The sequence below is a fragment of the Lontra canadensis genome, unplaced genomic scaffold (genome assembly GCF_010015895.1).
Source record: "Lontra canadensis isolate GAN:19392208 unplaced genomic scaffold, GSC_riverotter_1.0 scaffold74, whole genome shotgun sequence".
In the NCBI taxonomy this organism is placed as follows: domain Eukaryota; kingdom Metazoa; phylum Chordata; class Mammalia; order Carnivora; family Mustelidae; genus Lontra; species Lontra canadensis.
This window is the reverse complement of record NW_022631068.1, coordinates 6,129,013-6,230,778: the sequence shown is the minus strand read 5'-3', so window position 1 is coordinate 6,230,778 and position 101,766 is coordinate 6,129,013. Positions and strand designations below refer to the sequence as shown.

Genomic DNA, 101,766 nt, shown 5'->3' with positions numbered 1-101,766 from the left:
ATTAAAAACTTTAAAATAAATATCTTTTTTCCCCACCACCCCCCAAAAAAAAAAAACAAAAACACCCCCCCTAATTAAAAAAAATTACAAAAAAAAAAAAAAAAAAAAAAAAAAAAAAAAAAAAGGCCTAGCAGCAAATATCTTTAGCACAAAACACAAAGACATAAAATATGTGCTAGAAGAGCAGAGGTGGGTGGGGGAATGGGTGAAATAGGGGATGGGGACTAAAGAGTACACTTATCATGGAAGTGCTGACTAATGTATAGAACAGTACCCCTGAAACTAATATTTCACTGTATGTTAACTATACTGGAATTAAAATTTAAAACTTCATTAAAAAAACTGAAAACCTATATAATAGAGGTAACAACAGTATACTATAGAATATAGAGAGCACAGTTGAGTCAAGCCTCAAAGTAAGGGTGCTGGTTTCATTCATACAGTGGGGAATGGAGTGCAGACCTACTGAGCTGACCAAACAGCATGGGTGATGGGCAGAAAGGTTGGCCATGGAAGCAGAATCTGGCCAGAGCACAAAAGAGTCAGATCAAAGTGTGCTATGTTAAAGAGTTTAGAAAAGTTTGTTCATAACTATATTCATTTCCTAGGGCTTTTGAAACAATTCAGCACCAGGTAGTTAACTGTAACAACAAGAATTTATTCTCTCACAGTTCCAGGGGCCAGAAATCCAAAATTAAGGTGTTAGCAGGACCATGAGCTCTCTGAGGGCTCTAGGAAAGACGCCTTCCTTCTTTCTTCCTAGCTAGCAGTTCTTGGCATTCCTTGACTTGTAGCTGGATTGCTCCCATTGATGCTTTAGCCTTCATGGCTGTCTTCCCTCTGAGTCTCTGTCTGTTTCTCTGCTTCTTCTTATAAGGACACCAGTCATTGGATTAAGGCCCCCCCCTAATCCAGTATGACCTCATCCTAACTAATTACATCAGAAAAACAAACAAACAAACAAACAAACAAACCTATTTCCAAGTAAGATCACATTTGAGGTTCCCAATGGACATGAATTTTAAGGGAACACTATTCAACCTGGTACAGTAACCAATGTCATTTACCATGGTTGAGGAAAAGGGTACAGGAGCTGCTGTCATAGCTCCAAGCAGGTGAGGCTTTGTGTCTAATCCTTCTAATCAAAATCTTAATAAAGACAAGTTCAATAACTACTTCAAAAGTACCATAGACTGAATAGCCAGGCAGGTGTGGAAGGATGAAGGAAGAGTGAACACCAATGATATCACTTTCAGGTTTCCAGTAAAGGTGATAAGGTAACGATACTGATTCCAACAATAATAGCATCAAATATTTGTTGAGTATTTTCCTATGGGCTAGGCATCTTTTAAGCTGCTAGTACTTCATTCATGCTCATAACAACCCTAGTGAGAAAGATTTTACCATATTGCCAATGGTAAAATGTTCGCCATTTTGCAAGTGATAAATTGAGGCACAGAGAGGTTAAGGGGTTAAGTACTTTGCCCAAGGACTTGGGCACACAGCAACCAATAGGAGAGCTAGAAAATGAAGCAGGTGGTCTGACTTCAGAGCCTGTGATTTTAACCACTTCAGTAGAGGTGCCTCTCTAGGATGGTACTAGCTTAGACTAAGGGAATCCAGGAAAAGTCTTACTACTGTAGAAGATAAAGAATGAGGGAGGAGGGACAAACCTGGTTCCAAACTTGGTTGGAAGCATAGTTAAAGAAATGTTCTTCTTGGCACTTATTTCATAATCTGAATTTTATTTGGTGCATTAGGATGAGCATTACTTCTCTAACAAATGTGACTTATATAAAAGATCCAAATAGGCAGAATAAACACTGTGCTACACAACAACAGTGTAATACCTCAGAACATTGTAATAACTTTTCAGAGGGGAAGACGAAATTTTAGAAAACACTCTTCTGCATTTCTCTTTGGACTTGTTCGTCCAATCTTTTATCTCCAAGTCAGTCTCTGTCAGGGTCTCCATGCTCTGCTCCTCTGTAACTCGGGCAGGGGATTGTAGAACCCTTTGTCACTGGGATGAAGCATTAGGGTAACATGTCCCATTGCCTTATTTTCTTCTTTGTTACTGATACTACAGAGCCAGCTAATCATCAGAAAGTGTTTCATAAGTTGCACCTTCATTTAAAAAATTTCTTCGTTCAGCACCCACTTTCCTTCTTTTAGAATTTCTTTTCTTTTTTTTTCCAAAGTCACCTCTTCTCACTCCTTTTACTCCTTGGCTTTGCTCTTTTATCCACAATAATCTTTACAACAATGCATGGCAATTGTCCCTGCCTAGATTACCAGTGGTACATCTGAGGATGGCTTCTGATACTCCCACAGTATTTGACAATCATGACCTCTCTTTCCTTCTTGAAACTTACTGTTTGGGTGGTTTGGAGGACATCTCCCCACTCCTGGTTTCTTTCCTACCTCTGTAGATTCTCATGTCCCAGTTTTTTTGTTTTTTTTTTTAATGTTTCTGCCTAGAATTTAAATCAGTGGTTTTCAAATAAGGCATTATGAATATCTTGTAAGGAGATGTGATGGAGATGAAGATTTTGATAGGTAGCCTCAAGGATGACCCCCAATGACTTGTTCCTCATGGTATTTATTCTTGTATAATCTCCTCCTCCTCTTGCGTGCAGACTGGTAGACTGGATTTACTGATTCATTTCTAACGAACAGAATACTGCAGATGAGATAAATGATGTCTCTTTGAGATTAGGCTATAAAAAGACTGTGGCTTCCATCTTAAAAGAGATGCCACCTTTGCTTGCCCCCTCTTGGATTGCTCAACCTGGAAAAGCCAGCTGCTAGGTCATGAGTGAACCATAAGAGAGGCCCATGAGTTGAGAGACAGAGGTGTGCCCAAACCCATATGGGTGAGCTCGAGAGAAAAATACTCTCCCAGTCAAACCTTCAGGTGAGACCCCAAGCATGACCAACAACTAGACTGCAACCTGAGACCCCAAGCCAGAGGCACCCTGCCAAGCTCCGCCAGATTCCTGACCCAGAGAAAGTGAGCTAACAGATGTGTGTTGTTTTATGCTGTGAAATTGGGAGGTGATTTGTTATGCAGCAATAGATAACTAATATCGGAGCCCTGTTAGGCTTCACTGCCTACCCACTGCTCCCTGCTCCTACCACTGCAGTCCCCTATTGCAGCCTCCAGCGCCCATGCATAGCCCCTTTCTCCACCATTCCCAGAACCATTCAGCCATAGTAGTTCTATTTTGGTCTCTTCTACAAATTGATTTACTTTATATAATTTCATTGTATTTTATTGCACAACTATTTCCCCAGCTAAAAATTCGTTTGAAAGCCAGTGTTCTAATGTTGGTGTTTCTCAGGGTTCCATCCTTGGCATATTTATCTTTTCACTTTTCCCACACTCCCTTAGAAATCATGCTTCTGTCTATATCCATAACTACTTCTCTCTACTCTTATAGTTCCCAAAAGACATTCCTAGTCTTACCTCTAAACTTAACTGATCATTAATCATCTCCACTTGAATGTCCCACAGGCACATGAAAGTGAAAATGTCCAAAATTGAACTTATAAACTTTCTTACAAAATACGTTTTTCTCCTATTATTTTCAACTTTTTTAATTGTAATTTTCCACTTTAATAAATGGTGCTACCATCACTCAGATCATCCTTAATTTCTTCCTCTCACTCCCCACTGTTCTTTCAATAAACACTGAAAATCACATAAAATCCACTTCCTTGCTATGCCTTTGATTTGTATCCTATACCTCCATTGTCACTGTCTTATCTTCAAGCCGGCATGGTTTCTGCCTGGATTATTTCAACATTCATTGTATTGTATTCAATGTAGGATATTCAATACTCACAGACATGGAGAGCTCGGGTTGGTATTTCAGATTTATTTCTCAGATCATTTGAATTCCACCTCTGAGTACTTACTCGCTGGGTTATATTGGACAAATCATTTACTCTCTCCCTTTATAGTTATGTCATCTATAAAACAAAGATAATAAGAATACTTGCCTCATAGGGTAGTTCTAAATACATTCACAGACTCATATAACATGCTTGGAATACTACCTGGCATAGAGATAGCTCTCATTAAGTGTTAGTTATTATTGAAAAGCAGTCTAGCAGAGTGGTAAGGCCATGGACAGCTAGCCTGATGAGTTTGAATTCTTATTCTGCCATTTATTATCTTAGTGAACCTGGGCAGGTTACTTTCCTGCTCTGTTTCTTCACTTCTTCAACTGGAATATAGGGATACTACTACAAATCAACACACCAAATTGTTGTAATGTTGGCTCATACTGAATAATCAAATATTTTCTATCATTACCCCTATTGTCCCACTTTTAGATCCATCCATTCTCTTGCCAAAGCAGTATTTCTAAACCCCAGATCTAAACATCATGACATTTCCCTGCTCTTTGACAGTCCATGCATTGATTTTTATCAAGGCATCTTGCAACTTTCATGATCTGGCAAACATCTCTGGCTTCATCTCTCTCCGTTCTTCCCCACTGAAACTGAAATTCCACTCGGACTAAGATATTGATCTTCAAATATTCTATGTTCACACACGTCTCTCTGTCATTGCAAATGCTGTCCCTTCTACCATAAAGACACTTTCTACACTATTGACTTGGCTAATTTTTACCCATCCTTTCAAAATTTAGCTGATAATATCAAGTTTTCCAGGAAATTTCCCCAGCTACCACTGATACCCCATATAACACAAATATACACACACACACTAAGACACTCATGCATATTAGTAGGTCTTCCATGAGTGCCCATAGTTCTCTATGCACATTTCTAGCTAATATCCAGAATATTGCAACTAGCCTTGTACATTATGACTCTCCACTAGACATGAGATGTGTGCTCCAGCAATGAGCAGGAACATACGGAACATTATAGGGACACAATAAATATTTAATCAATGAATAAATGAGGTCTCTAATCTACCATGTCCTTTTTTTTTTCTTTGAAAGAGTTATGAACTTTCTATATTTTGTCCCTACAGTTGTCTTTCATAGCACTAGCTTGATATAGCTGTGGAAACAATTAGAGAGTCTCAGAGATCAAACAAGCACATGAACTCTAAATAACGAGGAACCCAAAGAGGCTCCAGAGACTTTGTACTGATGTGTTCAACTGAGCCCAAGTAAATGAAGTCTTAACAATCTCTCCAAGCCTGTCTAGTCCATAGTTTCAGGCAGTCTCATATTTAGTGATAGTCTTCTACCTTTAATAACACTTTTTATGAAATTCAAAGTTTTTGAATACTTCAAGCAAAAGCTTCAGACCAATAACTCCAGTGAGGTAGGATTTGTGCCCCATATTTCAACAATTTTCTAAGTACAATTCTCTAAGTCAGTTGCTTAAATTGGGGCTCCATTAGCCCATGTATTGATTTCCAATTGGTGGGAGAGCCAAAGTGTGAATCACTTCACTAAAGTGCCAAGAAAGGTAAGTGAAGAGACCAAAGAGTTTCGGGTCTTTTTAGGTTTAATCAAGGAACTGCTAAGTTCCCAATTCTTAAAAGTATGTAAGAATGAGAAGCTATATTTTTTTTCTTCTTATACAATTTTCTCTTTTGATATATCCTGAAGAAGAAAAATAACTATTGAGAAATGACAAGTTCTGCTGATAGAAATAGATGAAATGGAAGAGATAGTCTTCAGGTCTCAACACAAACAAAAATTATCAGTGTCTGTAATTACTAATAAAATCTCCAACTGAACCCACTCATTTCACAAAGGGTCTAAATATGTGAGGTGAGCAAAGATAGTTTTCGCAAATAGAGCATTTTCCTGTAGCTAGGAAAGAGAATTGAAGGGAAAATTATACCTATAAAACTGATAGGATAAAGAAAGAACTCTTTATATTTCTAACACAGAGAAATGGAATCATTTTTCCAGAATGTATTTTCATGACTAGAGTAAGACGACAACGATCAAAGTGAGATTGAAAGAGAATATTTTTATTTTTTGTAGTGTATATATATTGGGATCTCTGACATTTCTTTTGACACAAATAATTTTCCCAGAGGTGTTGGCTGGAAGTTTCTATGTTGCTGCAGAAATAGGAAATAGAAGAAATAAACAAGTGATTGGAGTACTTTATGTAAGAAAATACAACTTATAAAAAGTGGTGACAAATAACAGAAGAAAGTTTTGACCTGATTGAGAAAACAGATGTCAATTTCAGTTAACAACTGGGAAATTATGTGTCTGAAATATGGGTCCAGTAAGGTATATCCAGGGCTACACAATGTAATTCAACTCACCCTGCACCATAAAACCATTCTAGACTTCAGAGGGAAAGAAGTTAATGCTTTAAAAAAAAAATGTTTTTAAGTCTATCTTCAAACCTGTGATATATCTTTATATAGTGACTTTAGGGGCACCTGGGTGGCTCAGTTGGTTAAGCTCTGCTTAACCATTGCTCTGGTCATGATCCCGGGTCCTGGGATCAAGCCCTGCACTGGGATCCCTGCTCAGTTGAGAGGCTGCTTCTCCCTCTCCCTCTGCCCCTCCCACAACTCCCTCTTGTGATTTCCCTATATATATATATATATACATATATATATATATATATCTTAAATAAATAAAATCTTTAAAAAATATATAGTGACTTTATCATGTGATGTATTAATGAAAGCTAATCTTGTCTAGGAGAGGGTTTTCCCATACTCAACTATGTATCCCAAGATACATACCTGGCAAGGGACTGATATTAAGGATGATAGAAAAAACAGTGGAGGAATAGATAGGACTTCCAGCAAGTACCTGACAAAAGAGGTCAATAGGCACAGAAAGGAGTTGTTCACTAGGGAAATGCAATTTTGCATTTCCATTATGAGAAAACCATTATGCACCCACAAAATAAGGCAAAATCTAAAGGACTGACTACACTAGGTGTTGGTGAGGATGTAGAACAACTATGACTCTCACAGGTTGTGGGAATATAAAATGATACTATCACTTTGGAGAAAAGTTCTGATGGTTTTTCCTCATCTCTGTGGGACGGTAGGTGCCCAACTTTGGTGAGCACACTGCTACAAGTTGCAAAACTACATCCTGTCATAAAGATGTGAGAAGTTCATTTTTCCTTTGGATAAAAAAACAATTAGCAAACATAGCTGGTCTAAGACTTGCCCTTCATGTCATGTACTTTTCCACTAGCTTACCCCCACCACTGAAAATGTCTACCACGCTTTGTTTCAGTGGGGTTGAGTTCAGACTGAGTTCTGGCCTTTCTCCTTCATTGTTACAGCCTTGAAGAGTCATCTTTGCTTGTTTAACTTTGCCTGGTCTGATTTTTGCATTGACATTGGGTAATTGTTATACATTCTTTCAAGAGTCCACTTAAATGTCACTGTTTTTTAGGAGGTCCTAATGACCTCCATGCTACCTTCTTACACAAATATTTGGTTGTCTTTCTTCTAAACTTCCACAACATTTGGCAGGTACACAACTCAAATAAAACATGTTTCCTTTTGTTTATCGGTCTCATCTTCCAGAATGGGAGTTCCTTACTATGTAAATATGTTTTGCATCTTTGTATCTTCAGCTTCTAGAACAACCCTTGTCCTTAATGGACATCAATTAATGATAGTTAAGTGAATTAATAATCAGATGAACAAAGATATCAGGTCCAGCTCTTGCTATAACATGATGCTAAGTAAAGCATGGCTACTTACTGTTTATTTAATGTCTAAAGTATCTGAGACAATGGTACAGAACAGATTATCTGACAAATGTAACATATAAATCTATACTGAGCAAGTGAGAAGAGATTATCCCTCTTCCTTCTGGAACATATCTCATTTTATGTCCTCTCCTAGTTTCAAGCATTTGGGGATCTCAAATATCTCCATATTCACTCAACTAAACATTTAGCTTGAGAAACATAAAGATGCTATACTTTTTTTCTTTTGGATAAGGAATAACCATATTCCTTAACTGTTAAAGTTATAAATTTGGTGAGCTGAATGTTAGAATATTGTGCGTTTCACATCAGCCTTGACAGTGTTTTGCTAAAAGAGAAGACAAGAACCTTACTTTTAGGCCTCAAGGTCTGTACGCGCACGGGAAAAACAGGCTTCAGGGTTTATAGAGTACCGCCAATTCACCACATGCCTGAGGAACACAGCTACCATTTCTTGGGGGCTAATGAGGGAAAACATATAAAGCTAGCCACTCTGCAAGCATTATTTTATTCAAATACCAATCCTAAACTTGAGATACTGCAAATATTCTCCCTGGCCAAGCTCATCTTGTTGAAATCTCCCTTTGCCCTTTTGTCCCAGCCACAGGACCTTCTTTCTATCCTTGAATTTCCCATTTCAGAGCTTCTTGAAATTAGCTGTTTCCTCCATCTGAATTCTTTTCCCTGCAAGTCTCTGCTTGACCGGTTCCTTCACATCCTTCAGGTGTCAGCTTAAAGCTCACCTTCTCAGAGAGGCTGTTCTTGATGATCTAAGTTAAAGTCGCTGTCTACTCTGACCAGGTCACTCTCTACCTCCTCCTCTTGATTTATTTTCCTTATAGCGGCAGCTCTCTGAATGTATTCTGCAGTCCCGTGTGGATTTCTGAGACCCTTTTAGGAACTCCCTGAAGAGAACAATATTTTCATAATAATACAAGGATTTCCTATACCTTCTCTGCTGCATTGACATTTGCACCAATGGTACAAAACCAATGGTAGATAAGATCCTTGGTGTCTTAGTATGAATCAAGGCAATGACACCAAACTGTACTATTGGTCATTGTACCCTTCCACACCATGCAGTCACAAGTTATGAAAACAAAACAATAAAAAAATGAAAACAAACAAAAAAGTCACTTATGAACATCATTAATAAAGCAATAAAATGTATTAATTTTATTAAATCTCTACTCTTAAATTACACTTTTTGAATAGTCTACATGACGAAATGGGAAGTACTCTTAAAGCACTTTGGTGTTTACCAAAGTATGATGAGTATTGCAAAGAAATACACTAGTGTGATCAAATTGAGAACACAATAAGCTATTTTATTTTTCATGAAACAGCATTTCTGTTCAAAAGATCAACTGACAAATTTGGGTATTTGGTAGATATTTTCTAAAAGTAAGTCTGCCACTTCAAGGAAAACAACTAACAATATTTGTTGCCAATAATAAAATTTGAGTTTTCCAGGAAAATTAGAATTTCAGGAAATTTGTATATGACACCAGGAGCTTAAAGGCTTCCAAAAACTAAAGATTGTTCTGATGAAAGCTGTGGTAGTATCAATGAATATGAATTTTTAATATTATATTATGAAATCTGCCAATATTGGGGAGATGCACACAAATCTGTGAACCAGTATCTTCCAAATAATCAATGCAGTGCATAATATGATAAGATCACGAACAGATGAATGATCCATTCAAAGTGCTAGACTGATGGCTTCCATCATAATAGAGTATGAAAAATTCATTGATAGGATTTTAGATTCTGTGTCATCATGAACATTGAAGAAACTACCACTTCTAGGTCTTATCACTAGCTTATATTCTAGTGTATATTTTTCATTATTGTTTATTGTCCTTACCCATCCATCAGATTATTAGCCATGAGAAGCAGACCTATCTCTGTCTTGTTTATTGATGACTCCTATGGCTAAAAGAGTGGCACATACTAGGTGTTCACTAAATATTTGGTTGCATGAAAAAAACCCCTTTTGAAAGATGAAGAAACTTAGTCTTAAAGTCTTAAAGTTATATATCCAAGGCTGCAGACCTAGTAAGTAGCTAAAAGGGATTCAAATTCAGCTCAAATTTCAAAGCTGATGCTTTCAATTGAATCACTGTACCAAATTGCCTCTGCAGTGAAAATATAGAAGTGGTCTTGTGACATTAATATATAGTTTAAACATCAAAGGACTTCTAGCCTTTGTAACCTTTTATAGCATCTTAGGTTTGATGTGAAATCATTTTTTTTTTAATTTTAACATTTATTTAAAAAAATTTTTTTGGTGTGTAAGCTCTATACCCAACAGGGGCTTGAACTCACAAACCCAAGATCAAGAGTCACATGCTCCATCGACTGAACCAGCCAGACACCCTGATGTGAAATCATTTTAGAACTACAGGGCATCTCCCAGAGTATTTAGTCCAACGTCTCATAGACTTAGGTCACAGAGTTAGTTATTCAAGTAGCTGAGAAACAGCCCTGGAGCTTCCATTCACACCCATGAAGGCAACAGATGTGGAAACAAGCCTGTGGAAATCACAGGAAGCTGTTTTCATTTCATCTGCCTCATCCCTAGTTCTTTCTTTTCTAAAATCCTAGATGGTTAGGAAAGGTACAAAACAAAATAGAACAAACAAACCAAAATATTGAGGGGGTGAAAGTTTGGCGAGGAAGGCCTGGCATGCTAAGTTGAAGTTGGAGGTTTTAATTTTCTGACCACAACAGAAATTTTTCTAGAGTTGACAACTAGGTCACACAACTTTTAGAGGTGTGCCTTGATGAATGACACCCAGCTACAGGAGGGAGGCCTCACGCTATCAAAGACTGCAGCATCTGAAGTGAGAGCACATTCTGGTAATTCTAGCAGTGGATAGAGGCACACACTGCAAGTCTTTAGAGAACAAGGCCCATTGGAAAGGCCCTTGCCAGGTCTCTTTTGTAATTTAATTACCTTTCCTTTACATATGACACTTAAGCCAACAACAAAAACACTTTATTAGTAAATCGTACATTGCAAAGCAAGTGGGACTTAGTGTCACTCGAGAATATGTTCATGTGTGTGTTCGCAGGTAACATAGCTGTGGAGTTGGCCACTAACAGAAAAAGGAGCTGTGCCTCCTACACTTTGCACTTACAGGGCTGAGGGCAATACTTCTCTCACACCAAACCCAGTGCTCAGGGAAATTCCCTTGACCAATGTTGTTCTTAAGTGCTGAGTGGCTACTTAGAGTGATAAGCTCACAAGCTTCTAGCACAGAGCAGGTGATCAATACATAATCATCCAATGACTAATTTTCCACAATGCTGGTACATATTTCATGCCTTTACCATGAGAATGGTTTCTCTAATCTGGAAACATGATGGTTGTATGGAAGAACAAACAAATCCTGCCATCTGCAGCCCAGAAGGTTAAATTTGTAAATCATGGTGGTTTTATACACATCTGTTGGTAAAGATGACATTTTACCTTTAGAGAGATCTTATATTCAGATCACAGCTATCAGATGAAATAGTGTCTTAGCCGACACCCCGACTAAAAGATACCAAATATAATATCTACCTCGTCCAGAGGTAGTGAGGTGAGGAAGATATTAAAGAAGTCAGATACTTAACTCCAACTGAATTATTAACGGAAGGCTTAAAGTTATCCTGAATAATGCATTTGCTATTTTTCCCTAACCTTGATCATATGCATTTTATTTCTGAATTTCAATCTATGCTATATTCACACACTAGCACAAAATAAGTGCTTAATGAATTTTGGTTGAACTAATGCGATACAGTGATTCGCAAAATCTAGTCTGAGGACTCCCAGAGGAAGGTGTGCTGGAGTAGCTTCTCTCCCCTCACAGACACCAAGCCTTTGAGAACTTTCTGATTTGTCTTTGTGAAATAAAACTGTTACTAAAAATTAAATTGTAAAAACATACAATTAAACACATTATATTAAAATAAAGGTAATAAATACTCAAAACCTATCACTTCCTAAATATTTTCCTACATTTAACTCTTTCTAGGCTCTGAAGGATATTTCCGTCTATTGTATTTATATGGCAGAGATATCACATAATGCTATGCTCCTGTGCATTTCTTCCCAACTCTGGTTATCAGGCACGTGAAGAATATTTACACTAGGAAAATTGGCAAATGAGGCACATCGGGTTCTTCTTTCCTCCCCGGTGAGTTGGTTGTCAAAATATTTTCAGGCACAACCCTGCTGAAAGGTCCCCAAACTTTTTCAGGTGGCCTACCAAGTCTTCCATTTAATGTGAGAGGCCAGATTTTCTCCAACTAAAACATCGTATTAAAACAGATTGAATGCAAAAGCAGATAGGAGTGCAACTGCAAACCAGATCATAAGTTTCAAAAAATGTAAAACGATGCCCTTCTCACTAATTTTTTTCACAAAGTGTACTGTTCACAGGCACTCTTTTTATATCTAGTTTTAAAATAGTTTTATATTTTAATATGATAAATCCTGATAGATTTGACGCACAAAAGCAAAAGGTCTTTAGTGTCCTTTTGACTATAAAGGGGTGTGAGATGAAAAGTTTGAGAACCACTGATTTAATGAGGTGGTAAATCCCATATAGTGCATTTTTGACAGTGTGGTCAAACTAGAAAAGCAGATTTGTATTCCTGTGCCTTTGTGAACCTGGGAAATGAATTCTTGATCTCCTCAAATCTTTGTTTTTCCATTTGCAAAAAAAAACAGTGTTAAGATCTCAAAGAATCGCGTTTTAGCTCTTAGATTCTGTAAGTATGAGAATTAGAAATGAGCTTTGTTTGCTCCTAGTTGGAAGGCAGGAGAAATGTTTGTGCTTTGTCATCTTTTTTATACCTCCGACCCACGTCATCACTGTCTTTAAGAATCTTTTCCACCTCAACTCCTGCCCCCCAAAGGATTTAACATTCGATTACATCACTCTAATTACAGAAGTCACTACGTCCCAGTGGTCAAAAAAAATCGTACCAGTCTAGGACGAAAGTAGACGCCATATAGCAGACCCAAAAACCCCGAACAGACAAAGTGCCACGGCTTCGTGGCATCCTATCCATTAGGTGGAAAATGAAATGCCTAAAGCAGGCAGAGGCCGAATTTAATAAAGCAAACTACGGTGCGGGCCCTGCTTTGCATCTCCCCACAGCGGCAGAGTAAAATGCAAAGAGCACTGTCTGAGAATGTTCCGTGCAAACAGCACAAATTAGGATCTGCTTGGCGTCCTTAAGAACGTGTGAATGATCAGTCAGTTCCAGGCAAGTCCGTGACGGCTTTGCCTCCGAAATCACTGCGGCAAAATGCAAATGGTGTAGGAAATAAAAGGCCCTTGCCGATGCGCCAGGACTGCAGCCTTCGCTTTCCTTTCGCATCTGCGTCTCCGGTCCCTTCGAGCACCCGCCAGGCAGAGCGAGATGTGAAATCGCTTCCCAGTCTGCTGGGAATTAACTTCCAGATCCTTTTCAACAGCAAACGACCAAAAAAAACAAAGGGAAAAAAAAAAAAAAAAAAAAAAAAAACAACAACAAGCCCACCCGGCGTGAGGCCGCGCGGGGGCCGGCAGGGCCAGTGCGCCCCCGCACCCCCAACGCGGGCCGCGGGCTGATTCGCGCCCCGCGGGGGCCTGGCGGGGAGGCGGCTGCGGAATCCCGGCTGCGCTAAAATGGCTGCCAGCATCCCGCTGCTGGGAGGGGCACGGCTCCGGGCCCACGGCCGCCTGCCCTCCCCTAGCGGCCCTGTGCGCCCCCGTCAGCGCCGCCAGGGAGCGTCCGCCTCCAGCCCCGGCGGAGGCGCGACCCAGAAGCGCAGCACTGACGATGCTTCCCAAGGCCAAGGCCAGGCGCCCGACCACGCCGCCTTTCAAGTCGGCAGAGGGTCACCCCCGCACCGCCCTCCTCTACGCGGCACGTGCGGCACGGCATCGCCATGGCAACCGCCGCACCTCCCCCTCTCTCGTTATTGAACAGCTGAGGCCGAGCGTCCCTGAACTTGTTACTGCACGAGTTAATACGGTCCCTCCGAGGGCTTAGTTGCCGAACTATTGTTCTTTGCGCAACTGACTGCTTCCTGAGGCTGGAAAAACCTACCCGTGTGTTTCAAACGTTCTCCCCGTCACTCCCGAGCCAAGGATGTCAGTGGGTCTGATCATTCTCCTCCAGGGGAGCGCCTCAGCATCTCAGAATGCGCCGCAAGGAACCGATTCCCACCCTAATTTACTGGCACTAACCTTGGAACCATTTTAACATCTGGCGGCTTCAGTTTTAGGAGATATAAACCATTGGTAATTATATACAGTATAATCATTACATAATGATAGTTACATAACTATCCTCTCTCTACCACCTATAATTAATGTTTGAAAATGAAATATTCTCTCTAGCTGTGACTTATCAGTATGCCCAATGAAATGACATTCAGGAGAGTAAATTGATAAAACAATTACTCCTTTCAGTAGTGAGTGATTGCAAATAATGACCGCAAAGGACAAATTTGTGTGCTCATTAACAATCAAAGAAATGTAAATTAAAATAGCAAAGGTTTGCTATTTTGTAAGGATTTTGTTTGTTTTTAATAATAAACAATGCTGACAAGAGTGTGGCAAAACACTCATGGCTGGTGAGTGAATTGGTACAATCTTCTTGGACACAATTTTCTCAAGAAATAATTAGAGGTTTGAACAAAATACAGCTACAAAATGGTCAGAGCATCAGTGTATATAATAGTGTTTTTTTTAATCCAGCTAAATGTAATCTAGAGGATTGGATAAATCAATACAATGAAATAAAAGGAGCAAACAATTTCTTAAAAGACACTTTTAATTTGTTGCTAAGTGGAAATTAGATATTAAATAGTGATTAATTTATCCTATTTTTATTTTATCTTAATGTATTTAACAAGGAAAACGTTAACAATGGTTATCTCTGGATGGTAGAATTACGGGTGACTCTATCTTGTTCCTTAATCTTTCCTGACAGTGACAAGCATTATTTTCTATAACAATTAAAAAAAAAACAAACCCAAAATGTGTTGTTTTTTAATTCTGTCAACAGGTCCAACGTATTTTATAAATAAATATACATATTTATAATAATAAAGTTATAATCTATTTCCACACATTAACTGTATTTTTCTCAAAGGAAAATGTGAAAATTTTTATAGAGAAAAGAGCTCTGGGTCAATCACTCTGATCATTTGGTTTTTCCCTTCAGTTACCCAAGTTCTTCCATTTGGTTTGGAAAGGAAATCTTTCTTTAATTATTTATGTCTGTCAAAGGAAACAAAAACGGGTTTCCATTTAAAACATAATGATATTAAGGAATACACTCAAAAACATTTTAGTGTCATAAACCCTCATTAAGGATTAAGACTTTCATTTTGTTCTCATTCTCTGGCTGTAGAATTGCAAACTGAAAAGCAGTTGTTGTTTTAAAGTGGAAATTCTTGAGTAATGTTGAGAGGACAGGCTTCCGTGCGAGACCGTGCTCCTAATGGAGTCCTTTGAAACCACCCTCTCTGCAGTCGCTAGGCCCTGAGATAGCAGGAATATAGCCCATCATCTCATTCACACAGGACAAGATGATCTTTCAGTGAAACTGCTCTCTTCCCACCCGCTGTCAAGGCGTTTGTGGCAAGCCTTGCATCAGTACACTAAAGGCACTCGTTTCTGAGGAAAGTTCTAGAAGAACCCAGGCTGAAGGGTTGCAGTGAAATCAGGCCTTGTGAAAGCTTGAGAACTGCTTCCTGTGAATTATCCTGAAGAAAATAAGTCATAGACCTGGGCAAAGATAGAGCTATAAGAATGTTTGTTTTTATACACTATTTTATAAAAGAAAAAATTTGGAATCTAAGTAAACATACAGGAATTAGAGAAATTATACTATAGCTGTATGATGAAACTGCAACTGTTAAATTGAAGAGAGAATATTTGAAAAGGCAGGAAAGTGCTCACACTGCAGTGTTAAGAAAGAGAAAACACGTTAAATATAGAATATGCAGTGTGGGGCGCCTGGGTGGCTCAGTGGGTTAAGCCTCAGCCTTCAGCTCAGGTCATGGTCTCAGGGTCCTGGGATCGAGCCCCGCATCGGGCTCTCTGCTCAGTGGGGAGCCTGCTTCTCCCTCTCCCTCTGCCTGCCTCTCTGCCTACTTGTGATCTCTCTCTCTCTCTGTCAAATAAATAAATAAATAAATAAATCTTTTAAAAAAGAAAAAAAGAATATGTAGTGTGATCCTGCCTTTATAAAATCTTTTATAGTATATATAGTATTTAATGTATTATATACATAATTAAAATTTAAGCTAAAAAATTATGAACTGTCAGTTTTGCTTATTTTTCTTTTATCATCTCTAATAAGTCCATTAAAAATAAGCTGTTGGTGGCTAAGTAATTATTAATAAGGTATTAATGGAAGAACATATGTTTTATTAGAAGCCAGAGGTACTACAGGTTCTGATCACTTTTCAGGTATGCATTTTGCAGGCCCATGGGAACTCTTTCAAAGCATACATACACTTTATTAGCTCAGCAATTAAAGGGTGATACATCACTTGGGTCACATGACCGACTTCACCCCATTCATCTGAACTAAAGTTCTGGAGATTGTCTTTCTCTCCAACCTAATTGTTAGAGCAGATAACACACCTTTCACCTGAGGACATCTATTTACAACACTGAAAAGATTCGCTCAAACTAAAGATCGCCCAGGGCCCAAGTAAGCGCAGTCTATGCATTCTCATAGTATATACATGCTCTGGATTCTGGTCTGATTTTCCATAAAACTGTCATTTATAAATGGAGAAATGATTGGCCATATGACTCTCTGATTGATTGACAATCCATAATGGCTAATCCCTCGTATGGCCAAGCTTTTCAGGTTTGAAAAGTCTTTACTGCCTGCTTCCCGCCTGCCGCTGGAGACTCGAGTCCCACTATGCCTTTCCCATGTCCTGTGCCCAGCCATAGTGAGACTACAACAGCTAACACAAATGGAATCTTATTATGTACTGGAAATTGTTCTAATTCTGCCAGCAAACCTATAGAGTATTTTACAGATGAAGAAACTGAGGTACAGAGAGGCTAAACAAACAGCTCCCATGGTCCACAATCAAGAGGCATTAGTTTATGAACCCAGGAAGCCTAGCTCCAGCTCATAACTGTTATAATCCGTACCCAGCTATAAAGTTTGCCAAGTAAGTCTTTAGCTTCCATTAATCTCTGGCTTAGCCCAGCTCTTTCCTGCATAGAAAGTTTTCCACCTAGCCAAATTCATGTTTCTTTCAAAACACAGATGAAAAGTCTTCCTCAGTCATCTCAGGCATGCTTAAGGATTTTTCTTTATCCCCCCCCAACTACCATAATTATGGTAGTACACTGATGTGAGGCATATTTATTTACCTGCTTCTACCACCAATCTGCCAGCTCTTCAAAACCAAGGTTCAAATCTCTGTCTATCTTTATACCTTCAGTGCCCCACACAGTGTCTGACACATAGAAGTTCTTAATAATTAATGTATGTATGAATGATTATGAGGAGTACTATATAGTTCTGCTTGCCCAAAACTATGGTCTTCAACATCCTACCAGGACAGCCACCATCTCTCCGTGAGAGTTGGTGCTATGTAGGCAAACACTGGACTGGTAGCCAGAGGACCAGAGAAATGCCAGCTGTGCTCCACAGGTTCCATCTTTGCCCTGCTGGGCATTTAAATGTTAAATTGGGACCTATCCTTGGGGAGGAAAGAGTTAAATGTTAAATTGGGACCTAGCCTTGGGGAGGGAAGAGAGAATATCAAAAAGATCTCTTAGTGTATTACCAGATATTAATTTTGACTATTTGCCAGCTATTTAGTTAGGGAAGATGGCTCCTTTTGCGGTGGGACAGAGGGTGGCTGAGTCTGATGAAAGACTTAGGGTACAGCATGTACTAAAAAATGTACACCTTTTGATAAGGCTGTGTAGTCAGCAGCCTGAAAATATACCCAGGTCTGTCTACTTTGGGCAATTCTCACTTTTACCTCAGAAGTTTCACCATGACAGGCAAAAAAACTCATAGCCATCCATGTCAATGTGCTTGAATAATAAGGCATTAGTCTTGCTGGTTTCACTCAGGTCACTGTTGGGACTGCTTGACGCAGTGGAAGGAAACTAATATTTATAGATTAAAGTTGATACATAATGAGTAACATAAAGACATGTTTCTGTTTCCATGCTTCTTACTATTTGTACCATCTTACTGTTGTACCTGTATTTTATTAAGCTATATCAAATCTCTTTTGGAATGAACTTGAAAATAAATAAACACATAAGATGAAAACAAACATACCATTGGTTCATTTTAAGGGTGTGGTCTGAACTTTGCTTTGGGCTTCTAAGTTTATGTGTTACCACATTTCTTGGGGAAGGTGCAATATCCTCACAAATACCAAAACAAATGCTATGAAAGAAAACATCAAAATATTAGGAGCCTCTTGTCCACTCATTTGGAGGAAAATAAAACCAATTTTACCCCAAAATATTTCCTACATCCTAATTATACATATTGACATTTGGCTATGTAGAAGTTCATTTGACCATCCTGGAAAAATTTGGTTCATGTTTAGTGTTATTGCATTTTTAACTATGGGTTCTTTTTTGAAGTTTTGCAAAGTTCCCATAGATATCTAGTGACTCCTTGTGGAGTTTTCCCTCTTCATGTAACAGTTCACTAAAAAGTTAAGAAATCACAGAACATCAAAATTGAAGGGGCTGTGGAAACATTTAATGCTAACTCCCATCTAGGTGGGAAGCTATTTACCAATAACCATGGAAAAGTGTTGAAAATCTCTGGTGACAAGAAGGCATCTTTTGGTTTCCTGACTCCTTTCTTCTCTAATGATGGAGACTTATGAACCAGGTTGCTAATATCTAATATCTAAGCTGTAAATTTCAGGTTCTTGAAATTTACCATTTCAATAGGGCTCAGAATGAAAGCAAACAAACAAACAAACAAACAAACAAAAAAAAAAAAAAAGGAGGGGGGAAGCAGGGAATTACACATTGGCCAAAATCTGTAATATTCATTGGAATTGTCTGGAGGAACTAATTCCTCAAGCCAGTTGGTCTTACTTGGTGGCCAAGTAATCAATGTTCCAAGTACAATGAGGTATCTCTTAAAAAAAGAATCCCTTGGGGCACCTGGGTGGCTCAGTGGGTTAAGGCCTCTGCCTTCGGCTCAGGTCATGGTCTCAGGGTCCTGGGATAGAGCCTTGCATCGGGTTCTCTCTGCTCAGCAGGGAGCCTGCTTCCCCCTCTCTCTCCCTGCCTCTCTACTTGTGATCTCTATCTGTCAAATAAATAAATAAAATCTTAAAAAAAAAAAAAAGAATCCCTCTTATTCTGAAATTTTACCATTACTTTATATTCTTGGTTTTTTATTGATATCCAACAATTCTTGATAGTAGGCACTTGTCTCTTGGGTCTCAATACATAGTCTCTTGCCCTAAGGTATTCTATTTGTCTTTTGTGGAAAAACTTTCTCCTACATTGTGTATAATCTATGTGGGATGATAAAGCTAGTTGCCTATTTCCTACTTTTGAAGGCTCAGTATAGTCAAGTGGTTATTAAAGCCTACTAGACAGTTTTCTTCCAGGACATGGAATCTGAGGTAGGTAAGCAACAACCCAAGGAGCCCATTTGAGACTGCCATTTCAGCAGTGGTGCCCCACCAGAATCTCTCAATTGTGAGCCATCTCTTCATCATAGTGTTTTCTTGGATCTGGGCTTGTTCCAAGTCTGGTCCCATCATTTCTTGGCATCTCTAATATCCTTCTAACATATTCTCCTTTCTAAAAAGTTAGCCAAATTCTAAAATTGATTGTGGTGATGGTTGCACAATTAGGTGCATATACTATAAAACATTGAATCATGTACTTTAATGGTTGAGTTATTTGGTACATGAATTATATCCCAATAAAGCTCTTATTTCCACCAAACAAACAAAAACAGAAGTTAGTGAGTTGGTTTCCATTGCTTGAAATATAGCAAGATCAAACTGATGTAATCCTCCTGTCAAAATGCAAATATCTAAGCTATAAAGGATTACACATCTCCAAGTCTTCTTAACATTGAGTTTACCAAGAAAAAATAATGAGGACTAGTTTTGATAGGGGTTGAACAAGTCTAGCAAATACAGTGTATTCCAAGAAGGCAGGCATCAATAAAACAACACACGGGGAAGATTTTACATATTCAGACTGGCACAGGGGCATTGAATGGGAGGGATTTTAGAGACAGAGATGGGTGTGAGAAGTTCACTTTTCCTTTGGATAAAAAACCAATTAGGGGTGCCTGGGTGGCTCAGTGGGTTAAAGCCTCTGCCTTCGGCTCAGGTCATGATTCCAGGGTCCTGGGATCAAGCCCCGCATTGGGCTCTCTGCTCAGCAGGGAGCCTGCTTCCCCCCTCTCTCTCTGCCTGCCTCTCTCCTACTTGTTATCTCTGTCTGTCAAATAAATAAAATCTTTAAACAACAACAACAACAACAATAACAAAACCTCCCAAAGAAACAAAAGTCAGTCCAGGACCAGATGGCTTCACAGGTGAATTCTATCAAATATTTAAAGAAGAGTTAATATCTATTCTTCTCAAATTATTCCAAAAAAAAAAAAAAAAAAGAAAAGTAAACAAAACTTAAATTCATTCTATGAGGTCAGCATTACCTGATATCAAAACCAGATAAAGACCCCACTAAAAAAGAGAACTACAGGCCAATATTGCTGAAAAACATGGATACAAAAATTCTCAGTAGAATACTAGCAAAAAAATCCAACAATATATTAAAAAATAATTTACCATGATCAAGTGGGATTTAATCCTGGGTTAGAAGAGTGGTTCCATACTTCAACCAATATGATTCATCACATTAATAAAAGAAAGGATAAAAATCATATGATATTTCAGTAGATGCAGGAATGCATTTGACAAAGTACAACATCTTCATGATAAAAAAAAAACTCTCAACAAAGATTTAGAGAGAACATATCTCAATATCATAAAAGTCATATATGAAAAACCCACAGCTAATATCGCCCTAAATGGGGAAAATCTGAGAGCTTTTCCTCTATACTCAGGAACAAGACAAGGATGTCCACTCTTACCACTCTTAGCAGAGTATTGAAAGTCCTAGCCACATCAATCAGACAATGAAAAGAAATAAAATGCATCTGAATCAGCAAGGAAGAAGTAAAACTCTCACTATTTGCAGGTGACATGATACTATACATAGAAAACTCAAAAAGACTCCAAAAAGCAAAGAAACAAAACAAAACAAAACAAAAACCCTGCTAGAACTGGTAAGTGAATTCAGTAAAGTTGGAGACCCCCAAATCAATGTACAAACATCTGTTGATTTCTATACATCAGTAATGAAGCAGAAGAAAGAGAAATTAAAGAATCAATCCCACTTACAATTGATGCAATAAGATACCCAGGAATAGAACTAGCTAAAGATACTATACTCTGTAAACTGTAAAACACTGATGAAAGAAATTGAAGATGACACAAAGAAATGGGAAGATATTCCATGCTCATGGACTAAAAGAAAAAATATTGTTAAAATATCTATACTAACTAAGGCAATCTACAGATTAAAGGCAATTTCTATATAAATACCAATAGCATTTTTCACAGAACTGAACAAACAATCCAAAAATGTGTATGGAACCACAAAAGATCCCAAATAGCCAAAGCAACCTTGAAAAAAAAAAAAGAAAACTGAGGGCATCACAATTCTAGACTTCAAGTTATATTACAGAGTTGTAGTAATCAAAACAGTATGGTACAGGCACAAAAATAGACACAAAAATCAATGGGACTGAACAGGAAACCCAGACTTGAAAGATGGTCACAATCATATGGTCAATTAATCTTTGACAAAGCAGGAAAGAATATGCAATGGGAAAAAGACAGTCTCTTCAACAAATGGTGTTGGGGAAACTGGACAGCCACATACAAAAAAATGAAACCAGACCAATTTCTTACACCATACACAAAAATTAGCTCAAAATGGATGAAAGAGGGGCATCTGGGTGGCTCAGTGGGTTAAGCCTCGCCTTAGGCTCAGGTCATGATCTCAGCGTCCTGGGATCCAGTCCCACATCGGGCTCTCTCCTCAGCATGGAGCCTGCTTCCTCCTCTCTCTGCCTGCCTCTCTGCCTACTTGTGATCTCTCTCTGTCAAATAAATAAATAAAATCTTTCAAGAAAAATGGATAAAAGACCTAAATGTGAGACCCTGAAATCACAAAAATCCTAAAAGAGAACACAGGCATTAGCTTCTTTGACATTGGCCATAGCAATTTCTTTTTGATAGGTCCCTTGAAGAAAGGTAAGCAAAAAGAAAAATAAACTATTGGAACTACATCAAAATAAAAAGCTTCTGCAGAGCAAAGGAAACAATCAACAAAACTAAAAGGCAACCTCCTGAATGGGAGAAGATATTTGCAAATGACAAAACACATAAAGAACTTATAAAACCCAACACCCCAAAAATGAATAATCCAATTAAAAATGGGCAGAAGTGGGTGCCTGGGTGGCTCAGTTGGTTGAGCGTCCAAATCTTGGTTTCAACTCAGGTCATAATCTCATAGGTTGTGTATCAAGCCTCATGTCAGACTGTGCTCAGCAGAGAGGCTGCTTGAAAGATTCCCTCCCTTTGTTCCTCCCCCCACTCACATGTGCTCTCTCTCTCTCTCACTTCTCTCTCTCAAAAAAATAAATAAATCATTTTTTTAAATGGGCAGAAGACATGAATAGACGTTTTTCTAAAGAAGACATACAGATGACCAACAAACACATGAAAAGATGTTCAACGTTGCTCATCATCAGGGAAATGCAAACCAAAACCACAATACATATCACCTCACACCTGTCAGAAAGACTAAAATCAACGACACAAGAAACAACAGGCGTTGGTGAGGATGTGGAGAAAGAGGAACCCTCAAACACTATTGGTGGGAACACAAACTGGCGCAGCCACTCTGGAAAATAGTATGGAGGTTCCTCCAAAAGTTAAAAACAGAGCTCCCCTACAAGCAATTGCACTACTAGGTATTTACCCTAAGAATACAAAAATACTAATTCAAAGGGATATATGCCCCTCAATGTTTAGAGCAGCATTATCTATAATAGCTAAATTATGGAAACAGCCCAACTGTGCATTGACTAATGAACAGATAAAGAAGAGGTCACACACACACACACACACACACACACACACACACTGGAATATTACTCAGCCACAAAAAGGATGAAATCTTGCAATTTGTTTGACATGGGTGGAACTAGAGTATTATGCTAAGCAAAATAAATCAGAGAAAGACATATGCTTTCACTCATATGTGGAATTTAAGAAACAAAACAAATAAGCAAAGGGGATAAAAGAGAAAAAGAGAGAGAGAGGCAAACCAAGAAACAGACTCTTAGCTATAGAGAATAAACTAGTGGTTACCAGAAGGGAGGTAGGTGGGGGGATGGGTGAAATAGGTGATGGGGATTAAGGAGGGCACTCTCTGTGATGATCACCGAGTGTTGTATGCAAGTGTTGAATCCCTATATTGTACAACTGAAACTAATATTACACTGCATATTAACTAACTGGAAATTAAATTTAAAAAAAGAGTAAAGTGAAAACTGACAAAATTACAAAATAGACATGAGCACAGTAGGGAGTGCCTTCTTCCTCCCTCCCCACCAACATGGTTTTCAGGTGCTTCATGGAGGTTGGCTGGCTGACCTACATACATCTCCTTTGGGCCTCATACAGGGAAGTTGGTTGGGATTGTAAATGTTACTGCTCAGAATAGGGTTTTGGCTGATGGACCTTGCTCTCAGGTAAGAAGACCCGCTATACCTTTCAAATCCATACAGCTCGTTGACTTCATCCTCAAATTTCCACACAGCGTCAGCCAGACGTTTGCCCGACAAGCCTGGCAGCAGGCAGGTATCAGTACAAAATGGGCAGCTACTAGATGGGCCCCATAGAATGAAGCCAGAGAAAGAAAAGCCAAGATGACAAATTTTGATCATTATAAAGTTATGAAGGTAAAGAAAATGAGGAACAGGGGCACCTGGGTGGCTCAGTGGGTTAAAGCCTCTGTCTTCGGCTCAGGTCACGATCTCAGGGTCCTGGGATAGAGCCCCACATCGGGCTCTCTGCTCAGCAGGGAGCCTGCTTCCTCCTCTCTCTCTCTGCCTGACTCTCTGCCTACTTGTGATTTCTGTCTGTCAAATAAATAAATAAAATCTTAAAAAAAAAAAAGAAAGAAAGAAAATGAGGAACAGAATAATCAAGGTCCATGTCAGAAAGCTGCAAAAGGCAGCTCTCCTGAGAGTTTCTCCCAGAAAAGCATCCACTGCTAAGGGTACTGCTGAAGCAGCTGCTCCAGTTTCCAGAAAAAAAAAAAAAAAAAAAAAAAAAATGGCCACTGTTGGCAAGAAGTCTCCAGCCCAGAAGGTTCCTGCCTGAAAGCTGCAGGCCAGAATGCAATGTCTCCAAAGCCTCAGGAAGGTCAGAGATCTCCAGCCCAGAAAGCATCTGCTCCGCAGGCATCTGGCAAGAAAGCATTAAAAGCTAAGAGGCCATTCTATATAAGTAATCAAGGTTCTTTTCCTTTTGTACATGTAAAAAAAAAAAAAAAAAGACAAAATTACAAAATTAAAAAACATACATAGTATTTGGAGATAAAAGGACACTCACGTGAAAAATACATAATCAACAATTCATACCCATTGCAAACCCTAGGATAAAATCTTTCTATTTTATTATACTTCCAACTCATAACAACCTTGTATTTCAACTTCGAACAATTTAGTGGTTTTCTCAAGGTTACAGAGCCAAGAAGTAAAGGAAATGAAATTCAAACGCCAATCCGTCTGACTCCAAAGGGCATGCCTCCTCTTCATGCCACATACAATGCTTGCTTTTCCAGCATTCTGAGCTGAAAGCTGTCAATCACCACTGAAGGCAAGTAGAAATATATATATAGTGTTCCTAATAAAATATTAATTTTCCATTCAATCAACATGGTGAGGGGGCATTTTTATACTTTCACACATGGATGTGAACATGTACACACACACGCCAAAAGCCCCACATTTTCTAGGAATATAAGATCTATTTAATCTGTTTCAACAGTACTTCTTAGCCTTATCCCTTCTTCCCTGCACTCCCATACACTCCATATACCATGAATTATTTACACGTCATGTTTACTGATGTTTACATATACTTTTCTCTCTGCTCAAAATACCATTCCTCAGGTGTCCTCATTTTTGCCTAATCATTTTGAGGAAAATGGCTCGGTTCTATCTTACCTTAATTAAGACCACAATAGTGAATGAACTCAACACTCCTTATCTTACCGATTTCTGAAGTATCCTGTGTCTACCTCTAACACAGGACATTTCATTCTGGATTACATTGGTGGGTCACTTCTTTCTGCCACTAAAGGGCAAATGATTTGAGTCTAGAAACTGTATCTATTTGTCTTTAAACTTCAGTCCCTATTTCCTGGAATATCTTAAGTACCCAATCAGTGCCTGTTGAAGAATAAAACAATCAATGATTCAGGAGTTTGGAAAACTAAAACCTTTTTTCCCAAAGTCTAATAACCCAGATTAGTGTATGATAGGTTGTTCTGGTTAAACAAGTAATTTGCTTGAAAGTATCTATAGCATAAATATTATCCAAGAACCATGATATCACGAGGTATATGAAAACCCCACTACGCATAATTTAATTTTTCCTTGATGAAATAATTTTGGATATTATAATAGGGGCATCATAGCCTCTTGTCGTCATCAGTAAGCATGCTTCAACATCGTTTAATAAAGAGATCTGGTTAGTGTGTCAAATGCAAAGGAACTTATTACATAGTGATGTCACTCTTTCTATTCCAAATATTGATCCAACGGTATTTCTAAACCTAGAGGGAAAAGCTTATTTTGGAAGAAACCGTAGAAACTATATTCATTAATTTTCCGGACATCTTAATCTTTTTACACTCTCACACTGATGCACTGACCTTGACAAGTATGTCACCAATGTTAAAGTTGTCCTAGACAAAAACTCATGGTTGGAGGTTAAGCCAATGACCTCTTGCTTGTGTGTTCCCAATTTACCTGTTCTATTTTTAACAACCATGTCTCCTTTTTGGGTTTGATATACTGACTTGATATCCTATCTTGCCTTTCCACATTATATATCATTTCAGAGTCTGTCCCTGACATTTAGGACTTCAGTAATCGGGCAGGTTGGGCTATAGCCCCTCTTAAACATCTACCACTCCCTATTGATCTGTGGTGGGGACTCCACTTCAAGTTCTCAGTGGACTTTTCTTCCCCTGGGGTACTCCCAGTTTCTCCCAGGAAGAGTAAGAAAGTAGAGGAATTAGGCAAAATTTTGACAAGTTTGCTATTCCTCTTTGATATCACAAATGTACAATCAGTGCCTTATGATAGGGACCCGGCTGACGCTTGACCAAATTCGAACAACAGGCAATTAACAGGGAAATTTGCTTGGGGAAAAGCTGTTCTCAACATTTCCCGACTTCTGATCCTTACATCAAACATTGTGTGTGCACACAGGCAAGACAGTTCTCTTCTGGGTCTTCATGTCACTATCTGTAAAACTGATTATAAGAACAGTTATCTCCTAAAAAAGTAGATACCCAGATCAATGTTTGTTTGTGAAGAGTTACGCTAGAATTGAAAAGGCCCCTATCAATTAAGCTGATGGTTTTCTCCCGTTTCCCTTGGAATACCAGGAAATCTTGATGGGATTTTAGTGTGTTGTGTGTGTATGTGTATAGTGTATAGAATGTTTATATATTAAATTATGTCATTTGAACTAGACATAATTTTTAGTAGAAAATATGACTTTATTATATGTCTGCCAAGAAGTCACAATCACTAGTGTCCTAGGGTTGGGAGTGAGGGCAGATAGGCCATCAGAGCAAGCATGAATTTCCATTTCTGTTTTCCTACATGCTTGTTCCTCAATCATTCCTTTTTTTAAAGACAGATACTGTAGAAAGTATCAAATTATCAGGAAATATATATGGAAGAAATCTTAAAATTTGAGCCAATACTTGTCTCAGAAAATTGTTGCTCGCTTTGGAAGCAGAATGCTCCAGCTTGGTTCGAGGAGCTCCTAATCTCCAAAGAGCATAGCTTCAAAACCACTGTGCTCACATCTCAACAGCAGCCTCTAAAGCAACTTTTTCCCCCACATTTTTCCTTGAAAAGAACTGTAAGCTAAAATAAGGTGGTTTTGCCCAGCTGGGGATTGAGATGCTAATATTTCCAAAGAGAATGAACCCAGAGTTTAGCATAAATACATAAAATGTACATTTCTCATTTCTAATAATCTTTTACATTTTGACATAGAACATTCACACTGCACTCATTCATGGACTCGGTGCCTAATTTGAAACATATTTTCCATTGGAAAGATGATTTTATATGGCAAAGGAAATAACTCCTGTAGTCCCTCTGTGTATATTGAAAAAGAAGTCTGGAGCCATTATATAGTGTATGCTTAAGTTTTGATTAAAAGATACCATGAAAATCCCATGAGAACTCAGCCCAAGGTAAGGGATTTGATTCGAACATATTGAAAAAAGATTGGGTGCCCAAATACCAGTTTTAAGTATCTTTTCTTACTGAACTATGTAATAAACAATCCACGTGAATGTAAAAACCAGCAACTTCCTGAATCATGGTCACATCTGTTTTCCAGTCAAACTTAAATCCCCTATCTCTAAATTTAGTGAATAATTCATTTTAGATCTGGAAGAGAATTTAGTCCAATTCCCCTCATATTACAGATGAGGAAATTGAGGCACAGAGAGATTTCTCCTCCATAACCCCTACAAATGCTTCCAGTCTCAGCCTAAGTCACTCCTTGGGGGAAGATTTCCCTGATTCCGGCCACCACCAAAAATGAGGTCTCGCTGATATATATTCACGAATTCCTCTGCATTTTTCCTTCAGAGTGCTTAACATAACTTGTAATTGTGCAATTTTTTTTTATGACTTTTTGGTTTAGAATATGTCATCATGAGGGAAAGCTCCATGAAGCTCTATAAGCTGGATACTCACTGAGGAGTGCATGCCAGGCACAGAAAGTGTGTCCAGGAAGTATTCAGTAAATCAAGTAAATTAAGTGGCATGCAATGACACAAATATATGTGTTACTTCATTTATAAACTAAGAGGATGGTCTAGATGATCCTTAAAATTCATGCCAACTAAAATAAAATTTATGAATGCTCAGTGAGGTCTGGTGTTCTTTCTGCTCTTCCACAAATGTCAGAGAAGGGAAGTCTTGTTGCTATTCATAGTTTTTCCATTTCCTGTTTGTGTAACTTCAAGGATATTATTCTCTACATTGAAGCTCAATTTCTTTAATAGAAAAAAATAATAAAAATCTATCTTCTGACTCATTTGTTTTTTTAATCTTGTTTCTTAACTGTGGTAAAAATATATAATGCAAAATTTGCCATTTTAACCGTTTTTAAGTGTACAGAGTTCCGTGTCATGGAGTACATTCACGTTGTTGCACAACAATCACCACCGTCTGTCTCTGGAAATTTTTTCATCTTCCCAACATTTTTATTTTTATACTCTCATCTTACCAATCCTTCCCTTTTTCTCAAACCTCCAATCCATTTACATCTCCTCACCATCCATCATTTGTACTATTATCTATTGCTATGTAACAGACGATTTATTGGGCTCACAGTTCTGCATGGGGGTTCCTCTGGCTCAGTTGATATTACTTGATTTTGTTTGTGAGTTTGCAGTCAATTGGTTAGTTGACTGAGACTTGGCTGGTCTTGGATGACCTTACTCATATACCTAGCAGTAGGTTGGTTGTTGGCAGGTGTGACAAGAGTGACTAAGTCATGTAATTTTCAACCTCCCAATAAGATAATGAAAGCTTATTCATATTGAGGTGATGGCAATATCCCAAGAGCACGGATAGGTCAAGACCCAACGCTCAAATGCTTTTCAAGCCTTTGATTAACCAAATTAAGTCAAACGGCCATTTTCAGTGTGGAGGAGACCACAACAAATTAGGGAACATTACTACAAAAATATATAACACATTTGTTAACCAACTGGATTCCATGCTCTACCACTAGGGTCATTCATTTCTACACATAATCAACTTCCTTCCTAGTTCTTCCTCCAAAATACTCTAATGGAAAAAACTTCAAACTCTGGTCAAACCTAATAATCTGCCTATTCTTTTTTTTTTTTTTTTAAGATTTTATTTATTTGTTTGACAGAGAGAGATCATAAGTAGGCAGAGAGGCAGGCAGAGAGAAAGGGGGAAGCAGGCTCCCCGTTGAGCAGAGAGCCTGAGGTGGGCTTGATCCCAGGACCCTGAGACCATGACCCTAGCCAAGGCAGAGGCTTAACTCACTGAGCCACCCAGGCTCCCCCAATCTGCCTATTCTGTCCTGCATTGGAGCAATTTATATTACTGAAAAAAAATCATCCAAGCAGGCTAGATGTAGTCACTTGTAATTCACAGTCGTGAATTCCGTCTAGGCACTGAGTGTTACTTATCAGTCCCACTTATTTTTCTGACTAATTCACTTTGTTATCATCCTAGAAAATGATCTTACTTCATAATATCCTTCACATATACACGCTGAGGGAGAGAGAGAATCAGAGAAGCATGAGAGAGTTTCCTTCTCTTGCTGATAACAACTCTCCTGCATTTACTAACACAGTCCTGGCTTTCTTCTAGATCTGTCTTTCAAGTCAATTTCTTCGGGCTTAACCTGTTTCTTGTGCTCCTTGCTCGGTATGCCCAGTTGCCTCCCTGGCATCTCACTGAGATGTTTGCCAGGCAGCTCAAACATAACCTGCCCAAAGAGAACACTCGATTCTGGTTGTTTTTTCATCATCACCCTTCAACACACAAAGCTCATCTCTCTCCCAGTTTTCCTCCATTTTAAAGGGCACTTAACAAGGTTGCAAAAGTCAATAGCTGGGAGTCACTGTTGTTTCCTCTTTCTTGCTTGCCCCTCATGAATACATTAGTAAGTCTAGTCAGATTCCAAAAACATGTATCAAATCCACATGCCTATATATTTCTGCTTCCACTACCCTTGCCAGGCTACCATCACCCCTCATCACCTGAAGCACTTTCTTTTTTTTTTTTTAATTAATTAATTTATTTGACAGAGAGAGAGATTGATCACAAGTAGGCAGAGCAGCAGATGGAGGGGGGAAGCAGGCAGAGGGGGCGGGGTGTAGGCTCCATGCTGAGCAGAGAGCCAGATGTGGGGCTTGATCCCAGGACCCTGAGACCATGACCTGAGCCAAAGGCAGAGGCTTAACCCACCGAGCCACCCAGGCGCCCCTGAAACACCTTCTTAACCGCTCTCCCATCTCCTTCTCTTGAACACCTCAGGCTACTCTCTACCAAAATCTTGCAAGAACACAAATGATCATATTGCTCCTTTCCTTAAAATTCTCTAATGGTTTTCCACTACACATAGAATTAAATCCAAATTCTTTACAGCTGTCTGCAAGGCTCTGGATGGTTGCTGCCTCCCCTTTCCCCAACCTCACCTCACATAGCTCTTCTCTGTTTCTTATGCCTCAGCCACTCTGGCCTGAGTTCTACTGCTTGAACACACCAGACCTGTTCCTGCCTCAGGGGCTCTGGCACTTGTTATTTTCTCTGCCTGGGATGTTGTTCCTGTGGTGAAACTTTATTGTAAATCAGGTCTCACCTCAGATGTCACCTGGCCATCTTTTTAATGTTGCTTCTCCTCCACTTTGTCCTCACACATAGCTAAATACAACCTTGCTCATTCTCCATCACAATATTCTGCTTTTTTCTCACAGTGTATGTATTACTTGAGATTTTTTGTTTATATCTATTCCACTAGAATATAAAATCCTCAGTTGCTGAGGATGTGCCTATTTTGTTCAGTACCTTATTCCCAGCTTTAAGGACAAACTATGAAAAGTTGTAGGTATTCAATAAATACTCACCTTAAAAAGAGAATAACTAAGCCTTTCACATTGCACAATTTCTGTGAGAAATTATTTTAAATGTATTTGAAACGCTAGTATATCCTAGTCACTCAGTCAATGTTGTTCATCTTTCCTCTTTCCTCACAATTGAAAATGAATATTTTTTCCATCTTGTTCCCTTGGTACCCAGCAGTTTCTAGACACAATATGCACATAATGATTATTTTTATAGCAAATCAATGATTCCATAATAAATGCACTAACTTTGGTCACTATGGATTCCATAGAATATTTTGATCAAGATATTTTTGGTGATAAGAAACAGAAATCCACTTATATTAACTTATATGCAAGGAATAATCATAATAGAGGCAAAGGTGTCATCTTATAGATGCACAGAAAGTACAGCCATGACCTCTCTGAGGCTTGGGACCAGGAACTAGAAAATTATCACACACCATGGCTATTTCTTTGGAAATGGCATGATGTTTTTGTCTAGATCATTCTCGCTCTTACTAGTGTTTCAAGCAACGGCTACGCCAACCCTGGCTTTATATTAGTTCATAGTTCAAATAAACAAAAGACAGTAAACTAATGTCTGAGAATTACATTTACAAATTCCTGTGAAAAAAATCCAATTTGCCCAGACTGGGTCAAATACTCACCACTGCTCAAACAAGTATAGCCAGGAGTTGTGGATATATATTATCAGATGACTTTGGAGGGTCCACACCTCTGTGTGTTCATGTGTGTGTGTTCATGTTTTTTCTCAGAAAAAAAATGAAGAAATAAAGGAATGGACAAATTCCTCAAAATACATTTACCTTTTAAGGTCCACAAGTTCAATTTACAGAGGAATGGAGAATCTATCTCCAATGGCAGCTTTGGTCTTTAGATCTTAGCTGATTTTCCATGACCATGTCCCATTCAAATGGTGTTAAATACACTGAAAAGGGAGAGTTGGCCCAGATGTATGTGGAGAGTTTGCCTTGTTTCTGTCACTTGTGAGACTTCACACTCCAGGGGCCTTCCAGTGAGCTGGTGTCTGATATGTGTAAATTACAAGTCAGATACACAAAGCACTCACAATATGGGGGCAAGAAGTCTTGTCTGATAATGCTGAAGGAACAAATGTAATTGGCATTTTGATCAGGATACACATGTTCCCAAGAAGAACCATTCTGAAGCAAGCTACCGAGCAGAGATTGAAACTGAGATGCAAATAGATACCACTTTCATCTTTGACCTCCAGAGGAGTCTGATTTATTAAGAATGTAGGAAAACAGAATGATTTGATTCCTGGTGTTAGCACGGGCACTGCAGTAGAATCATGGAAGGAAAGGAAAGTGGATTTGTTTGAATCCTTTTTTGCCTTACCCTCTAAAGGCAAGCTTATACATTTCCCCTGCATAAGAGAGAAGAGTTTATTGAATTTTAGGACATAGTTCTTCTGCCTGCCACTTTCCATTCTGTGACTGTCTGGCGAAGAATGAACAACCTTCAAATTGAGAGGTAGGCAAGAGTGAGATAAAGGTAAAAATTAGACTGACTTCTTTGAGCATGGAATGAAAGAAAGATAAAGATAAGGGCAAGAGACTGAATGTTGCCTTGTATTTTCGACAGTCTAGATCAGAGGAAAAATATTTGTAATGGTCTTGACGTCAAGTCCAGCTACATTTTAGCAATATCGGGGAATAGTAAATGTTGGATAAGGAAAGGCTACTTTTGCCTTGAGCAAGTAATACAGAGATTGTAGGATTTATCACTTGTTCCTCAGATTTCAAACTTTACTTCATAACCATGTATTAAGACATGACACCCTGGACCAGGGCAAAAACACAGAATGTACACCAGACTCCATTTTTCTTTATCTGGTATGCCATCCAGCCAAACTCATTGGACTTAACTATGCTAGCTAGCTCTTTTGAACAGTCCGTATCCGCTAATTGCTGGCAAATACACTTCTATTTATTTATTCATTCATTCTTGCATTTCTTAACACATCCATTTTCCCAAAAGATTTTTTTGAGAAATGTTCAAATTTCAGGTACTGTTCTAGAAATATAGGCTATAATAAGGCAAAGAAGAAGGATGAAGAAGAGGAGGAGAAGAAAAATTGATCAGGACTTTGCAGAGTACTTTGTTTTGTTGAGCACTTACTCTGGGTGCTAATTAATTTATACGTGTCAGCTTGGCTAGGCTGTAGTGCCCAGTTGTTTGCTCAGACACCAATCTGGATGTTGCTGTGAAGGTGTTCTGTAGCTATCATTTAATATTTAAAAGATCACCCATGATAATGTGAGTGGGCCTCCTTTAATCGACTGAAGGCCTGGAGAGCAAAACTGAGGTTAACTAGAAACAAAGGGATTCTGCCTCAAAACTGTAACATAGAAGTTCTTCCTGAATTCCAGCCTATCAGCCTGACCTACAGACTTTAGCCCAAAGATTGCAATATTGACTTCTGTTTCCAGCCTGCTGTCCCGCTTAGATTTTGATTTGCCAACCTACACAATCATGAGAATGAATTCCCTTAAAATTTCTCTCTCTCCTCTCCCACTCCTCCTCTCTCTTTCTTCTCTATATTGGGCACTTCCCTAAAGCTTTATATTTACTTAATATCTCATGTCATCTCTGTAACCAGAGGCAGATCCAGATACTATCAGGCCTGAAAATAGTCAATTTAGAAGGCTATTTTTAAGAAAAACAATACAAAATTGCAAATATAAAATTAGATACTGAATTTGGAATGAACTTGTGTTAACGAGTCTTTGAAATTTATCCTTTATTGATGTCATGGTAAAGTCACCTCTCTTTATAACAATCTGTGAGATAACACTATTATTTTTATTTTTTCCAACTGACATATGAGGGAATTGAGATTTAAAAGACTGACTTGCCCCATGCTCAGGATCAGACGATGTAAAATTCTAGAATAAATTATATCTCATGCTTGAGGCTTAAGGCACTTTATGCAAGTATATTAGGTAATATTCCAAACAGGAAGTTTCTTTTTTGGATTGAAGAAAGACAATTCTGAGAGGTCTGTGCCTTCCAATTTGATGTACCTTTTTAATTTCTAGATCCAAAATGTTCCACCACCACCACTGACCAAACACAGAACACAGAGAAACAATGCACCATGTAATCAAAGTTTTGAAACCCACATAGTGCTGGTATATTAGGATTTATGTTCACAAAGTGGGAATAGCACATTTAAAAAAAAAAGAAAAGAAACTGGGGGTGACTGGATGGTGCAGTCGATTGGGTGACTGGCTCTTGGTTTCAGCTGAAGTCCTGATCTCAGGGTTGTGGGATCAAGCCTGCATCGGGGTCTATGTTCCATGCAGAATCTGTCTGAGACTCTCTCTACCTTTTCCTCTTCCCCTTGCCCCTGCACACACAGTCTCTCTCTATAATATGTAATAAATAAAGCTTAAAAAAAAACTGGAGCAAAATGGAGTGATTTTAATACTAAAGTATTTTAAAATATATTTCCTTTTTTCTTATTCTTTATTCTCAACCAAATGTCATGTATTATATTCAAGATACTTGGCTTTATAAAACAAATATTATTGGACCTACAATGAGCTGTTTTTGTTTTTCTTGTTTGTTTGTTTATTTTTTTTTATGAAAGAGAGAAAGAGAGAGAGGAAGGACAGAGGAAGAGGTTGGGAGAGAATCTTAAGCAGGCTCCACATGGAACCTGACTCGGGGCTGGATCTCACAATCCTGAGATTATGACCTGAGTTGAAATCAAGGGTCAGGTGCTTAACTTACTGAGACATCCAGGCACCCCTGGACCTAGTACAAGCTTTAAACAAATCTTAATATTTTGCCATATTTTCTCCAGATTTTTAAAAACAAAATATTAGATAAAAGTTAATCCACCATTGTATTCCCTCTTCGATCATATTTCTTTCTACCTCAATGTTTACTGGTAGAATAAATAACTGAACTAATGAACAAATCCAGTTGCAATAATATTTTCTCTCCTTTTCTTCTCAACAAAGTCGTAAGTGCTTCCAACCTCTACTCCAATAAACACTAACAAATACCATGCAGATTTGAGTTGAAGAGACTGGAAATGGATATTCTGATGCACCCAAAATGTTAATAATGTCTTTGGGCAATACACTCAGTTGGAATGGAAAACCCTGAAACAACTAAGAATTAGTCCATTCCTTAATCTTTAATCAACGTATAGGCACTTGATACATCTGTCTTTTAAAAATTCCTTTCAGAATCTCCCCCCATCCATTTTTAGAATCATAGAACCACTTTTCTTTAATTTCTAGTGAGATCTATAGCTTTAGACAAGGACTAACGCCACCAAAGTTTATGAAATTCAGAATCCATATGTGAAAGTCACTTTTAGCATGAAAGGTGTGATATTTTATACTCTGTTGGAAAGAGAAAAATGATATAGACATAGGTAACAGAATCACTTCAAAGTTGTGTGATCTATAACATCTAAAGAATTCCTGTCTTTGAGTTCTGCTCTGGCTTTCTTGTTCATGGCTTGTAATCTCTGGCTGGCCCTCAACACTGGGGAGAGAGAGGAACGAGCTGTTCCCCCACCACACCAGGGTTCAGAATTCTTCTGCTCGCTGAAGGGAAGTAGAAGTCTGGTCTATAGCTGAAAAGAGACATTTATTAAATTAAATGTCCAAACAGTCAGTAGCTCAAACTCTGAGACAGGCAAGCTTGATTTGGTATCCTGGCTTTTCACTTTACTCATTGTATAAAGCCTGAACAAGTGATCCCTTCACTATAACTTAGTTTCTTCATCTATGTTATAGAAATAGTAACAGTAACTCCTTCACTGGGTTAACATTTAATTAGATATTTCATCTAAGTTTGTTGTATTGTGCACAACATAGAGTTGATGTGCACCAAAAGTATGTTACTTTAATTAGTATTCTTTTTTTTTGAGAGAGAGAGTGGGAGAGGAGCAGAATGAGAAGGAGAAGGAGAGAGAGTATCTTAAGCAGGCTCCATGCCCAACATGAAACCTGACTCAGGGCTGAGATCATTACCCTGAGATCATGACCTAAGCCGAAACCCAGAATCAGACACTTAACCAACTGAGCCGCCCAAGCACCTGGTTAGTATTTTTAAAAACCAGGACCTGAATGGGACCTCTACATCTCTCAAAGTCACTTCAGGAGCCACCAAGTGCATACATTATGACCTTACTCCCTGACCACAGGTGATGGCTTTGGTGTGGGCATCTGACGAGTCCTTTCCCGATAATTTTGGAACTAGAACTGAGAAGCAGACTCTCTTTGAGTGGGTTCTACCAAAGATATAAAACTCAGAAGTTGACTTCTAGGGCAGCCATGATCATCTATTATGAATAAAAAGCTGGTTTTTGGCGGAAGGGAAGGATAACACCCACATGTAAAGGAAATAAATATGAAAAGCAGTAGTGTCTTAACAGCATCTGAATCTCTAATTGCAGTTGGTCCTGAGATGCAGCCAAATCCCTGCATTCAGTAAGGTCTGCATGTTCTACAGCATGTCTCAATAAACTTCCAATACATATATAGTTTATCCATTATACTTAATACTTACATCATATATAATCATATATCAATACATCTCCTTTATACTTAAATTAGTCAAAGTTGAATTTCTATTTCTTGCTAACAACGGCAGCAATTAAAAATACATGATCTTGGGGGCACCTTGGTGGCTCAGTGGGTTAAGCCTCTGCCTTCGGCTCAGGTCATGATCCCACGGTCTTGGGATCGAGCCCCGCGTCGGGCTCTCTGCTCGGTGGGGAGCCTGCTTCCCCCTCTCTCTCTGCCTGCCTCCCTGCCTACTTATGATCTCTGTCTGTCAAATAAATAAATAAAATCTTAAAAAAAAAAATACATGATCTTGGGGCACCTGGGTGGCTCAGTGGGTTAAAGCCTCTGCCTTTGGCTCAGGTCATGATCCCAGGATCCTGGGATGGAGCCCCGCATCGGGCTCTCTGCTCATCAGGGAGCCTGCCTCCCGCACTCCACAACCCCCCCCCCACCGCTTCTGCCTGCCTCTCTGCTTACTTGTGATCTCTGTCTGTCAAATAAATAAATAAAATCTTTTTTTAAAAAAGATACATGTCTCATTTACTTTTCAGTAATGCTGAAAGGTAAATATATCATCCACATTTTACAGATAAGGAAATCAATTTTCAATGAGTAGTTGCCCAAGGTCAAACCACTGATGAAAAGTTGAACCTGGTTACAATATCCTTCTGCCTCCAAGTCGTTATTCCTGTTTGTCCCTTCCCTCGCCATGTTCTTGCCTTTTCTTTCTGTTGTCCTCTCTCCCTTCACCTAACTTATCTTGTCCTTTAGGTACCAGCCTACCTTTCCTTTAAGAAGTTCTTCTTGACTCTAAGGACCAGGTCAAGGTTTTCATCCTACGCTCCGTAGTGTCTATGCTTCCCCTTATTGTAGTATTTATCAGCCTGTATCCTGAATGCCTCTCTTTCTTTCTGTATGCTCCACTGTACTATAAGCTGTCTAAATGGAGGAGGAGGTCTCTTTTCCACCTTTGAATTTCATGCCAGTCATAACCTCTGGCATAAAGTAGATCCTCTATACATGCACTTGGATTTGAATAGGTAAAGGATATATTTACAGGAGGAAGAAAGGGAGATCCTTATATCTCCAAAATCACACAACTGAGGAAACTGCCAACTTTCTCATGTGGAAGATCCCCTAGCCCAGCAGTCAGAACCTTCTTTTCCTGGGCTACATTCTCCTATCTTATAAAATCATATAAATCATCTTTGTGCTTAACAGCCCCTTCTTCTACATCCCCCTCCCCATTTCCCTGCAGCTTTGCAGCTCTGCTCTAATTGGGAGGTGAGAGTGGAAATAACAAATAAAGGCAATTTAAACACTCTGAGCTATCATATGGCAGTTCTACAGAATGGAAAAATGTGTCTTGGGCTAATAATGTTCATAACATTTCTGGCTTTAAATGCTGTCCTTGTAATCTCCAGAAATAGAAGCTATGGGTTTTCATTAAGTTTTACTTCAGAATGTCAACAAGTATCTGGTTTTAATATTTTTTTCTTGACATCCAAGGAAGTATGTGCATAAACATAACGTGCATGCATACACATACACACACAGAAAGAGAATGTAAGTTTTAAATAAAATAATTAAATCTAATCATCAATCTAATATTGAATCTAATAATTCAATCTAAAATAATTACAATATTATCAAAGATTCTTCAAAGTTGAATCAATCATAATGAAGAAAGTTGAAAGAATAATATTTACAGAGATAAATTTTTAATGAGTACCGCCTGCACCTAATTAAACTTTTCTCCCCAGAAATGATCTCAAGTAAAGGAAGACCAATTGGAATGGAAGGTAAAATGAGCTATAGGAGATTTTTTTTTTTTTTTTTTTTTTTTGGTATTTCACTTGGTGAGCCTCACGTCTCAGCTTGATAGAGAAGACAGCATGCCTTTTTGTAGAGACCATACTGAAATGGTTTTGAATTATTAGGACAGGTGAGCTGGGCTGAAGCTGTGAGTCTGTCACCATCCTCATTAAACAAAATTCTGAGAGATCAAATCCTCATGCGTGTTTGGACCAGAAGCTTTCAAACAGCTGTTGAGCAGTGAGGGTTCTACTTTGTGGCCAATAGCCATCCAAGTTGTTCTTTAAAAGCATTGTCTCCTAAGCAAATGGAAGGAAGGGGACAAGAGCTCTTCAGCACTGCAGGGAACACTGCAAACAAAAAGATATGCAGTGTAAGTGCTTTCAGAGTGGTGCAGCTTGGCTCCAGAACACAGAGACTTTGACTTTCTTCATGCAGGATGGGGGGGGTGGGGGAAAAGAAGAAATCACACAAGCACAGAGGGTTAACACCATTAGACCAAAGCTCTTATAATGTGGGGAATTGAGTTTGAGTAAAGGACTATATTCCTCAATCACTGTCGAAACTATTTTCCATAGGAAGCTTTTTGGTTCTCAAGTCTGTAAGTTTTATTGTATTTAAAACCCTCTATGAACTATGTTTACCTTCCATGATTTTTTTTTTTTAACTGAAAGTTGCTATTTCTGAATTTTGGTGTGATGGAATAATCTGTTAAGCTGTACCTCTTCATTTGCTGATTATAATAAGGAAAGGGTTAGTTGTTTTACAAATACAATTTATCACGAAAGGTGCTAACTCAAAGAGATAAATTAAATTGATGTTTGTATTTATTGCCATGAAGATGAAAAGAGTTACTTGGAAATAAGCTGCAAACCTGCTCCAACCAGAATGCAAGTGAAAATCAATAATTCATTCTCATACATCTTCCTGTACTTTGCTGGCAATTGCAGACAAAATTAACAGCAACTCTGACAACCAAAAGGGATGACTCTACCATGTTTCCCCAGGAGGCCTGCACCATTTCAGTCCCAGTGACATTATGAGCAATTGGCTTTGGGATTTATTATAGTTAGGGGGAGGGGCCAGAGTCAGGATTCTCAAACAGAGTCTAGCATGGTTTGGACTTGCCACCAGTGCCAATGGAGGTGAGTGCATGGGCTTTCTTAGCAGTTTGCTGAGACATGGAGCAGAAGAGAAAGGAGGGTATTTGAAAGCTGCCAGCAACCACACATTAAAAATGCAGTCAGATCATTTAATACACTCTCCTTCTCCTATTGGACCCCATACTTTGTGGTCTCAGATTCTCTCTGCACATCTGCTGCTTTATCTTCTTTAAGGAACTGCTCCCTCTGTCAGGCTCTCATTTTCTGTGTGTCTTTGGGGGCTCGATTAGCAATGGCAAAAACTGTAGCCATAAGTCTCAGTGACCTCTTTATGTTAGTGCCTATCACCATATAAATGACAAAATCTCTTTATCTAAATTCAGGAGTGAGAGATAAAAAGGGAGACCAGGCAATAAAGAATAAAAAATGGAGAGAATGAATTCTCTCTTTGGATTTCCCCAACACAAAATATCTACCCTGGTCCATTTAATTCTGTCCAGTGGGGTAAAGTCATATGGTCCAAATACGGATACTCAATTGCCCTCTTTCTAAAGGTCCAGTGGTTGAGGTAAATTCTAATAAAAGAGGTGTTGACTAGGAGATGATTATAGCATCTTTAATACACTAAGTCAACACCAAAAACTGCATTGTGAGACCAAATTGGATGAGCGTCATATGAATATTGATCACAGAAGATGGGAAAATAGAGACATGGTCAACTAAGGGCATGATCATTCAGAACACAGCATGGTATGTTGTACAAATTAAGCTCTTAGATAACTGATTGTTGGTTGGATGAGATCATAAATAAGCAAAAAGTGGTCATTTTAGTAAAGAGAGACAGATCCATCATTCATTAAATGCTAATTGAACACCAACTATGTTTTAGGTATTGTTCTAAACACTAGAGATACATCGGTAAACTAAATAGAATATAGCTTGCCCACATGCAGCTGTGGTCAGTAAAGGGAGATAGAAAATAAATAAGTAATTTGTAATGTAATGTGTTGTAGTGATAAGAATGTTTTTATAAAACATAGACAACAGAATTCTATGTTGGCTAATACTTTGTTTATTGAGTACTTACTTTATAACAGGCCCTGCTCTATATCCTTCATGCATTCTCTCACATTCAGTTTTCACAGCCCCTGTCATATGGCTACCTGATTATCCCTGTTTGATGAATGAGGTTTCTGAGACGCTGAAGAGGGTTTCTGCTCAGGATACATAGCTTTGAAGTCGCTGAGTTGGGAAAGGAGCACAGGTTTACTTAACATAAGAGATGGTGCACTTAAGTTCTGCATTGTGTGTGGTTCTTCGAAGGTGTCCAGTGAATGCATATTTAAGACATACATTCTAATATCAATTACCAGCTCATCCCAATGAAAAATATGTGGAAACTCTTAGCCAAGAAATATTCTCTTTTCCAATGGAGCCTGGATTTCTCTTCTTTATTCCAGTTGTTTTTGCAAAAAAGAGCCATAAGAGTAATTGTGAAATTCCTCTTGATCATGATTTTACAGGTGATACCATTCACATCAAGTGAGTTTGAATAATGGTTGAACTTTAGACTGTCTGTCTTAATCAAAGCTTTCTTTTAAATATATGCTCCTCTCTAGCATTTGAAGAGCACATATTGCTGTGGTTTTTAAGCTTATCAAAAGGTCACACTAAGATAAATTATAAGTGGGAAAGGGGAGAGATGATAAGGGAGAGGAGTGGGGATTTGTAGCAAAGGGAAAGAGCAGACCCTGCGGGAAGACATTTGGATCAGTGGGGGATAGTCAGGGTTGATGGATGTAAGGAGGAACGTAATCTAATTCCTATAAATGCCCTATAAAAACGGCAGGTCCAAAGCACAGTCCCTCCAAAGAAGGCTCTCTTAGAATCTACGAGAAGATTCTGCCTGAAAAGAGTCTGAGTTAAGTCCTATCTGTCCCTTGCCAGACAAGGTCTTACCAGGATGTGAGGCTTTGAGTAAGAAAGCTGGCAAGCAGCAGTCTTGGCATAGGGATCATTCCCTTTCCTGTCTACCATTTGTACCATTCTTTGTTTCTCTGAATCTGATAGCTAGGGACTTTTCTCTCAGACACTTTGACCACAGGCAAGTCAGCTCCTGTAAAGCTCTTTTTGCCTAGTAAGTAACTTGTCTAAAATTCATAACAAGAATGAATTTGGTCCAACAAACTCCGTTTATCAGAGGAGAGCACTCTTCTGAAGGGTTCTTTCACTCACTCAAGACTTTCAAAGTCATCAAATCCACATCATGAATTTTTTTAATCAAGAAAGGCAATTTTAACATAACTGTATCCAATGAACTAAAAATAATATACAGTCTGGATTTAATTTTAAAATTTCTTCTTTTTCCAGTACTGCTAGATCTGATCCTGATTCTTCCTGGTTCTTTCTTTTCCCTAATTGCTCAGTATATTTTCCATATTTTGTTTAATGCTATTTAATGACTACTACCCATTCTTCCCCTTTTTTTAATAAGAGAAATTTTAGCTGCATATGTGGTCACCCAGATAAAGACTACATTTTCCAGCCTCTTTTGCAGATAGGCATGGCCATGTGATTAGGTTTGGGCCAATGGAAATAGATCAGAGCCATGCATTTGACTTCTGGATTAGGACTCTTCCTGTTGACTGGCATGTTAAAGTAGAGTAGGGACATCCATGAACATGCAGAAAAGGCAACACTCTCAAGACTGAAAAGCAACAAAATGAACAGGCCTCACTCCTCAGTACTGTCAACTCATCCCATAGTCTTGGGCTCCTGCCTCAGAGATGAGAGAGAAATAAACCTTGAACTGGCCAAACCATTCAAGCAACTATGTTTTAGGGTCTTTTTCTTAAAACATGCAAGCCTACATTCTAACTACTATACTCTGCTCATGACCCACCTCGTTTTTCATTGCTTTGGTCACTCCATGCACCAGGATTCTACTATTGATCAGGGTCTTGACTTTTAATTGCTTAAAATGTGGGTTTTGGAGTTGCCATCAATGAAATTTAAACAGCATTTTCTTCATTCCAATGCACCCACTGCAGGAAATCATCTTTCTTTGTTTTCATAGACCTACTGGAAGAGCATCTGACCAGTATCAAAGTTTCCTAAGTATGCAGTTGGAAATTCTTTGGAATTCATCCAGACCATTCCTAGCCTTTTAAACTCTATCACCTTATTCATGCTTCATGTTGCAGAGAGCACACAAAACCAGACCAATAAAGAAGAGCAGAAAGTTTCGACATTTTCCCAACACCCCTTCCATTTAGCTTTTCTTAAAACTTTATCTACAGTGATAACATTAGTTCATTTTTATTTTTAAAAGTTGTCTTGAATCTCAGAAAAGATCATTTAAAATTGTCAATAAGGGGCACCTGGGTGGCCCAGTGAGTTAAGCCTCTGCCTTCCGCTCAGGTCATGATCTCAGGATCTGAAATCAAGCCCCAGGTTAAGCCCTGCATCAAGCCCTGTATCGGGTTCTTTGCTCAATAGGGAGCCTGTTTCCCACTTCCCCCACTCTGCCTACCTGCCTGCCTGTCTCTCTGCCTATTGTGATCTCTGTGGGAAAAAAAAATTATCAATAAGCCCAGTACCCAGAGTTTACCCTTCCACTAACCCTTTAATATTTTGGTTTATATTTTCCTACTTTATTTCTGTTATTTTTCAAAATAAATTTCACATTTAAAAACTAACAGTCGGCTAAGCATCTACTTTTGGCTCAGGTCATGATCCCTGGAGACCCACATCAGGGGCTTCTTGCTCAGCAGGGAGCCTGCTTCTCCCTCTGTCTCTCTGCCACTCCCCTTGTTTGTGCTCTCTCTCTCTCTCTCTGAGACAAATAAATAAATAATATCTTTTTTTTTAAATAAAGAAATAAAAATTAACTGTATTTAAGTTTCACGTTTAAATATTCACATTTAAAAACTAACTGAACTCTCTGTTATGTGTATTCATCAGGATATGCCAATTGCTATAACAACGCCAGTTGCAGGGCTTAACATAACAAAGGTGTATGTCGCTCTCACTTTAATAGCTGAGTTGGTTCACTTGGGATAATTACTGTATTTAATCATTCAGAAACCCAGGCTTTTCCATCTAGTGGCTATGCCATCATTAGGTGCTTCCAAGTCCTATACTGCATTTGCTGGATCTGGCAGGAAGATAAGAGTTAGCATGGAGGCATGAAGGCTCTCATAGGAGATTTCAGGTCTCAGCTTCTCCTTACCTTCTATTGATTAAAAATCAGACATTTAAAAACATCTAAATGCAAGAGACTGGGAAGTGCAATTTAGCTGGAAGGAAAGGTCGCTTTTGATGAACACCTGCTCTATTTCTACAATATAGTGTGTTCGCATGTGAGTAAATATTCTCAGAAAGTGTAACTTCAAATGATTGCCTAGATAGTTCCCACCTACTCTGATACTCATATCCCTGGTTCTCGAATAGCTAACAATGTGCTCCAGCTTCCATTTCTGTTTGTGGAAGTACCTCTTTAATTTTCCATTTTCTCTTTCTATCCATTTCTTGGCCATGTTCTCTCTTCTTCCTTCAACATTTCACCAGAGTGTTAGTGGGAAATTTTCTACTCTCAATCTGCAGCCTCAGAAACCAATTAGCTCCAAACACTGATATGCATGCAGAAGAATGGGAAATAGAAAGGATGTTTAGAACCTGCCAACCACTCACCTTTTTGGTGTCAATTAATAGCTCCTTATTTAATTTGGGAAATCATCCCTTCCACCATTCTCAATCAACAACTTTAAATGAAACTGACTCCACCTAGGAGTCATGGATAAAACCTATATCTGAGTAATTAAAACATCATATTTTCCTCTCCAGTTGTTTCAAGTGAAAGGAAGTCTGTGTGAGAGTGGCTAAACCTTAGAAGAAAGCAAAACAGAAGAAATCCAAAACAATTCGGGTTAGGCTTCTGTCTCTTTCAACAAAGAGTCCCAACTAATAAATATGGAAACAAGGAGGGAGCAATTCAGCTTTCATCAATTCAAGGAGATATCACTCCAGAAAAAGAAAACAAAGCAGCATTTAGGAAACAGCAGAATATATCAAAAATGAGCAAATTTTTTAGAAATAAAAGCATTCTTGCTGAGCAACTCAGTAAACAAAATAAAGCAAAAGAGGAAGAGTGTTAGATCAAGTAGAGAAGATAACGTCTCAAAGTTGGTTCAGTAGCTAACTCCAAGATTATTGAATTTCTGCCATGGTATCCACGTGAGTATAGCCAGATAAGTTTCACCAGTGAAAACACAGGCATATTCCTAAAGTGTCAAAAGAGCCACTTTGTATATTTTTGTGGACGGATTAGGCTTTCTGCCTCAGGTTACAAAAAACATTCAATAAGGTTCTCCAGCTCATCCTGAGCAAAGGTTGAGTGTGGACTTGGCAAGAAGATCAGCTACCCATCGTCCAGGTGAAAAGCAGTGATTCCCCAGAGAAAGTTGTGGAAAGGCAGAATGGATTCTCCCTTGCCATCATCTGAGGGCTGAGATATATTCCTGGGTCATGGGCTTGCAAAGGGCTTTCTTCCTACATAGATTACCAGATAAAAGGGAACAGGTGATAGCTTATACTTAAAATATGACTGTTATTACCCTTTAGATTGTTTAAAACTTGATGACAAAATTGCCATGTTACTTTTTGATTAGACAAGAGGTGGGAATGGTTACCTTTGTGGTAGAACACGTCTCGCTTCTTGGAAAACCATATGAATGGGTCATTTACTTCCGTGAGTGCTTTGTAGGAATTATAATAAAAAATAGAAGTGTCTCAGAAGCTGTGGAATGAAGGTGCTAAACTGCTTGATGTGCTAAAATGAATGTTTGTTGATGACGGGCATAGCCACATCTCTGAATGTGACACTTGCTTCAGAGAAGGTTTAATTTCCAAGTACGGATCTAGAAAAACATGTTTCCGAAATATCTTACGGAGTTACATATTCTTCCTTTGGACTATTCTGTCACAGGAGAACAACATTTGTCAACATCACCAACAACTTCCATGTGGTAAAATCTAAGGATCAATTTCTGTCCTCTTTTAAATAATAAATAACATTTGACACTGTGGTCACCCCTTCCTTCCTGAAATACTCCTCTCTTTTGAATTCTGCATCAACTAGAAGGACTTATATTGCATTACTAACATCTGGCTTAAACAATAAAAGGAATTTGTGGGGGTGGGGGTTCCTGGGTGGCAGTCAGTTAAGTGTCCAAATCTTGATTTTGGCTCAGGTCATGATCTCAGGGTTGTGAAATTGAACCCCACATTCTGCTCCATGCTCTCGGAGAGTCTGGGATTCTCGCTTTCCCCCTGTCCTTCTGCCACTTCTTCCCCACTCTCTAAATAAATAAACAAATAGGTAAAGGTATTTATGGTTTATACAAACGTGAAAAGTTCAGAGGTAGCACAGGATAGGTCCAGGCAGAGCTTTGTCCAGGTTCTGGCTCCATTTATATACAGTTCTTACAGCTCTGCCCTTCTTCAAGAGTCAGCTTTCTCCATAGCTCTACTTCTTGTGGTTACAAGATAGCTTCCCACCACATCTAGGGTTAAGAGCTTATTCATTTATAACTAGTAAGAAAAGACAGCTTTTCTTTAACTGTGGAAAAATGAAAACTTATGTTTCATATTGATTGGAACAGACTGGAATGAAATCTTGTGGTCAAAAAAATGTCATGCACTACCTGACTTAAGCCATCTGCTTCTCCAACTACATTTCACCATGTGGAATGCTCCACATTCCCACTGGGCCCCAGAAACATTGTCCAAGCTTGTTCCCATGAGCCCTTCCTTCAGCTGGAAGTACTCTTCCTCCAGATATTTGCATAAATGGCTGCTTCTTACTTCCAGAGCCAAGCTTACATATCACCTCTGATAGTGAATATGGTGGGTGTCTACCCATATTCCCTTTGCTGTGCTGGTGCACTCATCCCCAGCTATTGGGTGTGTTGGTTATTAACAGCTCACACCTGCCACCTTTTCCAAAGAACTGCCCCGAGCCCCATAGTTTAAGACATTACGTTCTCCTCACCAGGAGGAGGAATGAAGCCAGTGACTGACCGACAGGAAGCTACAAAAGGTCAACCTTCTTGCTTCAAGGTGGTACCAGTTGTGTAGTGTAATTTGTGTTCTAGAGCTCTTGGTGGGACCAGGCTTAAGGACCCCACATCTGAGACCACATCCCTGCTTTGCTTTCTTTCCCTGGCCTCTTTTTCCCCTACTTCCCCTTCTGCTAAGAACATACATTCAATAAATCACTCAGGAATCCCCATCTCAGCTCCTCTTTTAAGAAATTCTGTATAAGTTTCCTCCTCAGAGAGGCTTTCTTGACAACCAAGTCTAAGGTAGAACTCTACCCTCCCACCATTCTCTATCCCATTACTCTCACTTATTTTTCCCTAACACATACCATTCTGAAATTTCTTATTTATTTGTTTATTTATTTATTTATTTACTTACTTACTTACTCTTAAAAATTTGTCTCCTAAACATGTAATAAACTCCATGACAAACATGCAGTATCTGCCTGTGCGTGGTCACACAGTCCATATTGGTTGAATGAATGGCATGTAGGCTTTCATGGATGAGGAGGAAAATGTTTTTTCTGTCTGGACTTCAAATCTCTTCAGGCTGACCTCTGAGGTGGGCAGATGCTTTCCAGCACAGCTGCAGGTGAAGGGGAAAAGGTGATGTATGCCACTGGGACATAGGTTAAGAGCATGGCAGGGAGTTATTCACAGATCTTTCTAGGAAGTCAGGCCTGAAATGAGGGAAGTCAGGCCTGAAATGAGTAAAGCATCCTATATGAGAAGCCTGAGAAATTCCCAAGTCACATAGCCTCTAAATTGCCATCCCAGAGACTTCCAAGTGAGAGCCTAAGGGCCGAATTGGCCTGGAGACATTCTGTTTAGCTCACATTGTTTTTTGATTTGCCATTATGTTTGCCAGTATTTAAAAATAATAATTCTGGGATGCCACATAAATATTTCGATTTTCTGCCTCTCAGAAAAAGGTGGCATCAGTTCCACTGGGCCATAATCAGCTGGAACTGAGGACCTGCTGTCCCCTTTCAAGTGGGTGTGAATTTTCTGTGTTACCCCATCCCTACTCTCCTTTCTCCTTTTGTGTACTATGCTTGACCTCTGTAGGCCTTTGAATAGTAATCCTAAATAGTGATCAGTTGAAAACCTTCTATAATCCCGGATCCTTTCTTGGACCCACCTTTGTAGAATCTTCAGGTTGTCTTGAGCTTCGTTGTAACTAAGGGAAAGATTAGAGTGCTAAAGGGACAAGTCTGGGTGGAGGGAAACACTGGGGCTGAAACCCAGCCAGAACTCTGCTGCCAACCATGTACCTTGAAGCCAGGCGACCAAAAGAAATGGCATCCTATTCCAATCTCCCTCTTTGTAATTCACTGGCAAAGGGCAGGCCACATGGGAGAGAGCAAGAGCCCTCAGGCCAGGACAGCGGTATCAAGAAGGGTCCCTGCTGGAAGCTCTCCAGTCACTTAGTAGCAAGTCACGGGTGGATCAGTCCTCTGGCGCCTAATTCATCAGAAACACAGTCAGTGACTCGAATGGATAAGGACACCCCAAGGGAATCTCCCCAAAAAGGAAAGTTAGACATCAGACCAGGAGTGGACGTGATCTCATTAGGACCCAGAAGCAGAGTGACCTAGAGGGATTCTGGTTTTATTTGATTTTCAGGCAACTTTTCAATTGCACAGATCTTACCTTGAGATACGTATGGTTGACTGGAGAATACTCACTCCAAATAACAGCTCTACCTTCTGCAGTGACTGCTGTTGCTATTGCGTTGAAGAGATCCACTTAATTTTCTGAGTAATGTTAAGCATAGACCAAGATGAACTGCCAAGTGGAAAAAATCAAACTCTCGACTGATTTGGGATACCAGTCACACAGCCAAGTACACTTGTTTTATGTCCTTGTCTCCAGTGCTCATTTTATTTCTTGCCCTTTGATCTAGGACTTCTGCCATCTGATTCTTGAGGGGATCGACAACATGTCTTATCAGACTGACTCCTTGTCAGCAGAATGACCGTGTAGTGTCTCTGTGATGTCTTCCTCACTGGCTGGAATGCATCTTTACTCTCCCACTTCTGGCCGTGTCAGAGATCACATTCCCATACATCTTGGAGAGAATGCTAGGCAACCAATGCCCCCAATAAGCCAAGAGTTAGAATATTTTGCAAGACTTTTATTACTCAAACTAAATGGAAAAAAAATGGAGAGATTATTAAGAATAGCTGCTTTGTGTTCCCCAATTGAAAAAGCTCTGAAAAATTGAGAGACTTCTAGGATCTCTTAAGACCAGAGGGAGGTTGTTATGGCTTGCATTATGTCCCCCCACCAAACTTATATGTTGAAGTCTTAGCCCACAGGACTTAAGAATGTGACTTTATTTGGAAATCAGGTCTTTGTAGGTATAATTAGTTGAGTGAAGATAATGTCACACTGAACTAAAGTGGGTCCCTAATCCAGTGTGACTGGTATCTTATAAAAAGAATGCCATGTGAAGAGACACACAAGTACACAGGGAGAAGAATATCACTCAAAGATTGGAGTTATACTGTCATAAGCCAAGGAACTAACCAAAACTAGAAGAGTGGCCTGGAGCAGATCACTCACTAGCACCTCTACCAAGAGCTTGGCCCTGCTGACAACTTGATTTCAGATCTCTGGCCTCCAGAACTGTGAGACAATTAATTTCTGTTGTTCCAAGCTACCCAGCTTGTGATGCTTTCTAATGACAGCCCTAGGAAGCAAATGCAGAGGTGTTCTGAGTTTCCCTCCACTCAATTCTATATTAGGTGAGAGGCACGGTTTGGGTACTGTGGGAAAACATAAAGAGAAATAAAACATGATTGCTTCCTTCAGTACATTTGCTGGGAAGCACCAATAATAAGACAATAATAAATAAGGGTTATGTGAAAATAAAAGTAACTTCTTGTCAGTGAGCAAAACAGAACATGACATGCCAGGCTTCCAGGATCATTGCCTTATTTTCAGTGTCCCTTTCTCCTCTCCCCACACAGGGTCTTCATGCAGTCATGCTCCTGCCCAACCACACTGAAGAATGTCCTATTAGTCCTGGGTTCTAGCCCCATATCAGACAAATCAAAGACTACCTCTGAGTCTTGATCCTTTTTTTATTTGAAAAAAAAAAAAAGAGAGAGAGATTAATGACTCTTCTCCCTTCTAAGTCACAACATTGGAGTGAGGATCAAATTACAGAGAATAACTGAAGACATTTTGAAAACCTGTAATAGATCATAAAAGATTCATAGTTACCAATGGGCTAATATGTTTATATCCAGTGAAATGCTTTCCTTTTATTGAGAGCCTTTTGCAGAGCTGCTAACTTCACCCAAATGGGGAAGCTTGAAGTCCCTGCATTTGTTTGGCTCCCTACAGAGATTTACACAGTTCACAGATCAAGTTATCTGACTTAATTTTTGCCACGATTTAGTGAGCTCTGCATTTTATGCCCATTTTGAAGATGAGGACACTGACCTCAGAGAAATGAAGTGGTTTGCTCATAAACCGTTGGAGGTATGGATGCAAGAGAGTGAGGTTCTTGTCTCATGGCATTGAAGAATGAATCTCACGGACAGACAATGAGTAAAGCAAACGTTTTTCAAGCAAGGGTACAGAAAAAGCTCTCAGAAGTGAGAAGGGTCCCAACGGGGTGGCCACTGAGGGTCTCCAGCGTTGTTCTTTTATAGAAAGTTAACCAGGAAACTTAAGTCTTTTGACTTCTCTACTTGACAACACCTTTATGTAAGCAGGACTAGTGGTAACATCTTTAATGGCTCACTTCTTTTTAGGGTCTGTTTATTTTCTGTTGACCAAAGGAGACTTGTTGGGAGCCATGAAGCCTGGTGGAGGGCATTGCCCCACTAGGTTAAGGTTTGAGCTGATGCAGGCCTAACTCTGCCAAGGGCCAGAGAGCCCTGCTGGTTGCCGAGGGCCGGATAGCCCCGCAGATAAGCATGGTCTGAGTCTCTTGCCTTTTATTCTGATCCCCGTTATCTCTCTCAAATAAGGAGCCCCTTGCTAATCTGCTACAAACATCTCTTAGGCTTATGGGCCAGAGCAACTTCAAGGAGGTAAATTATTCTGTACCTAGGACAACGGAGAACTTTAGATGCGTACAGTAGATGGTCTCCTCCCTAAGCTGATGTTTGTCCAAGGCCTTCATAAGCAGAGCCATTAAAATACACCCTGCCTCCTGCAAAGGCAATGCCTTCTCTTTCCTACTTCCCTCCTATATACTTAATTTCTTCAGATAGCTTCTTGTTTTCCATAAACCTATCTCTTGTTTTCCTGCACACCCCAGAATAAGTCACCAAAAAGCACCTCCCATGGCTTTCTGAGGGGACATGATTACTCAAGAAGCAAAACCCCATCCGTGGCGCCAGTCTGTACCCATTATAGCTTAGCTAGAATAACATGGGCTGAACAAAGAGAAATTATTTGATGAGTGCTTGAGTCCTTTAATGTCCTTTGCATGAATGTAAACCCCTGCCCCCATTAAACTGCCTATATAAGAAGCTCGATAATCAGAACAAAGGTGGAGATGCCTGACTACTGACCAGAACTCGCTGTGTGGCTCTCCCATCCATCTCGCCGACACCATCCCTCCTTTGGGGACACCTGGACCTGCTGAGGCTGGACACTGGCAGAGACTGTCTTAAATAAGACTACCCCCCTTCTCAGACACGTAGGGCAGGGGGGTCAGGAGCGTTCCCTTATCTCTGGTTTCCTTACACCTCCACATTCTTGGGATTTCTGTGAGACTACTCATGGAGACCCCTACCTTGCCCTGCCTGTCCCTTTCTCAACATGATGTGAGGCCAACTCCAACATTGAATTTGTCAACTCCTAGTAAGGGGGATGTTTTGGATCACCCATCCCTTTCTGTGCTTTTAAAAATAAACCCTTAATGCAGGTAACTATTATGTCCACCATTACTGATAAAGAAGTACAATTTTGACCTTACAAGCCCCCTGGTGATACTTTAAGATTTTATTTTTGTTTCCAGACATATCATAAAGAACCATGTTCTATCAAGAAAAAATTCTTTTAAAGAAATACAACTTCAAAAAAAAAAAAAGCACAAAAAATGATGGAGTATGGTCAAACCTTAACTTGAATCTACCATTTGGATGAGTCTATTTTTCTCTGAGTTGAGTGCATCAACTTCCTTGAGGAAAGAAACCAATTTAGGATTATTTCCAGAACAAAAATGCTCTGAGATATGAGAGAGAAAACAACCAAAATTGAGACACTTTGTCTTGTCCTTGTGGATAACCTTGAGTTTCAGACAGGCTTTTCAAAAAGAAGAAAGAGAGAAGTTATTATTTCATAAATATTGTGTCTAGTTCTTTCTGTCTAGAGTTGTGAAAGCCAGGGACAAGTGGATCACTCTGACTTGGACTCCTTCTGCAAGGTGCAAAAAGCATGAATCATGTATTTGTCAATATATTTTGATTCTCCACATCCTGCTCTTGGGTTTGAGCTGTGAGTAGGTGGATATGAAACAAATGAAAAGTCAAGCTTCTATCTTAACATCTGGAAAGACACTATGATTCCCAGAGTACATCATCTTCCCCCACACCATGTCTGCCTCGGCACTCTTGTACAGAACCCACTTCCAGTCCCTCCCCACTCCTATGCAACATCCTATGAGACAGAAATGCTCATCTTAGGCTCAACTAAAAATTCTCTTGAATATAACATCTAAACAGTGTAGTCTGCCATCTAAGGCCCAACATGTCCAGGCTAATCATCCCATTCAGCCTCGTACCTGTTCCTAAGCATACGTGATAGTCCATCCGCATCACCTGCTCACGCCTCCAAACACATCACTGTAGCTACACCTCCATGATCTGCCAGTGACGTGGCCTCTGAGTCTATGCCTTTCCTCCTCTTATAAGGTGGGCAAACATCTATTCCACTTTCAAAGTCTAGTTTGATGTCTTCTCTCTGTCTCTGACTTTCGACAAGAAGAATTAATTTAATGAGGAGGATAATATAATTCTGCCTGCATATCGACTATGCATGAATTCTATGACCATGAATTCTCCCATGAATTATTTGTTGAGTTCCTAATCTATGTTAGGCCTTGGAGATAATATGGAGAGCAAAAGATATGCCTCCCAGCATTTACAGTTTAGTGGGAAAAATAACTTAATATTAACGTTATTAACAAATAAATGCCTAATTGCAAATTGTGATAAATCATGTGTAAAAGTGAAATGGTACAGTGGCATATTTATAACAGAAATGATTGTGAATTGCTGTTGATATGTGAATTTGCTGCCCAAATGAGAGATTCTATACATATGAAGTTCTTTCTTTTTTTTTTTTTTAAGTTTTTATTTGTTTGTTCAAGAGAGACAATGAGAGGGAGAGCATGAGAGGTGAGAAGGTGAAAGGGAGGAGCAGATTCCCCATGGAGCTGGAAACCCAATGTGGGACTCCATCCTGGGACTCCAGGATCATGACCTGAGTCTTGATCAGTCAGTTGCTTAACTGAGTCATGATCGGTCAGTTGCTTACAGTTGCTTAACCAACTGAGTCCTCTCTCTCTCTCTCTCTTTTTTTTTTTTTTTTTGCTCTGATGACATTCCTTCTATAGCTATTTTTAATTCTATTCTTCTTCTTTCCTAAACCATTAGCTTCTCAAGAGCAGAGACTATGCCTAATTCATTTTTTTATCTCTGTAGTATAGTATAAGGACGGCATATAGCTTAATAGATGTTGAATGAAGTAATGAATGGGCAAATACTGTAACTCCTGAAAAAATGTTTTAGTATGCTAGAATTAAGCTTAGCTGATTAACATATCTACATATTAAGTAAGTCTCACTTGTTCTGTGTGCATACTCATTAACATCTATGTAGTGCTATCACTAAAATACCAAAGTAATTACCAAGTTCTTTCCACCTTAGGGTTTTGCACATACCATTTTCTCTTTCTGAAACATTCTTCTTGCTATGCTCTGGCAGGCTCAGTCATACCCACCTCTGAGGTCTCACATTTTATGTAACACCCCTGAGAAAATTTTCCTCCACCCATAGACTAGGTCAAGTCCCCCATTTGAACTTCTCAATGTAGCTATACATCTCTCTCATAGCATCTATCACAACCATAAGTGATTTTTCTGTTCGTTCTTTATTTTCTGTCACCTCCATGTATTTACAGCTCCATGAAGGCAGAATCCATTTAGCTCTTTTCCCCACCATACTCCTAGTACGTGCCACATAACACATTCTCAATAAATATTTACTTGACAGACTGCCTGACTTACTGAATGAAAGCATGTTCCTGAATTATCTCAAAAGCTCTGTTATGAATCCCAAGATGTAGGTTAACATAACCCTTCTGCTACTCACTACCTGGGGAGAATTTGACCAGTCATTTCATGATTCCATCTGCAGCTCCCCCATCTATACATTGAAGGGGTTTTGAGCATGTACTTTCTTCCTTCCCAGTGCCAGGACTTTATAATATATCCCATCAAACCTATAAAAGTTGAGTGTGACCTGTTACTAGAAGTTAGACTTGTGTTGGTCACACAAGTATGTCAACTCACTTCAGGACATTTACTTAATACAGGGTTCTGTATAATTGTCAAACCCACAGTTTTATATGAATGTGTAAGGTGTTTCTTTAAAGGGTCAGAAAGAAAGTAACATCACAGAAAGAAGCCCACCAGGATGAACAAACCTCCAATGACTATCGAGATTTTTTAAATGTCAATAAAAGTGTAGGTAGAAAGTAAAAATTTAGGGGCAACTAGATTGGTTGGGTGTCTGCCCTCTGCCCAGGTCATTATCCCAGGGGGGCTCCAGTCCTGATCCCAGGGTCCTGGGATAAAGCCTCTCATCTTCAGGCTCCCTGCTCTGCAGGAAGTCTGCTTCTCCCTCTCCCTCTGCTCCTCCCCCCATCTCCTGCTCACTGTCTCCACTCTCTCTCTCTTTCAAATAAATAAGTAAAATCTTCAAAAAAAAAAAAAAGACAAGAAAGTAAAAATTTAGTTTTATATTTAATGGAATTCTGAGAACAATTACAATCTTAAGTTAACTTGAGGAACTCAGCTGTTTGTCAGTGGGAATAAAATCAGAAAACTTCCCAGGAGGAACTTTAGAACACTATCAAGACTAATGAATTCCTTTATCTTCCAGATGGGGAAGCTGGAGCCCAAAGAGCTGAGGTGACTTGCTTTGGGTTATAAAAAGAGGTTTTGGCAGATTTATATATTTAATCCACATAATTCTGATTTTTCTATTATCCCATTGCAACTGGAATTGAGAATTAATATGCCTTTAGATTAATGGTGGTGCAGTAATTTCCACCCTACATTCAAGGAGATAGATATGCTTCTCAAACCTCTTTTTTAATCTTTGAGAAGCAGTCCTATAGACGGATGAGATCTGTCAGAAAAAAGGCTTTCATCTGTGACATTTATTCTCATGCACACTTTTGTTGGCTTTGTGCCCAAGAACTTCATTTGGATTCATAAACCTGTTCATAAATGTGTATAATTCTACCTTTATCTTGACTTTATAAAATAAAAACATTCTCCCAAAGCTGTTGCATTAAATGCTATGGCTCTTGAAAACTGTCAAATGCTCTGGAAAATTATAACAATATCTTCATTGGCAGCCCAGAGATTAAAAAAAAAAAAAAAAACCTGGAGAGAAATAAAACTTGTGTTCCCAGGCAAAATATCTTATCTGGTTTGCTTTTATATTTTACAATACAGAGAATTGTCTAAAAAAGAAATAAAACGCCATACATAAATTCTCAGAATAAGTAAATATTAGTATTTAATCATGTTTGCTTCAGATCATCTTTCAAAGTTAAAAATGACAAATTTGAAGTTTCTCTTAGGCTTTTCCTAAATTTATTTTCTTTCTTCCTTTCCAGCTACCACCCCCATGAATACTTCTTTGTGTTTCCTTCCCATCCCTGTCTTTATCCTTTTACTACATAGTATATCATCTGATAAGTATATATTTCATATGAATAGCATCCTACAGCCTGATTATTTTGCACCTGTTTTCTGTTGCATAGACTCTATAAGCTATAAATAGAAAAGTAATTTAGGTAACTACCCTGAGTAATTTAATTTTGGTAAAAATAAAAATATCTGAAGATGGTTTCCAAAATGACCCATTGTGATGAATTTGACATTGAAGTCACACTTGAAGAGTCCATACCTTCTATTTCCTTAGCACAAGGGGGAAAGGTACAAGAGGACCCTTCTTAAATACTAACATGAAAGTTGTGCTACAAACTTTATCTGTTATTTTATTTAATCACAATCTCAGCTACAAATTAGGTATTAGAGGGCCATATTATTGGTGAAAAAAAAAACAGAGCTTCAAAGAAATTAAGTTACTTCACTTCTCTGTGCCTGCTTCCTCTCATTTACAAAATGGAGTTAACAATAGTATCTACCACAAAGGATTATTTTGAAGATTTTTTTAAAAGATTTTATTTATTTATTTGACAGACAGAGAACACAAGTAGGCAGAGAGGCAAGCAGAAAGAGAGGGGGAAGCAGGCTCCCTGCTGAGCAGAGAGCCCAATGCGGGGCTCGATTCCAGGACCCTGGGATCATGACCTGAGCCGAAGGCAGAGGCTTTAACCCACTGAACCACCTAGGCGCCCCTGAAGATTTTTTTAAAAATATTTTGTATACGTATTTATTTGAAAGAGAGAGAGCATGCATGGAGAGGGAGCAGAAGGAGAGGGAGAGCGAATGAGAGAATCTCAAGTAGACTCCATGTGGTGCCCCTATGTGGGGCTTGACCTCAGGACCCTGAGATCACGACCTGAGCCGAAATCAAGACTTGGTTGCTCAATCAACTAAGCCACCCAGGCGCCCCACAAAGGGTTATTTTGAAGATTAAATGAGTTAGATATTTACCTCTGAAACCCTGGGAACCTGGGAATTTCATAAGCCCTGTATAAAAGATTCCTATAGCATTATTATTACATTATTATTATTATCAGATTGCTCACTCACGTCCTCCTTTAAAACAAAATCCAAAGTAATAACACCTAAATAAACAAACAATGAAAAACAGAACTAACTGAAAATGAGGAACGAAGATAAAAATAGCGATTGAGCCAAACAGCCCGTCTCTAAGCTTCTTGAGAGGGAGACAAAGAAGGAGACGTGGCAGGCAGACCCCATGTCTTTTCATTTCTAAATGCCAAGAGTGCACTAATGCAACAGCAAAAGCAGCCCTCAAACCCTTAGAAATGCAAGGATTTGTATCTAATGCATATTGAGCAAAGTAATAAAACATGTCCTTGAATGCGATTTAACAAAAGTGAAGCGTTTTCTTCATTTGGTTTGCTGTTGGTAAAATCTGAGGGTTTCATTCAATAAAAGCTGCTGAATTTGGACAAGCCACAGGGTTGTAGGTCCGGCGGCAGCAGCTTTTAGGTGCCTGGCCGCATTCATGGGGAAGCTTGGAGAAGCTGGGGCATTTTCAGCTACTATATGGCACAGAGCAACCTTCACAGAGGAAGTGTTTCTGACAGCCACAGAATAAAAATGCAGTTTTGAGGTCTTGTATGAGGATGGAGAAAAAAGAATTTTTAAAGACCCTGCTAGTGATATCACCCCATTAAGAATTAAATCTCAGTAGCCATGGTCTGTGGGTAAGACTGACAAGGGAGTATATATAAGTAGCGTGGGGAGATGAGATAGAAAAAATGTGCAGGTCATTAGAAACCCAGGGGAGGAACACAGACAGAAAGAAAGCTGGAAAACGAGCTTGGAAGTTCAGCTCTTCCATCTCCCCTTCTGCGGAGATCCAGGCACTGGAGGTAGTTGATGCTGATCTCGCCAAAGGGCCGGGACTCCCCTCAGCGTGGGAACCTCTAAGGCTGAGAAAAGTATTCTCACCTGAAACTTAAAAAAAAAGAAAAAAAAATTGACATGGGGAGCACCTTGAATGCACCCACCTTTGAGAGTTTTGGGAATTAAGAAAAACCTTTTCTCAGGGAAAAGCCTCTTAACTTCAGTCATATCTGTGTGCCCTGTCTAGGCAGCTGGGGTGCTGCAAACACCTCAGAGAGGAAATCTGGATTTTAGGAGCCAGGAGAGCAGGGGCTGTTTTCTCACCACGGTATGGATAGTGACTTGCACAATGTTGATGCTTACTAAACATTTATTGAGTGAATCCATAAATTAGCAAATGAATCCCAGAAAAGCAGATTGCTAGTAGCACTCTCCATAGACAAACACAGGAATAATAAGCGAGGGCTAGTAACTTAAATATCCGTCATGGTTAGAGGTTTAAAGTGTGTATATATAACTTTGCATTTCCCAAAATCACCCATGCAAGTAGAAAGTTAAAGGGGAAAAGGTGCAAAGATAGATATAATTTTCATAAATAAGGTACTGGATACATAGATTAAATACAGCTCATGTAGTAAAATATTAGACTATTGTTTAAATACAAAAATACACATGCTATATTGTCAATCCAAAAAGTAGTTTGCCGAAATAGACCAAGTATGACTACAAATTTGAGAACTGTAAAATATTTTCTGCATATTTTTCTTATAAAAGATTCCAGAAATATTAAACGGCATTTATTTCTGGATAGCGAGATTATCAATTACCCTCATTTCCGCGGTTTCTAAAAACGGTTCTTTACCTAATAAAGCTCCTTTCCCTTGTACCACATTTATAATCAGAATAGTAATAAAGTGATTTAAAGATAAAAATAAATCACTCTCTTGCTGTGGCCAAATAGTCTATATCTTGTTCTAATCCTACCTAGGGAATATTTAGGAAGTTAATTACACTTTCTTACACCCAGTTCCCTTACTTGGAAAATAGAAATGCTAATATTGATATGTGGCCTTTCAAGTTCACAAGGCAGATGTATGGATGAAATGGGATAATGCATAAGGAAGCATTTTGCAAATTACAAAATACCTCATATATATATAACATTGCAGATGGGGATACGCATTGAGATGAGGAGGAAAAGGAGTGTGAGGAGAAAGGGAAGGGGTGCCTGGGTGGTTTAATCCGTTAATCTTCCGACTCTTGATTCAGCTCAGATCATGATCTCAGAGTCTTGAGACTGAGCCCTACATCAGACTGCACTGAGCACAGAGCCTGATTGAGATCTCTCTCTCCCTCTGGCCCTCCCCCTGCTTGTGCACAATCTCTCTCTCAAAAAAAAAAAGAAAAAAAGGAAGATGGAAGATGAGGTGTAGGAACAAATGAGGGTAGCCAGTGGTAATTTCTGGAGACATCGTTAGAATGATTCTCTTACTCTCTTACAGGACATGTAAACTTTTGCATTATAGAATTGGGAAAATTATAAAGTATTAGATCCAAGATGCTTTCCTTTTTGCCAAAGTTATACAAGGATGTCATGTGAGGTTCCATAAGAGAGCTGGGTCTCTGGCGGCTGTTTCTTTGTGCAGAGGATGGTAGGGAGAGAAAATACATTCCCTCCCCTCCCATCGCCTTCCACACACACTCTGAGCTTATGTGAGTTGTGGATATGGGGTTGTGGTTCAACCAATAAATATTCTTCAATTAACTTCTTACGTAAGTCCTGGCTAGAAAAGAAAGTAAAAATAAAAACAACGCACAGCTTACCATAACAACTCCATTCCAAACCCACAACATCCTCTGTATCCTCTGTATCCAGTCAGTTTCTCTCATTGAGACTTGGTAGTTAAATAAGGAATGTCACCTAAATCATCCCATGAGTCCTTTTGAGCAGTAAAGTTCTAGGAATCGAAGATTCCAGAGCTGTATGATTATGGTCTTCCCTTTCTACACATCTGTCAAATTGGGAACTGGAGTGGAATGATCATTTTTCCAGCAACACAGACATTCCACTGGCTGCTGCCTTGATACGTCTTGCTCACAGCTTGCTGGTTTAGCTGACACCTTATAATATAATGCCGGTACTCTGTTTTACCTCGGAAAAGTTATTTAACCTTCATGAGTTTCAGTTTCTCCCCTTGCAATCTGGGCTGAAAAGGAGCACCTGCTTTGGGTCATTGTGGAGTTACAGGAATACTCTGCCTAGAATGGTTAGGACAATGACCAGCACAATCTACAGGTACAATCCAAATTAGGTGGGATCCTTGACCTGACAACTTTTGAATTTTTTTCCCAAGGTTTTCTGTAAGTTTAGTGCACAAGCTATGAGAAGACGATCATTGAAAGATAGAGTCTGACTCTGAGACCCATTTCTTGATGCAAAATTCTGTCTATGGAACCACATCCCACACACTCTACATGTAATAATGTAATAACAAGAGTTATTTTCTCTTGTAATATGTAATAACATATTACAATATGTAATAACAAGAGCACCATGTTCTTCCATTAGAGCTCAAGTAGCTAAAAAGGTTATTATTCTCAAACCTAGCTTTGGCTTCACTAGAGCACAAAAAAGCTAAATTCCCATAAAGCTGCAAACTAAATAAAGTAAACCCAAATTAATGTATTGTATTTTTACAAAAGGATAAATAGAGCATTTTATTAATACTTTTTTTTTGCAGCAACAAAATGAGAGTCCACATCTTCTCATTCAACACAACAAAAGCTATGATCACATTACATCACTTTGAGACACAAAGCAAAGGATGTTTTTATTTTCTTAAGGTTCGGGATGGTTTGCATCTTTAAAACAAATGTTATGTTTTCTATTTGTAGTAGCACGGCTTCCAGTCACTAGCACAATACAATGAACAGATCAAATATCCAGAAGAGACAATTAAATACACCGATGACATTTTGCATTGAATTGGGAAATGCATTATTATCATTTAGAACATTCTAAAGAGATCTGATGTTAACTTTTTAAAAGAAAAAAAAAATCATTCCAACCACCCAGACAACTACCACAAGCAAAATGAAGATAATATACAGACAGGAAATTGTATGCATTGCACTTATTGCTTGGAACACAAATGTTGCAATTCCTGTTGAGTTGTATTAAGAAATGACAAGCAAAATGCCTCTGGCCCATCTAAAATTCTATGACTCTATGAAAGTAGAAATTGCAGTCCCCTAACCCAACATTAGGTGTATGCTAATTTTGGTTTTTTGTGACGATTGTTTATTATGCTTTTGTGTATGGATATGTATAAGATATACAGATATATATAGATATACTTTTAATATAATTTATTGTCCTATATATTTAAGACAAATATCTTTTAAATGGGACTTTAAATAATAAAATCATCTACTTACAATATCTCTATTAAGTTTATCTTTTCATATTATATATAGCTCTGTGGCACAAGTTTCATATAGTATTTTGTTATTAAGGAAGAAGAATATCTAAACCATTTTTTTTATTTCTTGTTGTTAATATTGCATTTTAAGGGCTGTATCTCCATAGTAAATTTCTTATTAGATTCTTTATGGTGTATGCAACTTTTTTTTTTCTAATGCAAGTTACAACCAGTACAAAGTTGTAATAAAAAATACATTAAAGTTTATTTACTTTTTATATTTTTTGCAAAAAGTTATGTGATATGTTACATGAAAAGTCAGATTTCTGTTGAAACGTGAAGTGTTTTATACTGTTAGGTAAATGAATGGAAGAACATGAAGCATACCCCTCCCTTTACAGGTTCTCTTTCACAGATATAAGTATATGTGCACAAGCATATCATATAAAACACTGCAAGATATTTCTTTTCAGAACCAACAAAATATTCCACATTATGTAATAACAATAATTATTTAGTACACCTTGCTAGTTGCTAGCCCACAATATTCTTCTCTAATTGAGAGATATATCAACTCCATAATTTATATTCAATAAACATTGCCACCACCTGATCCAGCCAACGTGACATCCTCAGGTTTCTTAACAGGACTTCTGCATGATATCTTGCAATACAGTGTAACAAATATATAAGTGCATTTTGCATGATCAAGTAGCTTTGGCTTCCTAACCTTTGTAGGATGGGATGTGCCAACTGTCGTAGTTGTGCTTTATTAAATGGTGATAAGTTTTAGCTCACATGAATCCAATGAGTAACTACTCGTTTCTACAATTTTGACCAGTCAACCTTTAAATCACAAACGCAAAAATGGATGGCCTGAATGGAAATGATGGCATTTCACAACTTCTACAGATTGCACTTGATGGTAACTTCATGAGTTTGTTTTGATTCATTTTTACAGCAAGACTTGCCTGGTTGATATGTTTACGTGTGTACACCACTTTTTTTTTTTTATTTTTGTGCAATCACAATTAATTTAATCACAAACACTAAAAATAAATCCAGCAATTAGCTTTGTTATGAATAGTCATCTCGCTCCTTATAGGTGTATGAGTCTTGTACTTCTTCTTGTACAAATTCCTCCTTCTTTTCCCAACCATTAGGCCAACCTCCATTGGCCTGTGTTGTGGCACCATAAGACTTGGTGGTACCATAATTTATATAATTTTGAGTAATGTCCCCTGTTTCTTCATCGAGCTCATCTTCATGGATAAATCCACATTTTTCTTCACTTGTTTCCTCAGGGTCTGCCCAGGGTTGCTTCTCTCCTGAGGCAAATATTGCATAAAATACAACTCCGCCGTAGTGGACCAGGGCAGCAATCAGGAAAACATACTGCCATTCTTCGCGTGACTGCGGTGACAAAAAGCAGCACGGTGAGAACAGACTCCCCATGTTTGAAAAGCATAACCTCTTCTTCGAATGCTCCACCATCAGGCTTTTCATAAAAATGCTATCTTTAGGGGAAGACCCTGTTCTGATTCTATAAAGCAAAGACTGTGGTAGAAACTTTCCATAATGTTATGACTTTCATTAATTAAAAAGTCTTTTAAATCTCAGGGTCTGAAATAAAACTCCAAACATAACTGTGGTCTGCTAATTTTTAAAATACCCATCATCTCTCCTGGAATTTCCATTGATTTACGTGTATTTTTTCCTCCTACTTCTTTTGTTTATTTCCTTATGGTGAACAATAATTGTGAAGCTCTACATGTAAGGACAGAGAGCTAATAACAATATTCTCCCACTGATAACTGCAGAGTCTGAATTGATGTTTCCAAATAAAGCTCAGAAGTCTTCTATTGAGTGCTCTAATAAGCTAAGAGAAAAAAAAGGTCTTCTGTTGTTGTTTTGCTACACCAGAGATACAAGAAATATTAAAAGGTGTTGAAAAGCACACTGCTTATTAGTTAGGAAGGAAGACTTCCTCAGAGTTCTCAGAGATTTTCTAGTGAGCCTCAATTAACTCCTTTATCAGAGGTCTGGTGGCTGGACCACAGAGAGAGCGCCAAACAGAATACAGTAACTCTTCTCTACCATAAGGGAGAATCTTCTAAAACGGATCATTTCTTTAACTGCATCTTACCTTATTCTTTGTCATTGCACCAACAATGATAGGGCAAACCATTCCTGACAACGTGCCAACACCATTTGAAATGCCCATTAAGATACTGGCATATCTCGGAGCAATATCCAAGTGGTTAACATTGAAACCTGAAATAACACACATCAGCTTAGAGTCCGAGAATCCTAAACCCCTGGGAAGTGGGTGACTGAAGTTTATTCTCTACCACACTCAACGCGCTCAACGCTCTCCTTACAGGAGACTAGGTATACAGCAGGTGCTCAGTAAATATTTTTTTATACTTTAGCTCAAAGATATAATCGGAGTGGAATAAAGTATGGTTTCTTATTCAATACTTAATACGTGATGCTCAAATCACAGAGAAATGTTCTCTTAAAAAAAAAGAAGAAGAAGAAGAAAGGTAAGCAGGAGGAAAATGAGAAGTGACAAATCCAAATAACGATTTCCAAATGTGTTATTCTTTTTACTTTCTAGTGGGACTATGTTAAGTAAATTTTCAACAATAGAATATTAAAGAGGAAAGGAGAATATATGCATTATTCCAGCCAAAAGCAGCATGTTACATTTATAAATTTAAGAACATGTATCTTACCAGAAATAGCAAATCCACTGAATCCCACTGCAAGTACCAAGAATGAGATAGCTACCCCTCTAGTGTGAGAATAGCCAACGACCAGAAGCAGGGTTGCTTCCATGCCAAAACCTTCAGAAACAAACACACGTAAGCACTTCAGAAATTTGTGTAAATTTTTCCAATGAGCCAAAAGTGCCAGAACTTCTCAAGCTTATCTGACCTAAGAAACCTCTTCAGGGAGTCTATCTTAAAAGTAATAATAACAGCGGCAGCTGGGTGGCTCAGCCCATTAAGCCTCAGACTCTAGACTTTAGCTCAGGTCATGATCTCAGAGTGGTGAAATCAAGCCCCAGGTAGCCCATGCGCTCTGTGTTCAGTGGGAAGTCTGCCTTAGATTCTCTCTCTCCCTCTGCCCCTACCCCACCTTCTCTCTCAAATAAATAAAATATTTAAATAATAATAACAGTTATAATTTATGCAGAGAGATTACTGAAGCTTTTCATTTTTTTAAAGATTTTTATTTATTTGACAAACAGAGATCACAAGTAGGCAGAGAGTCAGGCAGAGAGAGAGAGAGAGTGAGGAGGAAGCAGGCTCCCCACTGAGCAGAGAGCCCAATGCGGGACTTGATCCCAGGACCCTGAGATCATGACCTGAGCTGAAAGCAGAGGCTTTAACCCACTGAGCCACCCAGGTACCCCTGAAGCTTTCCATTTTAATAAAAACACTGAGCACACCCTTAAGTTCCAATGATGGGCAAGGATGAGCTATTTATGTAGTTATTTAAAACTAGGAGTCATAAGGGGTTCCTGGGTGGCCTAGTCATTAAGCATCTGCCTTCAGCGCAGATCATGATCCCAGGGTCCTGGGTTCAAGACCTGTGTCAGGCTCCCTGCTCAACAAGGAGCCTGCTTCTCCCTCTCCCACTCCCCCTGCTTGTGTTCCCTCTCCTGCTGTCTCTCTCTGTCAAATAAATAAATAAAATCTTTTTTTAAAAAAAACCTAGGAGTTGTGAAAATTTGAGGATAGGGAAGTGATTATAAATGAACAGGGAAGACATGAATTTAGCTGCATATTTGACATGCACAGTAAAATTACTCACTCCTGTAGATCAGTACTTCATGAACCAAAATCATGTCCTTCACGTGACTTATGTACTTACCACCACAATTCATGATCTTTCTTACTGTAGTAGTTGAAAGAATTTGCTTGCTTCTTAGAAAATCTGCAATCTGTCCTCCAATGGGCACAATAATTGTCATTACTAAGTGTGGCACAGCAGATAGCATGCCAACCTGAAGAAAAAGAAGAAGAGGAAACATACACATGACCACACGTAATATGAGCAATGGTCTTGGTTGTTTGAATCTGTCATAAATTCTTTATAGGAAAAGAAAGAAAAATACTGTCTTCAAATGACCGCTTACTCATTCCTAGAATAAGCAATAACTTCCACAGAATAAATGAGAAAAGCTAACTAAATTACATTTTATCTTTTAGGAAAGAATAATGCTTTTTCCTGTGTAATGAGTCAGTAAATTTCGAGTTTATGAATAAACTATCCTGAATCTTATCACAGAGTGATTCACATTTATGTGTCCATTTCATATTCTTGAATATATTTGCAAAAATTTACCATTAGTGAGTGGGAGAGTGACAGAGACAGAGTCAGAGGGACAAGAAATGTATCTGACAAGCTTTAAAGAGGCTGTATTTTTAAATTTTTTTTTAATTTTTAGGAAAGCTAAAAAACCTTAATTGCATTTTAAATATGTATCTCTTATGAGTTTTATATTTAGTCTCGAAGCTAAATTTAGCCCAGAAAATGCAGATTGGTTCTTCAATTTTAGGTATTTTCTATGTCAAACATTAGTATTTTGTCACATTGTCACACAGCGGTATGTCATACGAAATAGCTCAACTGAAAATCTAACCTACCAGCATCAATTCAGCACACATTTCTTGGCTAATAATTTTGTGTAAGACACTCTTCTCTGGGCATCATGAGGACAGGAAATATGAATAAAATGCATTTTAACTGTGTTCATAGACTAAGCAGATTTTGAATATAAACATATTAAGGAAGTTTTTTTTTTTTTTCCCTAAGTGTAATTTGAAGTATACTTCCTACAGATTAGAAAGTATACTGGGGAAAAGTGTATTACTTGTGTATAAAAATGTCTTCCAAGTTAGATTATTGAAGGTTTGAGACAAAGGCTGGTCAATTTCACAATGGCATACAATAGAGTACCATGTCCACGGAGTCCCGGTTGTTATCATGATTAACCCAGTCAGTGAATGACTCTTACATACCTTAAATGTCTGAGTTATTTAATTCACTCTTTTTTAATCCAGATGAACGTTTATTATATTATTACTCTCTTGTATCGATGAAGAAAATATACTTAAAAGGGCTAAATCATTTCCAGAAACAAATACTGAGCCATTTTTACCTGAGTCTGAAACCTGGGCTTTTAAACACTATGCTTAGCACCATAACCATCTGAGAAAGAAAAATCAAATAAAACCAGACAATGTTCTGACTGCTCTTTTAATTTAGTTCAAAACCTGTCATTTAGTAAGGGCTCAACAAATCTGAACTAAGTTAAACTCTAAGGTAAACCGACATTAAGGCAAACATTATCACTTTTGAGAATAGCACCTCCAAAGCAGAGTTGTTGTTTATTCCTGACTACAGTAGATATATTTAAAGCAACCAATATGTAGAAAGAAGCTCTCAGACAAGAAAACATTCTGAAATACACCACGTAAGGATTTGCACAACATTGTATGTTGTGTGTTTGCTTTTAGAGGCAGAGAATCTGGGAGAATGACTTGCATTTTCTAAATTCGCGTAATGGGCCTGCATCTTGACTCAGTGTTTAAGGCATCTGAGAAGCTCTTAAGTCGAACACCCTTTGCTCTTTACTATCTACTCAAATAGACATTTTAATTCCTTTGGATAAATGAAGAATAAAACTATGATTATCAGCTATTCACTTTTAGCAAAGCACTATGGAAAAGTGCAAGGAGCTAACTATTTAGAGGTTAATGAGACAGAAGTTGGGGATATCCTACTCCACTGACTTAATACTTGAAGGTACTCAATCTCTCAGTTTCTAGGACAATATGGGGACCTATTCAGTATGTGACCTCATCAGGGCCAAGTTGCAGAACTTTTTGAAAGTTATTCAACAATCTCCTCAGTCTTTGGTGATTTACCATAATCACTTGCAATCACATGTTATCAGAATGCTCACAACTTTTGGGGAGTATCATTATTTATGATAATCCCACAGCACTTTGCTCATTATTTTAAGGTTTTACAAGACTAAGCTAAATGTTTTGAGTCTATGACTGACTGATTCTTCATAGACACTCATTAGACTTCATGCATTCTCCTCTTTGCTTCTCTGGGTCACAGTCTGGATTTCCTCTCTCCCCACCTGTTCCATATTCTGTTTAGAAATTGGCAGGCTATCACACAACAAAGAGCAGCCACTCAACACTTCTCCTCTGCTCTAAAGGTAAAGCTCAAAAGGAATGAATGTTTCCTCTCATTTGGTTGTCTCTTGTAACATGACCTCTCAAAGTGCTGGTTAATCCAAGCACTAGCCTTCCCTTGATCGGTCATTTTCAAAAGGCTAAAAATGTTTCTATATAAGCATTATATACTATATATATAATATATTAATTACAATTTATATTAATTTTTAATTTCTATAAAATACTAAAATATAACTTAAAAATATAATATATATACACATCTATGCATATTTCTGCTTTAACTGGGTCAGTCTACTTGAAATGAAGATTGAGCTATTGCACTTGTGTTTTAGTTTAGTTTAGTTTAGTTTACTCAATTTAACTAAGGTTGGAGAGAACTATCCTCCATTTAAATATTTTAGTTTGCTTACATTTTGCCGTGATTCTGAAGGAGGATATTAATACCATTATTTATGAAAAAGAAAATCAAAGCTGGCAATCATTCAAAAACCAGCCCCAGGTTATGTATCAGTAGTTTATTGCAGAGCTTGGATCCGGAGCCATGCCAGCCTGGATCTAAAGCCTGTTTTCTATTTCCATTACTACCTCCTTTATACATTTTTCAAGTAAGTCAGTGACTTTTTTTTTTTTTAAGAGTATAATCAAAATCTTCAATCTGTGTGTGTAGAACTTATCTGAATTTTAGTTAAAAATATAACAAGTGAATCAGATCAACTCATCTGGTTATTCTATTTAGCTTTGCAAAATATCATTGCTTTTACTCAAGCACTTTCAATTAAGTGGAGCTACAGGCCCAGAATGACCACACGGTTTCATTAACATCAGTTGGCTCTTACACTTCTCCCCCATGAGACCTGACTTTATTAATAGCCTCTCAGTGTCATATTTGTCCTAGATTATGAAAATGGACTCACACCTCCAGCCGCCTTTGTTGAGAAGTGTTAACACCTCTCAGAGCTTCCAAAGGCTACCCTGCAATGTTTGATCAGCTCTAGAGAGAAGAGGCCTATCTAAAGCAGCCATTCTTCTCAGGAATGGAGGAAACAGTTTCCTTAGAAACAGGGATTACAAAAGAGCTCTTAGAATAGCTTCTCCCTAAACTCAGGTTTTCTTCAATTCCAGGCCTCAGATAGTCTTTCAAGTAGAGACATAATATGAATAGGGAGCCCAGCTGGATGTATGTAATGACATGAAGAGAAATGGCCAGTCCATGGGCAGCACACACAAGTGTATTCAGGACTCCGCAAAGGGCTTGGCAGGGATGGTATTTAACAAATACTTGCTAAGTGCTTAAATGAAGATAGGGTCCACCTGAATTTGAATAACATAGTAAAGGGAACTGAAACATAAATTAAAGAATCGGGGCTTAAGCTTGATTTGGGCATATATTACCAGCGTGGCCTTAGGCAACACAATACCCTCCCTAGTTTGTTTCCCCATCAACAGAAATGATGAGAGTTATCCAGCTGGTCAACCAAATAAGGTTGTTCATGAATATGAAAGGATCTTGTGAATTTCAAACACTTCTATAAATATAAAGTCGTTATTTTTATGTTCATTTTGTCCTTCTAGAAAATCCCAGAATGATTATATTTTCACAGCTATGAACAAATGTCTCTAAGATTTAGCATACTGTGCTGTAACTGGTAACTAATTACTTTCGTGTATACCACCAAGCCGTGAACTCCTGAGCATGGGAACAATGATTTTATTTCTGAACCTAACACAAATCTTCACACACATCCTATTCAACAAATGCCTGTTAAGTGAATAAGTTGAATAAATGACACATAAGAATGTTTTCAGATTTTTTTTTTTTGCTTTCTCAAATCTTTTAGCAAGACAGCTTTTTTTAAGTTTATAGGAAATTAAAAAAAAAATTTTTACTCGAGTATAGCTAACACACAATGTTATATTAGTTTCAGGTGCAGGACAAAGTAATTTGACAAGTTTATATGTTATACCATGCTCACCACAAGTGTAGCTAACATCCATCAGCATACAACATTATTACAATTTCATTAGCTATATTCCCTATGTTGTGCTGTTTGGTCCCATGACTTATTCATTCTATAACTGGAACCCTACATCTCACGTTCCCCTTCACCCGTTTTGCCCATCCCTCATTTCCTATCTATCCTTCTGGTAACCATCCATTTGTTCTCCGTATTTACAGATCTTATTCTGCTTTTCATTTGTTTATTCATTTGGGTTTTGTTTGGTTTTAGATTCCACCTATGAGTGAAATTGTATGGTATTTTTCTCAAAACCTGATTTATTTAAACTAGTATAATACCATCTAGGTCCATTATGTTGTTGCAAATGGCACAGTCTCATCCTTTTTATGGCTGTGTGATATTCCAGAATGTCTGTGTGTGTGTGTGTCCATGTGTATTACATCCTCCTTATCCATCTATCAATCAGGACTACCTCAAAATAAAAAGCTTTCACACAGACAAGATAACCCAATTTTTGAAACATTGAAGAAGAGATTGGTAATTATTTAAACACAATTCCATTTCAATAAAATTTTTTTTTGTTCACTGTTACATTGTCTCTGACCTGAGACTTAAAGGAAGTTATGTTTCTTTAGAGGGGAAAGGCTACAGCGCTGTCCACCTTAACTGAACTGTAAGTTCCATGAGGACAGACTGGGTTGATTTTGCCTGTGTTTCCATTGAAAAGAGCGATTTCTAGCAGACAGCTGAGTACCGCAGACACTCCAACACCTCACTTAGACTTTACTTCCCAGAAATTATTTGTTAAGTGGATAAACAAATAAATGAGTAACTCCTAAAATTTAGAAGATAAAATATTGACAAAGGAACTTAATATTCAATTGAGCACAAAAATAATGCACTGGTTAAACAAGGATAATCTTCACATACCTTGCTGATTTCAAATCCAAAGACTTCCTCAAAGTATGCTGGCTGACTAATCAGCAGTAAGTAAAATGTCCAGCTTCTGCAGAAGTTGGCAACAATTATTGCATAGACAGGCATAGATGTAAAAAATTTCCTCCATGGGGTCTTGAATTTCTGAAATCCCAAAAACGAGAGCCATTCTGACCATTTTAAATATTTTCTGACTTAAATGGGAATAATAGGTGCTTTGCATTTCCAGGATGTATGTGTTGAGGCATGAGTAGGAGGTAATGGAGTTAATTGCAGCAATCTAGTTAACCTTAGCTGCATGAATAATTATTGGAAGAAAAAAAGATATTAGCCTCTTCTGATTAAATTGATCCCATTTGAGGAATGTATAAGATCCTATGTTTATAGAAAACAATTCCTAAAGCACAGATCCTAGTTTCCAAGATTTTTTTTTTTTCTGGCAGTGATAAATCACACCTCAGCTAAAGATCCTTGCCCTATCAGTGACCTTATTGGTATCCAAAATATTTTATCTAAAACATTGAGAATTCAATATAGTTAGGAGGAGAAAAATAAGAAAAATTAGAAGTGCAATATTCTCAACCCTATGTAAAGTTAATAATACCACTATTATAAATTCTCTTTAATATGTATTTTTTAAAGATTTTATTTATTTATTTGACAGATAGAGATCACAAGTAGACAGAGAGGCAGACAGAGAGAGAGGAGGAAGCAGGCTCCTTGCTGAGCAGAGACCCCCCCCAATGCGGGGCTCGATCCCCGGACCCTGAGATCATGACCTGAGCCAAAGACAGAGGCTTTAACCCACTGAGCCACCCAGGCACCCCTATAAATTCTCTTGATAGACAATGAATGTCAATATAAATTCTATAATACTGAAGGGCATGGTTCTATAAAACTCACATGGTACACAGCTGGGTTGAAGTATGTGGCTACCATGGACACATCATAACTAGTTATTTATGAAATTCAAAACATTCAAAATTAGCCACCTACATGGGATTGGCTTTGCTTATGATACCCATTTAGAAATTATATCTAGTGTACTCAAAGATTCTATATATGCCCAAACATGAAGCAAGTATCTTCCCCTAAGACTTGGTCTTGGGTATAACATTTTTAGACCCAAAAGTGTCTCTCACATTCTCACTTCCTCAGTGACTTTATTTTGAATGTCAAAATACTGTTGGGTGAAGTCAGAGTAGCCTGAAAAAACTCCATTTAATGCTAGCTTGGGATCATTAACCTGGCCAAATTAGTAAAAGGGGAGACAAACACTTTTTACACAGATTTGGTAATTATTCCTGGATGGAGAGCCTCGTAACTGCTAGTATTGGCTGTGACTCTAACTAATCTAATGAAGCCTTTCAAGGTCACTTTAACTGTAATATAGTAAGAAACTATATCGTCACAATCACAAATACACATGACAAAAGAGAAAAACCAAACCAGACCAAAAGCATCTCCTAATAACATATAATGAGTACTGTGGCTTTGAATGAAAATATCCAGTGACAATATCATAGCTGGGTTGAAAATGTGCATTGTTTAAACCCTATATACTCTGGAAAGATAATGCCAGATAAATATACTTATTTCACAGAAAATGAAAATTGTTCAATACAGGGATGTCAGCATTGTGGTATTATGTTAGTGTAAGAAGTAACTTCAGAATATTATTAAAAGTAAATAACTTTTTGCTGCTGGGAAAGTGTTTCTATTATTCATATCTGGATCATCTCTACTAAGAAATTTATTCTTCAGGTTGTAAAACACTTCGTCAAATGTGAGATAGAAGCATCTAATTTTATATCTTAAAAAATTATTCGGGGTCATAGGAGGGTTTATAGTATCCTGTTAACAGTCTACTTACTGACCCGGCTTCACATGTGTGTATGGCTTACAAAAATTAAGTAAATTGTTCACTTATGATTGGTGTGTTTTTCTGTATACAGGTTAAATTTAATTTTTTTAAGAAAAAATATTTAAAAGGCATTACAGTCAGCTGCAATGTGCACTTCTTAATTAGATGCAGACTCTAAAGAAATAGCCACAAAGGACATATGATAATAGACTAGATATTTGAATTTGGACTGGGTATTAGAAATCGGAATATGATCTAGGTATTAGGTAATGTTAGGGAATTATTCTTCATTGTTTAGAAATAATAATAGTTCTTAGACTGTGAAAAAGTACTTTTAGTTTCCTAGAGATGCATGTGAAGTATTTGTGCTAAAATGTTAGGAGATCTCATTTCCTTTGAAATCATTCAGCAATAAGAAAAGTGAAATAAATAAGGCGAAGTGTTGATAACACTTGCATGTCTGCAGTGGATACATGAATGCTTCTGTTACTATTCTCTCTGTTTTGCTGTATATGGAAATTTTCACAATAAAAATTTCAAAATAACTGTAAGTACAATGACCAAAATATAATCTCATTTTTAATTTTGATTTGAAGCTATAAGAAAGTATCAAACTTCAGTAAGAAGTGGAATATTATGTTTGGAAAAAATATTATGTTTGGAAAATATTATATAAATGGACCATTCATCCATTTATAGATGGAAACAGGCAGGAGGAAGTTCTATGCCAGTTCAGAGTGCAAGAATTTGTTTTTAAGTACTGAAGTTTCACTTCTGAATGATATCCAATATGGGATTTTTCTTATTCATTAAAGGCTTCAACAATAGTGGGTGAGAGATAGACCTTTTTACCTAGGCTGGTAAAAAAGATGTTTTTTACCTAGTCTGTCAAAGACAGACCTTCTCTAATAACAAAGTAGAGAATTACAGCTAGACTAAAACTTAATTAGAAAGAGGAGAGGAGCCTTCAAAAGAAAAAGAAGCATAACTTATAGGAGACACTGGTTCTCTACCTTCCAGCTCTCAGCATAAGGAAATTGAGTTACTGTTGAGGTGCTGAATTTCTGAGCTTAGTTCAATTAGTTTTGCTTCCCGATTTTTAATAGTATCAAATAGCTATTTATTAATTAATATGTATGATATATTAATGTCACACAGACTAAAAGATTTGCATTATTGATGCAGAGCTGTATTTTCTCTCTCCACAGAGCCCATGCAAGAAATCAAATTAGAATCAGAAAGGGGGTCCATGTTATATTTTTTATGACACTTTATCTTCATAAAAAATCCTGAAAATAAGACTTTATCAATAACAAGATTATATTACATTAAAAATATTTTTATGTCAGCTCTTACTGATTTTCTAATGATTCTGGATTTCTTTAACCACTTGTAACGTAAATACACACGTGTAAAACCTATGACAATTCAATACACAAAAAATAGCCCTTTTCATGATTGTGTTAGGTGATCTGGCATTTCCTACGATCTGAAATTAACAAATATTTGTTGAACTTGGTTAAATTATGAACCATTTGAACATCTATAAAAGCTTATTTAGGTTTATAGTCATTGCCATAGTCCAGGGGAAACTTGAAAATCATTCAGAAAGATTAAAAAAAAAAGAATTATAGATGGGGGAAGTAACAATTATTCCTAAGTCAGAAAGTATGGATGGAAGAAAGAAAACAATCATGATTAACACCAAATTGGTTTTGTTGAATAGGGACTCAGAAAGTGGTTTGGTTGGTCAAAGGGAGGTGAGATGAAGAATAAAAACAGGAATGTACACCATAATAAAGTCCTTACTTCCATTGCACCTAAAAGATTTGCACTCTCTCCAATGCTTTCTTCAATGTACCTACGTTCTTCATCTGTAATAGTAGGATGCTTTGCAGGACTCTCATAAGACACCAAAAGCCAAAACATGTACCAGACCATTCCAAAGCTTCCTGCAAGGAAGGGGTCAAAAGAAGAAAATCAAAAGTCTGTCATAAATACCCCCCATTTAACTGTCATTTGCTGGAATAAAACTGTAGGGATCTCTTGATAAACCCATTCTCTAGGATGGGAATTGGAGTTTATGCTTCTCCAATTCAGTTCTTCTCGTGTTGATGCCACTAAACTCCAAGCTTCCTGAAGGCTGGTCCTGTAGTTTTATCTCTTTGTCTCCAATAAGGCTGAGACACAGCATTGGATAATTATTGAATGGTGTGGTTTGGGATATGTTCATACATCCAACAAACATTTACTGCCTTTACTATTGCAGGCACTCTGCTAAGTGAGAGAAACATGGTGAATAAGACAGAATTCCTGTCTTCAAAGAATTTTATAAGGGGGGATTGTTTTCTTATTTGCCCTCCTTGGCTGTATGAGAGTGGTCTGTATTTCCACAAAAACAGAAGTACTCATTTCCCTTTCTTGTTAGCACTTCCAGATCTAGTAAAGAGATTATTAAATAAAATCTACATTATTTTAGCTTGGGTTGCTACCATTCATAAAAAAGGCAGGGGGTGGGGGTCTTCTGTAATTAATGTAGTAACATTTAACACTTTATGTGACGATGTACCATTATTATTTTCAGTACATAATATTACCTATTGATCGCTCTGGGCAAATGAAAGCTATAAATTCTAACACAAAAGACTGTTTACAATTTTTTTGCATCCCTTTCTTTATTTAGCACTCTATTAAAACATGCCCTTATTGTGAAATGTAAATCTAAAGTATTAATAAAAGAAAGAATTTCAAGTGATTCATTCTAGTTTCCCAGAGGCTAGTCGTATCATTTTTGGCTTCTACTGTTCTTTGTCCCTTGGGTAACAGTCTAAACGCTCCTGATCTCTATAATACTTTTTTCTTGCTTGTTCAATCTCTCAGAATTATTTCTTAATACCACAGATTTTCACAGGTCATGCTCCTTTTCGTTACCAAACATGACAGCAAACACAAATGGGAGTTCGATGGTATGTGAAAATTTGGTATAGTATAGTGGTTATGGAATATGGCTCTCCCGGATTCAAATCCTGGCTGTGTCACTTACTAGTGACGTGCTCCAATCAATGACTGACTCTCCGTACACCTCCACTCTAAAACGAGACAATTTCTTTTCTATGAGATTGTGGCAAAGTATAGTTAAAGGAGATAATGTATGAAGCAACTAGCATGGTGAATGGCACAAAATAAGCACTCAATAAATGAAAGCTCTTGTAATCCAGTAGTAATTATCATCACCGCCAACTGAACGAATCTGAAGTGCCGGACATTCAGCTAATGGCTATATATGCATTATCCTCTTTTAACATAAGCCACTATACAGATCTTATCTTATTTATTTTTGAAATATTAATATTGAACACGTGGCTCAAAGACCTCATTTTTGCTATACACAGTAACTAAGCAAGTACTATGGGGCTGTGGTGTTTTCAGATTATCTAATATTTAAACTTTGTATCATTCAATGATAGCTATTAAATAAGATACAACTTGACATAATGAGATTGATTTTCATGAGTGCTTTGTGTAAATTAATATTCTTTTTTTTTAAAAAAAGATTTATTTATTTTGAGAAAGAGAGAGAGAGCATGTGCACATGCCAGGCGCATGAGCAGGGGAAGGGGCAGAAGGAGGGTGGGGGAAGCAGAATCCGCCCTGAGCAGGGAGCCTGAGGCTGCTGACCTCATGACCTTGAGATAGTGACATGAGCCAAAACGAAGAGTGGGATGCTTAACCGACTGAGCCACCCAGGCACCCCTGGAAATTAATATCCTTACTTTAAAGTCACATCATATTTTCAATCAAGTAATGGATTCAATTAAGGGACAAATCAGACGATTTAATATCCGGGCATCCCAACTTGTATTATATACCCTATACACATTTGCTTTCAACTTCTTTGAATTATGGACTCTAAAATCTAATGAAAGATGTGGATTAAAATCTAAGAAAAACATCTCCCCAGGAAAAAAATGTACAAATGCATGCGTGGCTTATCCTTTAGGATGTTCATGAATCTAAAACCTATCTATGGCTTTTGAACCAGAAAAAGAGCTCTTGCTATAAAGCATATTTAATAATATTCTGCAAACATAAGAATTTGCTCTGATGAGAACATTTTGAAATGGGAGTGGATCATGCCAAATTTGAAAGCAGCCATATACTGTTCAGTTCTACCTCATGATGTCATTAATATTTCACATTCTCCTGCCCATGTCCAAAGATGGTATTAATCAATGACATCATGGGATGCCTGGGTGGCTCAGTTGTTTAAGCCTCTGCTTTCGGCTCAGGTCATGATCCCAGGGTCCTGGGATCGACTCCCTCATTGGGCTCCTTGCTCAATGGGGAGCCTGCCTCCCACTCTGCCTGCTTGTGCTTTCTCTCTCTCTCTCTCTCTCTGACAAATAAATAAATAAAATCTTAAAAAAAAAATCAGTGACATCAGTTGGAATCTAGCTCTCTTATATTTCTTTTTTCTCATGGCCAAAAAAAAAAAAAAAAAAAAAAGTCTCCTAGAGAGAGACTCTAGGGGTACTCTCAAGTGGTAAGCTTTCTGGTTCTAGTTAGAAAGTGAACAGAAAGGGACTTTAGACTTAGGACTTCTTGTCCTTTTTTATTTCCGTTTGAGGGCTTCATCTCATTTCATCCTGGAGTAACAAGGACTAAAATGTGAGGTTGCCGCAGGTGACTGTTAATAATTTGTCACAAAAGAGAACTGTTGCCTTAGCACTGCTATCCCCTGCCAGCTTCCCATCCCTGCTCAGTTTTGAGGAGGCAGGGTCCACAGAGAAAACAGTAGCAAAGAAAGAGAAGTATGTTCTGCCTAGCTCTTTCCTCTTAACTGGCTTTGAATCAAGAACTAATTTATTTTTTTCCATAATCAAGGACAATACATGAAATATATCATAAAGTTTCCACCAATGATGTACTTGTATTTTTAAAACAATAAATAACAAGGTAGGGAGACTCATAATGATAGAACATTTTCCTTAATCTTCTCAAAATATAAGGAAAGGATTCTTAATGGAAAAAAAAATGTGAGTGAATGCAGAAGTATATTCAGTGATCTACCTCACCATTTTAGTTTACACCCATGTCTTTCAACTTTACTGTGTAGTATGCAACATACCATAGACATAGAATACTGAAGACCAACCAGTATACTGCACAAGAATGCCAGCTAAAGGCATTGCAATTACAGCTCCAGCATATGAACCTAAAATAAAAGGAAGAATGGGAGATAGGTAAGTGAAAGAAATAGAAATTCTTGACTTCATCTCATGTCTCTTGGTAGGCTCTCACAAACACTCTTGCATGCTCAGGTGCATGTACACTCATACCTCTCTATCTCCAAATACATATATGTATCTATATATATAGCCAGTGACACAGGACCACATAAGCAGATGTGACCTACTTATCCCAAGACACAAAAGATATCTAGAAATACTAACACTATAATAAAAAAATAAATTTAAAAAGACTATTACAAAAATTATTCATGAATATATTTGAAAACTTAGATAAAATGGATGAACTAGAAAGACACAAAACACAGAGGAAACAGAGGATTTAAGGAGACCAATAAGAATTAAAGAAATTGAAATGGTGGTCAAAAACCTTTCCTCATATACATACACACACACACACACACACACACCCTCCAAATGATTTTAGAGGTGAGCTTTATCCCCTTTCAAGTCTTATCCAAGTTGTTCCTGTACTTTTACCCACCATAACTGTCTGCATGCAGGACTCACCGCAAAAGGAAGTGGTTGCCAATCTACTCCTCTCTAGAGGAGGAGCCCATTTACTCCATATCCCATGACATGCTGGGTAGGTGACACCCTGTGATGGGGAAGATGTATATCACCATTAAAGGGTCACTGGAAAATAAGCACATTCCCTTCTCTGACGTTGTCTCCTCAGAATGGGCCCAAGGCATTAGGAAAAACTGCTACTCATAGATCTTTGCTAATTCCCTGAAATTCCACTTTAAAAACTTTCAGCCCACATCGGGTAAGACATGGCTTCTTTTTAGTGACCTGTCCAAATTCTCCGCACCCTTTGAGTCTTCCTTCTACCTCAGTTCCCTTCTGATGAAGGCAAAAGAAAAAACCCTTTATTACTCCATTCATCTGGAACTCTGAATAGTTTGAGAAATGTGGGAGGTCTTTTTGTGAGGCTTTAAACACAGTGATTCCCAAATATAAGGAATCCATACAGAGGAAGCTAAAGCTAGATCCTTGAAGCTCACACTTCCCAAAAGTAGTGTCTAGAACATAAGACTTTTAAAATAATTATTCATTTTATACATTTTTATCCTACCAATCTTCTCTTTCTTTTTGGAGAGAAAGGAGAATGTTTTCAGTGCTTAACACTTTATCTGATTTATCTACTCTCACTGTATTTCAGGAGAAGAGAAGGGCAATAGGTAGGCCAATCTGAAGTTCTTAAAAGTCAATCATTAGAGTTACATTCCCAAAGAATATAGTCAATGAAATATTTTAGTGAAAACTCAAATCATGATTCAAGTCCAACAAGGATTTGGTATAAATCTCCCAAAAAGTATTAATTCAGGGTTATCACCAGCAAAGGACAGACTCAAAAATTTTCCTTACAGCACATTAACCAAAGTGCCTGTTCTTCTTCGCCCCCCCCCCCCGCCAGTCAAATAGTCACTAAACATTTCTTTAATACCACTTAATTCTAGAGAAGGGGAGGCAAGCAGTCACAGTTGTACTTTAGCATTAATTAAACACAAAATACCTGTATGTCTAAATTTTCCAATTTTTGAAGCATAGTATGTAGACACAACCTTATAAAATGTTTATTTGTAGATCAAGTCCAAGATAATCTGCTGGTTCTGATTAACACGCCAATCTTAAGATGGCGCCCTCCTGGGGTTCCATACCTCAACAAGCCCCTGCAGTATCCGGACAAAGATGACACACCCATAATGCACTCTGGCTGCTGATGGGATTAGCATATTCAGAGTAGATGTAAGAAGTATGGCAGCTCCAAAAACCCTGAAAAAGAGCAGGAGTTAATGGCTCTAAATTTCTCAGGTCAAGTTAAAGGCAATTTTAAGATAGGTTTTGTTTTTTGTTTTGTTTTTTTTTTCCTGAAAGAAATATGTTCTGTACTTGATGAGTTAGCTACTACAAATAGATACTTGGACTATCTTGAAATGTTACATTATTGAAGCACAAGAAATAAAAGATTCAATAAATCCAGTATTATGTACTTATATTTATTTTCTTCATAGATCTAATTACAAATTGCAAATATTAGGACACCTGGGTGGCTCAGTCAGTTAAGACTCTGCCTTCTGCTCAGGTCATGATCTCAGGGTCCTGGGATTCAGTCCAGGGAGCCTGCTTCTCCCTCTCCCTGCCATTCCTCCTGGCTTGAGTTCTGTGTCTCTCTCTGACAAATAAATAAATAAAATCTTAAACAAACAAACAAAAAAAAATTGCAAATATTTATCAAATCATTGTTGATGGTTTGGGTTGATATCTCAGTCTACAACGTAAGCTGCTTTGGGGAGAGACCTTGTTTTTCAAGTCTACTGTTATATCCCCAATACAGCGCAGTGCCTGACACATAGAAGATACTCACTGAAAAGTTGTCAAAAAAAAAATAACAAACGCCTGAATGGAGTTATATTTCACATTATACAACTGTTTGCGACTTCCCTAGAAGCTGCATGTACATAAAAATCTAATGAATGCAATTATATTTTAAATGCCCCAAGAAATCTCATGATCAGATCCGACAGCACAAGTATTGGTAATGAAAATAACTATTACTTAATATATATTTTTTTATTTCCTTTTTGTGTATGTGAGTGGGGGTACTGTCTGAGGCACACCTCTAGCTGCACACATACACACAACAATTCAGAAAAGAATTGCTGAAAATACAGTGCTCATACCTTCCTCCACCTGTAAGCAAAAATTCCACTTTGTTCTTAAAAAAATCTTCCATAATGTTCATACTAAGTAAGGAAAATATTCCCTTTAGGGAAGTTTAGGAACTTTAGAAATACCCTCTTGTGGAGAAGTTTGGGGACACACTATCTCTAATGAGCTAAGCTGTGTGTCCTCTGCATGTTTTCTCCAGCTGAACATTGAGCCTTGAATTCAGTGAAGATTGTTGCCTCACAGAAGCTCCGATTCTTCCAGCGGGTCCATTTAAGCGTAAGAGTTAAAGACTGAAGTTTCTGAAAGGGGCCTTGATTGTTATTTTTTTTTTAAGATTTTATTTATTTATTTGACAGACAGAGATCACAAGTAGGCAGAGAGGCAGGCAGAGAGAGAGGGAAAAGCAGGCTCCCTGCTGAACAGAGAGCCTAATGCTGGGTTCTATCCCAGGACCCTAAGACCATGACCTGAGCCGAAGGCAGAGGCTTTAACCCATTGAGCCACCCAGGTGCCCCGGGGGTCTTGATCATTATTAATCAGCTACAGAAATCTGAGAAATGACTGTGAAGGGCTAAGGGGATCAGCTGTTTTTCTATGAATCACAGACCAGCTAAAATACTTTTGTTTATTTGATGTAACCTAATATCCGCCTGTCCTCAGTGGCTTCTCACCACTGAGGTCGACGCTCAGGAGATAAATATCCTGTTCCATTCTGCCTCTGTGCTGTTTGCTGAATAGGTATCTTTAGGCTTGAGTCAAAGAATAACCTATTTCCTAAATGTGTCGCAAAATAGAAACTTCCAATTTCTAAAAATGATTACTCCCATTACGAAGCCACACACCCAGTGACGTTCACTTTTTTTCAGAAAAAGAAAGGCAAAGTTCCATAACCTGTCTTTATAAATAAGAACACAAGATTGTTATAAAAATTGACTTAAAATGCATTTTTATGAATCATTACTTCTACGTCGAAAGAATTTTCACCTCTCTTAAAAATGCAATCTGAATGTTCTTATACGCAAACCCCAGGACATTTTGGAGGTCTCCTTTAATAGGAGAAAGTGTATGGGGCATGTTTCCTGGACCTAGTGGTGAATGGTGCACGTTCCCAAAGCTGGTGAGATGAACGTATGTTTCTACTGTTCTGCGAGTGCAGTGTTACCTGTGTAACAGAGAGGATGAAAGCAGGAAGGGCAAATGACATTGGAGTTTTGGTCGAATGGGTAGGCTGCCTGGGTACTGCCAAACTCGTGCTGACTGCATTTTCTGTCGATGAATCCCATGTGGCTAATGGGACCCTTGATAAGAAAAGACACTGACTCTGCTTCAGGCTTTAAGCATAATGAGAACCAGAGCTACATAATGCTACAGGATTTTTGAAAGTGTTTATATGAGGTATGCGCCTGCCCCATTTAGCCCTTCAGAAGAATCCCTATAAACTGTTGTCCATGAACCAGCTGCATCAGAATTCCCTGGAGAGCTTATTAACAATGCAGATTTTTCACACCAGAGGTCCAAATCAGACTGTGCGGGATTGAAGTCTGAAAATCTGTGTTTTAATAAGAAACCCAGGTGATAATTTTGCACGCTCAGATTTGAGAAAAAAAAAAACCATAAGGTTTATATCTAGTTTTATCTAATACGTGTGTCTTCTTTTATGATAATTTCTTAAAGTATGATGCATGACATTTATTTTCTATGAATATAACTTTCAACCATCACTTTCTCTGAAGGGTTTTAAATAGTGCATCTGCCAGAGGGAGATGAATTTTACTCATTCTGCAGCTCCAGGCTTCTCAACCTCTACTCAACTTTATTTCAGGATGGCTAATTCTTGGTTGTGGGTTGTTGTCCTGGGCATTGTACACCTAGAGGCTTTTCCGTGTTAGAAGCCAGTAGCATTTGCCCCCAAGTTGTAACAACCAAAAACATACACAAAAATTGCGAAAGGTCCCTTGGGCGACAAAATCACCCACCAGTAGAACTGAATCAATTATAAACTGTTCATTGAGCGCCCACTAGAGTTAGACCTCAATCTAGTAAGTGCTTCTTCAACTTGCTAGACCCCATGCTAACAGCTCACATGCCATAAAATCCACAACCACTTCACAACCCAGTGAGATGGATATGATTCATACATCTGTTTCATAGATGAAGAAACTAAGCCTGAGATAAGTGAAAACACTTGCACAAATTGTTCTTCAGTTCCAAGTAGAAGAACCTTGGTTCAAATCTAACTCCAAAGCCAGTGGGGTTTACTACTAGGGTTTTCATCTGATTATGCACAAATGCAGTTAGTAATACATTTCAGGATTCTAACTTTAAATTTAAATAATAGTCCTCACAGAGCTATTTGAACTCACCCTACTACTGCTGAAAGAAAACACCAATAGATCCGTTTCAAAGTTCATTTTCCACTCTTGCTCTGGATGGTGTTTCTAATTATATAATCTTGTGACATATCTAAATGCTTCCTACTTTTAAGTTCTTAAATTCTTTTAATTATCTCTTTTTTCATTATTAGTTGCTATTGGATCATAAAAACGTATTGGCTTTTTTTCTATTTAAAAATGAAATCCCTCAGACTTTTCAGAACCTCATCTTCTTTTTAAAATTTCATATCATTGTTATCCAACTCAATACCCAGATAATTAAAATTCTGATTATCCAATTCTTGCCCAGTATGGGAAGCCTTCACACTTTCTCTTGCTGTGCTACACACAGCCAAAATTAAAGCAGCCACTTCATTCAACATTCATTTATGCATTCACACTCCAACTCTTTGTGAGACTATATTTAGAGTAGTGTATGGTGCTGAGGAGGAAAAGGGAGCTAAAACTTACCAAGCGCTTACTATACACACTCCACCTACATTAATTCATGTAATCCTCACAACTACTCTCTGAGCCACACAGTCATCTCAGTGTACAAATAGGAAACTGGAGACAATGATTGTGCAAGACAAAAGCAAGAAGTAAAGTGGAGACTGGAATCTAGGGCTCTCAGACATGAAAATCAGGGCTCTTTCACTGGTATGATGCTATTAGGCACTCAGGAGAAAAATAAAGATGGTCCTGGGTATAGCAGGAGAAAGGAAGGCAGAGACAAGTACCAGGAGACAACTTAAGCCAAAGGTCATAACTTCTGTTATGAAATGAAATGAAAAGCCAGAGAAGGGATTCCATCCCATTCCAGCTGGGATGACCAAGAAGCAAGCCCGTCACAGGGATACTTTCACGTTGGGTCTTGGAAGATGAACGTTAAAAAAAAGAAAAAATAAGGAAGAAGTTCCAAAAAGAGGAAATGGATCAGCAAACGTTCAAAAATGGAAGGAATTTCATTCTATATTAGAGACTAGGTCAGTATTTAAAATGCCTGGACATGGTGGTACCTGGTACCCCGAGTAAGAGAAGTAGGCCACTGAGAGTGAGATTATGAACAAGGAAGGTGTGAGGAGGGTGTGAGTAAATACAGATTAAACAAGGAGGGGAGGAGCAGAGTCTGTAATTTCGTGGCATCCTGGAGACGATGCAACTTGGAGGGATTGTAGAGGGTAAACAATGATGAAGCCTTTAAGATGAAGTAATCACAAAGCTTACTAGAATTAAGGGGAGAGAGGTCTAGGAGCCCAGGGAGACAGAAAGTGATCAGGATCCATGTAAATTTTGGTGAGATGCTGGCTTTCAGATGAGCAAGGCACCAAAGTCACTAATGGTGGTCGAGGTGGGGGAAGTGACATAAATATGGTACAGAAATTTTTATAAGACCATTGTTTCATCACTCAATAACTGTGTGACTGGAAAGTTAGTTAACTTCTCTAGGCTTCTGATTCCTTGCCTAGAAAAAGGGCAGAGCCATGTAATGATCAAGAGTCTAAGGCTAGGCTGCTTGGCTTTGAAGTTCATTTCTGTTATCTATTACTTGAGTGATTTCAAGCAGTTATTTAACTAACCATGCTTCATTCCTTGTCTGCAAAATGGGGCTATTAGCAGAACCCATGTGTTCTTTTAAGTAAATCATCTAGAAGATTGCCTGGGATAACCTAAGCATTTAAAGGGTGTTAGGATCTATACAATGGCGCTATTCATCTCTTACACATTATAGGATTGCTGTTGAGACTAAAACTGATGCACTTCAAAGGTACCTGGCACATAAAAATAAATCCATAAATGTGAGTCAGTCAAGTAGGAATAATAATAAATCGCCAATGGTTATTGAATTGTTAGCATATGTCAGTCACTGTTCTAGATTCTCATTTTAAGCTAATAATAGTAGCAGCATGCAGCTACTGCTGTCCTTATTTCATAGGTAGAATAACTAAGTGCAAGTGAGTTTAAATAGCTTGCTACAGTCACATGGATACTAAGTGGAGAACTGTGGTTTGTATTGACTTGGTCTGGTTATAGATCCTAGATGCTTATCTGCTAAGCTCTACTCTACTATAATGGCAGCAGAACTAGTACTCATACAGTGCCATCAGCAGCAGATAAAAATGGCAACCATTTGGGAAGACAAAAACATGTTGAATAATTGATGATAGCAGCAATGAGGAGTTAAAAAAAAAAAAAAAAAGGGATCCTTCTCCTGTCCTAGGTTTCAAAGTAGTTGAATTGTGAAGCTTATACTGGGAGAGTTTTGTCTTTTTATGAGCAAAGTCTAGCTTTCAAAAGAGAAATGGAAGAAATCAAACTAAGTATGGAATACAAGTTCTAGAATATAACATAGTTCAGCACAGGGATTTTCAGATTTCATCATTCACAATCATCATCTGCAGGGGCTTGTTCAAACACAGATTGCTGGGCGCCAGAGCTTCTTGCTCAGGAGGTTTGTGTGGGGCCTGGGAATATGCATTTCTCACTAGTTTCCAGATGATGCTGATATTACTTTTTCTGACTTGGGAATCTTTGGTTTAGCAGTACTATGCTAGATACTCCCCCACGACATCACAGAAAGGACAGATCTGGGGCAGGACTGGGGATAACCCTAAAATGGACAGTGGTAGACATAGCTGGAAAAGGGGATTTACCTTTATTTATAGAAGGGAAGGGGAAGAATGGAATGGAAACACCTATTAAAAGGCGCAATATCCCTTACAAACCACAAATTATAATTAGATGGTTGGATCAAGATCCAAAGTGAGGTTCTCTGGCCTAACTTCAACTGCCCTCACTGGCCAGATTGCCTGAGCAGCTGCCATATTTCTCCTGGGGACATACAAACAGCATACTATAATATTAAGACTAAAAGTTGTGGTTACGGTATGTGAATTCAAATTCCAGCACTAATTTCTTTCTAAGTATAATGTTGGGCAAGTTGTTATTACGTAAATTCTCTAAGCCTTACTTTTTTTCCTTTTGTAAAATGGAAATAATGTTTTCATACTTCAAAGGACTATCATGAAGATTAAATGAATCAGTTATGAAAGGGACAGTGCCTGGTTCTTAGTAAGTGTTTTATAAATATCGGCTATCATTATAAAGGAATTTCCCAACAGTCATTAGAGTTTTCAGAGAATTCTTATTCTTTGCCCTTTTGTTTTCCCAGCATGCCTTTGCCCCGGTTAAATAGTATTGCTTCTTTTTTTTTTAATTATTTATTATTTGACTGACAGAGATCACAAGTAGGCTGAGGGGCAGGCAGAGAGAGAGAGACAGGAGGAAGCAGGCTCTCTGCAAGCAGAGAGCCCGATGCAGGCCTCAATCCCAGGACCCTGGGATCACGACCTGAGCTAAAGGCAGAGGCTTTAACCCACTGAGCCACCTAGGCACCCCAATAATATTGCTTCTATAACAACAGATTCAGAGTTGTTCATGTCATCTTGAAATTCTAGCAGCTTAGGGGCACCTGGGTGGCTCAGTCAGTTAAGCTTCTGGCTTTGGCTCATGTCATGACCCCAGGGTTCCTGAATCCAGCCCTGTGTTCCTGTTCTGTAAGGAGTCCGCTTGTCCCTCTCTCTCTGCCCTTACCCCCAATGTGTGTTCTCTCTCACTCAGTATCTCAAATAAATAAATAAATAACAATCTTAAAAAAATAAAAGAAATTCTATCAGTGTAAAGTGCATGAAGACATAGAGTAAAAATTCTATGTTCCATTCTGAAGGCATACTGAGTGTACTGCATCAGGCTCTCAATCTTTGCCTCAACAAGCCATCTAAAATATCTGGCAGGAAACAAAAGATTTTTTAAAAAATGTACAGCCTTGTCCAAATGAATTATGTGTGTCTTGGTGTTTGGTGCACCGCCACCCTTATCCCTAATACCTACCCACCACACACACACACACACACACACTCACACACCTCTTTTTTTGGCCAATCTTTTCTCTCAGATATCCCTCAAGCAACCATAGATTACTTTTATAAGACTTAATTCAAGGGCACATTTCCCCCTACCCCCCAGCATGATTTGTGGGGAACACAGTCCAGGTCTTTATTTCACTTCTTCAAACCCCATGATGCTTACAGAATGTCTTATATGTGATATGCTCTTAAGAAATGACCACCCAGGGGCACCTGCGTGGCTTGGTCAATTAAGCGTCTGCCTTCAGCTCAGGTCATGATCTCGGGGTCCTGGGATCGAGTCCTGCATCAGGCTCTCTGCTCAGCAAAGAGTCTGCTTCTCCCTCTCTTGCTCTCCCTGCTTGTGTGTGTCCTCTCTCTCTCTCTCTTTCTCTGTCTGTCAAATAAATAAATAAAATCCTTAAAAAAATGACCTCCCAGTTACTTTTGTATGAAAACTTTAGGGCAATTTAACTTCCCTTCCTGAGGTAGATGTGGGTGATAACAGGTCTTTCTTCTTCGAGCCTTTATTATCCCAATATCTTTTTCAATCAATTGACCATTTCCTTGTTCTTGCACTTTTAGTGGGGATGAACTACTGTTCTGGGTATCCTAATAATCCTAGGTAGCTGAGTTACTCTCATAAAATAACTGGAGAATGGCAGCTATAGACCAGAATGTAGAGTATACCTGTGAATAAATCCTCACTTGAGAGAGTTGCTGAGTTCAAGTACTTGGCCGGGTCTGACCTCATCCTTGCCTTCCCAACAACACTACAGAATCTCAGAAAACCCACCGCCATCACAGTCTCTGTTTATTCCAGCATCCTCATCAGCCTTTGAAACAACGGTCTCTAAAGCTCTGCATTCAAAATTAAATTAGGTGGTAATGCTTCAGAGATGACATATTGTCCTCTGAAAGAATCCCACCATTTATCGATTTTTAATGTCGTCATCATGTGTATCGTATTACGCTTGAGAGTCATTAGTTTTGTTTGGCCTGATGTCAACAAAAACAAACAAACAAACAAAAGACAGACATAAGCATTGAATATATTTTTGATTATCTAGGTAGAAGGAAATAGATTATATACTAAGAAACATTTACAGTTCTTGTGAGTTTCATTATCTCTAGCATTGGTTTCAACATTGACACATAATTGCATTTCATAGCACTGCGGCTCTGAAAGCAATCTCCACATAATAGGTTTCCAAGTTTATCCTGATTAGAAGGCTTGTCTAAAAACCAAAATCATGCAAAAAATATTATAAATTATTCTACATTCATGTTCTTTCCTATGAGTCTAGCCCAGCACTAATTAATATGGTGAAATTTTTAAGGGATTGTAAAATAAATATTCTAAAGAACACAGAGAAAGCTATTTTATAGGAGAAATGTGTTTAGGAAAGAAGCACATCCTTTGAAATCAGACCTACTGGGGTTGATAGCCCAGCTCTTCCTCTTATCAGCTAGTGATCGTTGGGGAAATAGGTACTATTTTTTTTGTTCAGTTCTCTCATCAGTAAAACAAGTGCTAAGAATGTCTGCCTTACAGAGTCTCTATGAGGAAGAAAGATGATGGCTATACATAAAAAGTTTGGCAATACATGTATTTAGTATTGTATTCAATTCTAATTTCATCTGCTTCCTGAAATGGGGAACTAAGGCAATTAAGCAAACAATTTATAACTCATATCCTCTCTCTCTCTTCCCACCCCAGTACAAATGTACTATTTAGGGAGAGGTAGAAATGTTATCCCTGAATGATATACTTCACGTTGATTGAAAAGCTTTTCTGATACTCATCCCTCTCCATTGTGCCTGGTTAGAGCCGCGTTTCTGGGTTTCCATTCAGTAGAGCTGGCTTTGTTTTCCCCCGTTTTAATCTAAAAGCTAGATTTCTAGACTCTTCTTAACTACAGGGAAGGAGAATACTGTCCTTTATTCCATCATATAAATTAAGCGATCTTGTTACTGCTTGACTTAAGTAGGCCTAAGAAGAACATCTATACTGCTTTTTAGGTTCATTTTTACAATTTTTTTTTCTTTTGAAATTTCATTGTGGGTTTTCTCAGGTACATTTTCTATGTTTTTCAATAGGCAAAATGTTAAGTTTAATGACCTATTAAATAATGTAGTTTATTTGAGAATATTTTCATGAATGTCAATTATAGAATAGCAATTTAAGACTAGTCAATATCAGTAACCAATTACATGTCTGAAAAAATAAGCTGATTTCTGATTTATATTCTGGGTTTTGTTTTTTTGTTTGCTCGCTTTATAATCTATGTCAGTTAAGAAGCTCACTTATGGTCTGATCCACCACTTATTCCAAGTAAAGGTGAATAATGTATAGGTAAATAAAGAACTATTATTCAAAAAAACACATTTTCTTGGGGTGCCTGGGTGGCTCAGTGGGTTAAGCCTCTGCCTTCGGCTCAGGTCATGATCTCAGGGTTCTGGGATCGAGCCCCATGTCAGGCTCCCTGCTCACGGGGAGCCTGCTTCCCCCCTCTCCCTTTCTGCCTCTCTGCCTACTTGTGATCCCTCTCTCTGTCAAATAAATAAGTAAAATCTTAAAAAAAAAAAAAACACATTTTCTAGAAACAAATTTTCCCAAGTAAATATTTGCCTATTTTTAATACACACACACACACACACACACACACACACACACATATATATATATTTTGTTTACTTTCTCAGTTGTGAATCTAAATTCTCTATAATCCCAGGCACTATTTATATCAATATAGGTAATATCAGGCAATATATTCATATCAGTATGACCCATAAAAATGAAAAATCACTGAAAATACTAACAAATTACACAAAATTTTTCAGCAATAAACTTAACTAAACCATTCCTTTCACTGAACAATTAATTAAATAAATATCGCCAAGCTTGAAGTTCCATAGAGCATGTTGCATCTCAACTAGCATGATAGTTCATTTCGCCTCAAGTCCTTCTCCTTGTACGCGAAAAACCCATGCTTGTGAATATAAGTCAGAGGTGGGTGTCAGTAAATGAGCCAAGGGGAAAAAAAAAAGGCAAAGAAACATGCAAAGTGAATGTGAAAAATCTTAACATTTCAAATGCCTTAAGAACAGGATTAGAAACTGATGGGTGCTCTCCATTGTTCAAAGGACATCATAATCTTTGTGAAATAAAATAAGGGCCATTTGCTTATTAAGATTGCTTTTCAAAATGATAAACCACTTGAAAGCTACTTAAAATTGTTGTTTTCCTCATGATTTCCCCTGCAACAAATGACATATTAAAATGAATTCAATTTGCTTATTTTTAAGTTAAAACACACACTATCTCTCTCTCTTCTTTGACTTCCATTGTGAAATGATTATATTCTTTTACACAGAATGATTTTAAGGACACAGGTGTGTAAGCGTGTGTGTGTGTGCATGTGTGTGTGTGTGTGTGAGTGCAGTAGGAGGCTCTATATTACTAAACAGATTCTCAAAATTGAGAAGCATGCAGTGTCCCTGTTTGAAAAGCAAATGCAATTGCTGAAAACCTGCCTCACCCCTGCCTGATGATTAACATTCCGTGTGCTCCGGGGTGAGTTAGCTGTGAAATTCTCAGTCCCATTATTTCTCTATGACCCACGGCCACAAACACCCCCAGCTACCAAGCCCACCCCAAAAGGATTTGCCTGGTAGAGGTGACAGGAACACTGGTGACTTGTCACTTCTACAGATGATATCCATTTTCCCCAAATCGATCAATCCATTTCCATTTGGACAGTGGCTTGTCACTTAACGGGGAACTAGTGTTCCTCACCCCAGGTGTGGCACTAATCCTGTCCAAGAGGGTCTGTAGGAATAGACTGATTCAGGCTGCTTAATCTATTTAATCTAATCAAATCAGGGCCCAGGCGCCTCCCTTTGTCACATCTGACGCACCATTCCCGTATTTAAAAAGGAATACACAAGCACAAGCCAGCCCTCTGGGTCCCTTGGTACATCATTAAGTTGTAAAAATGACTTCATCACTCATGACAGAGAAATTAGACAGCCCCAACAGTGGCATATGGCAGCGGGACAATCATTCCACCAGCTGCCCACCTGACTCTCTCCTCCCTCAAAATCACGGCCCTCCCCTCCAGAGGCTGCCTCTGCACTGCGGTAGTTGGCTGTGGCAGCCACAGGGGAAGCCAGAGCTAGTAAAGGGCGAGAGGAGAAGAGAATCGAAGGAAAGAGAAGCTCGTGTCAGCAAACCACGTGCAAGCCCTTAGGGATCCCCTCCCTCTCTCTCGATCCATTTATTCATCTTGTGGAGAGGCATTTTCTTTTGTCAGAAAAAGGAAGTCTCTTCTGCTTTGTCCCTACAGAGCCCACAATGGGAAGGCAGTGAGATGCTAGAGGAGTGAAACACAGAGTCACCTCTGGCCCTAACGGACTGGATGGTGATAAACCATTTCCACCACAGCAGGATAGTGGTCCCTTGCCACAGCTTTATGTTCATAGTCGGAATTATTTTCTCCTACAAAAGGAATTTGCAAATGTTTCTCACTGGAAGGGTTAAGGAATCCCTCCAATGTAGATGTTGCAATGGATAGGTTAGTAGAGAGGAAAAAAATGAGTGAGAGATGATAGATAGATAGATAGATAGGTAGATAGATAGATAGATAGATAGATGATAGATAGATAATGTTTGCATATGTGTTTGGTAATGACACTTAAGAATTAATTTCCAGTGCTTATTCCAGTAAATAAAGCACATCTTCATTGTTTTATTTCTGTGAAGGAAAAAGAATAACATTGGTAAAATTTTCCCTTCCTGGGCTTAAAATATGAAGATGTTATGTTCAAAGTATCTTCATTCTTCTCTTTCTGAAAATCCCTTTCACAAGAGAATTTTTCAGAATCAGGCAAGCCAGAATATTTACCTAAAGTATACCAAATTTCATTTTTATAAATGCAAGTTCACATGAGTTAACAGTTTTAAAATCCAGGCATTTGAATTTGTTGATTTTTAAGTATAAACTGCTCTCTCTTTCATAACAGTGGTATGAATTGAGTTGTAGCCATCAAAATCCCAAGGAAGAATCTCTTCTTTTTTTTTTTTTTTACCCCAACCACCTCCTCCCCCCAGAACTCTCACCCCCTTGCCCAGTGATGCTCAATAACTGCAGAAGCCCACATACTACCAAAGTGCTAGGTACAGAGAAAAAGTTCTAAATGCCATTATTTTCTCCTATAGAAAACCACACTATTTGTCTAAGTCATTATCAAGTTTAGGTTTTTGTCTCTTGCAGAGAAAAGAACAGAATCATTCATGCTAAACAGCCAAATTGTTTGGGAGTCCATACACACACAAAAAAATACAGTATGTTTCTCCTGCCACCAAAACCGAAGACTCCCTTGGGCCAGCCTAAGGCTTCTCTTTCTAATTCTTGGATTTCTCTCCTGGATTTGGGGCATGATAGATTGTAGGCACTCATTGAGAGAGCAGATGGCTTTATGGTGAAGTACATGGTATCAAGCGGAGATGCTAAATTTCAGCGTAGAGATAGCCTGAGGTCATGCTTGCTGGCCACCTGAGTTTTAGTCCCAATCTCTTTGTGATCTGGGGCAAGGCGCCACCTCCCTGATTCTCTATTTCCTTTCCTGGTCTCTAAGTGAGAAGATTGGATTAGATGAGCCTTATCTCCCTCTAACATTAGTTCTTTCTGTTAGCTGAAGTTCGCTGTGTGTTACAAACAGGATCCTCAATATCTTATTCAAATAAAGAACTATTTTTTTCTTTAGCAAAAGCCAAGATAGAAACCCAAGAAATACCTGGAAAGACAAAACGTTGCACCAGGAATTAAACCCTTTTTAAATAAAAAAGAGGAGTCGGAGAAAATAAACTGTAACTTTTTACAGAGCGGTCTAACCTCAGACTTAAATGGATTTCTCTAAGTGTTTTTACGATACCAGACTAGAATTCAAGACTGAATGCATTGAAAAACTAGCACTCTCTATCCCTTGGCTAAAAAGCTTTCCTAAGACAGTCCTTCAAATGAGACTTAAGGCATTTTCAGTGGACAATATTTTAGCTGAAATAATGTGTATGGGAAAATAATTTTAATAAAGCTAGAAATCTGACGGGTGGAAAGATGCATTTTCATCACAATAGAAATAATCCTTTTGCATTACTAATACTTAAGACAAATTTAAACATAAATAATACAGAATGGCCTTAAGATATTACTTATTTTTTCATTTTTTCTGAAGTTAGAGCTTTATTAATAATAAATGATAATAGGGGCGCCTGGGTGGCTCAGTGGGTTAAAGCCTCCGCCTTCCGCTCAGGTCATGATCCCAGCGTCCTGGGCTCTCTGCTCAGCAGGGAGCCTGCCTCTCTGCCTACTTGTGATCTCTGTCTGTCAAATAAATCAATAAAATCTTTTAAAAAATAATAATAATAAATGATAACAGCCAACATCTAATGAGGGCCAGGCACTTCTAAGAACCTTACATGTATTCTTTATTTAGCTGTCATGATACTCATATCAAGTAGGTACTTTGATTAGTCCCCTTTTACAGAAATATAAACTGAAGTTCAGAAGAGTTAAGTAATATTTTATGTTATTCATTTACTAATTAGTACCTTTAGGAGTCTGAACCTACATGATTTGTCTTTAGAACCTGTATCTTAACCACTCTGCCATACTGCTTTTTTTTTTTTTTTTTAAAGCCCAGACACTTTCATTTTATTTATTCAACAAATATGTGTCTTGGGCCATAGGGATGCTAGGGATAGAGCAGTGAGAACAACGTGGATACAACTGCTTGCTTCCATGGAGCTTACACTTTATTGGACAAAACAAAAAGATAAATAAGTAAAATACTGGTAGGACAGCTGACCATAGGTGCCATGTAAAAAAACTAAATCACCATTGGCAGATCAAGAAGATAGGAGGAGGATTGGAAAAATTTTTAAATAAGGTTCATACATTATTGCCCCCTAGAAAGAAGGAAGATAATATTGTCCAGGGTGAAGATCATATTGTCCATTGAAAACATAACATTGACCAACAATTTGATAAATCTGACCATCCTTGATTATGTCCTTTGCAAAAACTCTGTTGTTTTTCCTGTTAAGTACTTGCCCAGGTTCTTAGTCAAAATGCAAGATAAAAATAATCCTTACCAAGTCCACATTTGTAATGATCTGGATTAATGTAAGCCCCGTGTCTTGTACTGTTTAGAGGCAACATTAAGTTCCCCCAACACACTGTTATCACTATAGTAAATATGTCCTCATCTAGAAGAACTGCAGATTTTGTAAGGAATCTTCCTTGGATTCCTCACCCCAAAGCCCTCCAGGGAGATGACTAAATTTTCCTGTCAAGGAGGTGCTATAGCCCTTTAAGAAAAGACAAAGGAAAAAATGATGCAAGAGTCCTCCCCCGCGACTGAGATTTCTCTTCTCTAGCTTTTTTTCTCAATGAGGAAGAAAGCAAGGATACTTAGAATCTGACCAGAAAAAGGGCCAAGATTCTGTATTCTGACCAAGGGTGCAGCTGCCTTTGCTTAAAGCATAAAATGGAGAAGCCACATCATTGCTGTTGGTTTTTCATTGAGAAATTTGCCAGGAGGTGTATCCAGGAGCCCTTCTCTCTAGGGGAGCAGTGTTCACACACCTCAGTTCCTCTACTCCAGTTACACCCGTAACTGTGATGGCAAACCCTTTTTCCAAAGTGAGCTTTTACACCTAGAGGGAAAGGAATCTGTCCCCAGTATCCCACTCAAGGGAAATCTTGTTCTACTATTAGATGATCTATAGGGAGAAGTTTATTTGAATAGGCATACAATATTTGTAGGTGGAAAACTTGACTTGCTGTATTGTTTTTTCTATTTCTGAAAAAGGGTCATACTAGGAAATGTACATCTTTCCAACCAATTCTAAATCTCTCAGATTTTGTGTTAATAAAAAAGTTCTAAGATGAAATTCTATGTAGCTTATATATAGGACTATTTGAACATTTATCAACATGTTAACAATAAGGTCTCTGTGTGATTAATTTATGGTTTTTATTATATTTTCTTTTTTGTATATTTTTCTTAGGATACAATACTTCATCATCAGAAAAGGGAATGTTGTACATTGTTTAAACCTGTTTTCACAGGAGGCTTCAACTATTTGTAACATTATGTTATATCTTTTAAGTGAGACAAAGATGTCAAAACCCAAAGATCTGATAAGGAAGTTAGTCTTTATCTTCTATTATGTTGGTCATATTTTACAATAAATTTTAGCTTTCTCAGTTTTGGAGAGCACAAGACATTGAAAACATTATGAAGATATTAAGTTTCTCTTCCTTGAATAGCCATACAAAGGTAAGGTGACTTGAGATCCAAATGTGACTTCTAAAGTTCACAATCTTTTCCTTTAAAAAAAATCTACCAAATAAATTAGAACCTGAGTTAGCATGAGTCTTCACTAAACATAACAAAATGATAGTATAGAAATGAGATTGCTTTTTTTTTTTTTTTTTTTTTTTTTTAACCAGGAAAACCTGTTTATTGACCTCCCAGTGTTACAAAGAGGGAAAGCTGGGCATCCCTGGTGTTTTTTCCTGGCAGAAAAATGTTAGCATTTTAACAATTGGCAAGCTGAAGGTTTTGATTCTGAAAAAACCTTAAAGGCACAGCCATTATTGTTACATTTCACATTATTTTTAGTTTCTTGTATCATTGTTGGTTTTTTGGAATTATTGGTTGTTTTCCCCCTGAAGTGAAAATATTTCACAAACGTGTGTTTGGACTATCTTTCTAGGAAGCTTATTTTGACTTAGGAAAAAAAAATTTGAGGAGAAAAAAAAGATTCGAGACATTGTGACTTAGGGATCCAAAAATGTAATATGTTCATTACCAGTACTATTTAAGGAAATATTTTCTTTAATTTGATTTATCCCATCCATAGAATTCGGTTTTCTAGATAGTTAATGATTTTCATTTTAAAATGATTCTTTTTTTTTAAAGAATAGTTTGTCTCCTATTGGGTCTGAGTACTAACCATCATGATGTCAAGGTAAAGATGATATTCAAAAGGCACTATTCCTAATCTTTTACTCTCTTCTTTTGAAGGGCTGACCAAAAATCCTGGCCCAAGCAATTGTGAAGACTAAAATAAATTTGCCAGAATTCTTCCGGAGGCTTTGCAGGGGACAGAAAAATCTTGGGCAGGAAGTTACCTCTGGTGAATGGGATCTTAGGTGACAAAAGCCACTGGAAGAGGCCTCCTAGGAGATTTTATTGAGAAATGAGAAGGAACCAGTTTACGAAAGCAAAAGCAAAGAGGGGATCAAGACTAGAGCATGCCCAGCTCAAGATATCTTCCCCCAGAAAATCTAACTTTGGATTGGGGGGGGAGGGGAGGGGAAGTCAAAGATACAAAATCTGAGGAAAGACCTGAAGTCTTTTGGGGGGTGGTGTCTATGAAGCAACACTTGAAAAGGTGAGTGCCAGAGTTCCTTCTCAGTTTTGTAATTCAGCCTTGAGAATGTATTTAGTTTTATTTATCTTAATATACACAATGAAGCAGATAAAGCTGCTTCTAACCCTGCAGTGGTGAGGCTGTGCTCCTAAACATACCCACCCCATCAGTCTTTATGCCCCATACTTAGGGGTGTCTCTGCAGGTGACCCCAGTGGCATCCCTGGAGGTGGCTCTAGGACCTGGGCTGCAGTCCCCGCTGCTAGCTGGAAGCCTCAGGACTCAGCTGAGCTCAGTCCCCACCCCCGCCCCTACTCACTGGCGCTCATTAACAGGTGGAATCTCACCCCGAGCGCCTGAAGTCCCGCCTGCCTCCATAGAGACAAATCCTTCAGACCCACAGCACCATCTGGCCCGCTCCCGGCCCGGCGTTCGATGCGCCCTGCCGGGAGGTCAGCACCAGAGGAACCGGGGCACTCGAGGGGGCGCACTGGCGAGAGTGCAGCACGTGTCGCTACCCCCCTAACCACACACACACACACACACACACACACACGCACACATAGTGTGTCCCCGTCTCCTTTGTGCATCCAGCGGCTCAGTCCCAGCTCGGGCCACTCCTCTCCCGGTCTCAGTTCCTACCAGGCCTTAAGGCATGTCGACCATTTGGAGTAAAGTTGGCTCAGCCATAACAGAGAGGAAGCGGCAACCAGCGCCCAGCCTGGCGAGCCCAAATCCTCTTGGGTGCCGAATTCTGGAAGGAGGCACCAGCAGTTCCAGCCCCGAGAGCGGAGGTGCCCAGGAACCAGGAGAGTTCCAATCCCGCAGGGCTGTCGTCTCTGCCCCCAGCCTCTGATGCCCCTTCGGAGGCACAAGACCCCCAGCCCTGGGGGCGCGTTACCTGTTGGCGGCCAGCCGAGACGCGATGTAGCCGCCCGGAATCTGGGTGATGATGTAGCCCCAAAAGAAAGAACCGTGGATCATCCCCACGGTTTCTGGGTCCCAGTTGAATTTGGCTTTCTGTGGGGGTAGGGAGGAAAGAACGGGGTGGATGGAAAGAGTAGAGTCAGTGTTTGGACTGCAGACTCACGTTCAGGAGCCCTCAACCCCCGGGGCACTCCCTGCATTCTGGAGGTGGAGGTGGCTGAATTTTCGTTTTCTGACAAAATTGAATGTATACCTTCTTCTAGAGAAGAGACGCTTCTTTTTTAACGGAAAAACTGTGCTCATTTGAAATGTATTGCCATTAATGGCGAAGCTGGACGCCTTGGGTTTGCTCCCCGACTACAGTCAGGCAGGTCTGATCCCCTCGATGACTGAGGACTCCTCTGAGCTCCAGTTTTGGAAATTAGAACTCCCCACGGAGAGATTCCATTTGCTGGCTGGGGATAGCGACCCCTGAGCGGGGTCCGTTTAGCTAACACCAGCCAGGACTAATGCGGTAGTGGGGTCGCTTTCAGAATGAGATCCAACCTCGGGAATTCTGACGAAGGAAAGTGGGGCACTTGGGACGGAAGGTGAGGAGGTTGGAGGAGCCAGAGGAAAGGGTCATCCCTGCAAAATGGGGATGGGCATAGGCCAGAAAGATTTGGAGTAGCCTTGGGAGTTGGTGGGGGGTTGGGTTGGCCAGTGGAGAGGAGAATTAGTTCGGGAGGGTCTTAAGAGCTGGGGAGGGTTGTGTCTGAAGGTCAAGGCCTAGCTCCGCCCTAGCTATCCTAGGCGGCCCCACAAGGTGAACCTTAAAATAAATATCTGCATCTGAAAGGCAAAGTTGTGCTAATCCCGCCAGGGGCATTGAGGATCCGTTTTCTCCTTTTGAATAGTATTTTGAAACCGAACGCACTTTGCAGGGTCTCCCGGAATCCCCCGGGCCCAGCAGCGTTCACCGCTTCTCCTGCATAGTCGGTTCCCGAATTTTCTCCTCCCAACCCTTGCTTACGGTCGCTCAGATCCCTGACCAGGAAGTCTATACCACGGGTTTCGCTGACTTTGACGTTGACCCTCCTTTCCCTGGGCGTCACCCCAACACATTCTCAAGATTACGGGACTGAATTCCCTGTGACCTGGAGGCACTCCGAGCCGTGGCTCTTCTCCACCAGTTAAGTGGACAGTTCCTAAAGGCCCTTCCCAGAAAGTGCCGACAGGCCCACAGTTTATTTGATTTCGGTTTTGTTTCATTTTTATTATTAAGAATGCTTGGCAGGAATTGGAGGGAACCAGGGGGACATTATCACTGATACGCAGCCCTACTCTTCCGAGTTAATATATATATATATATATATATATATATATATATATACACACACACACACACACACACATATATATATATATATATATATATATATATATATATATATATAAAATCTCGATTTAAATTTAACGGACATTATGCAACTTCTCGTATGAAGTCACTCCACAAAAATCAAGTGAGCTAGATGTTATTTTCCACTTTGCTGGTGAGAAAAGGAAGGCCCTGAGAGCAGGAACGAAAGGGGAGGTAATACTGCTACCGCGGGTCTACTCCTGTTTTAGAATGGTAGTGCTAGCAGGGGGCTGAGCGAGCATCCAGGCTTCCTCGTTCACTGGGGGGAAATGGAGCTCAAACAGGTGATGTGGCTTTGCGAACCCACACGGCCAGCGGCTGCCCACCTCCTTGATGACCTTGCCCCCGCGGTGGATGGTGCTGTTGTTGACCATGTCCACGATGGCCACGCCCAGGTTGCAGCGGATGCCGAAGGAGATGCAGAAGCCCAGGCCGCTCATGATGGCGATGATGTAGCGACGCGGCAGGCCAAAGCAGGTGCAGTCGCAGAGTGGAGCCTTCTTCTCTGGCACCTCCAGGGGCTTCCCATCCTCCGTCAGCTCGATGGTCTCCCCGGTGTCTTGCTTCTTCTCCAGTACCCTGAGCGGCAGAGCGGGGGGCGGGGGGAAGGCAAAGACGCTGCGGGTTAGGCACCCCCGACGCCCGCCCACCCCAATTCCCAGGACCCGTCAGGGCTGGGGGGAGGGGCGCTGACACGTTCGACTACTTCTGGAGTTAGGGTGCTAGGGCGCCACCAGGCTTTGGGACCTCCCCGGCTCTCCAGGCTCCTGCCAGTCCCCCTCCCTGCGATAGCATCTCTTCAACTTTAATACAGTCTGGCCGGCGGCATCCAGCCCCCATTCCCTCGGGATCCATCCTGCAGCACCTAGATTCACGGACACAGGCCGTTTGGGCCTAACTTTCTCGCTGGGTCTGTAGCTTAGGAAGGAATGGGACACCGGAGCCGCGCCTGGTCCGCACCCATGTCGATTCCTCCTGTCCACCCTGCTTTACCACCAGCGACAGGTAGTTACCCAGCCACCCAGGCTCCTGGGGCCCGCCTCTGCAGGCCAGCCCAGCTCAGTCCTGCACCCGGGCTACCCCTTCCTTCCCAGCCAATTTAAGCTTTCTGGGTTAAGGATGCGCGATCCCGTCCCCCAGCTGAGCCCGGGGACCCGAGGGACTAAGGCCTCTCCAGACCGGTGCCCACGCGGAGGTCCGTGAAAGCTGCCTGAGAGTGTCACACGCGCATTCTACTGCCCATTCCTCCATTCCCGGGCTGCTAGTTCAACGTTTACTCTCCTGTCAAATATCTTACTTTCTTTTCCTTGTTAACTCGAGTTTGAAACAAAGGCCTCCGCAGCATATGGCCGACACCTAAGCTTCCCACTGCCAGAACATGAATAATTAATTATTCACAATCTTGCGTCATTACTATCTTGGTTACAAACACTGAAAAATGTCACGGGCAGATTTCCAAAGACGTAAAATGCGACTCCCAGATACACAAACGTGCCTCAAATCAACTCTGGTAAGATGTTCCACACCAATGTAGATCTCATTTATGCTTTGTTTGGTGTTTTTTAATTTGCCTTGTATTTCACAAGATTTCACAGGTCTAATTCAGTTCCTTTTAGGTTTTTGTCCTTGAGGGAAGGGGGCAGGGAGAAGGGGAAAGCAGGGCGATGGCATGGTTTTACTAAAAACTGAGGGTGTTGTTCTAGCCCACAAAATATACGTGATATGTCTATTTTAAAAAGAAGAAAAAAGAATGAATGTGAACAGTAGAATCACTGTGGACCCTTGAGATGGATACTTTCGATATTTAAACAAAGAACTTCTCCGTTTGCAATTTACAGGTGTGTTTTAATCCATCATGTGGTTTATTTTTCTGTGTGCCCATTTAAATTATATATTCACACACAATTATTTTCACACACATGAGAGTAAAGCGAGTGAAATGTGAAGATCAATTCCAAGAATGCACAGGTTGGGAGCTATCAAGCAATTTGAGGCTACCAGAACACAACCTTAGACTTCCAAATTCTACAAAATATCACCTGGAGAATAGGTCATGAAGACTTTTGCAACTATGTTAATGCTTATTTTTAAAGTTCAATCCCACCGTCAGAACATATGGCAAATTATTTATTCTTGGAGAAAAAAATAATGTAACTAATGTTATTTTTTTTTTTTTTTACATTGGCTTTAGCTGATACATGCAAAGTTGGACTATGCACCTGAACTCCCTACCTGATGGCAATTGAGCTGGGAAAGAACAGCTCTTTCCAGGACAGCTGCGGACTGCAGGGCCCATGCGGTATCTACTGCCGCATAGATGCATGATGGTGCCTACAGGAAGCCCACCAGAGCCAAAGAGATTTGGAAAATCAGGAAGTGCATTGGTCATTTTCTTTACATTTCTAAAGAATTCAATTTCCCAAGTGTGAAAATTAGCGTTGTCTTGGAACCGTTTATCCTTCTGTTTCTGCCCTCTCTTCTTGATTTTGTTCATATTATTAAGAAAAGTGTATTCATGCAATATTCTTGAAAGGTGTAAAAATTCAGTATAATTAGTACATTGACTACGGAAGAAAGACAAAATTAAATCATTTCTAATACTCGAAGTCATTTTGCGGGTTATTATAATGGCTTTTCTTATGAACACTGTGACATTTGCCATGCAAGAAATAGACTTCTGGGAGAAGTCAAATAATTAAAATACATATACATTGTTTTGGGTTCTGAGAGAAAAGCTGCTTTAGCTATTAATTATTGATATATTTTGATTCTTCTTCCTTCAGCACATGAGGAAGATTCCACTGGGAGATTCTCTACTTGAGTGGTTTTGAAACTGAGATCTAAATTTCCTTCTGCCATTACTCTTTGGAATTTCTTGGTTAATTTTTTGAGGGTTGTATTTTTAAAATTCATTTGTCTGCATCAAAGGAATTTAATTTGTTGTGATTATAAGCACCAAAACACAGATTTTATGAACAGGTGCTGGTCATTTCTCAATTGTACAGAGGATAAATCCTGGGTAGGAAAGGATGAAAATCTGCAGGTACCAAAACAAAAAACACACACATACACGCACACAAAGCAGACAGGTTCATTTAGTGCAACATTCCTGAATTAATAAGCAGGTTTCCAGAGCAGCCCCGCTTAAGCAGTGAGCAACAACAACAACAAAAAAAAGACTTCCTGATCATATTACAATCTCTCAAAGCAACCAGGGTTTACAGAAATAGCTTTGTAGATTTTTTTCATGCTGAGCCCCAGGCAAACATGGGTTTGCTTTCTCTTACCTGTAGATCTGGCCAAGGGATTTTCCAGCAAAATTCTTTAGCCCCTCTTTTCCTGGGGTCAAAATCCTTTGTTTTACCGACTCCATTCTTGCAAAGACTGGTGTTGGCTCTTGCCAGATTTAAATAGTGGTGGCTATGAAAGGCGAGAGTTGCGCATATTGTCTTAATCGCTTACGGTAGTTGTGGGCTTTTTCTTCTCAGCAGAACGGTATTGGTGTGCCTCCAGCAAGAGTGTGAGTGAGAGAGGGGAGGGAGTGAGAAAGAGAATACAACAGAATAGCTGCATGCAACCCACGGGTTTCCTAATAGGAGAGTTGGTAGACACAATCAGAAAGTCTCATTGGAAGGGGAGGATCCGGTGGCAAAGGGCGCACGCAGTGCCATGGTATTTGGGCGGGTGCAGATGAGTCCTTGTCCTGGAAGTCAGTGCACTGAAAAACAATGCAAATTCCGGGTTTTGAAAACCTTATTGCTGTAAAATCTTCTGGCTTTTAAACGGAGGAGCAGAAATATCACAGAACCTTTGTGTAAAAGCAAAGTCAGAAGAATAGTATTTTTTTTTTTTTTAATGGTGTCTTTGCTGTAGGGAGCAGAGCACCTCCAAAACTCATGGGAGCATCTGAGGTCTCAGGTGAGCAATGCTGCTGTTAGTTTTTCCTCCTTGCCTGTGATCACCTTTCCTCAAGCCGGCGCAACTCTGCTCTGCGGTAGTGTCGAATTAAGATGGAGAAAGCTTGCTGCTCTTTGAGGACGTGGGTAAATAACAGATACACAGTTCTGATTTGGGCAGCGTCAGGAAAGATTTCTTCAGCGCTGCTGACAGCGCCCGTTAGGGCGCGTCTCGGCAGAATTGTTCAGCACCACGGACAGAGTAAGTTTCCGGAAAATGGAAAGCTGCTTTTGGCTGGCCAGGTCTCCAACTTTCTAAGGGAGCTGGGTGGATCGCCCTGACCAAGAACCACTCTGGGAGTCTTCAGGATTGGATGCTATGGAAACCA

The 101,766-nt window shown here is 38.9% G+C and overlaps 1 protein-coding gene, 1 long non-coding RNA gene and 1 pseudogene across 2 annotated transcripts; 1 reads left to right on the top strand and 2 right to left on the bottom strand.

Annotated features, from left to right (window-relative positions):
• The first annotated feature begins 23,393 nt into the window (after positions 1–23,393).
• LOC116881453 lies at positions 23,394–27,846 on the top strand (annotated as a pseudogene).
• Positions 27,847–46,723: 18,877 nt separating this feature from the next.
• Positions 46,724–48,333, bottom strand: LOC116881372. Its single transcript, XR_004385399.1, has 2 exons — positions 47,988–48,333; positions 46,724–46,920 (listed from the first exon to the last, which is right to left on the bottom strand). It is a non-coding gene; the product is annotated as an uncharacterized LOC116881372 (long non-coding RNA).
• Positions 48,334–61,525: 13,192 nt separating this feature from the next.
• On the bottom strand, positions 61,526–101,315 carry SLC17A6 (solute carrier family 17 member 6). The gene is made up of 12 exons (XM_032881219.1): positions 100,769–101,315; positions 97,808–98,060; positions 96,057–96,175; positions 78,423–78,537; positions 77,269–77,356; positions 76,638–76,724; positions 73,319–73,461; positions 69,640–69,789; positions 64,407–64,539; positions 63,263–63,373; positions 62,671–62,798; positions 61,526–61,937 (listed from the first exon to the last, which is right to left on the bottom strand). Exons 1-12 carry the CDS (start codon positions 100,852–100,854, stop codon positions 61,602–61,604), a joined length of 1,749 nt encoding a protein of 582 aa, XP_032737110.1. The 5' UTR covers positions 100,855–101,315; the 3' UTR covers positions 61,526–61,601.
• Positions 101,316–101,766: the final 451 nt, after the last annotated feature.

What these genes read in the sequence shown, in the direction of transcription:
- SLC17A6 (XM_032881219.1), bottom strand. Translation starts at nt 100,854, where the DNA reads ATGGAGTCGGTAAAACAAAGGATTTTGACCCCAGGAAAAGAGGGGCTA. An exon ending in TACTGCAGGGGCTTGTTGAG is followed by an intron (nt 77,357 to 78,422) that starts GTATGGAACCCC and finishes TCCCCATCACAG; the next exon opens with GGTGTCACCTACCCAGCATG. An exon ending in TTGGATTTGAAATCAGCAAG is followed by an intron (nt 64,540 to 69,639) that starts GTATGTGAAGAT and finishes CTTTTTCTTCAG; the next exon opens with GTTGGCATGCTATCTGCTGT.